Genomic DNA, 121,896 nt, shown 5'->3' with positions numbered 1-121,896 from the left:
TGCATACACACTCACATCTTAAATCCAGCTAATATTTTTGTTACACCAACATCGAATCAGAAATTCTATCGGAACAGCAAATAGGCGAATACAAAATGGTGGCAGCATATGTATGTATATATGTATGTATGTGCGTACAATGCTATATATTGAGTAGTCGAAAAAGTTGTTTGGTTTATCTAAACAGACTTCAACTTATGTTTTTATATTTATATTAATAAATAGACATTATGTCATCAGTGTAAATCAAATTTTCGAAATTTCCAGGTTTCATTGGTGGCTTGCGTGGCATTCTTCCCTTTTTTATATAGCGAATTTCTTCATTATTTTCCCTCATTTTTTTAAATCTGTAACTTTTTTTCAACTTCCCCGATTTTATTTTATTTTTTTTGGTTGAATAAAGCTTCACTTTCCAACATTATATGGTATGACACAATGTGATTGGTAGCACTGGAGATATACGATTGCAAACATCACCTCTTAACAAAATACGAAAAGACTTTTTCGACTACCCAATATGTATAATATTTACTTTTCCATAAAAGCATATTTTTAATCTAAAATTTAGCCTGTTAATTATTAACAAATGAATTTTCGAAATAGTTACCTTTTTACTCCCCTATTAATGCCCTCCAAAAGTGAAGACAAAAAAACTGGGGGCTAAAAGTACAGCCATATACATAAGGAAACTCAATAAAAATGGTACTAAACATTAATCTTCGTACGCTTTATCATGATTATTATATAAAAAGTAGAAACAACTTTTTTGAATCATTTTATAACACACATTATGTACAAACGAATATATTTACGTATATATGTATGTAAATAGTTTTTAAAAAAATTTAAGACTTCAAAGACAGAAAATTTTATATGGTTTTTAGATTCTTTGCTGCTTTCTGAACTAAATTACAAAAATGGTCCAAGCCGTCGTAAATATATGTATGTATGTATACACCTAAATCTCACTAATCTACAATAATAAAATATTTTTCTTCTACTATCAAATATAAAATCTATTAAATATCCTTTATATAAATGGGATATTTCTGTTCCCACAAACTCGATGTAAGATGCGTCGTTCATACATATGTACATATGTATGTACATTGTATAATGTGTGTCATGTAGTTGTGCGAGTGTAGGTCCGGTCAACCCTTGTGCTTTTGACATTTTCTTAACAAATCAATATCGCATTCTCTTTAGATTAAACTTTTCTCATTTGGTCGGTAAATATGGCGGCGTCGAAAGAAAACAAGAAGAAACACTTAATTTCCTTCAGTGGCGCTTTCTATTTAGCAGCTGAGTGCAGTCTTTCATACTCCATGAACATCGGTACGAAGAAAAAAAATCAAGTTTCTATGCAGATTCTTATTACTGGCATTGAATCAAATCAAATTGAAGCAAATTGCGTTGCGCACCGCAAATCGTCTAGTAGCAAAACCTTTTATTCCGCTATGTTTACTTAGCGCTGGCAATCGAACGGCAATCAGAGCAACTCGCCAAATCATTGCCAATTCGTGGAAGAAACTAAAAAACCTTTGCTAAATAAACAAAAAATTGGAAACATATCCTCTTCGACTCAGGCACACTTACGCACACAACTTCCCACACTCTATATTCATTCCGGTACAACGGCGCTGCAGTTGAGCCACAAAGGTAGCGAAAAATCCATTTACAAATACCCAAGTTAATTTCATTTTTATTTAAAATTCAATCTAACAACTAAAACAAAAAGTTCCACCGGCGTGATGCAGCGCTTTCGCTACGTTCGTTTCGTTCCGTTGCTTCCGACAAAAAACGAAAAATATGCTTAAACCCCACTAAATAAAAAGTACTTAGAAAAATCGCCTTTGGTACTAAAACAAAAGCCGAACGAAAAAATAAAACAATCGGAGCGAACTTCAAGTAAAAAGTGATCAACAAAACACACTCGAGCACATAAAATCTGGAAAACTTTTAAGCTTCTCGTAGAATTTTCCCAATGCCGAATTCATTCCTCCACAAGATTGCCATGGACCACATTACACACATACATACATAGTTACACAGAATATTATATTTAATACAGACACACTGCACATACTCTTACATAGGTATGTATGTATGTGGGATAGATGCCCCAAAGCATACGCACACATGCAGCCACACTCACCCACACAGTCGCATAATTATGGGTTAAGGGAATTACGAAAAGGTCAATACACGCACACAACCAAATTCAAGCATGTAGTTGCTTAAAAGGATGCAGAAGAAGCAGAAAGGGTAAATAACTCTTCCCATTACGGCAAATCACTTTTTATTAACTACAAATATGATTCGATTTCCATGAGTTTATTGCCGTTTCTGTCCTTTTTTGTTTGCGCTTAACAGGAATTGCTTTCCATACCTCAGGCGCTCTTGGCACTCCAATCAGCTTCTGTGGCAACCGAAGCTGCAACTTCGACACACACGCACATTTGCCTTCCTTCTTACTTACACATGTGTATATATGTGTATGTGAATTGTCCCCAGAAAAGCAAATATGCTGGCGACATGCAGTCAAACTGAAAATTCTATTAGCGACTTTACTCGTCGTCGGTACACTCGATGAATTATTGAGTAATTTCTGGCAGTCAGTTTGAGATTTACCGCAACTGCGGCCACATTGCACTTCGGAACAAAGACACACTGGCAGAAGAAGGTGACGAGTACGAAAGCTAGTGGTGCTTTCTTTCTTTATCATAGTATCAATCATAAATAAAAATACCACTTAAATTATTTAGACTGATCTAGAATATATCGATAATCCTTCGATATTTCCTGAATACTCGACGTTCGAGACGACGTCCTTTCTATTTCAAACGTTATATTTTAGAAATATGTACAAATATATTGGGTCGGTCAATAAGTACATTCATTTGATATCAATAGCTGATCGTATTGGTTTTTTTTTCGCGGCCAACTTCATACTTAACCGCTTTACCGTGACATATTTAAACAGCTGATTTAGTTAGGATTATTTGCAAAAACTTTTCTTAAATATTTTTGAATACTTTTAGCTCGGTGCCCTATCGAAGATGGAAGATCGCAAACAGCATTTTCGACATACATATTTTACAGTTTTACTATCAAAATTGTGTAAATGCCGTTCAAACAAGGCGAAAATTATGTGATGGGTGGGGAAGATGTGTTCACCGAACGCCATTGCCAAAATTTTTTTTACAAAATTTCGTTCCGGCAATTTCGCTCTTGAGGATGCAAAACGTCTTGGAAGGACCTTTGAAACTGATGAGGACAGAAGAAATGATTGATGCAAATCGTCGAATAAAAACTGAAGAGATTGCTAAACGATTAAATTTGTCTTACGCGACCGTTCACAAGCACATGGAATGCCTAGGATTAACTTCGAGCTTGGCATATGGGTTACAGAACGAAATTTGGTTGACTGCATTAGCGACTGTAATTTGCTGATCAAACGTCGAGGAAATGATTCATTTTTGAAGAGCATTGGTACTGGCGGCGAAAAGTGGGTAATTTTCAAGAATTGAAAGCGCAGGAGATCATAGTCTAAACAGTATGAACCACCTCAAAGCACTTCGCAGGCCACCAAAAAAAGGTTATGTTTTCTGTTTAGAGGAATTTCAAAGAAATCGGTTGTTTAGAGCTTTGCCCCGAATGATGCACTCAAACAGAAGATGTCGGAATTGATCAACAGAAAATGTATAGTATTCCAACGGGATAATGCGAAACATCTGACAAGTTTGGTGACTCGCCAAAAACTTTTGCAGCTGGAATGGGATGTGCTACCACAGCCACCGTATCCTTCAGGTTTGATATCTTTAGACTATTACTTGTTACGTTCTTTGCGAAAACCACTTGGACAAGTTTTCAATTCATTAATTCATATTTTATCTGTCACCCAATAGTTAAACATACATACATATGTATGTAAGACTGTAATAACCAATTAAAAGCAGTGATCAGACATAAGTACATATCTTAGTACCTCATCTAAAGCAACAAATACGAAAAAGGACAATGGAAAACACCTTTTCATTCTCCAACTGCAATTCAGTAGCGATCGACCTAAACGCATTAAATTTTTTGAGAATTCAACAATGGCAGCATTGTTTTGGTTGTAAATCAAATATTTGTTTATTTTAACTCTTTACACACAACTACGCCAGCGCCAAAGAATAACAAACGATTAGGAGGACAATGCTTGCAAACGGAATGTGGGAACACTTTCTCATATGAAGCCTGCCAAATTTCGCCTGGGGGTGTGTTTATTTTTCAAGGCCCAGCAGCTATCAAAACGATCAACGAGCAGACGCCACATTTTCTGTAATGGACTTTTGAATAGAGACATTGTGAATGCTAAAGTGCAAAAAGTTCCCAAACAAAAGTTTAAAACACAACAAACAGCAAAAGTATTGACTAAATAGTAATGCGTAGCAGCTTGGAAATGCAAGAGCAAACTAATCGCCTGACGGGCGAACCGGGAGCTTCGAATTAATTTTCTAATCATGTTGTTAAAATAGGTAGTTATATATTTATGTATTTATGTATGTATGTACGATTATATGCCACCAATACTTATTTACAGTAACTTCTAAGTGTTTTGGGCATGCCAGTTCCCCATATACAAACATTAAATGCCCAATTTATACAAAACCGAACTCACGCCACCGAAACAAACTGAAGTGGAAAAGTGCAATTACTCAAATCCCATGTTATCCCACATGTTTGCACTACCTTGTGCCAGCTGATAATGATCTGCGCAGCTACTGGTCATTTTTGTGTTTGCCGCATAGCCCAACACTCAAACAAATGGATGTGAGTAAATAGAACGAGAGAAAAATTTTACGCTTGATCTACATTGGCCGACAACGTTTTCAATTGACCATTAAAAAATTCTGTGTTCTTTGTTTTTTTTTTTGTTGTAAGAACTGAGAAAAGTGTATTGTTTTCGACTTGCGCGTCTCTTTCACCGCTGCGTGTTCGAACATATTCTCTCTAACGGGATCGCATGCCGCGCCGGTGCCACTTTGTAAAACATGGATGAACCGGGATTAGCTGGTGTAGCAAAATATTGCTGTCCTTTGTTTACCGATATTTTTGCTCCTTTCAAGCGTTTCTCGTCAATAGAGCATAAAGGGCAAATAAGAATAAAACGGTAAATTAAAAAACTGCGTTGATGCGCATTTGATCGTTTGAGCCAAGGATTTTCGCAAGCAAGAATTTTGTAATTTCCTGCTTTAGATTCATAAGTAATTTCAGAATGCAATAATTTTTACAAATATATGTATGTACATATGTATATAGGTATATGTACATACATACATACCTATGGCGTCCCATGTACTATAATGCTGCATCAGTTTTCGGGCAAGATTAAAATATAAAAGTATCAACGTTGGATTTAACTATAAAATTATTAATCACGCACCATCAATTTACAATCTGAGCTCTTTGTTCTTGAAGACTGTTACATCCTTTTGTTCAGACTTTGGCAAATATGTGTGTCTAAGCGCGGTACATCTTTATGCACGCCAGTGTTTACGGGACGAAGTATGCAGAATATTGTTCCAGCTGTCCTTCCCATTTAAATTCACTGAATTTCCTGAATTTCACTCAACCTCGCAGCGTCCGCATTTGTACGTTTATTTCTTCTTAACCACTTGCACTACAATTAAAATCCAAAAATTGATTTCAGCTTCGCTCATATCTGATTTCATGCCATGAAAAGGCGCGTTAGAGAATATCCTTTACGCCAAACAAAGCGTTGTAATGACGGTCGGCTGTTCTTGTGGGGGGTGTGAAATGCTTTCCAATTAACACTTCAGCGCTGCACTTGAATGCGTCAACCACTCAAGATCTTGTTATTCTGTCAGTTGCAAGCGCTTGGCGTTGAAATCATTAAGCTATGATGTGATAAGTGTGCATTTATGTGTATGTATGTATGTACCCATGCTCGTAAGTATGTAAGACCATCAGAAACACCATGAGCCATAGCCATCGCAGTACGCAGATGAAGATATTTATCGGCAATGTGATAATTGGTAGGGTGATTTGGCGCTTACCCCACCGCCAATATGAAATAGCTCGACTTTTTAATCCTTATCAAAGTTGTAATTGTAGCAGCATAGGTTTGTGCATCAAGGTCCCATTTTTAATTGTTTTAAACAGTAATTGCCTTCGAAAGTATAGCCTGTAGAAGCTGAAGAACATGCTGTCTGGAGAGTATGCCACACAATATCTCCCGAATCAAGACAGCATAACCCGCATCATTGCTCCGATATTGAATGATTTTCTTAACAAACTTGTTTAACTTACATGGTTTGTCCGAAAAGTAGTACGACTGATTTTCTTCCCCCGCGCCGCAATCCGAAAATGCAGCGTTCGTTAGAGTAGAGGTATGCGATTGAATTCTGTGTCAAACTCGGTAAATCTGCGTCAGAGACGTTTGATATGATCAAGCAGGCTTACCCAAAAGCCAAGAAGTGGTAAGTTTTGGTGGCACCAGGCCTTTATAGAGGGCCGAGAAGAGGTCCCGTGCTTGGAGACATGCGACTTCGAAAAACACCGACAATGTGACCGTCGACTAAGTATTCGTTTAATTGCCCATATTTATCAAAATCTGTGGTCCGTGACATTGTGATGAAGCACTTGAACATGCGCAAGTTGTGCGCGAAGATGGTCCCAAAGTGCTCACTGACGACCAGAAATTGCGGTCTTTTTTGTGAATAGCTACCTAACCAAGGCTGGCATCCCAATGCTTCCGTAGCCGCCCTACAGCCCAGATGTGGCCCCGGACTTTTTTTGTTTTCTTGCCTCAAAAGGCCGATGAAAGGAGGTCCAAGCAGCATGCACCTCGGCTCTCAAGGCTATTCTGGAGAATGTCTTACGTAACGCCTTCAATGTTTGGAAATCGCGCTGCCAGCGCTGCATCGATGCAGAAGGAGCCTATTTTGAAAGTGTTTAAAGAATTGCAACGATTGGTTCAATAAATTTTTGTAAATCGACTCAGTCCTATTACTTTTTGGACAAATCCTGTAATTGACCAATATTACTATAATTTTTTGCCACTCTCCAATGAAGTTCTGGTGTAGGTCCTTTACACTGTTTTCGTCTACAGTTTGAGAAATGCACTCGTATCTAATGTAATAAACAGAAATCCAAGAGTTTTAGACTGTCTTTGCTGGGATATGGCCGCAGTACTTATCAACGCACGCAGGGTATATTGATTGTTTGAAAATCAATTTGTAACTTAATTGAAATCCTTTTAAAAGTAATGAGATCCTCCTGCTACTTTCGCACACAAAACCCCTTTCATATACATACATATGTACATATACAAGTAGATCTCTGCTCAGCAATTGCTTTAGTTAGAGTATTAGCCGGGATGGTATTTAAATTAATCCACATATTCTAATCTGTCGCTAGGCTAACATGTCAGTTATGATCCTTTTAGACTCGACACGCTCATTTACCTGTGGTTAGGGTATTTACAGTTACCATTTTGTTATAGATACTGTCATTCGTTGAGTGTATATGTGTGTATGTCCTCGGATATGATCTTATAAGAAAGAAATGCTAATATGCATTTATGTATATACATATGTATGTATGTTTGTATGTATGGACATGCAGATTGCTTTGTGTGCGCGCTTGAGCATTAGTATTTGGAGCGAGCTTAGTGTTTGCAAAGACATTTTATGAACTCTCAGCATGACGTATTTGTTTGGAGATCAATTTATTAACTAATTGAAATCCTACTTTACAATAATGGTAAACGCCCACTTTTCAACACAACGCTAACCTTTCCGAAATGGAGAGATCAATCTTTGAAAGTTGAGGTTTGCAATATTTGGCGCACAAAGCAGCATTAAGGTTTAAATACATATATACTTTACTATATACTGGGTACTTCAGCCTGCAGCTGCCTCACGTGGTCACGCACTTAATACATACATACGTATGTACAAGTTATGTTAATACCCTGCTGTAAAGTGAACTAGTTGTAAGCTGCATTGCAACTAGACAGTACTATAGTAATAGAGAGACCAGCGTCATACTAGTTGAAAGTAGACAAAAAAAATTTAAAACAAGTAAAGAAGGGCTAAGTTTTTATACTCTTCCAACTTTCATGAATCAAAGTCCGAGAAATTCCTTCAGGAAAATATAGAAGTTTGGGGTAGTAAGGGGTAGTTGGGGGAAAAAAAGCTGATCCCAGTAACACTTAGTATTAACATGCCACATACTAAAAAAGTGTTCCTGGCATTCATTAAGGTACCTCATATACAATCATTAATCACATGGAGTAAAGTCAGCCAGATGTTCGAAAATCCTGATATTCGTTTTATAGGAACTGGACCAAGTTTCCGCTCAAATCGATCTATTTTAGACACAAAGATACACTGTTATGAGTAAAACAGGCTCTCTCATTTTCATTGAGAAAGCTCACATATTGGCCGATATTCGCAAATCTTTATATTGGGTATTATAGGGGCACAGAGAGACTATTATCACGAGAGAACTTTCTCTGAATTTTAATTCAATGTATAGGATATACATATGTACATCGACCAATGTTTTCGGTCAAAAAGTAATCTATAGATAAATGTAGATATGAACAGTTGTGATTAGTTTTGGAGAATTTTTGGCCATAAAGTGGCGTACTTGAAAAGAATTATTAGTGCAAAGTTTTATTCCGTTATTTAAATTTTTTCTTTATTTGTGTGCTGGGAAGTGAAAGAATCAAATAGAAACTCAAAATTGCGTTCTATGGGAAGTAGGCGTGGTTGTTGTCCGATTTCGCTCATGTGAAAAGAATGTCACGTACCAAATTTGGTTGAAATCGGTCGGTTGGGTTCCGAGATATTGATTTTACCTAAAAGTGGGCGGTGCCACGCTCATCGTCCAATTTTTACCCAGACTGCCATCTCGGGTGTAAATTTATGTCTATCATATTTAATTATTTCACTTTTTGTACTTCTTAACAATACCGTTATATGGGAGTTGGGTTCTCTTCCGATCTCAAGCATTTTTACAATGTCGGTAGTGGTGCTTAAGGGGTTTTTTCAGATACACTGTAGCAACTTTTGGCGAATCGAAAAAGTCAGACAGACACTACTTATTGAAAATTGTACAAGTTTAGTCAGAAATGCTTGCTTGGCTGCATGTAAAATGGACGCCAGCTGTAGCTGTTGGTTCCAGAAGGTGTACATTGGCTTGCTAAATGTGAACTTTATCAAATTGTGCTGTCAACTAAAATACTTATATGTACGGATGTGTGTGCAAACGAAAGGAAATCCTAACCTGCAGTTATTTTTCCTAAACAATATTACATTTTCTAAAGTAGTGGAATGAAATTTCACATAAAATGTAGCAGCTAACCCAAGATAATATGCCTTTCGATTTCTTCGCGACGCGACAATCCCTTGAACTTTGCTCTTATTCGCCGCCCCCAGAAGGAAGGGAGGTGGCTATGCTGCGCAGGACACTTTGGGCAGACACCCAAACATACTACACACACACATACCTACACACATTTATATAATAGCAGCATTCGTAATCATATAGAAATATACATACATACACATACGTGTGTAAATTCCTGCCGATTGAATTGTAATATGAGTACATCGAATCCCGTTCTTCCTTAGCCCTCTACTTGCATACAGAGATGAGCATCTTGAAATTCTAATTCTCGTGCATGTCATTGTTCTCTGAATAGTTTTTTCGAAATATTTTTTGGAATTTCGGGATTTATAGAAAACAAATTTTTGAAAACATTTCGGGATTGTCCGCTGCATTAGCGGGATTTTATGCTAAGAGTTGTCACAGATGGCCCGTGTGCTTTTGCGACCCTATTTAATACGCTGGAAACCTGGTGCATGATTAAATTTTTCTCTCTTATATACATACATACATACATATACCGTTGATCTCTTTTGAGCGCGAAAGCAGTGTTTTTGTTTTTCGTCAACGAGGAAAGCCAAAGCCGGTCAGCGAAAACAAACTGAGCTGAGTTGAACGCCTAAGGACCATGTGTGAAATTAAATTGAGATTGCCGTCACAGCGCCTTCTGTTGCTTAGCAGTGAACCATTTGCGTATGTATATTTCCTTTTAGCCAAATTGTTCTGCGTAACAAGTGAGTAGATAACACATTTAATCAATTGAGTGGAGCTGCCCAATCTGGGAGATTTATTTAAAGCTGCTCTATTTCCAACTGTGCAACGAAATTAAATCGACGGGCAGCGAGGGGGATAGCGGTTTTAGAGTCCATTTTTCATATATTCATTGACGATCTGCATATATAAAATGTAATTGTTACTGTGGGATGCATTATGGCCATTGGTCTATTATGTCCTGCCTACTTTCACAAGGACTCACGTGATATATACCACATAGCACTCTTATAAATTCAAGTTTCATTCATGCCCGTATGAAGCGATGTGCTTTCTGCTAGGATATGTAAATTGCAGGGCTTGGTGTCGCAGAGTCGACTTGATTCTAACTCGGTTAACCACTAAAACACTAAGCAACAACTGTTTCAAATAGAAGTCTTTCGTAAGCAAACCTTCGCTTCCATTTTCCATATTCTCAAGTTCTCGGTACACTTCGTTTATTCATTCATATCTGTATATTAAATACAAAAAATACATATCTATATAATGACAAATTATAAATATTTATTAGAAACCATTGAAAGAACAAGAACATAAAGAGTTCGGCTAGCCTTTCATACGCTGAAACGCACGCAAACGACAACTGTCAAATATTAAAATACACACGTTCTTATGGACACTGTTATTTTGACAGCTGCACGACTACACGACTGCAGGCCGACAGTTGTCGTTCGCGCTAACTTCAATATATTCTTATATTTGCTAACAACAGTAGGACGATAGTAGAATTCACAGTAGAATGGAAGATAGAGAGATGAGAGTGGGATGCCACTAATATGTAAAATGTAAATTACTCACAGCTCTAACAAACTTGACGTTATTTTACAAATAAAAGCGTAAAATAGTTCTATTATATCATTTGTAATAACAATTGATAATTTAAAACAAAAATATATACCTAAATGTAGAGCTGTGTTGTCTTGTGTACATGCGTTCATGTAGTAGGATGCACAACGCCATTTTCAGTTCACTGTCGTGCTGCTGCAGTTTGTCGCTGTCATTGGGTTCAGCACTTCAGCGTTGCCTGCTCTACTACAAACCACGAGTTGCCGCAAAAAGTTTTCATGTATGAACAGACTCTTATATTATATATAAACCTGCACAGCTGAATGTGTGACTCAAAATTTCAGGTATCTAACATGTCTTAATAAAACTAAAATAATACACTTTAATTTAGCTTTTTAAATAAATAAAAAATAGTTTCATGAACATATCTGAAAACATTTCAATTTCAAAACCTTTTTTGTGTAAATATACTAACACTATAAATATGGAATGGAGTGTAAATCTATTACAATTTTGTTTTGAACTGCATTTCCCACCTAAGCCACTGACAGTTGTTGACGCTCTTTCACTCCTTTCTTTAACGTCAACTTGCGAATTCTGTTTGCGTCGCACTGCTGGATTATTAATTCTTCATATTATATTGTTAAAAAAAATATCAAGTGATAGAAAATGTCGCATATGGTGAAAATGGAAAATGGTCAAAGTCAAACTATTCAAGAGATGTTAGGCTGCATTGAACGGTAAGCCCATTTCTTATATTTGTGCAGGTGGATATACAAACATAACCTTAAACGTTGATTCTGCTTTTTAATATTACCACAGGTACAACCCGGATCATCTTAAAACGCTGGAAGCTTATGTCGAAGATCAAGCTAAAAATAACACCTACGATTTGGAGGCAAATCTGGCAGTGCTCAAACTTTATCAGTTCAACCCACATATGCTTAACTTCGACATCACATATACAATACTGTTGAAGTGTTTGACAAACCTGCCGCATACAGACTTTGTTATGGCAAAATGTTTATTATTGCCACAACAAATGAAGGACGGAACCGTGCAGACCATAATTGATTTGGCCGACATATTAGAGCGCACAGATTTCACATTGTTTTGGCAGCGTGCTGAAGTAAACCGATCCATATTTCGTCATATTTCTGGTTTCCATGATTCCATTCGTAAGTTCGTATGTCACGTTGTAGGAATAACTTTCCAAACTATCAGGAAGGATTTGCTAAAGGAACTCTTAGGTGGAATTGAAGGTAATGACTGCTGCTGCTTTTTTATAACTTAGATAAAAAATATAAATTATATTGCAGATTCAACACTTGATCAGTGGATAAAGAAATATGGCTGGAAACATCAAGGAAATTTAATTGTCATCGCTGTTCAAGATGAGAAAATTAAGACGAAAAACATAACTGAAAAGATTGAGTTTGATAACTTGGGTGGTTTAATGGCTCAATGCTTGTAATTACGTAAATTTAATTTTCCTTCTATATATGTATGTAATTGTACTTTATGAGAACGAAATATAAAGTAAAATTTGTAAGAAAGTGATTCCATGGAAGTTTAATGAATAACAAATGAACAAATATTTGCTTTGTTAACGAATTACGCAGACATTTAGACCCAAATCGCTCCTTAAATCCACAATTCGTGTTTAAGGAGTGCTGGAAAATAACAGCAGAGATTCGTTACTGCAATATCTAATAATCTATATGAAATTATAGTAATAATACACGAATATTTTCAGTTTATTTTATATATATTAAACGAAAAGCTAAATAAATTACAAATATTAGAATATGCCGTATAAAATTAGATTATATTTATATATTACGGCTTATAAACCCGTTGCTTCTAAATTTAATATACATACTTATTAAATAAACTATAATATACACTTATCTAGCTTTCCACACATACATTATGTATAACTTTAATGTATAGAAAAAATAAACTCCCTGATTCATCCAAACACAAATGCATGGTTAGCAACCAAACGTGAGCAGCGAAGTCATTTAATGCAAAATTCTCTTTGCAATTGAAATAATAACTTCAGCAAAAACAATAAACAAACTGTTATGTTAAGATTGTTTCTTGAACTTTTTAAGAATAGGAAATATCTTGTCGAAGGCTTCATAGATTTCCTGGCGTACTTTTGCACCAGTCAGCACCACTTTACCGGACACAAAAATTAGCAGCACTATACGAGGTCGAACCATTCGATAAATTAGTCCAGGGAATAACTCAGGTTCATAAGAACTGAAATTGCAATGAGTAAGTACTAGACCTTCCAGGCGAATAGGAAACTTCACATCACAGGACCCGACCATGTTTTGGATTTTGAAATCACGAAATTTGGCCTGCAGAAGTAAAAGTGTATCAATATGTTTTTCATTTACACATGCATGCCATCATCATTATTATATTACCTGAAATCCCAATTTTTGAATGATACGGGCGTATTTTCTTGCCGCCAATCTAGAGTCATCCTCACTCTTTGCTCCGGTACATACCATTTTTCCCGAGGAAAAAATTAATGCTGTAGTACGAGGCTCTCGAATTCGCATAATCACGGCCGCAAAACGCTTGGGATTGTACTCCGCATTACGTGCGTGAAGAGCTATTTTTTTCAAATCCAATTTACAACACAAATTTACTGTTGAAACTATGTTCCTAAAATTTGTAGAAAATTAATAACATATGGATAGCTAAATTTTTTTCATAAGGATTTATGTATACTTACTGTAGTTGTGGAACAATTCCGGGGTCAGCGGAACCGGGCGTCATTGGTGTCATAGGAGTGGCAGGACCCATTGTCTGATGAATATTGCTTAGATTTTCGGCGCGTTCACTCATCGGTACCATCGGTGACATCAAACTTTGCTGAAGAACATAATAAGAGAATTATCGCCTCGATATCCATATATCATATTACTTACTGGTGTTTGTGGTTGCATTAGACTTTGTGGCGCTCCTCCGTTTGTCATTAAAGAACTGGAACTTTGAAATGATTGCATTTGTTTATGCGCCGTCGGCATAGTGGGATGCGAATTGCCAATCATGTTGGCATTATTTGTTGTTGCTGGTGAGTTTCCACTATTCATTAACGAAGGCATTCCCATGTGATTTAAGTCATGATTATCCGCGGCAGGGTGATAAACAGGATTAGGCACAATCTGTTGATCTGCATCCATTTGATGAAGAGGTGTTGCGGAAATGCTGGGAATGGAAAACCCAGGACTCAACATTTGATCCATATTTTATTTACTATGTGTTTCTTAAAGTTATTTAAATACAAATTTATCCACAGTCACAGAACAACTTAACAAAAGCAAGACCCAAACACTTAAATTCCGCTATAATACCGTAGCGAAGTGTCAATAATTCTTCTAGCATTTTCAGCAACAGGGTGATTCAAGTTCAATGAAAAATATTTTTTATATAATACGCATTCACAACCGGAAAATTTTAAGTGATGACATTATCAGACATGGCTGTTTGCCTAATTTTTATATTTTTTAATTTTTTATAGAATTACAATGATATGATGGTTTGACGTAAAACCAAAACTTGCCAATTTAGCATCACCGTAAGGACGTGAGGAACGGATCAATGCGACGGACAAGTAATTGTGACCGACATAACTCTACAAAAAAGAAGAAGAAGGCTAAAATGAAAATACAATAAAAAGATCTAAACGTCAATTGAATTTTTACATTGGTTGTGAGCGAAAAAACGAAAATAATTGAATAAGTTATTTATAAATCAATTGTAAAGTGATCTTTTGAAACAGCAACAAAGAAAGAAAACATGGGATCCGAAGATACGGAGATAAGTTCTGGAGATAAAATCCAAAAAGGTTTCCAAATAAATTATATGATTCTTCGTGACGCGGATTCTGGAAAGGTAATATGGCAAGAAAACAAGGACTTCTCTTCACCAGATGTAGAACATGAAGCGCGTGTACCTATCAAAATATTGGATTTAAGAGCCGTGTCTCGTGAAATCAATTTCAGCACCATTGAACCAATGGAAAATTTTCGTCTCGATCAAAAGGTGCTATTCAAAGGACGCATAATGGAAGAATGGTTTTTCGAAATGGGTTGGGTAGGTGCAAACACTACAAATACTTGGCAATCGACAATCGAAGCTGCTCCTGAGTCTCAGATGATGCCAGCGAAGGTCTTAAATGGTAATGTCACAATTCAAACAAGTTTCTATGACAACGACACACTTATCACCAAATCAATTGTGCGCCTATACTACATTTAAACAAACAAACAACAATTCACACTCAATCTGCCCACAACTTGGCATTCTTTTCGTTTTTTCATAACACGGGATTTCCAAAGAAATACTTGCGGTGACGCATTTAGGCAACTTTGGGCCAAGGCTGTTTAACTTTAGTGCATATATCGATTAATTAATTTTGAAATAGTTCCAAGAAATTTTGGAAATTGTAAATTGTATCGAGCTGATCTATTTAAGAGCCTGAGCATTTGTGTATTGCAATTGTTATTAATTTATAAGTAGATATAAAAGAGTGAGGTGTAATAAAAACGTACATTTAATATGCAACTGAAATACTAGACAAAGTGAGTCTTTAATAAGTGCATTAGTTTATATTCTATCCATTTTTTTAAACGGCTTTTATCAATTTAGGTATGACAAACTAAGTCCTATAGCTTCAACTTATGATATGTATGTACGTAGGCTACGGATTCTACAAATTAACTCTCCAACTATTTATTGTCTATTATTATTTAATTTATCTCTAACTTTGTAAATAACAAATTAATTCAAATAAAAATAAGAAAATCGCATATAAATAAAAAACAAGTGTCGAAGTTTTTTTAGTAATACAATATTTAATCATGTAGACAAGATATTAACTAATTTTTCGTGCTCCAGATTGCTAAAATTTTAAAGGAGATATTAAGAGGAAACATATTAATAAGCTGATTTAATAAAAAATTGCATCAAAAACAAAGTAAAAGTTAAGGATTTACTAAGACGAGATATGTCTTTCTTTCATGAAGCTCATTGTGAACATTTTAAATAGTAAGGTGTAAGAAGAAGAGTAGTATTAAAAGTTGTAAATATAAATATTACTCAAAATGATTATTTATGGAGTTTATATAGTAAGTAAATCCGGTGGTCTAATCTATAATTTGGATAGCAATGTGCCGAGAATAGAGCAAGAACGTTCGTTTACGTATCCAATTGATTTAATGCTGGACTATGATCCGAAAAAAGTATCAGTAGTGTTTAATAGGAAAGATGGAATCAATGGTTTGTACAATCTGATGCTTTTCTTTTGGTTTCATTAATTAAATGTATTCTTTAATATTTTTTTCGTAGTTGGACATGTTTTAACAGCTGTAAACGGTATGCCAGTGAACGGCAATACACTTGAAGATGGACGTGACGTGGAAACTATGCTGCAAAACTCCGAAAATTATCCAGTGAATTTAAAGTTTTGTAGGCCTAAATTGACAACCAATGAAAAGATTGTACAAGCTAGTACCTTTTACCCACTATACGCATTTGCAAGTCAACTCAGTCCAGAGCCCAAAAGTTCCGGCATCGAAGTATTGGAGGCCGACACATTTACATTGCACTGTTTTCAAACATTAACCGGAGTTAAATTCATTATTATTTCGGAAACTGGCCTTAGTGGTATGGATATGTTACTCCGCAAAATATATGAACTTTATTCAGACTATGTTTTGAAAAATCCATTTTATGCTCTTGAAATGCCCATACGTTGTGAATTGTTTGAAAACAAACTTAAAGTATTACTTGAGATGGTCGAAAAAACTGGCATAAATAATCTAGATAAATAGGCTCTTCTATAAGTCACAAAATTTATACCGATATGAAAAAATACAAATTTTTGTGCGGGGTGCGTGATTTATTTTATTATTGCAAAGCTTATCAAATTAAAAAATGCTAGTATGATTTTTTGTTTCTTATTAATATATTGCACAGTCAACAAAACAATAAACTTAGAAAATAAAACTGTATAAATAAATGAACACACCTACACATATATGTATGTATGTACGTGTATCAATTATGAGTATTAACTTCTCCTTAGCCGTCTTGTAAAGACTGACCCCAATCTTTCTTTAATGAGTTGTAAACCATTCAAAAATAACAATAGGCATCTTCAACTTAGCTTAATGACATAATCACGATAATAAGATCATCGATTAAAACATGTGTGCTTCTATATGTTAGTTAAACATGATGTTTTGTAGCGTCTACTTATTGACCAATCCACGAGCTTTGGGATAAGCTGATGCTGGTTTCTTAAGCCCCATACGCCCAGTCGGTGGGCGTCTATTTGAGTCAATAGCAGAGCCAGGGGATGCTATACCACGACCTTGTTTAATATTACGTGCTCCGGCAACTGGCACTGAGGCTACGACATTGGGAGTTATAGTACTGTTATTAACAGAAGCTAAAGCCGCTGAAGCATTAGCACTAGCATTTATTATATTCTCAAGTCGACTACGTATGGAATTAGTGTGCGAATCAACAATGTCGATGTCATCGCCGGTTTGCATAGCTTGAGCTAATACTGCTTGCAACGAAGCTGATACTTTTGGTGAACGATATTCCTGTGTAGTGCGACAAGGCATTTCTAGTTCATAAGATACAATATTTTCATTTTTAAAACGTAAAGCATCAGGTGCATTGGTTTTAGCTTCCATTAGTGCATATTCTGAGATGGGACGACGGCGTTGAGGATGAGAAACCGGACGCTTTGTTAAGCTACTTTGATCACCTACCATTGGGATGGTTGAGAATTTCCATTCCTCTTGCTCCTCATCGTATTTTGCTTGGGTATAAAGACGTTGCTTTACTTCTACCGGTACAAAATTATCTATGATTAATAACTGCCGTTTCAATTCTTTCACAAGTTCATTTTGGGCCATTTCCAATTCCCGTAAATCCTGATTATGGTCATATTTACAATCATTGAGCTCCTGCTGTAGAGCCAAGTATTTAGCGTAACACTTTGAAAGTTTTCTTTTCTTCAATTCTACCTCTTGCTCCAAAGATGTAACCGTCTCTCGAATTTCCAATGTTGTCTCCTCTTGCAATTCTAACTGCTGTTGAATTTCTATTTCACGCTTTTTTCTTTCTGCTATCTCAACAAGCTTCTTTTCAAGTTCTAGTTGTCGTTCACTATATGTATCCAACAAATTTTTTCCACCACGTACTAACTGTGATTCGAGTTCTGCCAATTTAGTTGCCAGTTTAGCTGTCTCAACACGCTCACGTTCTAATTCTTCATTTGACTTCGCTACTTCCGCTTCATTTTCTTTGTCTGATTCGGGCTCTTCATCACTTTCTTCTAATTCCAATTGTACCACTTCGTTGCTTACCTTTTCTTTCTTTGGTTTACGTTGTCGTTTCTTGCTTATCTTTTCAGTGCGCTGTTGCTTCGGTGCAATCAAGCGCTTTAACCTTTCGATTTCCTCCTGATATTCTTTAAGCTTAGCATCCTGTGGATCTTCATTTTTCACTGGTTTGTTTTGAATAGTTTTAGCACGGGATGCATAACGAAGAGTAGTTAATGTCTCATTATAATTATATGCCGATGGACCAATATTGGCAATCATAATTGTTTTCGAATTGCCTCCCAAAGAGTCCTGTAACAGGCGAGTGAGCTTCGAATCACGATAGGGTACATGCGGTGAATTCTCTGCCAGTGCTGATATTACATTCCCAAGAGAAGATAGCGCAAGATTTATTTTGCTTGCCTCCTTTAATCGTTCTGCAGAAGCACCTGTTTTAGACTGACGTTCACTTCCTGCTAAATCTATCAAATTCAGTTTTCCAACTTTTATTGTGTTTGTCTCAATATCACACATTTCTATTCTTATCATGAATATAGCATGCGATCGTGAACTGTGCTCATTCATATTTGTAAAGCCCACAGTGCGATTCTTATTACCAATATGCATTACATTTAGCATATCATCAACACTTTTGCAATTTATGGCATGCAAATTGGGTACATAAACACCAGAACCACGCTCTCGCACTTCTAAATGTTTAGAATTCGGCTTTAATAAGTCGCGCAACTCTTCCATGTATATTTCTAAATAGCTGACATCGACAAGAAATTGAAAGTTTTCCGTCCGATTAATGTGTAGCCAAATTTGTTCAAATGTTCTAGGAATGATTCCCTTAAGATCTTCATTACCTCTAACACCTTCCATAGTAAAGGTTTTTCCTGTTCCAGTTTGTCCGTACGCAAATATACAACCGTTAAAACCATCTAGAACAGAACTTACAAGAGGAAAGACAACCTCGTTATATAAGTTGATTTGTGTCGCACATGCATCATACGCTGCATCGTAAGTGAACATTTTAGTTTGCTCTTTATTTGCTTCGGTCAAGTTTGTTATTTCTACGACCCCTCGATTAGGATACACTGCCACCACTTCCTCGGAACCCTCCGATTGTTCTTTGTTGCTTATGGGGCGACATCGAACCACTACTTGCACACACTCATTTGGAGTTTGGCTATTGGCAGTGCCAGGACGTCTTGATCGGGCACTCATTCTATGTCACTTTCAAAAAGATTTCGAGAATGAGTCAAGAGTAGATAGTTAATGTTACCTAGAGAACGAAAAACATATTTAAGTTATTCCATATCTCGACTTTTTCAATAACTTTTACTCCATATTTTCAAATATAAAGTTTGTTGTTTGTAGATTCTTATAAAATAATATATTAAATAAATCCCAAAATATATTTTTACCAAACAATTTAATGTCGTTTGTTGTTTTTCTCACAATTATACTTCAGTTAAAATAAATCGATTAATGTTGACGTAATAATAAAGAAACAAACACAGAGTGACCGATAAAATTTAATGATTTTTACACAATTTTGTTTCCTTAACGAAAATTTTTATGTAAAATTAATAAGAATTATTTTTTCTAAATTATACTCTTAGTTTTATTACGATTATTAAATAAAATTATGAACCAAAGATCAATCTAGCCTACTATAAGGAAATGTTGAGTCAATTTAAATATGAACTTTTATAGACCGTTCTGGTATTATAAACCCGTCCCGTATTATTGGAGCGGAGGATCAGACATAATTAAACCGTTGTGAGTCGTAAGCCCTGGCGAGTGGTCATTTTCCATCTTTAAAACAACAAATTTTATTCTTTGTTATTTTATTATTTATAAAATAAATAAATGTTCTTTTGTTCAAAACACTCTGTGGGAATTCATTACCACTGCAAATCTCTGGTTTTATTATTGTTTTTTATTTTTATTTTTTTTGAAAAATATAATTTTGAATGAAATATGGAATCCGCAAGAGAAATTTTCCAGTTGCTTTCCAGAGCGCAAAGAAAATTGAAACCAGAGATAAGTCTCCTAAGTTCCCAATTGTGAGTTTAATGTGAAGTGAAACAACCAACTCAAATGAATCTCAAAAGTGATTGTTGTGTAAATAAAAACAATTGTGATTGTTGAATCGAATAAGTTGGTTAAATTGTTTAATATTATTTTATACATCTCACAATTGCAATAATTTATATATTAGTAAATTATATATACATATCTCAAAGGAGCAGCGCAAGGCATCTGAGAATCAAGATTTCAATTAAATGATAAACTGGATTTGTCGGTGTTGCAAGAAGAAGGGTGAGAAGAAACAAATTGTCGGCGCCAATTGTTTCGAATGGAGCGCTGAAGCAAAGCGGTAGGGGGTGTATAAAGATCGAGCATTGCTCGCGCTGTGCGGTTCGTTGCTCGGTTTTCGCCTTGGTAGAGCGTCCAATACGCTACGGATTTTAACGTTCAGTGGTTGTTTGGTTTTGCCCCGGTTGTTTGACGCACGCTGCGCGGCAAGAAAATTGCTGTGGCAGTAGTGAGTTTGTTTTATTTTTACTTTAATATTTTTATTTCGCCACTCTTTTATATATATTTTTCTTTGAATTTTCGTTCGCATATCGCCTGAAGAAAAACAAGTTAGCACGCAATGGCATGGCTATTTGTTGGCAGTGCTTGATTCAGTGGGCACAGGTAAAATCTTCACGGAAAAAATAATATCAAAAGCATTAATAAAACAACAAAAAGCAGAGCTTACTACGTGAGTGGTTTCGGTTTGTAGACGGTGAACTTTTATTTTTTTTTATTGCTTGGCTTCGTGCTGCTTGGGTGATTCAGCCTCGAGATTAAGACAAGCATAGTGTGCAGTAGCGAAAAGAAACTACGTCCAACATCTCAGCAGCAGGCAAAGAATTTGCCTTCGTGCAACAAAAAAGACGAGTTCGTAGACGGTATCATCAATTGTGGCAAAGGCAAAGCCAGAAAATCGCACGGTTAAATTGAAAAATACATATTTACATTGAATATGCCTCTTCGTCGTGTTAATATAATTTCTTCTTAACTCAAATCTGGCACCACGTTCGCTGTTAAGAGATTCACAACTAAAAACATGTATGTACACATATAACTACTCCAAAAATTAAATTAATATCAATAAAAAATTTCATAAAAATAATTAGGACATAATATTATTCTACTTATATAATCATAGCCTTTTAATTAGTTTTTTTTTTAATTAATATTTATATGATATTATTTTATAGATGTAATAATTTATTATAATTTTTTTTTTGTTTTTTTAGTACATGCAAATATATAAATAAGTAATGGAAATCCTCATGAAATTAAAATGCTCACCATCTGTACCGAACCACGGCAACACCACCACACACTCTACTCTCAAAGTCGTTGACCATCATCATCAACTAACTCAGCAGCACGCAACATTACCAGCACCTGTAATAACAACCCCACCAACACTCATTCGCTTGCCATCACAAACAAACGTAACTTATGGCTCCCCACCATCATTGCCGACAATCGCTATTCAAACCCTACCCAGTGCACCATCTAAAAGACCATGTTTGAATTATTCAAAGTCTTTGGAGTGCTGCAACATTACCGCTACCCAACAGGGAATTGAAATATTTAGCTTACCATGGGATCAGCAAGGTCGTCGGAACGTTACATACGAAGTTTCAATGCAAAAACCTCCATCCTGTTGCTCAGATATAAACGCCAGCAATTTGTACGAAACACCTGCTTGTTGTAGTACGTACGGCACAGTTCCGGCTGCATCTCATTCAACTGCCACGACGCAACTAGCTCAACCTCCGCCACTACAGCAGGCACCTACATTGCATCCTCCTCCGTTGACATTCCAAATTGCTTCTTCTGAAGATTTGTCCGAAAATGATTCAGTGGCAGATTTAGATACACATTACGAATATAAGGAACCTGAAGAAAACTTTATCTCGATAGAAGATACTAAAATAAAAGGTTTTTTGATAAAAATTGGCAGAGAATGTGCTTTGCAGAAAAGGAGACAAAAACCTACAGATCGTATAATTGAATCTGTTCATAAATCACAAGAGAATCAAGTGGATTTTGAAATTATTGATTTAGATGATGAGGATGACCGGGAAGAGCTTCGACAAATAATGCATCAGGTGGAAAAAGACACTCTTAAAAAAGATGTACAACGTGATGTTCAGCATATCGCTATGTCGGATTTAAATATGTCTACGAACATTCGAGATAAATGCAGAGCCAGACTAAAATCTCCATGTATTAGCCTTATTCCAAAGAGTCCGCCCCTTACATCAAAATCTGCGAAAGTGATTCCTCAGAAGAAAATCGAACTCTCTAAGGAACGTATAATTGCACATATAGAACTCTCTGATACCAGTGACTCTGAACCAGAACAATGCGAAAATATTACTGAGAATATTCGGAATACAAAAAGTGCAGTCGGAGTGGCTGGATTCAATAGCGATGATGATGAGGATGAGCTATCGTTCGCAGCTGCAGCTGTTACTTGTGAACTGGAATGTGACGATGATGACATTGAGAAAAATTCCGACATTGCAAAGACGAGTACAAATATTTCAAGCCACGAAGTTGTTGTCCTGCATTCAGACGATGAAAATATTGAGTTCACCGATAAACCAGAAAAAGGACTAGAATTGAATTGGGAAGATATAGATAGACGTGAAAAGGGTCGACAATTTTTCGAATGTTATTTATGTGGCAAAAAGGTTCAATCCAGTTACAACTTGAGAAGACACATGATGATACACACAGGTAAGAACGAAAAATTGTTGTTTGTTTACACTATAAATAATTAACATTTTTATTAAATTTGTTGTTGTTATTATCATAGTATATATTTTCTATTCTTCCAAAAACGTAAAAACTTCGACGAAATTAACATACATACATACATATATGTACAATTTTGTTAAATTTTAAGATTTTATTGAGGTTTTTCTTCGCAATCACAGGTGAACGTCCATTTGGTTGCGATATGTGTGATCGAAGATTCCGTGAGTTCAGTGACCTGAAGAAACATCGCCGCCGACACTCAAACGAAGCAAATTTCGTATGTATGGTATGTCGTGTGAAACCGCCCATGATTCAAGATTCAACACGTTGCAATGATTGCGATTCGAAGACGAGTGCAATAACAGCAGCAATGCGACCACAACTTTCCGCGTCACCTTCTTCTTTACCAGATAAACCACAAACACCATCGTTACCAATTCCCACGCTACCACCCCCACCACTCACGGCAAGGCCTTTGCTGTCTACTGAGAGATTCCATGATACATCAGAAACAATGAGTTACACCTTAATTGAAAATTCTGCTGAGACAAGCAACAAGGAAACGCCCAAAATTATAGGAAAAATTACACTAGATGTTGAAGATTCTATCTCTTCCCCGAAGCGCTCAAATTCTTCACCTTTGCCCAGCGCAGATATGCCGTCCTTAGTGCCGATAAATGCCCCGTTTACCGTTAATAAAACAACGCCAACTAGTACTCAATTGTTGCTTGACAATATTCCGGTGGTTCATCGACCCAACTATAATCAGTTAGGTATTGTAACTCGCAAAGAATTTCCTTGTCCACTGTGTCAGCGTCCATTTGGTACGCGACACAATCTAAAGCGTCACTTCATGATACATACGGGCGAAAAACCATTTTCTTGCAATAAATGCCGTAAACCGTTTCGAGAATACTCAACCCTAAAGAAACATATGGCGACACATCAACGCGATCGCTATTATAAATGCCTTCATTGTCCAAGAAAATATCGTGACTACTTGGAGTATAGCGGGCATAAGAAAACTCATACAAACGAGGAAGACGATGACGATGATGACGACATGAATTTTGATCAACAACAATTGAGCTCGTCCAGCACCACGTCCAGTCCACAAAAGAAAGTAAAAATACATTGTGACAGTAGCTACGATTCAAACGAAGAAGACTCGTCCAATGAAGATTGGCTGGAATGTTGCGAGTGTAAGCAACGTTTCACAGAAATCGAGCTATACACTAAACATTTGAAAGAACACGATCCTATGGTGTATCTCTACGAATGCTATATCTGTAAAAAGACCTTTGAGCAGCGTGATGAACTAATCGAGCATGTGAGCGCTTGCAAGGAAGAGTTGCGCGAAACAGCATTGCAACGCGCTACATGTTTCAATTAATATTTGTAGTTCTTCCAAAAGTGATTTAATTATGCAATATATGACCTACAAAAATTAATGTTAATACTCCAGGCGAATTAGTCTGTCTCCAATCAAGAAATTGGATTTGGAAATATGTATATAAGGTATTTAAAGTACTTAAACTTTTCTATAAAATTGTGTTATGTCCAGCAATGAAAATACAGTTTAACTGTTAGACTTTTCTTAAAGCATAGATGGTTTATACTTGAAATTTTGTCTCACTTTATTCCAGTGACATTCCATTATAGTATTTGATTTTATATTTATATTTATATGTATTTGTTTATTTATCTAGTTAGTAGGATTCAAAATATCATCCCCAACAAATTGAAAAGTAGAATTATGATGAGATTGCGTATGATAAGATATAAGAGTACCTACATACATACATATATAATACAGAAATGGAGCTGAAGTAATGCTGCTAAATGTATCTTTGCATTTTTGACAAACAACTTTGAATCAAGCTGTTTAACATAATGCAACGAGTTTTGTAATTAAAAATATGCATTCAGTTGAAATTTTAGTCATTAGCGGCATAATGTTGTAATTTGGTTGTAATGTCAAAATTCCACATATAATATCTTAACGATTTGATCCGAGTTTAGTGCAATAAGTTCTCAGTAGATGTATTATTAGTTAAGCTTTTTACTCCCATGTTCCTTAAACGGATAAGACATACAGCTTTCACATTGTACTCTTTTCCTTCAGTCTCGAATGCTGTCTTCTTAAATAAAAAAAGAAAAATGAAAAAAAAGCTTGTGATTCTCAAGAAACCTTTTGGTATAAAATTAATGATAAGAATATATTTTATAGAAATATGTATATTTATACCGCGTTTATATGTACAACATGATATTGAAAATTCTTTATAAAATAAAGTACTCATATTTTATTGAATTTAAAATCGTATTTATTTTGTTTCTTAAAGTTACATGAAGCAATTATGTGTGATCCTTTGCAGACATCGCAACATTTTAACCATGGATCATAAATAGTTAGTCGTAGATCGGCAAATATATTTTCTTAATTCGCAAGTTTAAACACCATTTAAAGAGTTATAGGAGCTATAAAGTTATTAACAATCACGACGACAATTATAGGATTTACCTAAACATTCACCGAAGAATTATTATAAATATTTTAAAAACACAAAGTTTTTATCTTGCAATTCAGTCCAAGGCTTTCCTCTAGTCAAAAATTAACTAACCCACATGCGATTAACTATTCAATTTATTTTACAAAACAATGTATTGGTAATTAAAGTGTCACGCAATTTAATAAATATATTTCATAAATCAGATATCAAATATATCAAACAAAAAAGAAACAATTTTCTTCATATCATTAAGTGAAATTCACTTTTTGTTTACATAAATTATTCTAATTTATACACATACATACATTACAGACTTAAATAACAGTAATTACTAAATGAAAATGAAATGAAACGACTGCCAAATACTCAGTCTGATTAACAGACAAAACAATTTGAGTAAGTGGACTATGACATGAATTAGAAAAGACAACTAAACTCTACAAAAATGAGTTGATAACAATAAATGATGGCGGGAGAACATATTTATATCAACTTAAAACAAACTTTTTTCTAAATTCCTAGTACTTTAATGCCAGCTAGTTTTGTAATATCAAGGCAAAATAAAAAACTTCGAGAAAACAGAACAGAAATCCTTCTCGATCAATTATAACTTAATTTATTGGGAAATCGGACAACTTCTCGCTTATTTACGAACCATTTGTGCATGATGAAGAGATAAGGTCCGATGCGCTTACTGTTAGAGTAGAGGCGTTAACGTTGGTGCTAGTTGCGTTAATACTTTCGGTTGGTTCGCTGCTTATACTGCTAACAATGAATTTCTTATTACCAGTTAAGCCCTGTTTGTTGATGTAAAAGCTTTTTTGTACTGCCAGCGGACTTGTGCTAATATCATCAACGTTCAGTCTATTAAGGAAGCTTGCAGCTGCCTTGGAGGCGCTGTCACAGGAAGATGACTCGATGCTGATGCTGGAGCAACCCCCTATGGACGATGTCTCACTCTTCATGTCATCCAACAAGGTAGCATCATCCTGTATGTCAGTGGTCATTGCTTGAACTTCACTGCCTGTATTTGTATCTACACTGCATCCAGAAGAACCACTGGTTGTCGAAATTCTGTTATTTCTAAGTTTTTCGTTATTATCTGTCATTGAAATGCCTTCATCCATTCCCCCATTTCCAATGCACATTGGCTCGCTGCCACCAGATATGGAGGAAGCCGTTGAGGAGCCAGAGGAGCATATCCCTGAGGTAGTTGTTGAGTCGATGATCCCGCCACTTACACTGCTACTTGGTGATGAACAAGCTGAGTTGTTATTTGTATTATTGGTGCATAACTTCGATATGAATAGCTTTGGTGTTATTCGACCATCGTATGTTCCAGAATCCGGGCTGGGGCATATTGAAGATGGTGATTGACAAACTGGTGAAGAGCCTCGACTGAAAAATTTATTATAATTATATGAATATGAAATGCGATGAAATATTGCAAAATAAATAAATCTCACCTCTCCGTAAATATTTTCTTCAAAGGTGGTTGCGAATATACATTCCAATTACTTCCAGTACCACCACCATCATCCAGCTCAAATTTGCGCTTGACGGGTCCTAATTGTGATGGCCGCATAGCGATTGGTGACATTGATCGTCTAGTAGCGAAAGTACGTCTTGTTGGTGATGGTGACAAACCGTATGGTAGCCTCATCCCGGCACGATTACTGCAAATATGTTCACATTTATAAAATACTATTACGAATTTTCATATACAAAACATACTTTGTTGGGCTCGGACTCGAACAACTTGTAACTCCAGATGGCAAGGAAACCTGTAGTGGATTACTTAAGTCCTCTGATTTACAGGACCAATTTTCGGCAACCAAAGTCAAGTCCTCCCAACTTTGGGACATCTGCATGGCACTATGTAATTCACGTTCATGATTTGCTTCGCGTGTATTTAACATGTCTACGCATTCTTCTTGTCTTAACTGGGAGACACGCGGAGTGAGACAAAGTGGCAAGCCATTTACTGCAGTCGAGTTGCCTCCAACGGTAGCTGCCCCATGAGGAGTGTAACTGGCCGAGTAACGACGAGCACGGGGTGCGAATATGTTAAACACTGGCGCCGGTGAAACTTCCCTAAAATGAATGAGATTGAATTTATGTTAGTTAAACGATGTATGATTCGAATCAAATAAATACCTGGAGGAAGGATTTGAACGTGGTATTCCAATATGTATATTGTGTCCAAAGTTGTTTACGGTTGATACGTCGCCAACCGCCTCACGTTTGTTAAAAGTTTGATGTTTTATAGGTGTTGATAGTGCTTCTTTTGGGTTATTTCCACCTACAGGATTCGCTGTATTTCCAACATTTCGCATGGCCATAGCTGCTGCAGCGGCTCGAGTAGTCATTGATGTGAAAGAAGAGCCAGCGGGCAAAATTGGCACGCTCAAACAACGTTTTAGTGTTTTGCTGTTATTTGAAGGTATAGTTAAGCCAGAAGTATTCTCAATTAACACGCCTTGGTCGGAACTGGTACCAATCTTGGTTGTTGATTCTGCGGAGTTTTTAATTAATTCTGAACTTATTGTTTGTGGAGGTCCATCAGCTGTTTCAATTATTTCTCCTACATCCATTGTAGGTGTGCTATTTGTGTTCTTTTTATAGTTTTGATGTATGACACGCTGCTGTCACTTAAATAATGCTCACAGATATTTTCTGCTGAAATATTTAATGAAAGAACCGAATTATTTCTGGGACTATATACGACTACACAAATAATATTGGGACAGCTAGATGAGGGTATACACAGGCTACCATTCGGTCGGTTCTCAACCTGCTGAGCTGTTAATTTACACCCGACCCCTCTCATATAATCAAAGTGTTTCGTTTACGTTAGTGTTGCCACACGTTTTTTTTTTTTCAAATATTTATTTCAGGTGATTTTTAACACTTATAGCTAATGATGGAAATGCCGTTTATTAAGAAAAAAATATAACTGTTCCTTGGGGAAATAAATACGCTGAAAGAAGGTTCATTGGGTATATTTATAAAATTAAACGAATAAGGATTAGAAAAAACATTCGGTTCAAACTTTATTTCAAATAAAATAATTTTAGATTTCTTAAATAAAAAGCACTACTGAATGGTAGTACGTATGTATTAGATCATGATCTTAGTATGAACATATATGTTAGAGCTCTACCGGATAGGGCATTATTCGAATAATATTCGGTTTGCAGAATCCGGATAATCGCTCATAGCAAGTAATTTTTAAATAATTTTCCAACATATATAAGTTTGTAAAAACTCTGTAATATATACGTACACAATGGCATTTCAACAAATATAAAAAAAGCAAAAATCAAAGGCTGTTTGGATTGCAAACAATTTTCATGTCTGCAGCAGTTGTTGCTACTATTCGAAAGGTATTAATCGGTTAATATTCCTACGGATGGTTACAAATCATATAACTGAACAATCGGTTTGCAGGTTATTCGAATAAATTTAAAGAGCCCTAATATATTCGTATATCTATTTATTGGGTAAAAGTAGGAGATTTTTATTACGAATTACCCAAATGATGGCAACACTCTTTACATTGACGAATGTCAATTGATTTCGTGTGGCGAGCACCATTTTCAATTATCAATATCTCCACAAAAATATGCTTATACCATTAAATTTTAATGTTTTTAGTATCTCCACAGAATATATTTTAAAATGGTTTAAGTTTTTTGAAACTCTTCGAAGAATTGTAGCAGAAATTTACCTGTGAAATGTTATCCTTTCTCCCTTTTTGCTTACGCATACGCACAAAATCTTTCTCGTAAATACGTAAAATATCCGACCACACGAATTTCACTGGTAATTTTCACTATGTAATCGCATAGTTCTTTTCATAAAAATTATTTAAATCTTTCACACAATATCCAAAGAATGTTTAATAACTATAATCCATAGAGAACCTGCACGATTTAATTACTTTTTTCGCCTTTGAAAAATGTGAAAATTTCGTGGCTGCTGACATCTCTGCTACTTATTGCAGTCACTCATAAACTTCTATAATACAGTGGCTTTCAAAATGTCAATATTTGGTTCCGTTCGAAGCTTGTTTAGAATTCAGCAAATTTAAAATGCTTTGTTCGAATATAAATGCGCGTGATATATTGGTTAATGTATAGAAAAATCATTTGCTTGAAAAATTTTAGAAACTGATACTCGTTGGTAAGCTGTTATTATGACACTAGATATATTATTGTCATTGTTTTTTAAAAATTGTATAGCTAATAAAATACTAGTACTCATTCCAAAACAAGTAGTGATCGATGGAATACAACTGCAAATACATATGTCTACATATCTGTATATGTATACACATAATTGTAAATACATTTTCACTATCTCAATATTCTGCTTTAGATTGGACAGATCACTAATATTTCGATAAATAGCAATACACGTTGTTCAGCAGGAGCATATAGATATCGCTCCTAATAAAAAATAAAACGCATTTTTCAGTTTTATCAAAAAATCGCTGCATTAAGGTGTGGTATCACGATTTTTCACTAAAATTAGAACTGATCATGAAAACATTAAACAGAAATAGTAAACAAATCCATATGTAGGTACATAAATTTCGTATCTGTGGTTAATTTAATAAAAACTTACCATTTCAGAAAGAAAAATCCATTGTTTATTACACATAGAGGTTTATTAAATTATTTTGAACATACGAATGCTTACTTGCATATAGGGTATAGTATATGCATACTTATTACAAAACATCGCAAAATCCGCACAATACTGAATAATATTTTCGTACAGCAAATTTTTATGAACATAAACAATTTTACAACCGAATTCACGAAAAGTATGCAGAATTTAATGCTACACATAAACACTTTTGTCTGTGTAAAGTATTTTAAACTAATTTAAAAAATATATAATATTTATCGTGTTATATACTATATGTATACATGTTTGAAACTGAGAAATAGTAAACTATATAACGATAACTGGTAGACCTACATATTTTAGATGCATTTAGACTCAATCAAATCATTTTATGCATATGACGGTTGTTTGTGAAAACAAGCGTTACAAATACTTCCATAAATATTTAGATTTACTGCATATTATTTTCTTAAAAGTGTATATATTTAATAAGTGATTACGTACTAATAGTCTTTGGAGTCAACATAAATAAATTATTTAAATTATTTTAACTATGTATGTATATAAAAAAGTAATTTTTTGGTAATAAATTCAGTATCTATGAAATCACAAAACATTGGTTTCTCCAATTCTATAACACAGCTTGCTTAATTAATATACATATGTATATTGGTGTATAGTGTTTTAATTAAAATCTTAACTAAAATTTTGAACTCTTGTGTTTTATGCAAACTGTTGGTAAATCACTTCTGCAGCTTTACCTTGCAAAGTGAGCTCCCTCTTAAATGAAATAATAATTGCATGAAACCAGGAAAATTACCATAATTTTGACTTTTGCGACCGTAAACATTACTATCTATAAAAAAAATTGCTTAAAATAAAAATGCCACCATGTTGCATACACGTTTTGCATTCAATTGAAAGATCGGAACATATTCAAAGGGTTAATTTAGTTTATACATATTATAATTAATTTATTTTTGATTTTAGTATTTACATTTCTAAGTTGTTTCTGGATGGTTTTCGGTTTATTTGCGAACTCGCGAATTGATAAATTTACCATATTGTTATTAGTGTATATTATCTTACGGGGTGTTTTATAAAAATCTTATTCTATCGCCATTTTTTGCAGAAAAAAATAAATAAACATGGAAGGTATATTTATATTAAGCTATATGTTTTATATACCATATATATTGTATGTATGAGCAAACCGTATTGATAATACAATTACAAATACTATTACATACTTAAAAACGAATTATCTTTTTGTGGCAGCTTCTTAACGAAAATCGAAAATACCGAGTTCAATAAATGTTTAAATATACTTATGTATGCCTAATAAATAAACTTAATTATGAGTATACTTTTGGTCAGAGCAAAGGACCAGAACTGCATTCTTCTTTGACATTTGTGTTTTTGTTTTCTTACACCACTTGTGTACACAGATGTAGCAAGTGTATAGCCATTCAACCGTCGGAAAGTGCTGGAGTTACCCAGCCGTATTTTTCGTGTGTTTTTACCAATGAACGGAATGCTTCCTCCGCTGTTCGTCTGTTAAAATGACAAAAACAAAAGTTATTTAGATAAATTTTGGGCATATTTGTTTTTGTCATAGACTTGGAGGAAATTAACGATTTTAAAATGATCTGCATTAAATGGAGCAAATTATGTGTAAGATATGGCTGTGCATCTTTACTCACCTACTAAAATCTTTTGAACCCTTTGTTTTCCGCACAATACGTCCCTGTCCCTTAACTAAGCTCGCTGCAAACTGCATTAACACCGCCTCTACAGTGTACGCTGAGGCCCAACCGCGTGGCGTTAAAAGTTCCATACAAATTGCTCCACCCTCCATTACGAAGCCCTTTTCGATTCTCGGTTCGACTACTCGCATAAAAGGCGGTGCGAATGGGAATTTATCGGGAAATACAAGATGCAGGAGTATAAATGGAATGTTCATCTCAGCCATGTCTTTCGCTAATTTCGAATCTGGATCGACAATATGGAGTCGTGCGTACCACTCATACAGATTGTCGTTTATAAGTTCCACCTGCGGCAACAACATTCATCGCACAACACAATCATTAATAACTCAAAATTATCCATACAAATGTTTGCTTACCGTGAATATTGGGTCGTTTTTACTATTGTGCACTTTTTGTATCTCCTTGTATTCCTTCATTAGGCGCCGTGCCCGAATACTGTGATCGGGAACATGTTGAACATTGACTGACATAACCATTCTACTTGAAGCTGGTGAAACTCTGAAAAAAGTGAAAATTCAATTTAAAGAAATTAGTGCAAAAATTTATTTATCGTTATGTACCTGTTATCCTGTCGACGTAGACGTCTACCTGGCGATTCAGCTACAACAGCTGCATTACCGTTTGAGTTCTTCGCCGTCGCGTTGCCGCCAACATTTCCTCCAGGGCTATTCACACTTGCGCCACCCCCAGCCTCAGCCGTTTTATCACCACTGCCACTGCGACTTCTACTCTTGTTGAATTTTCGTAAAGCCGCGGTCACTTTCTCCTTAAGACGGGACGACATTTTTCAATTTTGCACTCGCCTATTTTTATTGTTTATTGTGTTTGTTATTTAACTTAAGTCTTTTGTTCTTCGGAGTAGGCGTTGCAGCTGCCCACAATTGATACTCTAGATTTTCGGTGGTTTTCTAGCAGTTTTGGATTGCTTGCTCAGTTCCACGTTCTCATTTGAGCACTACTGTTCTTTAATCTTTCAGTCTTATACCTATAACACTTTTCATCTTGAGAAATTTAAATTGTTGCACAATGCACCTGGGTTGGAAAGAAAATCTAAAATCAAAAAATTTAAAAATTTGTGTATATAATATGCAAGTAAAAAGAATAAAAGTTTAGTAAAAGGTAGTTTAGTAAGATGAAGCTAATTTTATATTTACCAGAAAAAATAAAGAAAAAATTTTAATTTTACAATTTAACGTTTCCAGAAATTTTGTTTTTTGTTATAGATAGCAAGTAAGTTTAACTAATGAAACGGGAATAGATATAAAATATATAAGGAAAACTAAATAAATTGTAACTAATACTGCATAAAAGCGATTCGATTTAGGTATGTATGTATGTATGTATATATGCAGACTATACTTCAGTCGTGAAAATTATAATAATTTATTGTTGATTCGCTGATAGCAGAGAGATAAATAAGTTTGTTTGATGTGTTTTATTGCACCAGCAAAATAGTCGATAAAAGTCAACAAAGGAAAACAAGAATGTGCGGATATGAATAACAAGCAAATACACTCACATATGCAAAGCAATATTTATAAAAATGCGAAATTAAACATTTTGTAATTAATACTAGCATAAGTTTATACTATAAACAAGATGGAGCGGTCTTATAACACAATTTATTTACTCGCACATAGTCAAATCTATGCAAGCATTGTCGGCTCAAAGTAAAATTGGGGAGACATTTTTGCTTAGATTTATTTGAAAGAAATTTAATAACTTAATTCATAAAGCGTTGTGTATTTCAAAAGTAACAACTGATAAAAAGTATGACAATGTAAAGGGGGCAAGGGAAAAGAAATAACTTAATTTCTTGTTGGACACGTGAGGTGCGTGTACATGCAACATGCATCGGATGTGTTATGCAAATCAATGTTTACGAAGTAGGTGTACCCCAGCAATAGAATGTGTGAAGTATTTAGTTGTTGAACACCGCAAGCCAAGCTGTGATGTTTAACGATAAAGACAATTTTTGATATTTCACATATTTCACGCCCCTCTTTGTTATATTTAATTAGATAATGTAGTTGTTGGAGATTTGTTTTTATTACAATAATTTGTGGAATAAATTAATTCAGAGCATAATCAATAAAGTTGGCAATAAATATTGTCCTATTTAGCAACCAGGCAGAGAGAGATAAAATATGCTTATATCCACTTATTTTTTAATATGTACATATGTATGTATGTATATGGACAAACACACATTTGCGTCATAGTAAGTGCATTTTCACGCGCCTGCACAAGCTTGTGGTAGCAATTATTATATTTTTATAATACCCGTAGTGTTATGTTCCTGCTGTCAACAATTTCCTATTTATAGTGTTCGGTTTTGCAAAGGTATAGCGGCGGTCTGAATTGTCGTTGGAAGTATTTAAGCGTAGCAGACATTATATTCCATAAACCAACGCATCGTTATTGAACTTATAAAATTTTGCTAAAACTCAGCAAATTCCATTATTAAATGTTTGCGAAAAACTAGTAAAAAGAGAACATCTTTGAGCGAATAAATAAAATTTTCTCCAGCAGAGTCGACCACTTTCGGTCCGAAGTATTTTTGAAGGAAATATTTTTTTTCTACTGTGAAAACGTCAGATTCAGTAAATTCGAGTATAGCTTGGTAAGAAATTAATTATATCAAAAAACAAGAACAAAACGTCAGCTTCGGTGCAGCTACCCTTCACAGGTGCATTTCTTTTAGTAACTATGTGTTCAGTTTATATAGAAGCTATATGCTATAGTAATCCGATCTGAACAATTTTTTCGGAGATTATATTATTACCTTAAGCAGTAATCCATGTCAAATTTCGTGAAGATACCACGTCAAATGCGAAAGTTTTCCATACAAGCCCTTGATTTCGATCGTTCGGTTTGTATGGCAGCTATATGTTATAGTGGTCCGATATCGGCAGTTCCGACAAATGAGCAGCTTCTTGAAGAGAAAATGACGTTTGCAAAATTTCAAAACGATATCTTAAAAACTGAGGGACTATTTCGCATATATACAGACAGACGGACGGACAGACAGACAGATGGATATGGCTAAATCGACTTAGCTCAACATACTGATCACTTACATATACATACACTTTATAGGGTCCCCGACGCTTCCTTCTGGGTGTTACAAACTTCGTGACAAACTTAATATACCCTGTTCAGTGTATAATGAACGTATAGTGCGTATGTACATATATATACATACATATATGTATCGTAATCCATAATGAAACATATGTGTACATACTTTTAAAATAAAGTAGGTGGCACACATATGTATGTATGTATGTATACAAAAATATGCATTTAATTATTTAAAGTACTGATATGTCTACCTGTCATTTAGGAACTCAGGCTGTAATTATTTAATCCCATTTCTGGTATTCTTGATTAAAATGATAAACAGCAGAACCACCAACAACAGTGCGAAATATACTTACACAAAAGAGGTGGTGTCATTATCGGTGAATTAGGCTTTGTCTTTTGTTGCAGTACTTTTTATTGAATATACCATGCACATACTTATGTACACACTCATTTATTTCATTTTGTATGTGAATACATACATACATATGTACATATACAGCCAGATTAAAAGTTTAATCGGTTTAAAGAGAATTATCAACCTGGCAAAAATAAAATCGTAAATTCTGTTTAATAATTGATCCTCAAGATGGAATCTGGGGTGACACCCCGGGTTCTTCAGTAGCAATACTCTTATATTTTAAAAAACTGTTTCGAAGAATATTCGCATTAGTAATGTGGACTCATAAGTAACACTGTTAAGATACAAAATAAACGAATCCACAAACATACATGCATGCATATGTATGCATTTAGAACGTTCGACTGATATTCTAATTATCAGAAACAAATTCTATTGTGCACAGCTCTCTGTGGACGCATTTGGTAGATGCACTTGCGGCATATGGAAATAGTATATTGATTTACATTTAATTGCGTAGTGCTTTTGTATGAATATACTATACATATATGTAAGTAGATGTATATGTATAATTGCTCTTTTCGTCTTCTTTTCATGCAAATATATTTCCTCTCTATATGTATGTACATACATAAGTGCACACGCGTATATATAGTATAATAAACGTGCATGGTTGGGAACAAACAAAGGCGGATAAAACTTGGCGTCTTTTCTTTCAAGCAATGCAATGTGCATGCAAATAAATATCCGCGCCGCACACACACACTAACAAAGGTGCTATAAAAGAATATTGTAATCTGCAAGATACTACAGATGAAAGTAAGTAAAAGTGAATCACTCACATTAAAACTGTTCACAGTGTATAAAAGCATCCATTAAATGCAAGAGAGCGCCATGTACACATGTATAAGTATGTGTGTATGGTAAGCGAATAGTTCGTCGACATGAGGAATATTGCACATGCCTACATATAAAAAACTACGTATTTAATTTTTTTTCTCATATGAAATGAAAATTAATCCGCCCATTGTTGTTTCAAAACGCATATGCAATTAAATACATATGTACGTATATGCGTATGTGAATTTATTTATCGATTAAGCGCATGTTAACAATCAGCAAACGCTTGCAACTACATGTATTTATGTATGTGCGTAGCATATGTATGTATGGAGCTAGTTGGTTTAAAAATTGTTGGCATATTGCTGTTCAAATTGAAAGCTTTTGTTTATTATATTTATAAAAAAATAAGTTGAAGTTTGATTAGAAATACGAAAAGACTTTTTCGTCTACCCAATATATAGGAGTATCTAAGTGTATACATGTAAACACATCATAAATGAATTTTTGTTGGTGCTTCCAAATTTGCAACTCTTTGTCCAAGCTTCTACGCCTACTTAGGGTGGGCGCCTTAATGCCAACGATCTTTGTTAATGCCACGCGACAAATGGATGGTCTTAACTTTTGTGTATTGCCTTCAAACAGCTGATTGATTTGTTGAGCAATGTTGGTGTTGTTGCAATGCATCGCTCAAAGTTTACATTCAATAAGCCTATGTTTATCAACGCTGCCATGGTGAGACTCGGACAGCTGCTGCAGTGCTTTGAACTTTTGCCAATGACGCGATATATATCCAGGCATACATATTTATGTATATAATAAATTAATGATTCGCAAGAACTGATGCTGTTTGTGGGTTTTACGGCCTCGATGGCAACAACAGCAAGGAAACTGCAGCGTAACCAAGCAAGTGGATAATTCACACACGCGCATTAAGCAACAGAGGCTGTTCATCCTTTGTTGCAGGCGCAATTAACAGTGATGACTAAATTGATAAGATTAAGTAATGCAATTTGAATGGTTTAGAGTATCTGGTTTCTAATGCAAGTGTAAATTGTAAATTTGCCATAACGAAGTCAGTATCATCGAGGGTGAGGTCCACAGCTATATGATATAAAACTCCTATTGCCGCGTTATAGAGCATGTTGATCGTTCTGAGCTGCTTACCTAAAAAAAAAAAATTATATATATGTATGTATATGACAAGCAACAGGACTTGTAGTTAACTCGGATATTTTATTGTAAGGGGTAAATTAAATGGAATCAAATCGTAATAAACCTTCCTTTATTTGCTCATAATTCATTGATATTAGATATGTATTATGGAACAGATACATAGAGAGCATCATAGATATTATTATAGCCACCCTGTATAATTCTAAAACCTGAGTTTGAGCACCAAGCAAGCGCTATACCCATTTGTGGAGCTATGAATGTGTTTGTGACGTATAACCCATATGCTGATAAAAATAATATTTATGTGCCTATATTTATTGTGAGAGCGTAGGAGTGGATGAGATACGTTGGATACACGCATAAACATACTTCGCGTATTTGCTAGAGGCTAATGGAATGCGAACATTAGTCAACATTGTGCTTATTATCCTTACTAGTGGATAGTCAATTTATTTGACCTTGAAATAAGTGTTTTTTCTGCTTTCCTTCAAACACAAACACATACACGACATACAACGCAAGCACATAGAGCAAACATAAGCACATAAAGAATATAATAAAATACATATTTGCGTTTTAATCTTATTGAAGCCCTCAAATTGCCTTACTTGTGAATAAATATGTGGAACGCCTAGTTGTATGCAATGTAATATTTTTCAGATACTTTCTCATTGAGATGTAAACATAACTCACAATGAGCACGGAAACCTATGCTTTTTACAACAATGGAAGGAAACCATTAGGCAAACCGAATAAAATAACATCCTTCTATTATCTCATTATCTTGTGTACTCCGGAAGTATTTAGACTTATGGCTTCAAAATCTTTCCAAGCGTGTGCGGTAATTGAATGGGCATTTCAATGAGCTTTTAAATTTCAGCACAAGCATATTCGTTCACATGCCTTGAATTAAAATTTTTCGTTTGAAAATAATCAGTTTTCGACGACTTTAGACTAGTAAGAGACGTATTATTAATTTCATTATAACTTTTTAATTTCACATTTACGAATTTCATGTATGTTGATAGAGATTATAGAGGTAAAATTCTTATAAAACATCTTGTTATTCTCATGCGCATACACGCGCAGACACTGATAAACACACATATGTATATATGTATGTAAGTATATTATTGAATAAGATATCTCCCTCACCTTCCGAGTGCTAATCATTGAACTTGAAAATTCCAAACAAATATGTGTGCTCTTGAACAGTATATTCGACTAATATTTAAACATTATGACATTAACTAAATAAAGCCAAATTTTAAATAAGTCAGTCAAGCATAATAAATGAAACCTGATAGGCGTTGATGCTGAGCATAGGTGAGTTGTGTGTTCAAGTTTTGCCCGAGTCAAAATCTCAAAACAAAGCATGTCAATTTTATACATACTGCAGAAAAAGGGTATTATAGAGAATATGAGGAGTTCTAAATTTGTGCAATTTTCCACAAGTTGTTCTATTGGATATACGTACATACGTATCTATTTTGTATATACCATGTGCATATACCTGTAAGTATTCCTATTCTTCGGTGCTCAGCTTGTGCACAGTGTCGATTGCAATACTTTACTGACCTTCTGAGTAGGCAAGGTGAATATGTGAAGGTTACTTCTTTAATTATGAACTTCAAAGGGCAGGAAATAGGCTGTTATATGAGAATAACATTAAAGATGTCCTCCAAAACTAAAACACTTAAGATGTTTGTTGTTTTAACTGTCAATATGAAATAATTAGAAATATGCGTTTGTAAATAATTTAACAGCCTAATAGACTAAGTTAAAAAATCAAAATTATAGTAAGAATTTCCTTAATTACATTTCATATTATCTCATAATAAGAATATCATCACTAAATAGGTTTTTTTTTTAAACACTGCAGCTTCACGAGTAAGATCCACTAAATTATTCTTAATCTTGTTTTTATGTTATAATAAACTTATTGTTGATTTTTTGCAATGTTATACTTGTGTAAAGATATGTATCTAAACAGTATTTCGTTACAGTTTTTAAGCCATTACTTACGGATGTATTATACATACATATGTTACTATACATATACATATGTATATGTATATTTGTTTTGATAACATATTAAAGTAATCACATCCTTAGAAAAGGATAGATTATCAAACTTTTTTTTAGCAATTGTACTAAAATCGAAATGAGATAGTTTGCAACGTTCTTATGGACTAAGCATCCATATTTAAATGAATTACAAAAGATGGTTAAACTGAAATTTTACGCACAAACAAATATAAAAGGCCTAGTAATTTACGACAGTAAGGATTACATACACATAAAATCTGTTCTACGCATGCACATGTGTACATATTTTCGAATAGATATAAATGCATGAAGTTAACAGTGTGTAAATATGAGTTTTCGTTGACAATGGACCAAATATTAAATCTACGAATATTAGGTGTGCTATAACTTCGTAGTTTGTACTCACCGTCATTCAAAGATAATTATCCGCGATGATGTGAAAGTGAAAATCTAGTTTTATATTTTTTCCTCTCCACCCTTGTGAAACTGTTTGTTGCCTTTGCTGATTCTATTCTTGTGACAGCTGCCCTATCCGAGACCAATACAGATGGGTAAAATCAATGCTTGCAGTTCAGATGCTGAGTACTCGTTAAGAAAGGCAATTTTGCAATTTAATATAACTTTTATACACTCTTTCTAGGAATTTGTATAAACATATGTCGGCTAAGAGCTTGAACCTTTTGTTTTGCATAAATTCTTTAGTTTCGTATATCCCCACTTCCGTTTTGTTTGTAGATGTTTCGCATTTTTTTGTTATTTTATTTGTCCACTGTGCCACTCACCGCATCGTACAACTGCTCGTAATGAAATGCCGTTAACTTGTGTTGCGAAAATGCAAAATTTGACAGAATTTACCACTATTGCTGATTTATAAGAACAGAAAACAATGGCAAGAAGTCCAAACTGGGTGATTCAGAGGAAATTTAAATTAAGCGTTCTCTTATTTATGAAAAATCTTGATCGCCCTCTACTGGTCTTACTAACCGCCGGAAAGCAAATCACAAATTTCAAAATGCATGTGAGCATGTCCCTTTGTTAGAAAATGTGAAAACTACTATAATGGGGACCCCATGCGTAATTTTCGCTTATATTTACTGTATATCCTTGTTTATTTTAAAATTAAACGAATTCTATGGTGATATTTTAATATACTTGTTTTACTTTTATTTCTTTCCAGGAAGCTACATATACATATGTAGGTATATAGGCTACTGATATTCTTCCCATATTTGTACATTATAAAGTGTTTGAAAAAGAGCTATGTATCTACGGTATTAAGAATTTAATTAATGTATGTATGTAAGTATATAAAGTACGTAATTGGTTTTCACTTTTCTAATTTTTTTATGGAAACAGGAATTGAATATTCTGCGCTGGGAAATATACCTAACGTACACGTAATTTTTTTTGTGAAATCACAAGAATTAATGTCGATATTTCCTCCTAAGCACGCTCTGTATTGCTTTGAACTTGTTACAAATAGTTTTACGTTTTTCCAAAATTTCTACCATATATACATACATCTACGTGTAAATGTGAGTATATATTAGTGTTTATACTTTTATGACCACAAATGTTCTGTATTCTTATAAATCAACGATTTTGAGTATATAGTCGTGGATGTATATAGCTAAAATATTGCTATTATAAACTTTTATAAATTTTACTTGTATGGAACTGCCCAGTTCAACAAGTTAACAAAAATAACACTACACAATCGCACCAATAATATTTGGTCAATTCATATACTATACTTCTTTAATTTTAACGTAACTAATTTACTATTTTACTTCATAAGTAAGTTAAGGGATCCCTCAAGGGTTTCATACAATTTTTTATAGTTATGTCCGCATAGAAATATTCTTATGCAAATATACCTTTCTAAATAATTAGCAATCCGAAGAATGTAAATTAATTGGTGTTAAAATTATCTGGATAATGAAGGATGAAAGTCACTACGGCATGCGTATGTATGTTAATACATATTTACGTACTATTTAACAATTTGTGCTAATATTTGATCTTACATGTATATATATGTACATATATGTATATGTAACATATGAACCAGATTCTTGGTTCTCTTTATGTAATTGTAAATGTATTTCTGTTTCAAGACATTTTTATGGTTTTACATTTAATTAAATGCATGCTTACTTTAAGCAAATTTTCATAAATTCTATGAATACTTTCATCGTTTAAATTACCTTAGTTGAGGAATCTCCAGTTAACGAATTATGGAAGAGTATTTGAAAACTACTACAATGAAATACTTAACAATTTAAATGATGCTTTCTTGGGCGATCTGAACTAAATATTTAACTGATGGGTTTGAAGCTGAGTTTCCCTGTTAAATAAACATAATAAATGAAATATGTTCTCTTAATATGGAGCAGAATTCCTAATTAACAACTTTTTCTAACTGTATCTAAAGTAATATTAGTACATGGTCATGTATAAATATACAATAAATACTGCTTAGAATTTCCTAAAAAATTGAACTAAATATACTACTAATTTTTGTATATCGCTTCGTTCTACAAAAATTATTCGCACAGAGTTAAGGATATGCTTCTACATTAAAAAAAAAATATTTATGATAAGCAAGTCAGAAAAAATTTTAAAAATATGTAACTTGCGTTTACCAAATTCAAAAATTAGCTGAAATGATATTTCCATAACTGATTTCAAAATAAAAATGTTTGCCATGCTAACTTTTTAAGCGTGTATGTTTAATACATGTGTATGTATACGAATGTTATGTTATACCTCAAATTAAACTTATTTTTTAATGCTTCAAATAAGGAAAAAAATTTCAATGTAAGTTGTAAATTTTTATTAGAATGTATAACACTTATTTTAAAACTAAAACTAAATTTTATAAAAAGAGCTATTTTCATACATTCTAAATATATTTTACATTAATTTACAAATACATAGTTACTTAATTTAAATAAATTACAGTTGAACCCCCGAGAAACAACGAAAATTTTCTAGTTTCATAAACTCTAGAAACAAGAGTTCCAGTTCACACAATAAAATGAGGAAAACGTAAACTTTCCTACACTCATTCAAGTCTTAAATACCTGTAAAAAAATATGGTAATTTTGATTTTTCTATAGATTCTCTATGTCAATTCCATGAATATTCACGCCAATATCAAATAAATATATAGATAAGGTGTGTAAAAGATCAACTGTTAGATGATCACACAGAATGCCGAATTTCAGAATTTATATTTTTTCAAATCTTCCGTTTTGTATAGGCATTGTAAAGTGTTAAAAAAAATTCGGATTTATATGATAATCATGTACATGTGTTTGAACAACAAAGTGATCAGCCCAACTAAATATTTCAAAACAGTGACTAGCAAGCTTGCAAAAAGAAACTAATAGATAATCGTCATTTAAACTACAAGATGTATAACATGGTCGTATTTAAATAGAGCCAGCCGAGACATAATCTTTTCAGACCGCGAAAGTTCAGATAAGTATGGCACTCTAGGCATTAGTTCTTGGTTTGTATCCCCCATTCTTGCCACATGGCTATAAGATAATTTCGGTTGATCGGCGTTCCTGACCAAAGAGTATAGGGTCGCAGTTGAAGGCTTCAGTAGAAGCAGGTGAAAATTTGGAAGTGCGCTTCACTCGACCACTACTGGGTGCTGATGCGGTAGTTACCACAGAGGCGCCGTTACTGCCACAAATGGCCGTGACGGTTGAGACAGCGTTTAGCGATTGTAGTGATATCTGCTGAGGTGTGGCCGATGCTGTAGAACTACCAGCTGCACTGTTCATAGGTGGGTATTTGATAATTGTTGTAATTGATGGGGTCAACGTGGCCGAGGAACTATCATTGCTTCCATGTCTTGTACCCTTTCGGTGTTGTAGTTCCGACCCTGCAAAATTTGTATAAATCTTATTGAGAAACTTCCAACGATTATGTAAATTTTCACTTACCTTGTGTTTCTATTGGCCGCGCCGTTGGAGGTTCGTGTAGAACGGCCGTCTTTCTTATAGTTTGCTGAAGGAGCGAGTTCACATCGATCGCTGGCCACGCGACCAGCGAAACACTTCGTCATAAATAGCAATCCAGAGGAGAAGTCGGGCGTTTATGACGATGATGTTTGGTGTAGTGTTTGCATGGTTTTTTACCAAGCCCTCCTAAATCAACCGATTTATCTAAATTACATTTAGATAAATTTTCGGCTGTGTTGATTTCGCTTGGTGTCTTTATTGCTCTATGAGTAGGAGTTTCTGTAGGAGAAAAATGGCTTTGCTGATTGTTGGAAGAGAGTGAGAAATACTCTGCAGATTGGCTCGGAGAGGAGCAAATGTCCTCGGCTAAAGTATTGGTCAAACTGCGAAGGGTGACGTCAGCGTCTTCCGCACCAGGTGTTGACACAGCAGATGAAGCATTTGTTAATGGTGTCAATGTACTTGAGTGTTCTGCATCATATTCGGTAGTCGATGTTAAGGCTGTGCAGGGCTGGTCCCTCGCGGTAAGCATCTGACCAGTTGTTGAGTCGCCGTCGTCCTCAACAACATCTGTGCAATTACATTCACAACAATAACAACTACTCGAATGACAGGAGCAATAACTTGCACTGCTTCTTCGACTCGTATGCGCAGAACTGTCCGTAGCATTGTTATCCTGCATGGATCGTTCCGCATGCTTGGTAATTTTTGCGGTCAATTTATCTTCTGCACCACCATCCTCCTCTTCTGCTTCATCTCCAGTTGATGTTGTGGATGCATGATGAAAATTGCAGCGATGACATTCTGCTGAGACCACTAGTTCATGGGGTGCGATCCGTCGTTCCTCATCATGGTCGTCTGCATCCAATTCATCAAAACTACTGCAACTAGTGGCATCTGCATTCTGGCAGGAACATTCTGAACAATGTGAACAAGTGCTGCAACATTCATCTGCTCCACTTGCCTTGAATTGTTTGCGCTGAATTCTAACACATTCGTTATGCGCCGCATCGAGTTTGTTAGCCTCTCTGCTCTTGGCCCGACACTGAGAGTCCTTACAGCATGATAAGTGTGGTGTAATAGTGACTTCATGTCTATCGGTATTAGATTCAGTCCAAATTGGAGTGTTATCACAATCTGAAAAACAATGTAAGTATACGAACATAGTTACTATGATATTGTCCTGTTTTGAATTAATTCAGAATGATTTATGGGCTAAAGAATATATTACGACTTACCTGTCTTCTTATGTTTCACACCGCAAATTCTATGAGACAATTCATCAGTTTCCCCCGTGCTGCTTGAGTTTATGGAATCACTTCGATGACCATGATATTTTCTCCGTTGTTTCTTGTCATCCTCATCGTTATCGTGTATTGGCGCCATTATTATCGGCGCTATGTTAGCCTTCGCCATTTTATACGCAAAATTTGAGGTGGCAGTGCTTGTGTTATCTTCAGTCAATGTGGCTGCATCAATTTCAATTGCAATCTCTTGCAAGCGTTCTTGCGGATTTTCAAGGCCAGATTGTTGTAGATCATCACTGGAATCAAAGGAAGACTTACTGTTATAACCTGGAAGTTGGCGGAGGCCTTTATCCTGTTGCTGATATTCCGATTGCAAGTAACGATAGCGGTGATGCCGGTGTCTATGATGGTGCGAATGATGATGTCGATTATTTATTCGATTATTACACCCACATGGCTTTTTGGTGCGTTTCTCTCCGCCTCTACCACTACCCGGGGAGTAATGGTGACAATGATGTGTGATGTGGCAGTGAGAAGTCATTTCACCGGATTTTAAATCACTACTTATTAGGCTGCAACAGTCAGTAGATTTTCTATTTCCACAACAATTAATTGATGCGCTATGACTGTGACAATTTATCAATTGACTGCAGTTTAGTATAGAGCCTGGTGTTTGTGTAGCGTTATGACGCTGCCGCACTACATCATTGTGTTGACACCGACATCTGCGACGTGCTCTGCCATCAGCTTCCGCGGTCACGGACACCATATCAATTGGAAAATCAGATTTCGATCGACTGGATGAGTTTCTCAGTATGCCATTGGAATTTTTGACAATTACCACGGCATCTAATGCGTAGTTTTCGTCAGTTGGCATGACATTGGATAACCCTTTTAGTTTCGAAAGTGTATTATTATTGTGGTGATATTGGAAGGCTCTGTTATCATGATATTTTTTATATACGGTATTTCCATAGTCGTTAAAATGTTCATTATCGGCATTTGCGGTCAGTAGATGATCATCTCCGCTACTTGTGGGACTTATAGCGAGAGATTGGTTGATGTCCGTGGTATTGGTTTGAGTGTGAATATCATGTGGATTGTTTTGTGTTTGTTGTGGTTGTTCTTCGGGGGCAAACTGCTAATCTCCGCGACGCATATCTCGTGCCTTGGTATTCTTCCTATAGAACCACACTTGAAGAAGAATTGCAATATCTAAGCTAACCTACAATAACAATTAGAAATACAAAAAGAATTAGAATAATTTGAATTGGTTTGTGGTTATTTAATATCGGAATCAAAATATACTTAAAAAAAAAAAGGTGTAATAATAATGATCAAATTTTTAAGAAAAATAACTACAACTAAACTATGGATAAGCATAATCTAATAATACTATTTGTTCACTCACCTGAAGTGTTCCACAAATCCAAAATTGTGTTGGAGATTCCCTAACAATAAAATAGCCAGTCTTAAACATATCACCTAGCGTCCACATGATGACCATTTGGATGCTCATTCCATAAGTTGATTTATTCTTAAAGTTTCGTAGAAATTGTGGCGCTCCTAAGTAAATAAATTTCCAGATTCGTTACATTTTTATAAATGATAATTTCCTGTGGGTTTGTATGTATGTACTCACCTAACATAGCCTCTGTGAAAACGGCACAAAAGCCAACCGCCTCCATAAACCACGTAATTGATAACATTAGATATGTGATAGCTGCCCCGATTGCCCAAACAACGAGCATAAAGTCTAAATACGATTGAAAATCGCTCCAATTCCAAAAATATTTGTAATCGAGATCTGAAATGATTATTTTGGACAATATGCTTTCAAGTTAAATTTTAGTTGAATTTGTAAGGCCGATAGGCACACATACATAAGCAGGTGTTTACTTACCGTTTAAATAGTGCCTCGAGCGAGCACGTTTCAAAACGCCGGCATCTGTGGAAACTGAACCTGCAGTATCAGTGTCGGTCGTTACTTTTGGTAGACGCAGATCATCGGCTGCGAAATAATTCATGATTAGTACGAACGTTACTTGTTGCCAAATTCAATATGGGCTCATAGTGCACTTACCCGAAAAAGTGAGTTCCCTATTTGAAGCATTCATTCTTTTCACTTTAACGCATAAATGGATCATAAGGAACATGGTTATGTTCATCACAACACTTTGAACAAGAAGCGGAAGCTCGTATTGCTTGGAAAACCTGCAACAGAACAACAAAAATGGTTTATTTATAAAATCTATTATATATATGTATACTTTTCTAACAGGCATATGTATATACATATATACGTAAGGCGATTAAAGTATAATCGGCTACGGAATTCTGTAAAGGAATCAATTGGTCTTGCTATATGTGGCAACTTTGCTATTTTACCTTATAAGTAAACGTACCAAATACTAATGCACATATATACCGTAATAAATGTGTACATATGTATGTATTAAGCCACGTGAGGTAGCTACGTGTGAACGGTTGCGTGCACAAGAGACTTGCTGCAAGCATTCTTTTATTTGCAGAACACACGATTAATTAAAATAACTTTTGTTCAACATTACAAAATATTAATAATTTATTTCTAAACTTGTTTCGATTTATATAAGCAATCGCTCTTTCGTCTTTCGCATATTAGTGTGGTTTCAAGAAATCAATTTGGAGCCCCCACACGCATGTTATGTACATTGCAGCTGGGGACCCAATGGTGGTGCTTGGGAATCTCATTATGGGAAGTCCCCCACTTGATCGTAAAAGGCACCGCTTGGCTTTGAAAATAATATTTCAGGATTGTTCGCCAGCGTTTAGGTGCATTTTTGACAACGAGGAAACCTTTTGGTCTTGCGATTTTTGTATATATCGTACAATATAATGCTATTTATGAATTAGATTATCTCTTTCTTATCTCGTTAGATCACCCATACTCGCGACCGGCATTTTCTGTAAAGCAGCAATACTTTAGTTTCGGAATGTTCCCTGGAATACGAAGCTACATCGCTTTTAACCACAGTTCCTTCAATACACCAGAATACTGAGACGACGTTATAATCAAGATTTAATTAAATGTCAGCTTACTATTTTATCATTATGACATGGTCGAATACGTTCATACATATGTACATATATATCGTCACCTAAAATGCAAAATAACGTATCATCAAAAAATTCGAAATTGAGTGTCTTATTGATTACGCTTCACTACTTCAAATTATATACATAATATTAAATATGTTCAACATTTTCTGGTTCTGCGGTCATATATAAACCAGTTTTAACCAATATTAATATTTTGTTTCACTCATGTTCCATTTTATTCCGTGTTTCATTCATGCCACTGTAAATTTCTGAAAATGTTGTTACGTTAATTTGCATTTCAGGTGACGATATATGTATATAATGAAAGTTGCACAACAATGAATTCACAAATATTGAATAAAATAAACTATTTGCTTAGTCAAAGCTATTTGTTATGATGGCAGAGAAGCTGTTATAGCATTGCTTTGTTGTCTATGGGTGTAGGTTATGTGTTTATGTGCGTGATAAGACGGCTTTATGTTATTTAGTAAAAAACACGCTTTTGTGTAGCCGTTGGCAATGATAAGTCATGTGAAAGGGTTATCAGCGAATTGAAAAACGGAAACGCAGACAAACGGAAATAGCGGTGATGGAATTTACATACACCACATAGGCATATATACAAGAGGAATTATTACCTCCATCTACCGGTGACTTCCAAAGACGAATTCTTTTGCATCCTTTTCATGTCAGAAACGGAGATTTTCGGGCTTTTGAACTGCGTTGCGAGCATAAAACTGTCGGACGGCAAATTTAGCATCAATATGAAGTGAAACAGCCTAGTTTGGCGCAAAAGCAAAAATGTGGAGACTCAGACAAAATACCGTTACACACAGCTATATATGCATACCTATACATATGTGTGTTTTTATTATGTACGGTGGGGCTTTGTATAACGATGCAATCATAATACTCCTATGCAAAGTGTACCAGCGAGAGCGATACAGTAGAACAAGTAAACTGGGTCAAAACGTCAGTTGCCGCATTCGAATGCAACATTTGCACCCCTTAAAGAGCGCGCCTAAAAATATATGCCAGCACAGTAGCGACGGTGTTGGTTAGCGTTAAAGATTGCCCTCGACGTTTTTATGCACACTTTCAGTAGTAAATCAGGATATATCGCTTTAAGTCTTGAAATGCATGTTCGTAATGAGTCGTGAATTGTGCTGGACTGGAAAAGTATATTTGTCAGCATGAGCACGGTTTGTTTGTTCGCAAATTTGTTGGCCTTGGGTGAATCGCAGATCCAGGTTGAAAATATATAGTAAGCTGTCCTCCGCGATAATTCCACTTTCACAACCAAGGCAAATGCTTACCGAAATAGCACGTTCAACACCATGTGGTTGTGCGAAACGTTAGACGTTCGCTTCTAAACCGGATAAAATGTCTATACGGCTTGCAACACAAATTACATACTTATGTATGTATATCCGCGCTGTTAGGTGAGGTCTAGTACACAGAAAATCGATAGATGCAAATAAATGTAAAAATAGGCTATGCGCGCACTAGTATTATGTGTATGACTGACAATGTACAGATATACATATGTACATATATTTATGTAAGTCAAATAAAATGATATGAACACAGAAATAAGAATGAGGCGCGATATAAAAACATGAATTAAATTACATGTTAAGCCATGTTCGTTCATGCGTGCAACAGATAACTTCAGTAAAAAATTCCCATATCTCGAGCATATCAGACAAATTGGTACTCGCTATGTGGACCATCTTCGACACAACAAATATATTAGTGCAACCATTGTAATTTACTTCGAAATTATCGGGTAATCCAAGGGTCTTGTGAAATTGCCTACAATCGAGTATATGTACATACTTAATTGCAAAATGTAAAATTGTATGAAAATTCTTAGAATTCTTCGTGTTTATGTATTTGCACGACAATTACACTCGCACATTAGTTTAAAATTAATTACAGGCGTTTTTCTGATGCTATGACTTTGAGCTTGTATGGAGGCTAATACATGCTTGTATGTATATACGCACATTCGTTAATGTAGGTAATATAATAACAATTTGGAACAGCTTCATTGTCCATAAGCAGCTTACAACCGAGTACAAACTATGCTCACTGAAATTGTGAGTCTTATAATTTTAGTCTAATTACAGCAGCAATTAATCTGCAGACACTGAAAAACCAGAAGCAAAAGTCAATTTCGCCACTTTTTCACTAGTTTTTCTAATTAATCAGATCTTTTTTGTTTGTGATTTCGAAGCTTAAGTATGGACAGCACGAGGGTAAAAACTCCTTCGTTATTAATTTATAGCCTTTACCATATACATATGTATATGTATGGCTTATTAGTGCAATATTTTAATAATCAAGAAATTTTTAGTGACTTTGGGGTAATTTATGAAAAAAAAATTATGAAACGGAATGCCTTCATAAGCACATAACAATAAGCGTCATTTAAATACACGATGCTGATGCATGGAAATAAATCCAGAAAGCTGTGTACATCAATCTCAACAGGATATCTTACGCTCTCACGCGAATGTGGGAGGTGAGAAAACCTCCTGCGGTTTGTGGTAATGCTAATGCGCTGAGATGATACATAAATAGCGGCTTTGTTATACAATATTTGTGTGAATGCGTCGTTGTCGTTTACAAGGTTGTTTCCTGAGGCGCCCACGCATGGGGCCACTCCCATGGCGCTTACACTTGAGAAAACTGGCACTTGCGCCCACAAGCAGACACATAAATAGCATAACTAATTTTAACAAAGCGAAAGCGAATTCGAGTGATATATTTAACTAACTGTAAATCTTAGTTTGAATTGAAAGCAACATATGCAAACGTACACACACACAATTCCATTAAATTATTACAATTTCTCCTAAATTTTGGTTCATATATCGACGAGTTCCGAGGGTTTTTCTCTTACTTTGAAGGTGATGATGAGGAGTATTCACGTTGAATATCATCAAAAGCCCACACGATTGCCGACAATGGAATTTATGTGTTACATTATCCGCTTCCATACCGCAAGACCCAGTACGCAACATAAGTCAACGCTACCAACAAACTTATAGCGTATTTTCAAGTACGTTTATCTGTGCCAAAATCGTCGTGCGTTGGCATCATACTCGATCTATCGCTCTACATTAGTGCCTATTGGTTATTTAGAATTTTATATGTTTCAAGCACACATTACAATTTATCCGCTTTATGTAGAGGACTCGTGCGTTCTTTCACATACAATTTATTCGACGTTCATGTATGAGTTTTGCATGATGAGCTCGCCGCTAGATTAATGTGGTAAAATGCTACAAATACTTGCACATATACATACAATAAATTGCAACTTAAGCAATGCTTTGGAACTGAACTGAATGCAGCTATTTATTGTAGAGCGCTTAGCGTATGGTGGATTAGCAGCGGCGCTCTTTGGTGCATTTACGTAGTATTGTTTACCTAAGTGCACACCAACACAGAAAGAGAGAATCCACATTAATTGCGGCTAGGAATTTTAAGTATTAATCAGCAAAGCTTTAGGTTTCATCCACGTACTATACTCGTAATAGGTTCATGTACAAGCATTCCACAGTAAAGTAAGGCATTTGGTAAGCAAGTGGCGTAACGATGTACTTTTAACTCTGAATAAGTAGGTGGCGATTAGTAGGAGGAGGGTGGGAATATGTGAGGTTTGTCTCCGCACATTTGTGGTGACTTATTATGTTCAGCTATTCCTGAAGCTACATCCATCATATCATATAGATAGGATATAAATTAATCTGTACTGCCTCATTTGTCGCTTCTTCATGTCTTTTTTCCAGCTTATTTAATTATTATTATAAAGATTGGAACATCTCTCATCTGAGACAAAGACATTAATAGATCTTGCCTTTGGATTGTTATACGAATTGTTTGGTGCACACCCTGCTTGTTCTTATCGGAGTATTTCCGGGGGCTAACTATCGCATTGTCCAACAATTTACGCAAAAATGGTGAAAAGCCATATTGAACAGCTCATTCATTGTTAGTACTCCAGCTTTAATGTATACACTTGTTATCACAGATTTATTACTATTGTGCTGAGGTTTTCTTTTCTGAATTATCTCCTACATTATACAGCTATTTATCACTTATTTTCCTGGTGCAAGTTAAGAATAGAGTGGAGTGACGCATAAGAGTGCAGTGCACAAATACATATGCATGACATACATTTCCATATACATACATATGTACAGGGTGTTTTTATTTTAGAGTTATAGGATTATTATTATTGACGACTCTAATTTTCCAAATAACCAACCGAAGTGAGATTATCAACACAGGCGTTTGGTCTATAAACATAGACCATAACACCAAAGAATTGGCATTTTATGTTTATGATCAGAAGTCCATCTCAATGAATTTATGCTTATATGCGTTGAACTGCTGTTTGCGCCTGGTAGAACCATTTAACACATAGACGCTTGATACATGACATGAGGAATCCAAGTTGTGATTATTTGTGGTTGCAATTTAAAGTAATGGAAATAAAAATGTCTCCGAAGCATTATAAGCCTCCGAAAAGCACACCCTATATATGCAGATCCTTACATATATTGTACAATGTTTTATATATAAGAATATAATATTAGTGTCATATTTATCAACATTTCGCCAGCAGACACACGAGATTGACCACACATTTAGCGTCCTATGATTTCACGATAAGTTCATGATTTCTTTATAATATGCAAATAATTCACTGAAAATTCTGATGAACAATGAAAGTAGAAAAAAATCTGATTCAACTGTTCTGAGAAGTATAAGCGAGTAGTCGTTTAAAATCTCGGAACCAATTTCTAAGTAAATAATCTCGTGTAACCCTAAGCTCATGATTGGCATAGTTCATGGTGACTACTAGGGGAAGAATTTCACTTGATTTAAGAGCTGCAAATATTAATAATATGTGAAATTATGGTTATAGAAGCTTACGTGCTGTTCTTTCTTCTAATTATAATATAAATGATGCATAATATTTCGAATCGGACGTACGTGTGAAAAACTCCAAGCACATAGTAATTATAAATGAGCTGTGAATGTGAGTATGTCATCATCAATTTCTGCAATCAGACGTCAACAGTAGCCTGGCTATATGGAACTTCGTTTGTTCATTTGGCTTTAATAAAAATGGTATGCGATCAATATTCTTCTCACACAACGCAGTCCAAACTAAGTAATAATGCTAATATTTGGAATATAGTAATTATGTGTATCATAAATGGATTCTACTAAGAGTGGGCATATTTTACTTTACAAAAAAAAAATCTATTCGATTTTTCGTCAATAAAAAGGCTAACATATTTTAGCAATCAGTACAGATGGAAATATTAACCTTGAAAGCTTTTCAATCAGTAACTGAAATTACCAATTTGTTTTAGATACCGAGCTAGTTGAAATATATTGGTATTTTCCAAATTTAAAGCCACACTCCTGCAAATTTTTAGAACTTTTCAACCTTCGTGCACTTTAATCTGCACGAGGACATAGCGCACGCATTGAATTAAACATTAATTAATTAAACCTACACTGTACACTGTACGCTGCACATAGGATGCCATGTGTATGAGAAATTGGAAATAAGATGTCTTTATCATTAACCTCACCCCCCACCAAAACAACAGACCATTTTAAAGTAACCGAAATGAAAATTAAAAAGAAATACACACACATAACATCCAACGTAAAGGAAAGGTAAGTCTGCGTAGGAACGTGAAGCACCAGCCACGTGAACTCTGCTCGAACCGTGTCGGTAGGAATGTGTGCCATTTCGCTGAGCTTGTAACAGGTTCACGCCACACTTGACAGCTCATGTGGCATGAGAAAATCGATGCGGCATTGCAAATTATGGACGCGAAAATGCGCGATTCAGCGAAATGGAAACAAAACGTACAAATACAAGTAGCAAAGAAAATAATCGAAAAAATACTACAGCATTAAGTAAAAGCACAAAAATAAAACCATACAAACTTTGGACATGGCATAAACATTTCACTGGACCTGTGTTCAATTCTCTAGCGTTGCGCTATGAAATTGGATGGGTTGTGTTGAAAAGCTGATTTTAAAAATATACATTTTCTTGTTATGCAAAAATGATCTCATTGGCTCTTCTAGCCAAAAATAATCATAATTACATAATTACATACGTTACTGATTTTCTATTAATATTGTATAATAAAGTATATGAATTGTGTACATCGCTACAACTCAATGAAATCAGACAGCGCAGATGAAACCACATCTGTTGGCACTTAGTAATTACATTCACATATAAGGAAATGCAAGATTCATATTTTCTATATTTGGAAATATACATATATGTAATATTGTGTATGTATATGTGCGTATACATACATACTAGTGTACGTTTTGGTCCATCGAAAGAAGTTGTTACCATATTTTCAATGTCGATGATTATATGAATTTGGAATATCTTTCCCTTTTAAAGCCATTCTATCAGAATTGAGTATTTCATAGACACAAATATGTTTCATTCATTCAATATTTTGAATCAATCATGCATATTTTATGTTTTTTTTTATAGAATTTTGGAAGGAAAAAACGAGTAATATTGCACAAAGCACACCCACACAAACATATCATTGCGTGTTTTAGTATTTACTGGCCTTCTTGTTTCATTAGAAAAGTCGCATTAGGTGGAGAAAAGTAAGCCGCTGGTACACTTTTAATGAAATCACAATGACAGAAATTAACCTCGCCCACGCAGCGCCTGCCAAGCCACTCCCATTTTATCGCTAAAAAGGACAACAGCAAGAAATATGTTTAGAAATGATTTGTTCAAAGCTGACTCCTTGCGATTGACCTTATAGAAAGGTCAGCACAAATACAAATGCATAGTTTAATTAACCATAAAAAAAAGGTGATAAAAATAGATAACTGCTAAATAATGCAAGAAAGCCCCGTAATGCGCAGATGGATTTTTGTGTAAATACCACTCTTTTGGCTTAGTAAGAGGCTCTAACTGTAGAGTAGTTTAATAGCAATCCTGGAGAATACATATAAATATAAATATGTATATAAAAGACGCAAATATCAATTAACATCACACAGTCATACAACGGATGGACACATCACCATTTGAAATAAAGAAGGCTTTAGTAAAATTCTCCGACGTACATATTTATACATACTAGGTGCACAAACTGGCATTAAGTCAATATATCAATGCTGCTAGTAAACGCATTATTTATAGCGACAGCGCCACTGATTTCCGACACAAACTTCAGTTGGACGAATATGGTGTGTTGATTAAAATGAAACATGTTTGGCGCTGACTAACTGACAACAACGAGTGGTGGAGACCGGTTTCTGAGTCATCGCTAAATGGCCACGCTTCTTTTCGTCATAGAAATTGCAAGCTGCCATGGTCAAGTGCAATGACAGTCGCCCGACGTTATTGGCGCGCCGACAGATATTCGTAAGCAATTATTTAGAAACAACAACGGCTAGCGGTAATAGACCGTTTGGCAGACGGTAGCAATGCGACGATTTTAGTCAACAGCTTTACGCATACGCATGCACCATGTTATGTTATGTTATATTAATATGTATGTATGTGTGTGTGTATGTAAGTAAGCGTCTGATAAATTTTGTTAATGTTCATAACCTTTTATTAACGCAATTACATTGCTTATACTATATTAATTGAGTATCGATTTGTATCGGACTTCTGTGCCAATGGTCGCTAAACTTCGATCAGAAACGGCATTTGATCTGAATTTGGGTGGCAAATATGACAAGCGGGGGCTCACTTCGACTATTTGTGCATACAAAAAATTATATTCAATGAGTTTAGGAAGTCGAGTTATTTTGAATTGCGGATTACATTATACATACATGTATGTATATGTGTGCACAATAGCTTAAGTACGTATGTATTTCATCGATTGTTTTAGTATGGTAATAGAGTTTAGTTTTAGTGCAATTATTAATTCAATATTGGCTGTTATTTCTGCTATTCATTTAATTTGTTCAAACGCTGTCATCTAAGTTTACTTAACACTTTTGTTTATGTATTTATGTACTATAATACAAATAACAATATAGTGATCATAGAGTGGCTGCTAGAAGTTGATAAAAAGCAAATTGCTTCTTATCATTGGTCTGCTATCTAAGGACAAACAAGGGTAGTAAAAACCAACAAGTTTCCAGATAAGAGTCAATGCAATTTTTATTTGATGAATATTGCTGGGCAGTAACTAGAAAACGGCAGACTTTAGTTATAAAGGCTGCTGAATTCATCGCAAAACAATATCTTTTCATATAATATAAATACGTATGTATGCATGTGTATATGTACTTTTCTGCATACAACCAAATGATTTCTGTTGTAATATAAGTATACATACATACATATGTACATACATATATGATCAACTGATTGTCTTAGAGGAATTAAAAAAAATATGATATTCTCATTTATCAAAAGAGCTTATTATCCAGATAGTTATCATTTTAATCAAGAATATGACAATCCAGAATGTGAATATGTATGTTTACGTTCTAAATAGGTACATAAGTATGTGTGAAAAGCGAAATGTGAATAGATATAAATGATAGATGAAAATAGGGTAATTAAGCAGACAAATATTAATGAAATGATAAAAGCAAACAATTATAAGTTTTTTTCGTTTCCGTCAGTTTTATTGACGTTTATAAAAAATGAATGCGTAGTTAAGTGCTACTGTGAAATATGTGATAATATGGAAGTGAAAACCTGAGTTAATATTATATGAAACGATAGCGCGCTCCGTAGACAGATCACTTTTCCTGTTATATACATGTATGTTTGTATGTACATAGTACATATGTAAGTATGTATATATTTAATTGTTCCACATATAATTGCATACATACATAGTATGTACTTATGTATGTATTCACTAAATTCATAGTATTTCGCTTGCTTTTCATAACTTTTCTGTCAGCTTTTACATATAACAATAGACGGAAGTGGTTTTGCCGCCAACACTTTTACCCAAATTAAATATTATATGATCAACATTTAGGCACACATACCTGTACATACACATGAACATACATAAATACCTGTATGTAATAATATACATATAAAATTGTTTGTGCAACTCTAACTCGTCTTTGTCGTGCTCGTGCTTCAGAACCTCATGAGATCATCAACCTGTGCGATAAAGCGAGGGATTCAGCAGTCGATTATCTTTCGTCGCAACCATTTTGTATTAACGTGTGCGCATTAATGTGTTCTTTCTGTTTACTGTCGTTAGCCTACTAATATGTTCGTATGTACACGATGTGAATTGTATAGCATGTCGATGGGAAATACGATAAGGTTTCAGAAACGTATTCGAACTATTTATGTACATATGTACATACATATGTATACATACACACATATGTACATATATCCAAGGCATCCTTGCGAGAGAATTCGTACTAGTGTTTCAATAATATAATTTATTGTACGATTAGAAGATCATTGAAAGCGATCTCGATTTTTTTGTTCTGATAACCCCGTCTAAAATAAATGTAGAATGAAAGGTTCACAATACATTCATTTTGTAAGATATAGGGTACTCGCAACCAGATTCATATGTATGTGTTGAAAAACATAATGCGATAACAGAAACATACAGATGGTTTATTTAGCTTCAAATACTAGTTAGTTTTTGAGACTTTTCACCTCAAAGTACATATTTACTAAACCCAAATATGCACTTTCACACACATGTGTAGTACATAAAATTGTAGTATATTGAAAATTATACAATTAGAGGTGCGTAAAGCTTTATCAGTTCACGCTTTTATAACACCATATTTTATAACTGATTATAGCTGTGGTTTTCGTTATTGTTTTCAACGAAAATCGTTCAGACAGTAATTTTACACATTTCAAATGTAATGCCTATAATTGAAATATTGAGAGTGCAAAATCGTTTGCATAAGGTAATTGAAATAAATATTCTCTAATTTTCGGTTTTTAAAAGCAACCAGTACATTTCATGAGAATGTGAATGTGAGAAGAATTTCAAATGTAAAATTAGCAAGTAGAAAAAAGGTTAAGAAATACACTGTAAAAGGGAGTGATATCTGTATGAGTACATAATTTTCATACTAAACAGGATTTCCTAAATACACTTAGCAATTCGTATTGAACCTGTCATACCCGTTTTATTGTTCTTATATATGTATATATGTTTGTATGTTTAAATCTAATTTATTTAAGATAAGTATAATATGATATTGTGAAAAAGTTTTCAGTAAACTAATTTTAGAGATGTGTAGACGTTATCTTTTTATAAGAGCATAACACGTTATTTTATGTTGTTGTACAAATTCGGGCACGCTCTGTTCATGTTGCCTTGGGAACGACATACTAATTATGTCAAAAACTGACCACACTTACTAAATGTAACGAGTTCGGATGCTAGTCAAAAGGGAGTGCGCGAAGATTCCAGCATCGTAATTTACAACAACTATAGGCACGTGCATAGGTATTTACCTGTCATGCGCTCTACAGTCTTACAAAAATTACTGACTACTACTACCTAATCATTTATCATTTAGTATATTGTTAAACGGTACAAACACACAAACAAACAAATTCTAAATAGTCAATGAACATATCATTGATAAATATGTTTGTATTTTATTTATATTCATGGATAAGAAGTTTTACACTTACCAGAAAAAGATCCTTAAGGAATTTGCAATCAATAGCGCAAGACAAACGTGAAGCGAAAATCCGTCTGCATCTTGTGTTTTCTTTATTTCCAAATATTGCGGTACATAAGGTATAACACCGCCAATTACCATAGCAGATGCTGCGGCTCCACTGGCCACATGACCGACAGTGATGCCGAGTTCATCATGAATAACCCAATCCATTGTTTCTTTACTAAATGCTTACGTGTTGCCGAAATTGTAGCAATACTACTTATTTTATAAAGAGTGGATAATACTTTTAAATTTTGTAGCAAGTTAGAAACTTTTATTAAATGATTAATAGCTTACAAAAGTACGTATACTTTGCATTATAAGAGAATTTTTACTATCGTAAATAATTAAATTTTTTATCTTCGTATGCATTTATTTACGACTTAATTTTTATTAGAATTGCAATCGGATGGATATGTTTGATGTTGCTTTGGTTTATTTGATGTAACTACATATGTTGTTTTGGAATTAAAGTATTTTATTTTTGTTGGTTTCGCTATAATTGATTGAACAAGTTAATGGAAGTTCTGGCGTTTGGCCGGAGGTAGCGTGCTTTTCGTAACTTGTGCAGTATTCACGCCTGCTTAATCTAAAAAGAAAGGTCAACTTACACATGCAATTCACTCCACTTAATAACATTACTATGAAATAACTGATTTGTTTTTATAATAGAACGTACACTCTTGATGAAAACAAAAGAATTAACATACGAATGCAGAGAAAATACTAAGCAAAATTGCGAAGGTTATTTCGTGTACACAATTATTTATATATAAATTTTTATATTTCTTAAATGGTTTTACTTCAATAAAATATTTATATGTTTATATTTTGCAGTCACTACCAAATATGTTCTTATTAAGTTGTGCAAATATTTATTGAATTTTCCTTTATAGGGTACAAATGGTATATTTATAAGTATGTACACACATGTATGAAAGTATGTATACTCAGGGATAGCAAGCCACATTCAAGAAAATCATACAGATGCATTTTCACACTTCCGTTTATATTTGGTATGTATGTATGTATGTATGTAGATTTATGTCGCGGCACAATTTCCCATTTTCCACTTTATATTATGTACAAATTATATTTATGCCATTATTTTCATGACTATTTACTTCAACACCAAAACTTTTCAAATATGTATTTATTTTTGTAAATCTCTATCTTCCGGATCCACTTATCTCTGTGATAATTATTTTTTGTTCTGTTGTCTAAAACCATCTTAAATATTATATTTTTCACACTCACACAATGATGAGATTATGGAACTACGGCGCGCACGCACACGTCCATTGCTCATTCTGGTTTACAATTTTCTGATTCCGATTCCGACACCTATTTTAACAATCTCACAAAATTGACAACGTAAATTCCTCATATATTTTTCATTCAAAACGAAATGAGAAAATGGCGAATGTCATACGTATGAATGGACGCTAAATTATTGCACAAAAGTAATTACAAATCATCGTTGCCACACTAAAATTTGACAAGAATTGTCGACATTCCTGACTTACGCTATTATAAGCCGTATTTATTATTTGAAATACAAAATTTTTCGTATTATATAATTGCTCTCCCCCAACAAATAAAAATTTTTTGATCGTGAGACATATCTGTCAATTTCAGAAGTTTTTAGTATGCTGTTTATATCCAATATAGAAAAAGTGAATAACCCTACCGCCAAACATGTGGCAACATTGATACGGAAAGCAGCTGATTGGATATTTGGTGTTGTATGTCATACATAAGTCTTTTCTGTTATTGCATCTTATTGAACATTAATTAATATATTTGGAATTTAAAACTTGGTTAAATAATTTTATAAAATGGCTCAACTAGTTATTTTTCGGCAATTGATGAATAAAACTTTGAAACATCAAATGTGTCGCATGATCACAATCACTCAGTCACCTAATTACCAAATACGAAAGGAGGAGGAAACAAGCCGGTCCTTGCAAGAATCTAAAGGGCGAACTGATATATCCACAGATGTAAGGCCTCTAGGTGAAAAAATTAAGGAAAACACAAAAACCGCCAGTTACACAGCGATAATTCTCGCCGGTATTGGGGTGACCGGTGTGATGTTTTATGCAATTTTCAGGGAACTATTTTCAAGTTGTAGTCCAAATAATATATATTCCGATGCTTTGGATCTCGTAAAAGAGGTAGGTACACAAAAAATTAAGAGATCGAATTTTGAAAGTATCTTAACCATTTAGGATCCACGAGTCCAAGATGCACTAGGTGCTCCCATAAAAGGGTATGGCGAGGAGTCACGTCGTGGCCGCCGTCAACGTGTCGCTCATTCGACTTTCGAAAGAAACGGAGTACTACATGTACGCATGCAGTTCTACGTGCAAGGCATACGCAACAGAGGGACAGTACACTTGGAGTCACGTCAAGTAATGAAAAGTAATAATTATTAATCTATTGTTCCTTAATAACTTTCCTTACAATTAATAGACATCATCGGGGAAAATGGAATATCGTTATTTATTTATGCAACTTGATTATTACCCTCACACAACTATTATTATTGAAGATAATCGTGCTTATGATCCCAAATCTGCATCGACTGATATTCCTCTTGATTCTGGAAATCTAAATTTCACGTCGTTTCAGAATAAATGATAATACATGTTCAGGACATAAAGATGTGCAGACGAAGAATTTTATTAAAGTTTTATATTTTATAAGATACCACATCAATCAGTGTATTCTTATAATTTATATCCAAATTTTAGCCAGTAAAGATCTTAAAAAGACAGATTTGTTTACTGTCAAATCGTAGGGTTGTAAACATTTTCTGTAAAAAAATTAAGATCAAAGTGGTTCTGTTATACTCGCCAATGTTTAAGCCATACATTAGCACCTTGTGAATGCAATAATTAAATTAAATCTATTAAAATTTATTGTTTTTATTAAGTTAAATTATTATTTATATAGAGTTCATTGTATAATTATTACTTGTGTACAGTAACGCCAAGTTCTCGTATTAACATTGGAGGAAACTGTTTTCCATTTTTTTAATTAGTACATAACCGAAGTTGAGAAATCATCCAAATCAATGTTATCTCGCTCCGGTTCGGGTCAGTAAAGTTTTTTCCATGGTATCACTTCCCAAGCTCGAATTATGTGTTGGCCAAACAGATAGTCTTTAACCTTGTTCATAATATAGAATGATATTCCGAAAAAGGAAGCAAAATATAACCAAAATTGTCCCAGTCGCTCCCAAACACTCAAGTGATATCGCGCTGGTACTTGCATTACATCCAAATCTAATTGTATTCGAAGAGTGTTTCCTGGTTCTTGACGAAAGTAAGTTTCTTGCTCCGAAAGCTGAAAATATGCCGGATTCTTCTTTAGTTTTTCAAGGAGGGACTGTAATTGGAAATCACCCAAGGCGACGTGACTACTATTAGAGCTGAGATTCACATGACGAAACTGGGTTTTTATATTGCGTCCCGGAAAAGGGCAAGTGAACTCTATGTATTGTTTTAATTTTAGTTCAGCTTTCAGTAATATGGTACCAGCGTTTAATTGCATTCCTGATGGAATAACATTATGGTAAGTTAGAATCGCAGGCGGTGATAGTGAACATTTGTGCTGTAAACAAGCCAAAAAGTTAAAGCAATTGCTCAAATTTACGTTCAACTATGTACTTTACCTTCAGCTTTGCTTCAAAAAAGATGGCCAAGTCGATGCTTTTGATTCGACCCCGAAGAGATTCTAACTGTTGTTGGAAATGGGCTCGATCAATTGTGCCATCATGATCAAAATCATCGGTCCAATACTGTAAAGAGTTAGCACTGAAATTCACATTGACAAGTAACTTCGGGGCCTTTTACTTACCTTAATTCCTTCGCAATTATTGCCGTGTTCCATTACGACAGTATTTAGCTGAGGCAGAGTACTACATACTACCAAATTTACATCTTGCTTATTATTCACATCTTCCGCTTCCGTGTCAGCAATTAATATGCTTTGGAATTTGAATTGCAATCGCGGTTGCTCGAAAAGTATGCGTGACTCCGAAATACCAGAATACGGGCTAAGTAGCGACACCAGCAACATGGGAATCATTACAGACAATATGATGAAAATGAGTACGATAATGCTTGCGGAAGAGCACAGCGAGTTTTTATAAATTATGGATGTGTTCTTCGTGTGCAAAGGTATGAACTTCATTGTTTTACCGACTCCTTTGTTTGATAGTAATTGATTAATGTGATAACTGAAACTTATTTTGTTATTAATATTATTGCAATACTCTTCATGCCACGGACAGACTGTTATAAAGTTTTCATCGTTTTTTTACTGGAGTTTTAAAGTTTCCTTGGCAACGGTTCGTTGTACACCTAAACGCAAATGATTGAAATTAATGTCAGAATGTAATTAATAATAATAAAAGTAACTAATAAATAAATAAAGGCGTTCTTACTTTAAATACTTATTTTTTTTTCTGTTTTACCCAAAAATGTTCAGAAAATTTTCCAGATTTCAACCGTAAATAAATTTTCCAACGTTCTTTGACAAATTGACAAAATAATAAATGTTTCGAAATCAAAGATAGATGTCACTGAACGTAATTTGTAGTAAATGATCCTATAGATGTCACTGCAGAAAGCAATTTGACATACACCACACTCTTTAGCTTAGATACGCACCATCGAAGAGTTTTTTACGCTTTTCACCAAAATAATATCCAATTTCGAAGAAAAAGGTTTATATCGTAAGAAAGCGGATTTCGAAGTTACGTTTCCCGGAGAAAGTTTCAATAGAGAACGTAAGGAAATTTAGTAAATATTAGATAATTTAAAACATTACATCTGTTTGCCACTAAACGCCACATATTATGGCATTCTATCTAAGGTATAGTACTCAACATTTTAACTTTGAACTTTAGTTACCATATATTTATGTACTTTTTTTGTAACTTTAACGTAGCGATATTATAAAAAAGTCATAAAAATGTGTGAAAAGTATCAGAAAAATTTGTTTAACATTTTTCCTTAAAAAACCGCAAGACACTCACGCACTATTCGTATTTGACGCAAATAGCACTGTAAAACAGGCGATACCATGTGAAAACAGTTAAAAAATACGCACAACATATGTATGTATGTACGTATTTTACACATGTCTGTTTTTGCCAAGCGTACTAGGCGTAACCAAAGAGAAATGCGTAAATGCACAGTTTACAGTTTTTCACAGTTAGCTTTGTCCTCAATGTGAGAAAAGTATTAACATTAGGCCGGGAAACCGCAAGGAAACTCGTCAAATTGCTTGCGAGTATGTTGCATGTATACATACATATGCATGCAGGGAAGGCCTCACGCACATTTCAAAATGCCAACTAATAAGCCTTAAATGATGAAACCGCAAACTATCAGTATATTTGAATAAAAAAATACGTTATTACGGTAAGGTCTGACTTTGTGACAGCTTGCAAAGATATACTTATGTAAATATCATTTCAGATATCGTTGCTTGCATTCAAATATTGCAGCATTTTTTCTATATTTCGAGCGAAAAATAAACGCTTATCTTGTCATATCATAAATGTACATATACCACATACCTATATAGCCTATATATACATTTGTTTGTATGTGTGTATGATGCTTGCATTTGAAGTCCACTAATGTCCAGCACGCCAGCTTGCCCGCCGCAGCGATATGCACAAAACACTATCCTTAGAGACGAGACACCGACGTTGTTGTTGTATATGTTATTTCATGGAAGCTTGTTCATGTCCACCAAAACAGGTGTTGGACGCCTCAGGAGCTATGGCGAGGCATAACAGCACGGCAGCAGGGAATCGCGTTGCGTATTTTACTTTTTGTGAAAAACTGTTAAAATATTATTTTAAAAAATATCCGCTATGTTTTAAATATTCACAATGTACGCGCACAACTTTGAGCGGATAACAAACTGTCAAAACTGTTCTCCATTTTATGTGTTGGCTGGACATTGCAGGTGCGTCGTTCCTAGTCCGGCGGGAAATCGGAATTTGTCACGAGTCTGCTTGGTTTTTCTGTGTGCTTTGTAGATTTCTCTGCCTGTACATGATCTAAACTTTTCCGCGTTTTTTTTGTGCGAAATTGTTGCAAATTTTTGACAGTATCGCCAATGTACGCATTTTGTGTGAGGTTATGTGATAGCATGAACAATTTGAGAGTTGCTCTTAACATTTTTATTAAACGTGTATCTAATTTTTCTAAGAAGATTGTTTAGTAACAAATTTACGTCACTTTTGACAGTCACAACTTCGAAGTTGTAGATAATTTCGTCTATCTTGGAACCGGTATTAACAGCAACAACAATGTCAGCCTCGAAATCCAACGCAGAATAACTCTTGCCTACAGGTGCTACTTCGGACTGAGTAGGCAATTGACAAGTAAAGTCGAACAAAGACCAAACTCTATAAGTCACTTATCATTCCCGTCCTCGTATATGGTGCAGAGGCAACATGACATGACAACATCTGATGAGAAGATTGTTACGAGTTTCTTGTCGTCCGAATGCACGAAAGCACTCCAGCTCTGAAAGTATTCGACGCCGTACCCGCCGGCGAAAGCAGAGGAAGAGGAAGACCTCCACTCCGTTAGAAATACCAAGTGGAGAAGGACCTGGCTTCGCTGGAAACTCCATCCGGCGCCAAACAGTGAAAACGAAGAACAATTGGCGTGCTGTAGAAAACTCGGATATAACCGCCTGAGCGGTGTCTTCGCCAATAAAGAAGAAGAAGAAGTACGAGTATGGCAAAAAGAATTTCGTTCCTAAAACTTAAACAAAAATATGTTGGATCAACCATTAAGATATGTTGAGTGTCTATAGTTTCTCTTCGAAGATAAGACGACAATTCTCCAGCACAACTTTCTCTAAGCTTTCTGTTAAGATGCGCGTTAAGCATGGAGAATAACTGCTCAGTTGTGAATAAGGACGAATAACTATATGATCACTTGATTGCTCTGTTCTTTAATTGATAGTTTTGTTATCTCGTCTAATTGCAAACAGAATTATGTTTATTGACTGTCTAAAGCTTTCAATAGAATTGCTAAACTTATGCCCCTAATTGGCTTAAAATTAGCTTTCCCTCACTTTATTATGCGCCAAACAGTTTCCCATTCCATAGAGTGGAGTAAAGTAGTAGGGGACAACATCCGAGTTCCTAAAATTATCATTATCTTTATTACAACAGCAAAGCTACTTCGTCACTAAATATGGTCATTACGAAATGTCAACATAGAAATCGGCAACATCCGGTGTCGCTTAGAACGAAGACACACTAATAAAACTCAACTGTTCTTCACAATTGCTGGAAGAAATTGCGCTTACTCATCTCACCCACTTTTCCAAAGAACCAAAAGTACTCTCACACAAATAAATACAAGTACGTACCATGAATGCATGTATGTGTGTGGGTGTTTGCGGTATGTTTGCATGTGTGCGCAAGCAGAAAAATGGCGGCAAAAATGGCTCCCATGTCTTTCATTAAAACTTTCGCCAAATTATCGGGTAACATATGGATGCTGTCACACACACCCAACGAAGCAAACCCAAAAACCAATCCTTTGCGGCTTAGAAGCATCCAACAACCGGCAGTTGGCGTTGGTGGTGGGGGTGGTGGTGTTCATAAGGCAGCGGAGCTGTATAACGACGACATTGTCGTTCACTTCATCATCGTTCATGCCTGTCAGTCTGCTGCAGTGTATAAATGAACAGCGAGACCACGAGACTGCGATTGCAGGGGGCGGGGGAGTGGCGAAGTGCCGGATTCTAAATGAAGACGAAAATGTCGTCGCGCTGTTTGGGTGGCGCTCGGCCACACTGCTGCTAATATGGGGGTCGGGTTGGAGTGGCGGCAGCAGTCTTCTGCGGCTCCAAGCGTAGATATCTTCGCTCACCTTAATTATGTGATTTCCTTTGAGAGCGGAAATGAAAAATTTCCCCTTTTTAGAATGTGAATGCTGTGTGGGTGGGTGGCTGGCATAGGATGGAGGATGGATAGAGCGTAAGAAGGGTGGCTGTGTGGCGTGTTGAAATATTGCGGCAGCCTGCGATGCTGTATGTATGCAAGTGCTTTGTTGGCTTTTTGTTTGATACCTTGCTCGTTCTCAGGGGAAATGCGGCTTTTTACGCAGAACTGAGTTTGCGCGATTTCAATGGTCGGAAATGCGTTAAGGGGTGTTTGTGGAGCAGCGGAATGAAATATGGACTGATGATAGTATTTACTCACAAGACAGTGAAACGCATTAGAACTGCAACAAAAAATCGAAAATTATTGAAAATACATTATTCTTATTCATTTATGATTGAAACTCGAGTCAACTGTAACTTTAGCACTTACAATTTTTTTTTCACTGAATTGCCCATTTTTCTTTATAAAGAGTAATTCAAGGCAATGTCGATCCCTTAAACTCTGAGACAAATATTTTCCCACTGTGCAGAATTGGTATTGCCTTCTCCATATTTTGTTCTACTAGCATATAAATACATATGTACATGAATAATAAGTAGGTATATATATGCATACAAAGCGCCAGCATCCGCCAATACATCGAATTGGTGTTGACACCAATTGTACTCTTTCAAGCACTTCCGGGGTCCCTCTACACCGTTCACAAGCCATATAAATTTATGTGGATCCTTACGCGATTGACAATGTGGCACATCCCAGGTCGGCCATTCCACGAGTAACTCCGAGCATAACTAACATACACTCACGGTAAAAAAAAAAAAGCGTCGCCTTTTGCGCGCCAGAGTCTGTGTTTGTGGCGCGTTCACTCCTAACGACTAAGCGCCCTCACTACCGTTAGCAAATTTCAGCGACACAGCCAATATTTTTCCACTTCTCTTGCAGCTTTCTCTAGAACTGTCCTTGCTGTTGCCGATTCCGCGTCCTTACTTCTTTTCCTTGCTTCTCAGTTTTTTGCTTTCGTTTTTGGTTTTGTTTCTCGCAGTTGTCGTCGTCACTGCGGTGTGCTTGTGAAAATTTGCCACTTCAACAGCTCTTTTGTGGCGCATGGCGCACACCAACAACAGCCACATCAGCGCCGCGCAGCAACATCAAGCATTGCCAGCAATGTGCTGCAGCATCAAGCATTCAACATCGGTGGCACGTACAATTTGCGTTAATGTGTTGGCGGCACTGCTGAATGGCAAATGGCAACGACGTTGACGATGGCCGCTGCGAGGGCAGTGCTGGTGGTGGGGGGCCGCCGTGTTGGCAGTCGGCCATGTCAATGCGGCATTCGAGAGTTGTGGAAATCTCTATATATGCGATATATATGAATATATGTATGTATGTGTGTATGTACACCTGTAGACTTGGGCAAACCGGAGCGTTGCACGGGCAGCAGAGATGTCTGGGTTGGGACAGTATGCTTTGGCGCTCGAGTATGATATGAAAATTGTGAAAAAGGATATAAACGGCTGCTGACGCGCATAGAATATCAAATACGCGCCACTACATAGCCTCTGCTTCTATCTAATATATGGAAAGCAGCCGCCTGGGCTTGGCGACACCCTTATGTAGACTTTATGCTTGCGTTCAAAAGTACATAAACTGACAAATGGTGGAAAAAGTGGTAGAATGGCTGGGGAGATGTACGCTGTGTTAACGCAAGAGATAGTGGAAAACATAAAGAATTCTGCTCGAAACATAAAAAAGTCGCGTAGTGGACGACGAACGGAATATCGATTTTTATGCACCAATCGTAGCATTTGCTTTAAGTTTCACGAGATCGAAGTTGGTGCAAAATTTAAGCTAAAAAGTAAATAGGCAAGCATACGTATCGGAAATGTTCTATATTTATATATCACGGTGTCCATCAGAAATATCCATAAAGTTTTCACCATCTAGGCAATGTTTAAATAAAATTTAATTATAGAATTTGGCTGTATATCGAATTTATTGTACCATAGTTCCACAAATACATAAAGGGTTTGTCCGGAAAGTAAAAGGACTGTGTCGATTTAAAAAAATATTGAACCAATCGTTACAATTCTTTAACAAATTTCAAAATAGGCTCTTTCTGCGCTGATACAGCGCTGCCAGCGCGATTTCCAAGCATAGAAGACGTCACGGAAAGCATTTTCCGGAATAGCCTTGAGAGCCGAGGTGGATGCTGCTTGGATTCCCTTTCATCGACCTTTGCAGGCAAGGAAAAAAGTCCGAAAGAGCCACATCTGGGCTGTAGGGCAACTGTCGAAGCGTTAGGATGCCGGTCTTCGTTAGGTAGCTGTTCATAAGAAAATCCAATCGGCTGCGACATCTTGTTGGATCCGATTGACCCTTCATTTGAGTGTCTTGAGGATTTCCACGTACAACTTGCCATTGACAGTTTGTCCAGGAGGAACAAATTCATGGTGGACGATGCCTTTGATGTCCAAAAAGACAATGAGCATCGTTTTCACTTTGGATTTGCTTATTCTTCCGATCTTCATCAGCGACCTCCTCCCGGCCCTCCAAAAAGACCTGGCGCCACCGAAAGCACTTATTGCTAAAGCAACATTTGGGTAAGTCTTCTTGATCACATCAAACGTCTCTGTCGCAGACTTACCGAGTTTCAGAAAGAACTTAATCGGGTAACTGCTCTAACGAACGCTGCATTTTCGGCTCACACCACTCACAAAAACACGACGCGCGAAAATGTTTGTCTTGACTCTCCAGGTGATCGGAGACAACGGATTGTTCTCTATCGAATCCAGTCGGTGCGCGCACTCTCTGAAGTACAGTCGCGGCGAAAGAAAATCAATCCTATTACTTTCCGGACAAACTCTGTATATATTAGTATATGGAAACTCGGAAATCCTTTAGGCTAGGTTAGTTTAAACTGGTAGGGCAATAAGCCACGCATAGACCAGTTTTGGTCCTTTGTGATACCAGACGGAGTTCAGATCCTAGCTCCACGAGCAGTAGTCATCCGTTAGGGTTTTCAGTGCATCATACCGTGGCGACCCCAGATTATTACAGCGTAGTCTTACCAATGCGGAGTAAGTGCACAAGGGATGCTCCATTGTTTGCCTGGTGCCCTGCTTTAACTATTTCCTGCAGTCTTCTCGGTCTGTCAGCCCCATTCTGCGGGCAGTGACCAGTTAGTATTACGATCGTGTTCCTACAGTCTATTCTAAAGCGTTTGGGTCACCACCTAGGGGACGAGAACCGTTAGCCGGGTAACGAAAAAACGTGATATTGACCAAAAATAAATAAAAACTCGACTGCCACCTTGTACCCTAGGTGTCATAAATAAAAAGATAGTGCCCGCCTAGGGTCTGTGGCACTGCTCCTTACTGCCTCATCTAGGCAAGTTATTGATCCGTACGGTTGGTCTCTTCTTCTTCTCCAAACTCGGGTATCTTTATACATAAGTGTAAGCAGTTGGAAAAGACTAGCAGTTATATCTGTATGCATACTGATTTGTGTTTTATATCAGTCAAGATATATGTAGTTCACAAATATTCGAATTAAGAAGATACAATTTCTCGGTTCATCAATCTCACTTTTTCATATTATTTGCTTTAGATGTTTCCAACATATGTGTGTGTGAAGGGTTTGTGTGTATTTCTGTGGCATTGGAAGACATTTTTCTTTCAGTTAATGGGTCTATTTGTGTTAAACATTCGTGTGACATTTGATATGGTGCATTTAACAGACTAAATAATTGGTAACTACAGTTATATTTTTGACATGTGTTAATAAAATAGTTTGTTTGTTTTTCGTGACATGTCAACCACGTTTGTCAAGTTTGGCTCATGTTTTTATCATCTCACGCGATTCCGCTGAAGTTTACTTTTATTGAGTACAAAATTAAAATATTCCATAAATGAGTCGAAATGTATATATGCAAGTATGTACATGCTTATGTGTTTTTAGTTTATCTACTTTTGACATAATATTAAAAATTGATTGCTTTTCGTCTCTAGTTGGTAGAGAGGTAGGTGGGGTGGATGCCTGACGACGCACCTATTCCTTTAGACGGCCTCTACCCACCACTAGTGAGTATATAACTACGAAGATTTCGTACCATAAAAGCCAAAATTTCAAGAAAATATTTCTTTGACTACAAAATAATGTTAACGTCAGAAAATTACACATTACATACATATGTATGTATTTGACGCATGCGGCGCGACTATTTTGATGTCAAAAATTACACACGTACACCGTTATATTTATTTATTTCAAGTCCCGCGTTATTTGGCGATCGTTTAATCGGCCACTTTGAAGAGGTTTTTATGGCATTTCTTACACATATGTATGTTTGTTTGTATGAGGCTGCTTGATCCTAGCTCTATGCCGCAAGCGCTGTTGGCGGGGGTGTGCTTCTTCAAAGGCTGCGGCGGTTTTAGTATCCGAGTGTAGTTGTCATAAAAATTTCACTTCATTCCCCGGCGTTTTATATTCTATGTGGCCAGCATTTATTGTAATACAACAAAGGCGATAATACGAGCCTTGCCACACGCGTGCGACACACTAACACGCTTGCAAATGGTTGTCGGCGCTGCGGGTTGCAAATCGTTAACATCAAATTGTAATCCAAAATTAAATTCAAATTTCTCTAACGTGTATATATCCATACACCGTCACACGTGCACCACTTGCTTGTGTGTGGTGGAATTCAGCGCTTATCAATTGCTTGTTGGCCGCCAAAGTTGCATATGTAGGCAATGAAGTTCAAATTCCCGATGTTTTTAATGATACTAAAAACCCATTTAACATAATAAAAGGTTGTAGACCAAGTTATTGCCGCCTAGTCCATATACATACGTATGCTGCAGCATTGCAATGAGTCCGACAGCTAATAATCGTGTGGCAAGTGACTTTGTGGTGGCCAGCGGCTGTGCTGTTAACGACACAGTCAGCGTCAACACCGTAATTCCAGTTGAATTGTGTGACTGACAGTTGCTCGCTAAGCCGCTTGTTGTTTTTATAGTGTTAACGAGAAGAAGATATGAAGAAATTCATATATTCATATGACTTTTACCATACGCTCGACAGACCGCTGAAGACTCCCACCTCCCGCGGATACACAAAGTTTTCAAACGTGAAAATTTAATGACTCTGTTAAAATTAAGGCCATTCGACATGGGTTTTGGAAGGCAGTTATGTGGTGGCGTCATTTATTGGTAGTAAAAAGCCGCTTTGAATTATTCAAAAGTTTATTTTTTACGACAAATAAATTCAATATAAAAGCAACTTTTTAATATTTTGGATTTTTGGGTTAAATATCATCAACCTAGCGTAAAATTGGGTTTGAGTTGTTATGGTTACATATTATATAAGCCACGAGAGAGTCATTGAAATTGTTAGTAAAGGAAACAACGAGCCAATAAACTGGTCTAAAATACAGTTTTGTGAATAGTTGTCATTGGGGAACGAGCAAAAGGCTGAAAGAGCTAGAAGAGTTGAATGAACTCAAGAACAGTCATTTTTCTGCAAAAAATTCTGTTTTTGTTGCGAGTTTGCGGCACCTTATTTGCTTACAATATCAATCAAAGTGTGATCGATGAATCCATTTAAAAGTTTGAAAGCCTTAGGTATAAATCGTTCTATCTTTTAAGTTGAATCAAACTGAACACACCGTGCTAGGTTTAACTGAAATCTATTCGGTTGTTTAGGAGTGAACCCCGGAGAAAACAAGTGACGAAGCTTAGAGCACCCAAAAATAAACGTCGGAGACCCTATAATTATTATATGATCAGCGCGCTGAGCTGAGACGATTTAGTCATGTCTGTCTGACCGCCTGTATCTACGCGAATTAGTCCTCTAGTATTTTAGTATTTTCAGAAATCGATCTGAAATTTTGCACACATCGTTTTCTCCCCAAGAAGCCAAGCACTAGCTTTGCGCTCATATATCATAAGTGTTCGGTCTAGTTATTCCGTATGGTTCTTGGCAATTCTTCGCACCAATTAACGCCAAGCCAACAAAATCTAATTTATTTGATTAGAGGCTGGTGAAGACCGATCAATTGGTAAACCAGTAATCAATTTAACTAAAAAATGGTTAAATCGAGTATTGATTTATCAAAAAATTTAAACTTTAAATTTCTCATTTTGCCAGAAATTGATTTTCGCGATGTCGAATTTTTCCAAAAATATTGATGAACATTTCTTCCCACAATTATTTTTGCACTTTCAGCACATTCCCAAAGGAATTGAAATTATATCTGTTACCGTTTCCCATATACCTAAATCTCATCACTGCTCAAATTTTCGTGAGAAAAGTTTCGTGCACTTGTTCCCCCGCATACGCCCGCAGCAAGTGCACAAAGGTGGCAAAGACCAACTACCGAGCACAGGTCATAAATTTTTTCGGAAACATTTCAATTTGTGGCAGTGCGACCGCATTAATTTTATGTCCATACGAGTGTGTCAATGGCCATTAATTCTCGCCCTCAATTGATTGAATTGAAATGTTCCGCTCTGAATCAAAGCCCAAGCCGGTGTGTCAATGCCAGTGACAAGCAGTGTGAGGAGCGAACGACCCACCCCAGCAAACAAAGTGCTCATGTATTGATTTGTCATTAATGTCGTCATACAACACCCTACACACATGATTAGTATGCTTGTGTGAATGTGCAGTGGCAAATACAAAAATAAATATGTGCCCAAGCATTTGATGCGAATCCCGGTGGATTAAGTACACTCGTGTGTGGCAATATCAATAATTGCGCAAACAAGTGTAATATGGCGCGGACGGGGAGGAGAAGGCAATTGATTTATTGAGAAAAATTTGCAACACCGTTTACTAATAAATTACAAAGACAATGATATTCTAATAGGTGAACTGAAGCTTGCTTTCACTTACAAATTCGTGTCTGCTCTGCAACCCTTTTCAAGTTGAATCCTTTTGGAACTGTCACAAAGTCGACATTCCGCGCTCATAATTGATTGTCATAATTTTTAAGAGATTAATTTACATTCGCTTGTCAATGCGTCACACGAAGCTAACTTCTGGCAGACGAAAATAGTTCTTTAATTATCATAATCCCTCTCCGCAGTCCAATCGGCCACGACTACGCTTTTTTGTGTCCTCTCGTGCATACTCAGCGTGCGGACAAAACTTTTTGGCAGTTCAAGTAAAAATTAAAGATAATTACGTTTTAATCATCTTTATTGCGCTTTTTACAACTTTTAAACAAATTGCGGTTACTACGCATAGCTCCTGTCCCTGTCGCGTCTGACTGGCTGTCATATGCCGCAAATTTCCTGGCATCTCATCATGACAATCATCCCTCAATTAGGGGATGGAACGCAACATTGAAAAGTAACGAAAAGTTTCACCACTTAACCGCAAATTAGAATGCTTGTATGAGAGTTGAACGAGTATGGCACACTGAGCGTGCTTAACCTCACTTTTTATGAATTGCTAATAATGAATATAAAAATATGAATTTCTTCTTCATACCGACGAACCTGAGCTACACTTTTGTGGCAATGTGGTAAATGAGGTGCCTGAAGTTACGACAGGTTTGGAATATCATGCTGATAAGGGATAGTCGAAAAAGTCTTTTCGTATTTCGTATTATAAAAAAAAAAATAAGTTGAAGTTTGATTAGAAATACGAAAGGACTTTTTCGACTACCTAATATAAGATACACATTCAAAATAGATAAAAAATACGATCCAACGCCATTATCGACGCAGAGAAGAGAGTTTCGGAAATATCTTAAAAAAGTTAATTTTTATGTATCTTTAAAGAAGTTTATTTTTATATTCCGAATTCCGTTATTGATTTGGGATACTTTGAGTAATTTTTGTTTGGAGAATTAAATGAATTTTTATGGCGAGAATTGTCATCAATTTCGCTTCAAATGGCACTGCATCTCCGCGTAAATCAATTGGTATTCGCCAAAGCTTTGGGAAAGCCAGAGATGCCATACTTTTTGTTTGCAGAGCAGCACACGACTTGTTTACGCTGTGTTGCACAGATCTAATGAAGATTTACTTTTAACGATTTTACACAAATTCCAGTCCAAATATGCCACATTCACACACACACACATGTTGGCGTTTGGACATTTGTTTTGTGTGTGCGTGTGAGTGGCGCAGATGTTGCCGCAATTCATTTTGTATTTCTAACGGCAACGCTTGCCATTGACCATTCCGTAAAATATGGTGGCGGTCTACGTATGTCGTACTGAGTGTTTGTCTGTGTGTGTGTGTGTGACTGCTGTGTTTTCGTACATATTCGCAATAAAAGCATCGAAATGCAAAAACAATAATCGCTGAGCTACAAATCCTACAAGCAATTATAAATGTTGTAGCAAACACAATTTTTGCACACACGCCCACACACACACATATGTACATATATACTGCCGCAGTTATGGCCATTTTGTCAGAGTTGTCTGCTGCACGTACACGGGATAAATTGGAGAGAGTGAAAGCAAATCGCTTGCAATTGCCGCATGTCGCATGCCACTCTGATGTGTATTCTAGCTACTCCAACGACAACAACAACAGCAACGCCACATGCAACAATAGCGCAGCAACACTTTATACGAGTTGCCATTATTCTTTTGCATTGCTGTTGTTGTTGTTGTTGCCGCTGCCATGTTGTGCCATTGCCAGATTTATGTGCACTGTATGCGGATATAAATTCTAAATACGCGATCACAAACCCATTTCCTATGCGGCAAACTCGGACCAACACTTTTTCAATCGCCGCATCCGCCTCCTCCCGCTTCACACACACACCCCCGCATGCTCGTATATTTATGCACATTTTGTGTCCGACTGCTGCATGCTTGTAGTTTGGCTTTTATTGTCACTGTTGTGTCATGGCGCTGCCAATGATGGCGAGCACAGAGGGTCCGCTGCCGAGCTTTTTTCAATTAGCATGCTCGCATTGATAGTTTGCCATGAAGTGATTCTTCTAAATTGCTTCATTGCGCAATTATTGCAATTAGGATTGCACACCCGCAGCACTTCGCTTCGATTGTGGGAGGGAGAGGTCGGTGGGTTGTTGCAAATCGACAAAGTGTGCCCGTAATTGGCGCTTGGTGGTGGCGGTCGCTGCTGTGGTCAGTTCAAGTGTTTACAATTCGCCCCTATAAATCAGTCGGTTGTCTTTTAATCCGTTTTAATTGCTTTTGGTTCTCGCTGGCAACCATAAACGTGCAAATTTTTATTGTAAAACATGCGTAACGCTGTTATTGCTGCTGACTGATGCTGGTGATGGCGCTGCAGCAGGCGATAAAACGTGTCCATTACAAGCACTTGTCCATTATGAACGATCTGAGAGGCGAGAGTCTCGTTGACCTGACGAATGTGACCGTAATAAAACCCTAGCTTGGGTTTTGGGTTTATCTGTCTTTATGCAATATATTTGACAGTATACTTGTAGTATCTAATCTTGAAACTATCTCAAAAAGCTTAATTTAATTTGATTGTCATCTATCCAAAGGATGTTAGTTAAGAATTTAAATTATTCTTCTTCTTGCTGTGTTTTCTATTATTGTAGAAGTATTGACTTGGAGGATGGAGGGAGTGGCCAGAAACGATGCTTTTACATATGACTCAAGCAGCTCACGACTTTTGGTCCTAGACCAAGTATCCTCTGGGTAGCCAAAGAACATCCGTTTGAAGACAAGTTAAAGTGAGAAAGCGAATATCACCGGTTGACATCACCGCCGTCCAAGAAATGCGATGGACGGGACAGTAGCCATATAAAGGAGGGCGAATTCGGTGTGGGATTAGGAGAGAGACTCCGTTGCCGAGTTCTGTCATTCAACCCGGTGGATGAACGTCTAGCCACAATCCGCAACAAAGTGAAGTTCCTCAACATATCGCTGATTTGCGCGTATGCCCCGATGGAAGAGACGGACGATGTGACCAAAGATACCTTCTGTGAGCACTTGGAGCCCACCTATGAGAGAATAGAGAATTTGGACTAAGTTACATGGGGTCATTGAATCCCAATATTTAAATAAAAGCATTTTTTGAGTTGGTGTCCCTCTCGGCTTTTTTTGCAAAGAGTTAGCACTGGACACATTGTGGCTTCTGTAACTGTTTTTCTTGTTGTTGCTGCGATGTGGCGACATTTTGTCATTTTTAATTGCTGCAGAAGTAGCATTTGTATTTAACGATTGTCGCTATTGCCCTCAGCAGGCAGGGACTCTGGAGAGGGGGGGCTCAACTGCGACTCACACGCCCACATGCACTCGATTGCCACTGCAACACATATTTTATCCATTTATTGCCGCAACGCGCAACATACGCAAAAGGAAGTGCTTAACACACACACACACCCACACGAATACGCACAATCCAACTCCGTCGCACGAGCGTGTGGTCAACACGCATTTAAATTCAATTTGCTGCTGCCAGTGGGCTCCCATGTGTGCCATGGCGATTCGTTGTCCACACGCTCACCCACACATACGTACCTCCAACCATTCGTCCATCTGAGCTGCTGTTGCGACGGCCATTGCTGCTCGCTGGCTGCCAGTATGGCTTGCTGCTGCATTCTTTGTCGTTAGCGGAAGACAAATGTGCCGGAGAAGAGCAGCGGCGAGTGTTGTCTCGGCTTTATTGTTTCCCAGCAATGTTTGCACTGCACGCTCGCAAGCGATACATGAAGAATTGCAGTGCCGCCTAATCCTTGCGATGCGTGTTAGGTTGCTGCTGTCTTTTATTGCCTTCCAGTAGAGTTCACTTTACTCCTTTTAGCCCGAGCGTGCCCAGCTGTGCCAGCAAATTGACCATTAAAATATGCATGGACTACAAGTTGGGGTGTGAGCAAGCAAGTATTGGATTAAAAATTCCACCAATTTAAGGATTCTTACTTAAAGTGAAAATATTCTGAAATAAAAGAAGATTTTTGAACAATGAAGCTCAAAGGAAACTTAGTATGAAGGTCTGTTTTCATTTTGATGGATAACGAGAGATTTCCAAATATTCGGTTTTGCCATTACTAACTAAAATTGAAGGTATATAAGTAATAAAAATTAAATTAAAATTTCGTATTTCTTTTTTATTTTTATATGCATACGCTCATATACAACAAGTGATCTTATTAAAGCCTTTGGATAACCAATTAACTGCTGTACACACAAATCTGAAGGATGGCGCTCTCCCACACATTGTCCACTAAACAATCGAAACTATGCGCTTCCTCATTCTTTTCTTGCTTTCCTGCAATACTGCCTGCAGCCGTTGGGCATAGCCGCCGCCGCCTCCGACTGTCACCACGGCGCATTGTCGTCGACATGTTGAAATCTCACCAATTTAGCGCCTGTCAGAGAGTGCCCGGCGATCTCCGCAAGCGCACAGCATTGCCTGCCGGTCAGCCGTCCACCGCGCGCCCTTTATGTTCGTATTAAATTCATTTCATTTAAACGAGATTGTGTGGCATTAAAGCGCATTGTTGCAAGCATGCCTTCGGCTCACGGGTAAAATGTTGCATAAGCCACATATTTATGACATTTTGATTTGCGTGAAATTTGCTTTATGCACGCAGGCGCGTCGTCACATAAACGCCCAGCAATTCAACAGTCTGCTCGCTGATTTCATATCGTTAGCTCAACGTGCAACAAACACCTCGTTCTGCGTTCTGGAAACTACACAAATGCGAGTATTAAATGATTGCGGCTACACTTCACTCGCATTTCTGCACCTTGTTTGATTCAAAAGAAAATCATTTTTAACTTTTTGCACCTTTTTCCAGTGCGGCGGCCACCTCAGCGAGGCGGCGGCTGCTGAAACTGTATCACTGCGTGTCGGTGGCGCGCATGCGTGCGGCACATGCTGTCATGGACTGCCCTTCTGACATCCTGCTGCTGCATTGGAAGTGTTTGTGACGCGCGTGCGCAAAGCGGATCGCTGGTATCAACGCCACCCTCCCGCTCGTCGGAGCCGGCTGCCTGCGACTGCAGCATGTTTGCATTGCCAATTAAATGAATATATGCGTGCATGCGGCGTTAAGTGTGCAAAGGACGCCAAGCGAAACATGCAAAAAAAAATAGCACTGGGGAACGGAGTAGGAGAAAACCATACTAAAGCGACATATTTTTGACATTTTTATGAGCGCTGCGCACATATATCAATTTGCACTCGTGTGTTGTTGTTAGTGTTGCTGCTGTAGCTGGCGTGCATTAAATGAAATTCCACATAAACGGGCGCCCACGATGCCATTTCATAAATGTCCATTGAAGTAGACACAGCGGCACGGAGGCGCGCTGGTGTTGATGCCCAGAGGCGCCTGCGCTGCCGTGTGGCTGACGCTTTTCTGTGCGCTGAGTGCCGTTGCCGTAGCCGGCTTTCCTGTTGCTGATGCGCGCTGTCCATTCATTTTCGCGGCTCTGCACCCTTCCGTACACCAGCTCAGCTTTGGCAAGGCGACACATTTCGTGCGAATATTATTTATTTGCTGTAGCTGCGCCAGCAACCGAGGAAGAATCGAAAAGTCGACGAGTCTGAGAGTTAGGTATTTATCACACTTTCGCATTCGCATTCGCATTTTTGGAACGCTTTGACGCGTGCGCTACAGCAGGTCTGCAGGGGTAACACACCTTCCGCAATGCAACAGAAATTGTTTGCTTTCATTTGTCTCACACTTGAATATAATTGTTACAATTACTTAGTTATAGAATTATTAAAATAGCAAATAATTATCTGCAACCATCGACCGGGTTCAATAAGTCGCCCACTTTTTTCGCAGCAATTTTAATCGTATGCTAATTCGAAAAACAAAGCGATTTATAAAACAGCGATTGCGACAGGCGATCGCATTAACTGAATTATTATAGCAAATATGGGCGATAATTTGCGGTGGAGCTCGCTGATTAATGCGGCAATCAACAGTCAATAGCAATAGTTCAAAGCGCTTAAAACTAGCCATAAGAATTAACAACTAATTTTCTATAATAACTAAATTGCACTTACATATGTACGCATGTTCAGGTGTGTGCATATGTTGTTGTTGTTGTTGTAAATATCAACGAGTTGTTGAATTGAAGTGATGACTTGCAAATCAGCATTTCACAGCTTTCAAGTGACGATAATTGCAACAAATTACAGTTTGCCCGCGCGCATACCGCGCATACCGCTCGCAACGTAAGCATTAACATTAACATAAACATAACTATTTATGTGCATATGCACATTTGAGCGCGATTAGCGCAAGCCGTCGCTAATTGCCAGCTAACTGTTTGATTTAATGGCTAACGGCTGGTGTAGCTCACCGGCGCGGCGCTGAATGCCGCTGCAAACTGTGCCTGTGTTGTTGTTTTTGTTCTAGTTGCTGTTCGATTTCACTTCTGTGCTTTGCGCTTTTATTTGCGTAAACTTTGACTTATGAACGCTGCACCGATTGCGCAGATTTTTCAGCGCTCGGCACGAATGCGGCGCTGAAGCGCTCGTCGTTGTGGCTCGGCGCATGCGCATAAACTACACAAACCTAGCTGTAGGTGGTGTTGCGTGTGCTGCGTGATGCGTTTGCTGCGTGCGCATTGTCATCTCCCGTTGTTCGGCGTCTCATAAATTTCTGTTTTTATGCATCGATCGGGAGTATGGTCGTCTGCTCGCTTTATTTGTTTGTACAGCAAGTTTCGACTGAATTATGGAATAATGCAAAGATTTATTTGCAGAAATTTAAAGTGTCAAAATAAAGCTGCGAAACATGGTCAATACAAATTGCATGTGGTAGAGGAAAGCAATCAATAAAAATGTGATAATTGAAGAGCGACTTGAGCGCAGTTAGAGAAGGAAGGTCTCGTGAATGCCAATGATTCATATTATGGGCCTTTCAACTTCTTTGGACCACTAACCATGAAGCCAAGTAACAAATATATTCTCAGTGTCCATCTAGATAACATACATGAGTAACTACCATTCTTAAAAACCCCTAAGAAAATGAATAGATTCAAATTACTTGAATTGCTAACCAAAAGTCGTATAAATTTGCCATGTTGCCAATTTTCGCCACACTGTGCTGTCCGCTTATTATCACGCATATATCAAAATTTGAGTTGTTGCCTTGCAGTTGACCTACTGCCAAAAAATAGAGAGCATAATTGCTTTACGTAGTGAAGAAGTTATTGGAATATATGAAAAAGCAGTGAAACGGAACAGCGTTAAATTAATAAGAAAGTTTAGGCTTCCCAACACTTTGGCTGGAAGCATTATTCGACAAAAAAGTCATCTCATAGTTTCCGACGGCTACACGAGCGGCATCTTCAAGCATCAACGAACGCTTTCATCATCCTCACCATCATCAACATCAATGTCGGTGTCTTTATCTGCAGCGGCATCAACAGCACTGGTAGCCACAACATCGTTTGACAGACTGCCGTTCTGTCGATTAGCTGTCCATCCATCCGTTCGCGCCGCCGCAAACGCAATCATTTCTTGCGTAGATCATCAAACTCGCACGCCACGCAGTCTGCCGAAACGCGATCGACAGCAATTGCTGCACCTTCATTTCAGCAAGAGATAGCTGCGAGAGGTATAGAACGTATTCTGGTTCTTTTGAGTTTTGATGGTCCGCACATTTCGTCGGTGCAATTATTTATATACGAAAACCCAGACATAATTACAGGGCGGCACACAGTTTTCGGAGTTAACACTTTCGTAGTTGAGGGAAAATGCCGCTGGCGTATTTTATTGATGCAACAAGCGGCCGACAAGTCGACCAATATAACAGATGAATACTGCAACACCGCGTAGCGCTTAGCATATCTGCGGCTAAGAGTTCTCACTGGATGCTCTGCTTTTTTTCGATGATGGATTTTTGCTGCTGTTTCTTTAAATATTTTCTGATTAACGTGTCGCTGAATTTGGTGTATAGCACACATAGCTTTGAAATTTGATAAGTGAATCGAAACCGTTTACGCGCTATAGACCCTAAGTCGTTAGAGGCCCCACAATGCGAACGCAAGTAAATATTTGTCTCATAAATGGGGATCGGGAGCCCTGAAATGCTTGTCCAACGTCAGTTCTTTTGAAAATACCATAAAAATGCACAGTGAAGGAGATTTATCCTTGGATTTGAATTACGAAGTTCAATGTCTTTCCGCCGTTTCCCCATCGTGGATCCGGCCCTGACCTTAACGAGAATATTTATTAAGAATGCAGCACTGATTACAATTGAGCACAGTGATCTTAGAATTCTCTTTATTGACGTACTTGCGTAATCTACAATGAGAGCTTGACTCACGAATCAAGCCTTATCAGTGAATTCGAGTGAAGCCGCGGTATATATATTGTATGTACAGGGTGTATGTACGTATGAACAACGCAGTCATCATTTGCAGGCACTAATAATCGCTGGCTTGTACTCGTAGTACAATAACAAAATGCAATCAAATCAAATTGATCGCGAGAAATATTATAGACAAGAAAACCGATTTTAGTACCCTGTTTATGGCACTCTGAATGCAGCAACAATCATCGCCTCAACACGTATTTATTTCAGAGCTTATACATACTGTTGTTGTTGTTGTTGAGGCCATCGAGATGTTTTTGTTTGAAGTGATCATTGCTGTGATTGTCGTCTATATGTATGCACATATGTACATATTGATGGTGGTTGTTGTTACTTGTCACTTCTCTCAGATGGTCACTAATTGTTGTTGCTGAACGCGGATATTTTAACAACTTTATTATGAACAACCAATTAAACCGCATCGAGTCGATTTGCAGTTAAAGTTGAAAATTACACACAATACTGGTGGGAGAGTCAGGCGAAGGCTGGGAAGGGAAACAGAAACAGAAACCGAAAACTAAAACTTGTTGCTTGCCTCCGGCAACACTTTGCCATCTTCATTCACCATCCACCAAACGATGGAGCCATTAATGTCTTGGCACATGTCACCAGCGAATTTATGCATCGAATGAAATAGAGTTTGCAATTCCAATGGAACGGTTGACTGGTGTCCATACAATTGTTGCTTCATACACATTTTTTAAACAACGAAGACTCGGGCAGAAATTGTTTTCAAAAAAGTTGAAAAATAAAAGAAAACATATTTTTGAAGACTCAAAGTCGGTTCTACTTATTCAAAGTGTGGGCTGCTTTGGGCGCAAAAAGATTGCTGAACAGTGTAAGGCGATAAGCAAGAAGCTGGGAATTTCCGCGAAATTTAAATTTTCTGATTTCTGTGCGCTTAGTGCTCGCCGTTATTCGTAAGTGAGCTGACGTACTTGCTGCTGCAATAATGACTAAAATAGGTGAGATGAAAGTAATTAAATTTAACAAGTAATTAATGTGTTTTTAAATCCCTCAATTAGCTGTATTGTTGCTTGGTTTGTTACAACTGCAATTCTCGAGTAGTTTGGATCGTCAAAGTCGTGTTGACTTCGCCTTGAATTTCTTCAAAACAATCTCAACATATCAGCCAAATGAGAATATCATCGTATCTCCCATCGCGGTGCAAACCTGCTTAGCGATGACGTATGTAGGCTCTGAAAATCAAACGGCAGCTGAAATGCAACGCGTGCTCTCTCTGGAGCGATTTGGCAGCAAAGTGGACGCAGCCGTCGAGTTTGGTGACTTCATACAAAATGCAGTTTTAGCTCGCCAAAGTAAACTGGAAATGGCCAATCGCATTTATATAGATCAGCGACTAAATATTGTACCCGAATACTATGAGTTAATCAGCAAATACTTTCGGTCTACAGCGGTATTGGTAGATTTCGCAAGGAATGTGCAAACGGCGCAAAAGATCAACGCGTGGGTGGAGTCCGCAACGCATGGAAAGATAAAAGGTTTAATTGATCCATCCGCCTTGACCGCAGACACGGCTATAGTACTGACGAATGCAATATACTTCAAGGCGGAGTGGCTTTACCCATTCGATCCGTCAGCCACGGTTCCACGCGATTTTAATTTGAACTCGGCGCAGAAAGTAAAAGTGCCAATGATGTATCGGACAGACGTGGACGTAAAATATGCTGAAGTGCCTGGCCTCAATCTGGTTGCCGCGGAGCTGCCATATAAAGATACAGCTCTCCGCATGTTGATACTGTTACCAAATCAGTTAGATGGTGGAGTTGCCAGATTGGAGCAGACATTTAGCGGGAACGCACTGCAGCAAGTGCAGCGTTTGTTGAGAGAAACCACTTTGGATGTCGTGCTGCCAAAGTTTAAAATTGAATTCGATTTAAGTTTAGTTGAGCCTTTGAAGACGGTGAGTAATTTTATTTTGAAAAGTGACTTTTAGAAATACTTTTACCACTCGTAATATACAGATGGGTATGAATTTGTTGTTTTCTAATGCTGACCTCCCAAATATGGTAACGGGTGCCAAGGGCCCGCTTTATGTCTCAGAGGTTAAGCATAAGGCATTTATTTCTGTGGACGAAAAAGGTTCAGAGGCCTCAGGGGCCACATGTAAGTATAAAGCAGCTTTCAAGTGAAATATTACTGAGTTCTTCTCTCTATTCTCGCAGACTCACAAATACTAGAGAAGTCAGGGCGCTTCTTCCAGCCGAACTTGAGCATCGATCGGCCATTCGTATTCATCATATTGGACGATGATGCGATCTACTTTACTGGGCATGTGCTGAAATTGTAAGACGAATGATTTATTGGCTTCTAATCGCCGTTGTGGCGCCAACTGGAGTCGAGTGATTGCTGTGGGCAAATTTCAAATTTATAGTTAGAGCCAAATGGCATTAGCGGCACAAATGTGGAAGAAAAGAATCATGAAAATAAACAGTGTAGAAAATGAGAACTCAGCAAATGATTGACTTTGATTTCTAGTTGATTACTCACCAATCAGTTGAAACTGCTAACAAATTAACGTTAATCATTAATTATTGACTGACGGTGTTGAAGAATCTCCGTTGAACTACACGGTTGTAACGACCTACGTGCATGCGGTGGGTGCGAATCAACTCGTGGCAGGCCCTGTAAGAACGATAATTCGAAAAATATTAGATTCTCACTTCACACAAGTATTATGAAAGGTTGTGAGTATATTTTATTTATTTTTTATCGAAATTATAAAAAGTTGAGTGAGCATAGTCCACAGCTTGTTAAACTCTCTACTCACACTGCGATGGGAACCAAAGAGATGGCTGCATGTTCCCGCAGGGCAATGGCTGCTTAAGAGTGCACTGTGGGGAGATTTCTAACGCTTTCGTCATGTGACCGGTTGATCAGGTATTGACTGATTTGTCTGATCTGCACTTCGCCGTCGAACGCTTTTTTATGAAAGTGTTTGAAAGTATGTGTGCTTATGAGTTTTTGTAAAACATTCGACAAGTGATTAATCTCTCGCTTACAACCTCCCTCTCTTAATTCGGGAATATATTAGACGAAGAAACAACTTTATTTGTGTGCGGTTAATGAGAATTTCAGTCTGTGACGGTTTATTTAGTTTATTAAAATGGTTTTTTATGACGGCGCCAAAGTGTGGCGACGATGATGTTACTTTTGTTAGGATTTACTCATAAATTAGACATATATAATCCAATATTTTTATTATGAAGGGATCAAAGTTTCCATGGGGAGTCTATATCAAGGAATGCCACTTGATGTTTTAAAATGTGTGTGATATTTAGATACTAATAAACTACCATCAGCGGCACAAACATCCATCAATGCATCGGGCAGAAGCCGCATTCAGCGAAGTCTTCAGTTTGTTGCCGTCAAAGCTCTAAGCGCCAATGTGTTGAATGAACTGTCAGAAAAATCATTTATTTCCCACTAAAAATGTTGTCAAAGTAACAATGTTGCCATTTTATGACACCGCCATTGCGGGCACACTTGCCAACACACACTCGGGTGCCACAAAAATGTCGAACAGATGAAACGAGATGTGATTTAGAACAGCGGCAGCTGGCTTGCCGCGTCGTTTGTCGGTGATCAGTGTCGGCCCGGTGCAATTTTCGCAGAATTATGTGTTTTTAAATATGCAACTTTGACACAAAGACGTCTAAGGCAGTGATGCTTTGTGAAGTCGCCAACATTTCGCAGAAAAATTTAACGCTTTCGTACACGACCGACACCCATACGCATGCATCACTCACCCACCAGCTACTGCTGTCCATACTCGTATCTCTGCTTGTTTGCGACTCTATAAAACCTTTTATGTACAAAGGAATTAAGAAAAAATGAGAAACAGAAACTCTTAGTTTGAGATTTGCGAAAAACGCCGCCCGCTTTCTCTCCCCAGCGAAGATCAAAGCAGACGCACCCCAAGTTGGAGTCGTAAAATATCAGAAGAAATACTTTTAAATTAACAGCTGAAATTTTTACTACAGTCCGAACCATAAAAAAGCTCGTTGGTGGCAGACAGGCAGAGGAAACGGGATTTTTTAATTGTTTATGAATATATTAATGTTGCGTGCGGTGATTAGATTAAATCGCTGACGATTATGATTATTAGTTGAAAATGAAATGAAATTTTATTTGAGCGAGTATTTTTATTTGTTTTTAAGAATTTATAATTTTCAGACGCAAAAGCCGTAAAACTGTAGAAATCACAGATTGACCTCATAGTTTTGTTATCGAAGCTGAGCTGTGTATTAAAATAAAGTGTTCAACGCATAAAGTGAACCTAAAGGCGTTGCTGGTTACGAAAGACCTGGGATCTCCTCTGATATAACTATAGATCTTAACGAAGGTCACAAATAATGCTTAACTCATACACAACGATTATACTAAAAGAGAGTTAATTCATGAAAGAAAATATCTGATGTTTAACGAATTTTCAAAAACGTGTCTTCCCGCCAGAAAGTGGTTGGCAACACAAAGAAAGCTTCCAAAATTAAAAATTTCGGAATATAGCCCTACAAATATGTATATTGTATGTATGTATGTTTGAACATTTAACCTAATAAGACTTAACAATAAAACCGCATGGAAAGAATATGCCAAAATTGTTGCATAATTCAGCGAAAAGGGGCGTTCAATGACTGCCACGGCAGCCAAACCCGCTTAGACCGTGCGTCGCGCCCATTTTATAGCCCAGCAATCGCTTGCGAACGTGTCTGTATGTGTGGCTGCGGCTGCTTGAAAGACACACGCAACCGCTGATCATCAGCAACCGAGTATCATCATCAACATCATCATCCTTGCGATCCGCATGCCATTTAGGAAGAACGCAACGTAGCAACATCGTATGTCATGCCGCGTGTTTTGAGCGCTAGCCGACATCCTTATGTAGGACTTGCTTTGACAAGCGGCCGGTTTTGAAAGAGCGTCTTCTGTGCTGCACAAATGCGCCTTGCCAACCTGACGACTTCTTCGATCCGTCTTGATATTATGATTTTTTAATAGCCAGCAATTTTCTCACCTCGCAAAGTGTGAATATTATGGTGTAATTGCATCAACGCATCAACTCCTACCAATTTTGGCCAACGGCGACGGCGGCTGCAGCGGCGATCAGCTCTGTGTGTAGCTGAAGCTGTGGCTGCAGCAGTGTCCGATGGCGTTGTTAATCGCGTTTGTCGGCAAGCCCGACTGTTGCTGGCGACCTCGTTGCAGTGTGCAGAAAAAGGCGTTGAGGCTGCGTGGTGAATGATGTATCCTCGAGCGATGAATGAGGAAGCGCGTATGCGCAGTTTCACTCCTCTGCTGCCGCTGTGTTGTCGTTTTGCTTTCGATGTGAACTTTTGGATTTATTTTGCTCGAATAATGCTGGGCGTAAGGCGCAACACCTACTGGCTCTGGCTTTGATCACTTGAGCGTTTCGGCTGTTCCTATTTAATTGTACGACGTTGTGTTCGTTATAGCAAGACTTAAATTGTGGCAAAATGCATAATTATTTTTGATGTTTCACTTCTTATGCATGGCAATTGCCTTTGCGGGCTTAAAGAGGTGCTGTGATTTCCAAACGCTTAACCCGTTCGCATACTTCTGCCGAAAAGCTGAAAACAACTTACTAACGATACTCGAAGTAAATCATTTGATTAGAAAAGTCAGCAACTCCCCAATAACAAAAATTTAAACTGGAAAGTCTTCGGTCTTACGTCTTATTTAACCTTAAGAGTGTTTTATTTTGGCACTCAGCGGCCACCGCACCACAAAGGGTTAAGATAATCACGTACATACCCGAGCAATTATAAATCATGCGCTACACAGTTGCCTCGATGAATGAGTGTTGTTGTGGCACTTTTTATGTATAGTGTGGCATCTTGTTGCTGTTGTATGTACTAGAGTTGTTGTGGCGCATGTTTTCAGCCCACTTGTATCTAAATTTGCCCATCAAGCAGTGCATCGTATATTGTCAGAGCGGCAGCACTGAACATCACCTTTCTGATATGAAACCAATTTGATGGCATAATTTCAACGCACCCTCGAGCGCTATTAATATGCAACATGACAACAACACAGCTACATGCCACACCTGCTGCTGTCCGGAGTAGCAGTGTTCTTGTGTTGCTGTTATTGTACAACAACTGCCGCAATTCTGCTTTGTTTTATTTGTCGGTGGTGGCAGAGTGGCAAATTCATACTCGGCCCACTTGTCGGCCCAACGAATTCGGCTGATTTCGCGGCGGCTGTGGGGCTCAACTGGGTGCGACGTCGGCTGTTATCAGCACAGTGGATTCGTGGCCAATTAGAGATTCCCGGTTTGTATCTATGAATATTCAGTGCATATATGTAAGTATAGTATATATGTATATGTACCTAGGATATGAATGGAAGTATAATGCTGGACCGCGGTTCATTTTTTGCGGTTAAATATGAAATAGGGCAGTCAATTTCCTTTTATTGCGTAGTGTGTCCCATGAAAACTCAGCAAACAGGTCAGGCCGTTAACTTCTGAATAAGAACATAGAAATATAGTGACATTTTCATAAATTCATTTGTTCATAAGCTGTTAATTTCAACGGCTGTGTCGAACACTGCTTTGCTGTTAACCTCACGCGTACCTAGGTGTGTGTGTGTGATCATGGTGCGCTGGTGTTTTTGAGTATGCTTGATGACCGCCGGAGGTGTTAAAAATTGGAAAAATGCAAATGCGCGCATAAATAATATTTATTTCAGTTTTAAGTAACCATTTCGTGGCTTTTATGTTTCGCTCGACCTAGCCGCCTGTTGCAGCCTGGGCTTGCCTAGCTGGCGAGTGCAACGCCTCTTGCACTCGAGCTGACGTTTGCGCAAATCCTTGTGCCAATATCTACTTGTATGTAAATCGGCAAGATCTCCTCCAGAGGCTTTAACTCCAGTAGCTCGGCGAAGAGTAGTTGCAGCGGCGGCGTTAGTGCCACCATGCACGGTGCACCTTCCACAACCGTCACTGTAGAGCATATTTTTATGGCTGCGCATGCGCGCGCACAGTAGCCGACACAGTTGTCACTCGGTGGCGCGTCGCAATTTCGCGCCTTGCATTCATTCATTTACCCACCGCCAAAACCACTGCATAGGCAATGGTCGTTGTGTGCAGGAATTACGAGTGCAAGTGTGGTGGCGGCGCGCTTTGTCGGCGCTATGAAATTTCCACTCACAGGCATGCACACACGAGACGCGGGCAACCGCCAAGAGCAGGTCGCCAAGATTTATGCGCATGTTTCCAATCGCCAGCTCGGTCGTTGAAGGAGTGCAGTTTGTTGCTATTGTTGTTGTGCCGCAAATTTGTTAAGTGTGAAGTTGAGTGTGCAGAATGCAATTGGCAGCGGCTGCTTCGGGCGCATTCAAGACACAAATAAACAAAAGCGAAGCTGCAGAAAACCAAACACGCCGCATAACACACACACACGGCAAAGGCACGTTGTGGCATATACTCCCGTTCATTAAGTTGCCGCCAAAGTTTTAGTTGATATTTAAACTCACTAACTAATCATAAATAGTTACCTACGTGGGCACAGAAACGTCGTTCGCCTATTATTGGCCGACACTAAAAATGTCAAAAGTTCACCTTGAGCCTGTTCCAGCGACCGTGGGCTACGTGTAGTCCGTCGCAGTTGAGCTTTTAATTAAAATTGTGTATCAGAAAAAGCGAGTCCACGGACATTAACAACACCTGTGAGGTGTGGAGCGCTACAGTCACAATGTTCATAAAGCTGGGAGTATTGCAGCGAAATTGAACATTGCCATTTTTGACTGTCATAACCCACAACCCGGAGCTATTCAACAGCTTTCAAATGCACATTTTATATGTTTGAAATTTCTAAAATAATAAAAAAAAGTCCTGGCAAGCTGGACTGTATTTTAATTAGAGGTCATATAGGATAGATCTACTTCCTCTTCTTTTTTACTGGCGTAGACACCTCTTACGCGATTACAGCCGAGTTAACAGCAGCGCGCCAGTCGTCTTCTTTTCGCAATGTGGCGCCACTTGGAATTCCAGGTCCTTCTTCACCTGGTATTTCCAACGAAATGGAGGTCTTCCTGTTCCTCTGCTTCTCTCGGCGGGCCATTTGCTTTGCTTCCTTATTTAGTCTGGAGAAAGTAGAACAAACGACGCGGGTGTTCAGGTCAATGATATTAATATCATCGGCATCCCAAGCAGCTGTACACTCTTAAAGAAGATTCACACAATATGCTCGATAGAACCTTATATGCGATGTTTAGGAGACATATCTCACCGTAGTTGGTGCAGATTGTGGGATCTCCCTTCTTATAGATTGGGCAGAGCACACTTAAATTCCAATCGTTGGGCATACTTTCGACCGACCATATTTTACAAAGAAGCTGATGCATGCTCTTTACCAGTTCTTCCGCACAGTGTTTGAATAGCTCGGGCGGCAATCCATTGGCCCCCTCCGCTTTGTTGTTCGTCAGATCGATTAAGGAATCGGGTTCGCCTTTTCCTGACGTTATGTGTTGTGGTCGATTGTAACGTTGCGATGTACGTAGGCAGTCTGTTTTCTTTCCGCTCCGACACGGCTCTCCTCGTCGTACTAGCTGTTCTTTTGCGCGTTCCGAAAACCAATGGTTTCGGTTGAAACATCTGTTATGATTTCAATTTCTCGACGTCGAACCTTTCTTCGGTTTGTTGAAGTGCTTTTTGACTGTATAGAGGCGGGTGCGTATCTTGGCTTCAAAAAGATAGTGGTCTGTGTCGATGTTAGGACCTCGTACGCACGTCTAATATACTGGAGACGTGTCTTCGATCTATCACAACTTGAATGATCTGGTTGGTAGTTTTTCGATCCGTAGAGAGCCAGGTAGCTTGGTGAATTTTTCTAAACTTGAATTTAGTACTACAGAGAATCATATTTCCGGCCCCGGAGAAGACGATCAGCCTCAACCTATTTGGGGATATTTCTTCGTGGATGCTGACTTTACCGTTTGTTGTGCAAACTATTTCTAAAGAATCAAGCTAATCTATTTTGGAATCCACGTCGCAAGCTTTTATCGTATTATTAGCATCAATGCGTAAATTGTTTCGAAACTAACGACACATTCCTAAATTTCTATTATTCTTAAAATATGGTGCTTAATATAAATATTTAAATATTTTTTTGGATGGACGCTTATTTAAGACCAGTAACTATTTACTTTTCGCAGCTATTTTCTGCTCAAATTCTACTCGTTACGTGCTTGGTATATAATATACATAAGTATATAAAAGTATGTACCGTCATCAGTGCTTGGAAGTCATTAGACTAGATCGTCATATCGTAATTTTGGCTAATTACATGGCAACAGCGAGTTAAGTGAGTCGAGAATTTTAGCTCTTCGCATAAAATAGCTTCAAAAATTAGTTCACTGTGGAGGAGCGGAGCGTGGGAAAAGGGGTAAAGCAAGTGCCGCTTAATTTTATGAAAATGAGTTTTCACAACATTCTTACTGAGTGACGCAACGGCTGGTGAAATTATGCCGCGGATACACATACACACATACATACATACATACATAGATCTATATATACCAAATGGCAGGCGGGCGGAGGGTTGTTAAAAATGTTAATTTTTATATAAAGCAGACATTTTACAACTGGATTATCTGGTATCAGCCGGAATGGCAGTGTGCGCGCAACGTCCTCGCACCTACGGACGTACTTTTATATACATATTTATATATAATATACATATGTATATATGCTCACATCAGATACTTGCGAATCCCTTTCGCCAGCGTACATTTCGCAATGTCGGTACCTACAATGTGTTATCTACTTTTCGGTAAGTAAGCCGAAACGCGTGTGAGTGTGTTTGTTCGTATGCGTAACGGCACATTGTGAAAACCCCAAAAAGCTCACTAACACTTTAACAACTCAATGAGGCGGCGACGCGAAAGACGAAAATGTTGCGAACGTTTTCAACTCCACAACTTTGCTGGATGTAACCGTTATGCCGCAAAAGGCTACATTGGCTCGATGGCTCGATGAGGCGGCAACGCGTTGGTGGGTGCTTGGCGGGCGCGGCGGCTGAGCATTGCGTTGAAAATAAAATAAAAATTAAGTTGTTGGTAATTTGTAAAAGAGCGCGTCGAAAAGTTTTGTGGCATGAAAATGTGCGCAAAAATATCCAAAGTACCTGCCGCAGTTGAGCGCCCGAGCGCCGTGCAGCAAGAAAGTGTTGGCTAATGCGCCATTTTAGGTATTGTGCGAACGTTTCTCTGCGCCAACTTTTTCTCCTTTTTCTTTCAAAAGCCATTTTCCGTTTAAATTCACATTTTAACGAGCGTCCTGCTCAGCCAGCGTGTGCGTGTTGATGTGCTGCCGTACGTGGGTGGCGCGTGGTGCAAGAGTAGGGCAATAGATTACTTTGTGTGAGCTTGTTGGTGGTTGGGAGGGGGGTGGAGCAGTATTTTGATAAACTTTGCGCCACGTTGTTGTTGCTGCTGCTGCCTCCGCTTCGCATCGCTGACTGGCAGTTGCAAACTTGGTATGGTCGGACTGACAGGCGAAACTCGCTTTAGACTCCGTGGCGTCAGTGTGGGTGAAATTTATTTTTATGATGAGCCATATAAGCTGCAGTTGAATTTTCAAATCCCTTTTCGTCCCGTTACGCTGCTTTTTTGTTCATCGATACTTTTTCCTTGGCCTGCCTATGGGTGTGGCTGGCTGCTGCTCGCCGCTTGCTGGCTGCGAACGTGTAAGCATGTGTTGGTGAATGGGTTGTCAAAGCGTTTTGGGTTAACAGCAAATAAGCAGCACAAAATTACAAGGATTTATGTGTAAACGCTTTAAAAGTTCGCATAGATAACGCTCATTTAATTGAGTGAGCGGTGGTCTGGCCCTCAGCGGGTGCGGAGCTTGCTGGCGGCTGTTTAAAATTTTTTAAAGCCACACATACATATGTATGTACTTGCCTGTGTAGATACTTTACTCATACATAGTGTATGTGTATGTGTGCGTATTTGTGTTTTTATGTGCATGTGTGTGTGCGGCGGTTGTAAAAATAATGGCGATTTGTTTTTATGAACTTGCGTACACATTTTTATTTTATTTTATTTCGGCAGCTTTGTTGAGGAATATTTTTCATATCATAAAACAAATTATTACTTGCCAAGCTTTTTATTTCTCATGGCTGTAAAGGCTGTTTAGTGAAGCACACGGCCAGCGCTGAGCGCCATAAAAATAGAAAGCCGAAATGTGTAGATCCATGTCAGCACATTTATTTTCGCAATAAAGGCACAAATAAGCCATAAATATGTTCACATAAATATGTATGTATACTGTAATCTGTATTCGGGGTAAAGCGCAGACCTTTTCATTTTTTATTAGAGATTATCTATTATTAAAAATGTGGAAGTTACAAAGTGAAATGGGTCATAATGTAAAATTTCGAAACTGTGAACCCACATAAAATTATCATAAGCCGCGTAAAAGAATGCACGAAAGCCGCTCTGCAACATTCAGCACAAGTTAAGTGTGCCCCTAATGTCTTAATACGCTCACAATATTAAACGGTAACAAAGTTATACAAAACGAAAAACAAATATTGAACATAATTCAAAACAACATTCATTCAATAAAGTGAAGAGTCCACTTCTAAGAACCATTCATAAGAGACATTCATTCAGGAGCTTCAAGGTATTAAACTATGTGGACAATGGATTGATTCTTGAACGCCATAACTATATTTGGTGCTTTGTGGTTGGCTTGATGTCTCAATTGAGCGATGTTTTGATTAGTAGCCGCTACTTGTCAATGTATTTTGCATGCGAATTGCTAAAGAGTGATTGCCCGATAATCCCTAAGATTAAAAAGATTGCTGTTACCGTTTTAAGCGCGATCATAAGCAAATTATGTATGTAGATATATAAACAAAGTATCACTTTGAGAATATTTAGCACATTTGCTATTAATAACCAAGCCATTTATTAAATATATTGATACATGCATGAAATAGTATAGAAAGTAATATTTTTTTATGCTGACCCACACTGGTCTTTGTTTTAGATATTGTTTTTGATGTCTACCTGCACCTAAAACCTTAAAGCCGACTTGACATAATAAACACATTCAACATATTTCTTACTTTCTTTAGTTTCGTCGATATAAATATATACTTATATTACACGTGACCAGATTTCTATAAATAGAAATATATATCACAAGTGAATGTGTGTGTAACTAAAGCGAGTGTCAATAACTATTGTCCGTTTGATGTGGACAGCATCACTAAAAATGTCAAAATATTGTCCAGATCGGCGTGGTGGCATACAAAGGGAAGAGAGCATCAAATGATTATTTAAAAAGTCAGTCATGCTGTCGTGAGACATCATTGTCATTCAAATGTGTCGGGTTTCACTGAACAAAAGCGGCAGGCAAAAGACAGAAACATTCAAATAACCAGTGAAAAGTAGTGGAGGCAGGCGGGCTAAAGCTGGAGTTATGCTCCGAACTCTAAGCGTGACAAACAGCAACTTATGCCAGAAAACTTAATGCACGGATTAAATCAATTGGACAGTTTTCAATGATATTGTCAAGTCTGAATGCTGGTGTTGGCGATAAACTATGTGATTTTAATGATTTCAACAAAGTATTCTTTTCATGCCCACTGTGGCTCTTCAATATATGGATAGTGGCTAAAGGCACTCAAATTTCGTATATTTTTGTAATGATGCCAGTTTGATGAAATTTTGGTGAATAATTATAAATTTAATATTGAAAATAGTTTAAAAATGAAAAAAAAAATACATCTCGTACAGGTCTTCAGTTGTTGGGTAGCAGAATTACGTACGCTACTTACATAGACTCGAAAAAGTGCTTCTCAACTTCCAGAAGCTCTAAACTCAGTACAAGTGCTAAAACTAGTAAAAAACTAGCTAATGCACGGAAAAATATAAAAAGCATGTTACGCTACACAACCTGTCTGGCAACCTCACTTCAGTTTTAACAACAAAACCAATATACTTCGCTGCATATTAAAAGCAAGCACCTCGCCGACACTAAAATCGAATGATCAAACGCCCATTAAATGATCATTCAACGGCAATCAACATAAGCATTTACAATAACGGCGTTCATTATTGAAATTTGAGGCCGCGCGTTTGAGAGACAGCGCACAAGAATTTCGTTCGTCACAGCGTGTTGGTGTTGTGAAGTAGCAAACGGAAATGAGCAGACGTATCCACGATCGGTGGAAATTTGACATTCATGGGCAGCGCTGGCACAGAGCGGGCACACGACGATTAAAATGTTAAATCAACGTTTAAAATCGTGTTCATTTAATTTCGATATTAATGCGATACAAAAACAACGGCAACTGCGCTCGAATGTGGCTTGGCTAGCGTTAAGCCAGCAGCAACCGAGCCACATAAGTGTATATCCATTTGTATATATGCACTTTGTTGTGTGTAAATAGTTTGTGGCCGGTTTCAGTGGGTCGTAAAATACTTAAATTATCAACTGAGAACGAACACGTTTGGCGGTGATGAACACTTACGAACATAATGAACATAACGAACGTAACGAAACGTCATGGCACATCATAAAAAGCGTTTAGAGATACAACAAAGCGCTTGGCGAGATAAAGATCGCTCTCGAGCCAAGCAATGCACGCTAAAGTGAAATATTATGTATAATTTATGGGAGCGGGCCGCACAGCAGCAGCAAGAGTGGGCAGGAAACATGTATGATAACATAATGACGTGTTTGTATATTGGCCCCTGCTACATGGGAACATGTCTTTAAGACTATATAATGTAGAAAAACTATTATAATATATAATAAATAATATAAAAATATTAGTTTATATGTGAGTAAGAAAATGGTAAATTTGCTCTAAATACGAGAAATTGTTTTGCTGAGTCGAATTAGAATGAATTTTACCTCAGTGAATTCGAATTTTCCTTCAGTCTTTGAAATATCGATCTGAAATTTTGCACCTGTCCTTTTCTCAGTAAGAAGCTGCTCATGTGTCGGGACCGTTGATATTGGAACATGTAACTGTCATACAAACTGAACAAGCAGAATCAAGCGCTTGTATGAAACATTTTAATTTTGACGAGATATCTTCATGAATTTTGGCATAATTTAAGGTATTAATGCAATCTCCGAAGAAATTGTACATTTCGGACCACTATGGCATTTAGCTACTATACAAATGGAATGATCGGATTGGCGGTATCGGTTAGAGATCAATCCCCAATACCCTCGTAAACCTTAAGAAAGCAATATTAGACGACATAAATCGATGAGCCTTATCCTGAGGTCTAAGCTAGCAAGACAGTGTTAGTATTGTTCACTAGGCAACACATAACTACAGAAGTTATGGCCTCTGCAGTGCCGTGGGTGGAGGGTTTCTTGACGATATTTCGAAGCTTTCACAGATAAAACTTTTTGTATCGATGAACTACATAAGAAACCCGAAGTGGTTCAGAAAGAAAACAATAAACTGAAGGGATCTTAGACTCAGTTGTTTTACAATGAGTCTGCTAAAGACCTACGTAGATGCGTCGGCAGACAGCCGCTCTACATACCTACCCATCTACTAGAGGATGACCGACCAAAAAAAGAAATTCTATAATTTCATATTTCATTTCGTTTCATATTTGATCCGCCGTTTCTTCGGCAAGGAGTCCCGTAAATTACTCACTCTTCGTATTGTAAACGTGTGTGTTTGTATCTTAATGTCATGCAAAGTGCTCGCAACACGGAACAGAATTATTGACTTCCGCAATGCAGCAAAGATTGCAACCCACGTCTAATACTAGCCTTTAGCCGCTTTCATTAGAGACTCGGCAGTATTTGCTCGCATTCGTAGCGCCTTTGTTGTTGCTGCTACTGCTACTGCCTGCGCACGTTTCATTTACAATGCCAATTATGCACACAACAATTTCTAATTACAACACGATCGCCGCCACGATCAGCGCACTTTATTCTTGGCGCATGTGCTCCCATATCGCTAGGCATGTATGATTTACACTGACTACATACAAATACTAAATAAATGTGTGTGTGTGCGTCGCTGGGCGATCGAGTGGTGCTGCTGCTGCGCTGCTGAGGCGGTTGGCCGTGAACGAGATCGCCAAAGACATGATCGTGCAACAAATTGCAATAGCCGCCACAAGAGTGGCAGCAGAGTGCAGACTAGCGGTTACAACAATAGCAAAGCGATCACGCTACGACAATGCTGGCTGCCGACAGCCGACGGCCGACAGCGTCCGGGCGGTCGTTGCAATGCGATAATTATGTTTTTAATGTGCAGTTAATTGTGTTGCAATAATTTGGTTATAATTGTTGTTGCTATTGCTGCTGCTGCTCCACAAAATGCTGCCATGGCACTGACAGTGGCAATGTGGGGAGCTCGAAGTATTTTAATTGCGTCTTATGGTGTTGCTGTGACTTCTATGTGTATGTTCGCAAATACGTAAATGTGTGTATATGTATGCGTGTGTGCATGATTTTTTGTTGGATATCTACAACTTCTCAACATCTCGAGACATTGTGCTGGCTCTAGCAAGAAAATCGCTCCACTCACACACACACGCCCTTGCAACTGAGCGCCCAACAAGTGTTTGTTGCGATTTGGCGTGTTGTTTTTGTTTTTTCAACAGCTGTTAAATTAGCTCAACACTTTGGATGACGTATGTTCCACAAGCATGACACTCGACTGACAGTTGGTAATCTCTGGCATGTTGGCAATTTTGACGAAGTGACGTGCGGCGCAGCGACTTTGCCATGAGCTGTGTGATCCGATGCAAACTTTGCTGCTAAGTCTGCGACTATGCGCCGCTCACACACACACACACACATATGGAGCCATTTGCATTGCTTTGTGGAGGCTTTATTAGCAGCGTCTGGTAGCCGGCGTGTTGCAAATGAATTTGTTGTTGAATTAAATATTTAGTTCCTGCGTTGAGCGGTGCCAGCGGCGATCGACTGAAAAGTATTTACTCGTATGTGGTGGCAGTTGCATTGAACACGAAGTGACCGTACACGCGCGCAGTGTGCTTGTGTGCAACTGATTTGTGGCGGTGGCTGTGATGTTGCCTCCTAAAGGTGGCTAAAGTTGTCTGCAGTTTAGGGGACGTCGTCTACATTTTGATGATATTATTACAATGACAGATACATAGATGAGTGGGACACGAACCAAAGTCGAGTTGGTGTGATAAGCAAATGAATGGGACACGAACCCAAGTCGAGTTGATTTATCAAACGGAGCGTTAAAAATAATTTTTGAAAGGATATGTGCTGATCTTTGGAAAAACCGGGTAGCAATGTTCAAGAAAAGTGCGAAAAAGTGGTTAAGGCATCCCATATAGTACACCGAGTCTTCTTACTTATCCTTGTTTCACTGCCCTACAACAAAACTTCCAAACAAATTCTGCATCCTCCTCTGTAAGCATCGATTCGCTTTTTGATGACACATCGGTGAACTTAATCAACTTCAGCCCCACGTTTAATAATTTTTAAAACTTTTTTGGTTAACAAAGGAAATATGCAAGCAACAACAAATGTCAAAATCGGCAATTGTCGAACAGCAAGCAGGTAGGCACCAAACCAACAGCGAAGCGCCAACGATGGCAGCCAGTGACAGTTGACTGTAGGAGAAAACACGAACCGACCTGTCGGAGCTGGGTTTTAGCCACCTGCTGTGCCTGTCATAAGCTACAACAATCATTTGAACAGACGGCAAAAAAACGGGAGAAGGCAGCGTAAGAACAACGCATGCAAACAAAGTCAAAATCTTTAAAAATTTGCAAAATTAGCCATAAATAATAAAGAAAATAAGCAATAAAGCGAACTGCAAAGAAAAAACCAAAAGTAAAAACCGATGTATAACAGCCAAACAAGTGCAAAAAGAAGAGCTAATCAATAATAACGCGACAGGGGCAAACAGCTAAGCCCATCAACACTTGCAACCTGGTGCAGAAGTTTTACGACGCTTTCGAATTTCGGAAAGAACTTAAATTTCGAAGCAAAACAGTGGTGGAATATATATAAAAATGTCAAATGATTTGTGCGCGAAAAATATGAGCGATCATTAGTGGTTGGGAGCACACACACACACGGACCTCTATGTGATAAGCAAGTACCTGAATAAGCCAAATATTTGACCGCTGGCACGATATCCCTTATATGAGGCTTGGCCGTTCAGTGCTAAGCGCTTTCAGTTTTTGGCTGCCCAACATTGCGGCAGGGCTCCGGCTTAGCCTTTTACTACAAATGAGTGTGTTGACAGCGTATTAATGTACGGCCATAACTCTCGCTTACTTCGGGGCTGGCTGAAGATCAGCTTTTGCTTTAGCAACAGTTTTGCTGTTCCAAAACGCCAACCGCTGACCACAAGTCGGCCGGCTGAGTGCTTTATATGAAAGCTGTTTCCAGGTCGAATAAATAAAAAGTAAAATTTTCTTATGAGTTCGTATGACATCCTGGTTGAAGCCGGCCTTATTGCTGGTCTGAATATGCGTTGTGTTAATAAGGTAGTTGCCGCAATGCGAAGTTTGTATGTACAGCAGTTAAACGTTGGCCATAAATTGTGTTTCGTATTTTGGTCGTAGGCAGTACGAGTGCAGCCTAAAGCTAATTTCTTTCCCTTCGGCTGATATTTACGCTAAATGGTGCATGTGTTTGTATACGAGGTTTTATGGGTTTAGGTCACTTTGGTAAGACCAGCGAATTACTTTGTAGCAAATGAAATCTTTTGAGCCTTTACGTCAGATTCTTCGTAAAGTGAAAACGAAGCTGTGACTTTATATACCAGAGAAAAGTCCTCAATACCTTTTCAGAGAGGGTGTAGGGCTCTCTTCGTAGAAATGGTTATACCATATTTGACTTGTTAATTTACAAATTGTTTTTTTAGAGCGACATCTACTTTGATCCCCTAATGTGAAACTGTTTGGTATTACTCTCACTTACTTGAAACATTGTCTTTAGAAATTATGATTATCAGTTCCCTTAGATGCTGCCGACTCCATGGGAGGAGTAACTGAGGCAGCTGAGAGCAGTTGGACAGAAATAGCATAGCAATTGCTCGCAACTATTTAGCAACTGTCACTTCCACTGGCAGCAGTGACAATTATGACAAATAAAAATGTCTTGCGGAATCTTTTCAAGGAGGCTGAGTGTAATATATACCCATTTTGGGGTGACGCTGTAGAATAGAATGAGTTGCTTAAGCAACTGAGATTGACACAACGTTCGCTCACCATTAAAATAAATGACTAATGTGACTGACAAAAGTGTCGTCTGTCAATTTGACACTTTGACTTAAACATCTATGTTGAATAGTAGGGCTAGGCACATCTATCTGGTGGGTTTGCTACTTAGGAAAATCACATTGCCATAAGAATTGACGTGTTTTATGAGTTGCTATTGACTTTTTTCGAAGTGCAAAGCATTCGTTCTCGTGTAAATTAGCAAATTAATATCGTACTGAGCGAGCAGATCTGTGCACTTACAACATGTGCACCACTTCTTCCGCTTGCCATTCATCATTTCACATGGGCCCGAACGAAGAAAGTATCAATAAAGTGCCTGCCTCCATTCTCCTCGCCTTCTACTTCACAGCATGCGTCTTCCTACCCTGTAACGAGTTGGGTGTACGATCGTGTCGGCTGTTTGCTTGCCGGGTTGTCAAGAAGACTGGATCTTCTTCTTCTTTTTGTGCGCCACGTTCCTTGTGTTGTGTGTGTGTGTAATTATTGCGCCTCTTTAAGTTGCGAAAGTGCCAAGTAGTGAATTTACTGCAATGCAAATGCAATGAGACGCAAATGTCATTCAAACGGAACACCAGCCAAGAAGCGGGCAAATAAATCATTCCAGCTTGTATGTACATATGTATTTGCGCGACATGTGTTGCGGGTAAATGTGGCAGAGGAGGCGCTTTCTGTTGTTGATTTTGTTCGAATGCGCTGCCATGAGATTATTTACGAGCTGCATGGCAAACGATGTGGAAAATGATTTGTTCAGGACGAGCAGAAAGGTTGTTGCCGCTGGGCATTTTATCGAAGCAGCAAATGCTGCCAGAGTAAAATTCAGGGAGAATATCTTCTGTTTGATTTTGTATGCAAATGTGTGTTCCTTTAGCTTAATAGTTTTTAGTTTTCTGAGCTCAGATGATCAATGATCACCCTTACTTATATCCGAAATCGACATTCGGGTTTCGACCTCCTCAGTTTGGTAACTTTTACAGAACAGTGTTAAATGTGGTCTCATTGTATTGTGTAGTCTCTAACCGAGTTTCATACCCGCTTCTTCGAGGAATTCTTCTTTGGTAAAACTGACATGTCTTCTTCTTTACTGGCGTAGACACCGCTTACTCGGTTATAGTTGAGTTAAAGGCAGCGCGTTAGTCGTTTCTTCTTTTCGCAATGTGGCGCCATTTGGAGATTCTGCTTCCCCCGGCGGGTACTGCGTCGAATACTTTCAGAGCTGAAGTGTTTTCGTCCATACCTACGACTTGACCTTGCCAGTGTAGTCGATGTTTTTAATTCGTCGTCGTATATGTACATCATACAGCTCATCGTTCCATCGTCTGCGGTATTTCCTCGAAACCTCGTAACGCCGACTCTCGGATGTTGTCATCGTCCATGCCTCTGCACTATATAGCAGGACGGGAATAAAGAGTGACCTATAGAGTTCGGTTTTTGTTCGTCGAGAGAGAGCTTTACTACTCTATTGTCTACTCAGTCCGAAGTAGCACCTGTTTGCAAGAGATATCTTTCGTTGGATTTCGATGCTGACGTTGTTGTTGGTGTTAATCCTGGTTGTTGAGGCCGATGATATGGCAGTAATCTTCTGTTATGGAAAATAGATCGTGGGAGTAACATGAAGAAGTGTTTGGCATGAGAAAAAGTAGTCCAAACCTTTTAAACTGATTCCAAATGACTCTCGCTGCGCTTCTGCTTCATGGTGGGCTCATTAAATGTCACTTATACGCAAGGAGGTGCAATAAACTGATTTTACAACCACAATTACAACTAATCAAATAAACACTCTTCTACTTAGAGAAAGTTAATTAAAAGCCGCAAGAACGCTTCACAACTAGCAATAACAGGCACACGAAGAAAAGAGCGCCCTAAAGACCATACACCGAAAACGCCGATCGCAATGAATCGTAGCATCGATTTAAAATCGATTAACCTTGTTTCGGATTTCGGCTTTTATTCAAATCTAATTTACACTGCTGTTTATGTGCTTAAGTATGTGTATCATTTACATTTTTATTATACTGCTTGCAACACTGCCTAATCATACAAACAAATACTAGAACAAAACGGAGAAAAAAGTGATGATCATTATGTTGATCGTGATTTTGATGCTTAAGTTGATGTTGATGTTGATGGCACTGCTGATGATGCCTCCATCGCCTGTCGTCGTCTCGTGTACAGGGCAACAGGTTGATTTACGGCGAATGCCCACATAACAGCCACCAAGAAGGGTGAGCACCGAAGAAGTGGCAGCGGCAGAAGATCAACTGGAGTTCGGCATTAAAACAAAAGAGCGAAGGCACAAGCACGGGTGCACATACACAAGTTGGTGTCGTTGGCTGGCAGACCGACAGAACGTTCAACGCTAATAACGCCCCTCTTGGCAGTCGGCAGCTGAATTGGAAAGGAGCCGAAGGAAGAACATGCAACTATTAACTGTCAGCCGCCACAGACAACGTCTGCGGCATGCTACAGCGGCATTTGTGTATAGAAATGCGTTATACATATTTGTCTGGTGATATGAACATGGGTATGTATGATCATATGAGTATGTATATTTATGAGATATTAGCTGCCGGCCTTGCCGCTGAGGTGAGAAAATGTTTGATTAGGTTTCTAGCTGGTGTTCGAAGCTCCAGCCTCGGGCTATGAGCACAACACATGAAATCAACTCCGCTCACATGGCATGCTTGATGTATTGATATCGTTGTATTGGTGGATCCGCACACACCATCGTTGGAAACGGTGTGCGTGTGCTGGCGGTGGCTGTGCCGCACTTTCATATTTCAGTGGGGCCGAAAGAAGGTGGGGTAGCCGATCTGATGATCTTCGCTGCCTGTCGATTGCATGTCAGCAGCAACAACAAAACCGTATAGGCAAAACACTTCTTTAATGAGTCGGTGTTAGTAATTAAATTCGTTTTATTTCGCACTACTTTTGCATCTTCTTCAACTTTGTTGAGCCGGTGATTGTGTTTTCGCATTCACTGGCACTTCGAGCAGAGCTGAGCACTTTAAATCGATGCGTCGCTGCGATACTTTAAATCGGCAAATTTAAAATCTCAATTTCACGCCTAATACTTCAAAAGTTTTAATTTATTTAGCGTAACAATTTTATAAATTGCTCATTTCCTCAGCCGGCGACACGGTGCGGACGTGTGGACGGAGGGTGCGTTGATGAGCAAGGAAGTGGTTGGCAGGACGTAAGCGAGCGCTCTGCCCTGTCGTGCGTGGCGCAATGAATCTGCCTGCACACAGATGCAAATACATAGTTTAATGTGTGTGTGTGTGGTGCGCGCTTGTGTGCGTTGGCGAAAGGGTTGTTAATCCGGCGTAACAGCGTCAGCTTCGGAGGCGCTTTACCCGCCAGCTCTGCGCCACGCGGAACCGGCAGCGCTGAGCACGTACAGCGGCCACTCGCCGTCGGCAGCGTTATAGTGCCAACTTGTGATATTTCGCACATTATTTTTACCCTTCTTCGGCTCGCTTGTGTGCCGACGCAAATAAATGGAGATATTGCGGCGCTAGGCATATATTCGCAGTTGTTGTTGTTGCCTTTGTTGCCATTGTTGTTCATTTGCCACTTTGTTGATGCTGCTGGTGTTGTGTACTAGGGCTGGATGGTGTATCTGGTTATTTCCTTTCGCACACACACACACGCATGGTCTGGCACTTAGTTGATTTGTTAGGGTTCGAGTTGACAGTTTATTTTGTTATCTATGGTCTCATTAACTGCGTAACAAAGCAAATCAGGTTAGCGCGAGCGGTGAGTAAGGACGTGGTGGTAAGTAAAAGTCAATAGCGGCGAAGTCAGTCATGTTGAAAATCGGATTTTCGGGTTAGCTGGATCAGCATTAAGAATATGGGTTAGGAAAACTGAAAAATTGGTGAAGGATCGTTTCAGCTTCTGTCTAAATAATGTTTATTTGTATTGTATTCAGATAAGAGGTATGCATTAATTCATTTGTCGTTAAATAAATCTACATTCTTACTGCCGTTGGGAGGTTGTCTAAATTACTTATTGTTAAAAAAAATCTCTAAAATTGGTACCAGTTTCTTTACGTTCGACCACTTTTTGCAATTTTTCCGCTGAAGACATTATTCCTTCAGGGTAAATCTTTTCTGGTTTTTCAACGAAAAACTGCGACAAGTAATTTTCACAGGCTTATCTTGAAGCCAACTTTACTCCATTAAGGGGGTTCTGCATTGACAGAAACAAATGGTAGTCCGATGGTGCAAGGTCAAGACTATATGGTGGATGCATCAAAACTTCCCAGCCAAGCTCTCCCAGTTTTTGCTGAGTCATCAAAGATGTGAGTGATCTAGTGTAGTCCTGATTTAAGACGAAGCTCTTTCTGTTAATCAGTTCTGGCCGTTGTTTTCGATTGGTTGCTTCAATCTCATCAGTTGTTAACAGTAAAATGTAGAATCAACGGTTCGACCAGGCTGGATCAGCTCATAGTGGTTGATTCCTTTCCAATCCCACCAAACACTCAGCATAACCTTTCGAGGCGTCAATCCTGGCTTTGCGACCATTTGTTGAGCTTCATCACGCTTGGACTATGATCTTTTTCGCACGTAATTGTCGAATTTTATCCACTTTTCGTCTCCTGTTACCATTCACTTCGAAAATGGTTCGATTTCATTTCGTTCTAGCAAAGAATCGCAGATGTTAATTCGGTCCACTAAATTTTTCATAGATCGAGCTTCTTTTTGTGGCCAGCCTTTTTATGATGAATGAATAAGTTCCTTAGCGATGTCATGTCTGCTTATGTGACGGTCCTGGTCAATCTTTTACATAATTTGATCGACGTTTTCAACGATAGGTCGACCAGAGCGAGGTCAATCTCACCTTTCCAACACTGTCTTGTATGACACATTGTGATTGTTTGCACTGGAGATATACGACGGCAACGACGTCTATTCACAAAAAACGAAAATACTTTTTCGACTGATCAATATTTCCAAAATACCAAAAAACTTTAGAAATGTGTTTTTATTGAAGGTGAAGAGTCAGGGGTAAGTAGTAAGTCGTGCACCTCACGTTTTTGTAATTCAATTGATCAATGGTCAAAAGAATTTAGGAATGATAAAACGCTAATCAGGTATTGAGCTGAACGATCTCCGCAGGCGAGGGAACAAGAGCATAATGGAGAAGACAAAAAACTAGACGCTCGTAAAGAAAAAGTCAGACCACGGCTGTAGTTCCGATTTCTTGCAACTGCTTTCCATTCTTTTGCTTTTAAATCGAAACGAATTCTATACTTTGCTGAAAAAATGTTCACAATAATAATTTCGCTGTTCGTGAAGCGCTTGGTAAGCGCATGCGAGGCTCTCAACACATCACAAAACATCGGGGTTTGTTGCAAAACATTCAATTACAATGGAGAACAAAGCAGAACAAAAGATTCGGCCAGTTGATGGCATGGTGATATGATTGTTGTCTAAAAGCTGGTCAGCGAGAAATGGACAGATAGACGAACAGTTGTTGTAGTTTCGTGCCGCAATTGTTGAAATGAATCATGAATTAGTTAGCAAATAATTACAAAGCGAAAATGGCAGCCGCCAAAGAATTTTGTACATTTATTGCACGAAAAGCAGCACCGTGAAACACGCACATAAGCATGTATACATCTAAATACAAAAATGTGTATGTGTATGTTCGCATCCGCATTTACATATGTATTAATATTGGCTTTCAGCTTGGCAACGTGGCCGCGAGAAAGTGTGTTGCAGCCACAACCGCCTTTGGAACACATGTTGAAAGGCCAGAAAGTAGATTAATTGACGACTTGTACGATCGAAGCAGGACGCTCGCTGCAAGTGAATGCCGATAAGTAGCTTTCGGCTGCAGAAAAACAAACAAATATGAAAAGCTGAACAACAACAATTGCTGACACTTGCAACAACATTTGATGGTGCACTTGGTGCGACTGCTGACGTCTGGTGTCATTTGCCTCCTGAGCTGCGGAAGCGACAATACACTTTGTTTTTGTTTTTTATGATATGACACCCATTGCGGAAAGTATGTGTGTGTGTGTGTGCATCATTTTAGTCGTTTCTGTTTGTTGTCGGTAATGTTAATGATGCTTTCGCGTGTTGTCAATTGTATTATTAACGTTTGCTAGGGCAGAAGACACATTAAAACTGAATTATTAATTTGCAACAAAAGTTGGCAAGTTGTTAAACTCCTCACATACATATGTATGTTTATGTTTAACTGCATACATACAAAAGTGCACGAAGGGAAGAGAGCATGCGGTACTTAGCCCAAAGATACTGTAGGGTATATACAAATATACAAATGCTAATAATACATACATACTGATACCAAAGCTTGGTGCATTGTGCCATCATTAAGCACGAAGGAAGCGCTAATAATATAGATACATATTTGTATATAAGCGATACTTGACAATCGGAACTGATGGGAAAAATTAACATATGCGCCACTTCCCCTAGCGCCCTTTCGCCTGCGCACCAATCACGCCCAGTCTGACGACGCCACTTCATTATGCCACAATTTGACAAATTTACATTCGCATGCGGTATATACTTGTACCTACTTCCACTCACAAGCTGCCTTGTCGCATTGTCCTGCGTTGCTCTCTACAATGGAAGGCCTTGTTAACACTTCGTAATTTTCAAATCGAAAAAAGGATGGAGTCAAAATAATCGTAACAAAATCAGTCAGGCGGAAGTGACAACAAACAAGCCGCGCAGCAAATCCATTCTTTCAATTGCTCAAGTGTTTGTGTGTGTGCACAAAGTCCTTTTGGGAAATTGCCGGCAATGAAGTGCTCACATAAATCATGGCATTGAAATCGTTGAAAAAAATCGTGTATATAAATTACAAAAAATTAAAATAAAGTGACAAGAAGTCAAATCTGCTGACTGTCTCATTTACCTAACTAAGTAGATTTTTTCCAACTCGGCTCACATAGCATGTTGCTAGGCTGACAAATGCGTATGCTAATATTAAATGAGGTGTGAAATGAGTATGAGTAGCGTTCCTTGGGGGCAGCGCTTTAACAACAGTTAAGATTTGAACAGATGCTGCTTGTAAACAAAGCCTTGCATATGTTGCAAGAAGTGGCATGATGGTGAATTACATTTTTCAAATGCACGTTTATGTCAATTGAGACAAATTAATTAAGAAATTTAAAGTTAGAAATTGCAAAACTATTTTAAAATGAATAAACAAATGTTTTTGTTGTATTAGGCCGGCGTTCTTTTTTATTGATAAAGTCTGAAAATTCATCGACACCCTTATGGCCTTGACTTCTTATATGAAAATTTACTGAAATTTTTAGTTTTTCTGAAACCATATATGTATATACATATATACATACTTATATTCATATTCAAATATATACATTAATTCCATCTAAAATCACATAAAATTTATTTTACAAAAAGAAATACTCGTTTACCATCTTTCACGCTCATAAACTGCTTTCACTTGCTGCGGCACAGTGATAAATGTCTACCACAGACCGCAGTCCAGTTGATTTGCTAATTGCTGCAAATGTCTCCAGATAATCAATGTTCAAGATTTTGACATTTCTTCGAAGAAGCACAAACAGTAGTACTTGCAACATTGTCACGCCGACATACCAGCAAGGCAGTTATGCATTTCTTACAAGAAATCCAACCATAAATAAGCACACACTCGTGTATACTCGTAAACGGCATTCCTTGAATGTCCTTCCTTAGTAGACTGGGTAGCGTGTCAGCTGCTGCGTTGACCGCAATTTCGATTGCCTGAAGTGTGTTGCTGTCAATGTGTATGGGTTGGCACGGGGCGCTTTCATTGTATTTGTGTGAGACATAAGAAAGTCAGAACATTAGGTGTATTGTCCCTGCAGTGCAATCAACTAGTTAGAAACTACTTTAAAAGTGGTTTAAATTCTATATCCCGTTGGAAAGAAAGCAACAGCCGATTAAGCCATGTTTGCCTGCCCGTCCGTCTCCTGGTCACTAGTCAAGAGCAGTATGGAAGCTCAATTGGTAGTAGTTTCGGCTACGAAGTTTGACTGGAGACTTAATTTTGGTACCACGGGGAGGTGGAGCCCTTTGGGGTTCGCCTCAACCTGCTCATGTGGTTTGGCCCTTCGGGGAATATCATAGTGGTTATGGTTGAAACTAAGACGTGGGAAGAGTGCCTTAGGTTACTCAATGAGGGTTGCATTGCAAGCGGGCAGAAGTGTTAGATAGGCCTCGAACCAAAAGTGATTAGTGTGTCCATTCACACTGCAAATTGGTACCGAATAATGCGTTGCATTTTCAGGGTACTGAACCACGCATTGTATTGATTCATGTGTATCTCAAAAACAGTAATGCAATCTCCAAAGATTTTGCTCAGATTGGATCACTATAGCATATAGCTCACATGTAAATTGAACGACCGCAATCAAAGTCTTCTAAGGTCCCTTACCTTTGTATACGTATGTATTATAGCTCATATCTGTTTGGTTATATATCATTACCATACTAGTTCATAATAGATCCAGAGCTGATTCCTAAGGAACAATTTTAAGTTGAACCTTCCTTACGATTCGTCGACATTGTGGTTGTATCGGGAACATATCCGGTTGTGTAGCCACAACTGGTTTAGAAATGGACTTTCTAAAGACGTTATTGGCATTAGCCTGATGCTTTTCAGACTACTTCGACTTTAGACAGAGAATTCTCGTTGTAAACTGGTTTTCCCCTGACAAGTGTAAAGTTTCTCTCTACAGGGTTGATATGCATATGATAAGCTTCAAATAAGGGATTATCTATGTGTGTGTGTGCATTTAGAACGCCACTGACAGTCTTGTCAAATGATGGAAAGCCTCAAGTGTCGGTCAAGCGCACCTTAATGCACCTTTATTTAGCCCATTTATGCTTTTGTCAATTTGTCAAGTGTGAGTGGACTGTAATTTTGTGGTTTCGTTGCGGTGAATTTGAATTGAGTACTTGAGCGGCTTTGAATGCGCATTCACCTGGTCGTAAGTGTATGTATGTATAATGTCGAATTGACCACATAATTAATATTAATTTAATTTGCTCAAATTAAAGGCAACTTCTTGCTGCTCCGTGTGTTCTAGTGTGTTGGGGCAAGAGGTGGCTTTATGTGCCGTGTGCCAGAATGCGAAACGCTTGAGTAAAGCGTTAAAACGCAACATATTTACGAAATGCCACATTTGCAGCCGTGTGTAGCGAAAGCGCCGATGTGGCAACAGCTGGCAGCTGAAAATGTGGTGGAGCTCACGGCTTTGATCTTTTCGCTAACAACATTCATAAATAAACAACAATAAATTGGCGACGCAAACAACGAAAAGTAAATCATGAAAAGGAAAATAATATTAAGATGAATCGGCGGCAATTTCATTCGTCAGCGTATTGTTTGGCACGAGCACTCAAAGCGCTGAAAATCACTGACGCCGTGCAACATGTGAAGTGCGACAGCAATATTTCGTAGGTGCATTTGTGTGTGTGTGTGTGAGTTGCGCGTCTGCCTAGGCAGCTCATCATCAGGGCATCATACGAGAGGCTCATTTGACTAATTCGCAGCCATTAAATACATATCGAAGGTATATATATTGGGTAGTCGAAAAAGTATTTTGGTATTTTGTCAGTACATATCATTTCGGTCGTATATCTCCAATGCTACCAACCATTGCATCATATGTTGGAAAAGTGAGGTTTTAAGCTTAATTAAACCAAAGCCGAATTAAATGCGGGAAGTTAAAAAACAGTTAGAGCTGTTCAAAAAATGAGTGAAAAGAATGAAGAAATTCGCTATATTTTGAAATTTTTGTATAAAAAAGGGAAGAATGCCACACAAGCCACCAATGAAATTTGAGAAGTTTACGGAGACGATGCTGTATGTAGCACAACAATGGTTCGCTTGCTTTCGTTCTGGAAATTTCGAAATTTCGATTTACACTGATGGAATAGTATCTCTGGCGGAAAAATGGAAAAAAGTGGCCGACCAAAGTGTACATATTTGTTTATTTATTTATTATTATAAAGACAAAAAAATAAGTTAAAATTTGATTACAAAAAACTTTTTCGACTACCAAATTCAAGGCTTATGTGCCTTTTTCAACAAGAGTCTAGGCATTTCTCTAGAAATTTTGGTTGGACACTCGGAAAAAGAGGCTAATTTTTCGGTCCGTACCTCAATATAGGTAGATATTAGTTCAAGTAGTGTCAGCTCTTTAGATAATTTGGACTTAGGAATATTTTGCTCACGAGGAAGTTTTTTTAACAACAGAATTGTCGTTGAGCACGCTAGGCCCTCAAATATAATTAATCACATAACTCCGCGCTAATGAAAAGAAAAAGGGCGCCGTCAGCCGTTCGTCTGCATGCCATACCTCGCATAGCCAGTCGCTCCACACTAGCCGCGCACTGTCGACGTGACAAAAATTTCGCCTGATTTTGTCTTAATTAACGCCAAACGCTTGAATTGCAGTAAAATATGTGCGTGCCGCATGTGGCACTCTCAGCGCTCCACTCGGTGCTGGCATATGTGCTGTTGCTAACATTGTTGTTGTTGTTGATGGCTGATGAAGTGCAACGAAAGTGGATGCTTTGGTGTGACACTGTGACAGCGTGACAAACACTTGTTTCAATTAATCGGCTTTGCTGCAAATGAGCGCCGTGCTCACCGCCGTCGAGCAGCAGCGAGCAGCGATGCTTTGATATGAAAATCCCCACTTAATTTGCCGTTCGTATACATATATTTACGTTGATTTGCCGGTTGTTGCCGGATTTTGTTTGTCGTCGATGCGCGTCATTCAACACTTTCAGCATTTCAGCATTCACCAGCGACGGCAACAAGCGACAACATGCTGCTGCGCTCAACTTTGGCCCTCTGCAGTAGGCTGCGCGTGTGGGCCTATCAAGCGGCCGACAATTGGGGCGTGAATGGGGAGGAGACTCACTCGCATATGCCAACTTATGTGTGCGTGTGTGTGTTTGTGTGTGTGCGTGATTGGTGTGGCACATTTCACGCATCATTCACACATTGGCTGCCGTTAAAATTTTCGCCTTTAATTGGACCACACGCACACGCGGTCGGGAGCTGCGATCCGCCAGCCGAGCGCGGTGGCATTGTCCGTGATTGCGGATCCGGTCGCAAACTCGGCGTCAGATCAAATTCTTTGAAATGAATATTCGGCTGTTTGGCCGTGTCACTGAACTTCAAACCACCCAAATCGGTTGACAAAAGATTTATCGTTATCATAAATAACGAAGGCAGCGCTAATTTCGTTGAAAGTTGTCATTATGGACCGAGCAGCTCCCACATCCTCGACACATTGTGCTTTCAAAAATGAGTTTGCAGTGCTTTCGTAAAGCCAAAAATAAATACGCAGCCGAGTTAGGTGTGCCGCTGACTAAAACAATTTCTGAATATGCTTTTGAACAATTTATTCAAAATAGGTGTCTCGGCTTAACTAAAAATTCATAATTTTTACGGGTGGCTCATCCAATCTATTATCTCAAAACTTTTTTTTGCCAAAAAGCAAGTGCAAAAAGTCATAAATTTACTTTCTCTTTTCTCATTCAGCATTCGCTGCTGTCTCCCTGCTTGGTGCCGCCTTCATTGTTAGCGTTTTCGTGGCCACGTGTGTCGCTTTGTCCTGAGCTCTGCCATGGATATTAGTGAAATGATAAAAAATGTTTTCAATTTTCAGTATCCGATTTTCACGGTTGTCAGTGTCGCTCTTTGCGTCGATTAGCATTCCTTTGCGGTAATAATGGGCGAGACACGTGCCCTGTAAATGAGCCATATCATTTGCTGGGCGGTGTGTGTGCATTGTCTTGTCTTCCATTGAGGGGTGGAGACAATCAACGGTGCATATGAGTTACACAATAGTATGACATTAGAAATTGCTCATTGAATATGTCATGGGAAAGTAATCGCCTCAAATGTTGCAACAACAAATTTGAAAAGAATTGTAATGCTTTGATGAATATGATGAAAATAATGGCATATTCGATTGGAAAAATGTCTTGAGTTGCGGTGTTGAACGTTTTAGTACTGAAATCAAGAAAAAGCTCGTATGAAGGTGATTTCCTACTAAACGATTCTTAAACAGGATTTGAATGATGGAATTCTAAGTCTGTTAGCATAAAACTTAAGACTATCAAATTTGATGGCCAAAATGAGGAGAAATATTTTTGCTTTGACACATTGGATCTGAAACTGCTAAATATTACAGAAATATGTGATTTCAATATCGATGTGAATACATAAAAAAAAAGTAATAAACCTAAAAAATACATATACATTGGGGCCTCTTAATTGCTTATGCATTTTTCATAAGTTCATTATTACGAAGATGCCTATCAACAAATTCATAGAAACGACGTTGCGAGCTGCAGACAGTGAAATCAACATCATTAATTAGAATGCGCGTGTGTCTGTGTGTGTTCAAGAGTTTTCCAGCAAACGACAAACGAATGTCAGTTGTTGGCTGTCAGAAATCATAAGCAAGATCACTTGTCAGCGCGCTGCGAGCTGACAGCCAAACAACATCTGTAAGCTTTATTGGAAACAAAGCGGGTAAGGGGGAGTCGAAAGTAGCTAGAAGCCTGCGTGGCGAGCACTGTGTTGCATGATTTTCGAGAACAAAAAATATTTATTTCTAAAATTGTTGAGAATGTCAAATAAACAAAATATTTATTAATGAAGTTGTCAGTAGAGGCGTCAGTGTCAACTGGGTGAAAAGCAGAAATCCGAAAAAGGAGGAGAAGATCATTAAATGCATGCAATCCTAAGAAATGATTCAAGTGATGAAATTAAGCTTGTTCTAAAATGAGAAACGAGGGTGCGTATTTCCTTCTACTCTTTGACACTTCAAAATGAACTCAATTCGTTTTCCTTTCTTTTACAAAAAATGCATCTAGGACTAACTAAAAATGATCGGACGTGTCTTCTTACGAAGTCACCCATTTGCGCTGCTAATTTACTCGGCATCCATAAATTGTTAATTACGCGCTATTTGCAACACTAACAACACTTCCATTTCGTTTCAACGCCGTTTCTATTTTATCCTCATGAGTCATCGCATAATCACCGAGTGATCGATCGATCGATCATCGTCTCATATCGCGCGCAGATATGATAAGTCATAATTCGTTAGAAAATAGTTATTAGACATTTGTGTGCGCACATACTCACCATTTAAGTGCCAAAATAACAAAAACCTTTCGAAACTATTGTTACACGCGCTTAGAGCTAGTAAACGCTGGAGCATGGCTAGCCCCCCACGATCCCTGGTGAGCGCATAGCGCTTAGAAAATACCATAAATCCGTGACTGCATTGTTTGCGAGGTGTGAAAATATTCGAGTCGCTATACATACAATTTTTAAGCTTACGAGTACAAAACTGTTGATCGCTTCGAAAAGTATGATTAATGATCAATCAATCCAGCAAGTGAATATGCGATCGGTGTCGAGTGAGAGGCGATCGCCGATCGCCGCAACAAAATGTGGGCGATAAAAACCTGAAAGACACACACAAAAAAAAATGCCACAAATTGTGAATGCAGACCTTATAATTCAGCGTCACATAATAAAAACGGCTTTGAATGCAACAAGTTGTCCTTTCCCCACTAAGTCACACATACGCTCATTTGGGGTTTACTTTATTATATTTTAAGATTTGTGTTTTCACCTTTTATGTAGTCAATAATAAAAGTCATTTCTTGAGGCGCAGTAAAAAATTTATTGAATACATTTTCTGACCCGCATACATAGAAATATGTGTACATGTGTATATGGTATGTGTGCGTCTAGAAATTATGCTCGCAGCACTGTTTATTCGAGGTATTTCGAAGGCCTCAAATCTACCAAATTATGTCCGATAGGCAGCGTGATCAATCAAACATGCAGATGCGGATATCTGGCTGATGTGCGTGTACTCAATGCACACGCGCTGGTGTGGTTGTATGTATGCGCGCCGTGGGCATTGTGGAGCGCGCAATAAAATGTGACACCTTACTGGCGTACAATGAAATGATTTGTGGATGCCACATAATAAAATGTCTGCCGTTGAATGCTGCGGGCATGCATACAACACGCAATTACGTACGCTCGTAGAGGTGTAACCAATCGCGGGGCAAACGTATGGTAATCTGCAAGAGAAATTACAAAAGGTCAAAATGATGGAATAATATTTTTATTGATAATAATTAAAAGCGGTGAAGTGATAAAATTTTAATTTCTTATGTAACTTGTTCTGTGACTTATGTCGAAAATCCCATAATTTATGTCGTAAAGTGTGTTGCGGGTAAAATTTATGCATTCCAATGTACAACAACATCGGCATTGGCTGAAGAGAATCTAATCTGTAAGTGAGGAATACCAATAAATCGCTTTCCTTCATCGGTAGGTGTGAGATCTTAAAGTGAAATAAACTTTGCTGCAAAACAAAAGATTTAAGCGAGAAACTTGGTTTCTTCAAAAAAATTAAGAAAGGAATAAATTTGATGCTAAAAATACTATCTAATCAATATTCCAATAAATGAAATATATGCTGAGTAACACCATATCGCACCTTATTTTTATATCCTGAACCGGGTATATAAAGTTTGCCACGATGTTCGCTGTTTCGCTGTGGCATCCAAAATGAAACGTCGTAGACCCTACAAAGCACCGGGAAATTGTAGTTAAATTCCTCAGGCAATTGATATTTAAAAAAAATGTTTTATATTAAGTTGGTAGCACTGCCCTTAACTACTGCGCCAAATATGAGCGCGATCTGTCAACCAGATTGTTTACAACAGCTGCTTAAGTCGGTACACCTCAGTAGTGCGTTGCGATTTTTACAAAGGATAAAAACATCGAACAAAGAATTTGTCTCAAATTTTGTATTTCTAAACAAATTTTGTGTGTGAAATCACTGCGAGTATTGGAAAAGGCTTACGGTGATTCAGTTTTACCAAAAACACAAGCCTACGAGTGGTACATAGCCTTCATACATTGTCGAGAGATAGCTGAAAACATGCCTTGTTCTGGACGACCTTCGACCTCTTCAGCTGATGAAAATATTATAAAATAAAGGATATGGTGCTTGAAAATCAGCAGGCAAGTGTGAGAGAAACGGCAAGTGAGCTCTCGACATCTCTCGCGAGTCCGTTCGAAAGACTTTGATGGCTATTTTGGGTATGAAACGCGTTCGAGTCGTCCCAATAAAACTTAAATTTTTTCAAAAAATTACTGTAAACAGGTCTCTTTGGAAATGCTTAATTGTGCGAATTCCGATGAGACACGGGTTAATAACTTTAACTTACAAACAAGTTAACAATCATCGGGATGAATCATATCGAAGATATAAAACAAACTTCGCTTAAAAAGTGTTTCGAGGACTGGAAAAATCGTTGGCATAAGTGGCTTATTTCTGGTGGAGGTTACTTTGAAGGCGACATAATTTATATTAATAAATAATTAAGTACTTTTGGCTTTATTTCACTTGCCGGGTAATTTTTGTCACAATGTATACTCCATATAAATGATCAGCGTCAGAAGCTGGGTCGATTTAGCCATGTCCGCCTATATATTAGCGATTTACTTACTCAGTTTTTGAGATATCGCTCTGGAATTTTGCGCAGGTCTTTTCTTCAACAAGAAGCTCCTCATTTGTCAGAACCACTATAGGATATATGTAGCTGCCATGAAATATGATCGATCCCAATTCAAGTCTTTAGCTGGAAAACTCAATCTTTAGTCAAGGTTCGACATGAAATTTGGTGTAGATTATTATACAAAGCATCTTTACAATCTTCGAACAAATAGTTGAGATTTAAAACGGAATATTGTTATACCCTTTTGTGCTATAAAAAATCCACCTCTGAAGGATATTATATTAATGCTTTTTCTTGTTTTTTTTCATTTATCCAAACATTCAGTTTTGAGTTTGCAACAGTTGTTTACAGGGTCTTCTATTTATAATGCCCTATTTTATGGGTATTTAAAATGAGCTTAAAAGTTCACAAAACAAGTCAGCTGCGTATTCGAGTAGCCTGTTTACTGGCATTCTGGCCTTTCATGTGCACTTTTCTGTTGAAGAATTAAGAGATAGACAAGTTGCGTGCAAAATTTCCATTGTCGGATAATTTTGAATGTCTTTGCAAATTAAGTATCACTCGTATGTTGGATTGAGTTGACTTGTCTCTGCCAATTTACATACTTACATCGGTACATGTTGGCAAATGGACAGCAGGAGTAGACTGCCAGCTACTTAACTTGTTGCATGGCGAAGGTCCTGAGGCTAGTTCACTTTAAAGCGCTCTTACACAACATCATCTGGCATGTTTTATAGCACATTAAGAAAGAAGCTTTCAGTGTTTCTTAAATGGTTTGATAGTATTATTTCGAACATTAATAGTTGGTGTTGATTTTTATACTCTCGCAACATGTTGCTACAGAGTAGAATAGTTTTTTAATTCATATTTTTGCTTTATGTGCAGAGTAGTCATGAGTGGAAAACTCATATGTACGCTTTCATGCATTTCAATACACAAAGTCAATAAAATATCACAAATCGCTTTTAATATAGATGTGAAAGACAATTTTTCTAAACTACAGTTTACAGATATTTATTGCCTGTATAAAGGCATTTTCTTTAAATACATTCATTATGCGTTCATTTCCTTTCTCAGTGCTCTCCTCTTCCCGCATTCCGTTGTTAAATGCTGAAATTTCCTCACCACTATGCTCGCTCCATGCGCTGCCCGTGTATAATATTTTGCCACCTTTTTGCATTTTTTACACACCTTTTTACTTTATGGCCAGCACTTTGGGCAAATTAAGTCCAGGAGTGTTGCTGCCGTTGTCGTGTCCGGTCGGCGGCGGTCGGTGGTGCTGGCAGGTAATGTGAGCGAATTACGCGCGTCGCACTCGGCAACACTTGGCTATTGCCGCGTTGCAGCGCGGAATTTCGTTGCCAAATTACAGGTCGGCGCGTTTAACTTTGAGGCTAAGAATCGTGCGCAATAAACATGAAAATTGATCATATTTCTGGCGCGAATGGGCGCTGGCAACACGCGCCGTCACAACAGCAACACTCGCACAACGCGCCCAAACGAGGCGTTGCAAACACGGTGCGCGGCGCAGAAGGTGCCGACCGGCCGAGTGACGGAGAAGACGCATTGCTACTGCGCTATAGCTCTTCAGATGCACGAGCGCATTTAAATAAGCACACACACACACACACATGCACATGGTGGCGAAGGATAATCAGCTCGAAAGCTCTTTAAGGGGCACAAAGGAACGCATTGAGCGACTGCCGTCGTCGTCTGCTCTGTTATTAAATATATTATTTCAATTAAAAACGAAAAGTGAAAATGCTCGCAAGCGCATGTGATATGCATAGCTACTGCCTGCTTTACGAGCGCATTTATGGGTTGTTTGGTTGTAAAGGAGGTGAGTGTTTTCGTGCAACAACCGTGGTGGACGTTATTAAATTTTTGCATTGAGAATCGGCACAAAGAGCAAAGTTAATTAACATATGAAGGCGAGTGGTAAAATAAATGCTTTTAAAAAATATTATCACATTCGTTTATTGCCACGTTACAGTTATAACAGTTAAGTATATAGCAGTTATGCTTTACTTCAGTAAGCCATATTTTTAATGTGTTAACTCGGCATATGGTAAATAGGGCAGCAGGCGAGTTATATATTTTAGTTATTCTTTTCGTTCTTCGCCCAATGCAAAGTAAAATTTATATGCAACCACTAAAACCGATAAGAAAATACTCTGGCAAAAACAAAAAAGAGAAGTAATTAAAATTCTTCTAAAAGCTATTTTTGGGTTACACTAACAGTTCGACGTATGAGGTTTACTCTGCTCTAAACGTTGAAATAAGCATTTGCATCTTGTTTACTGAATTTGTGAGATTCCTGGTATACATTAGGTGGATATTTGGAAGGCCGAGTTTTGAAAAGGATATATGGTCGATATTTCTTTAAGTGTTTAGACCATATCTGTTGGTTTTTTTGGAGTAAGTTTTTTCGCTAGCTGTGATTTGAATTCACGGACCTTCAAGCCGCCGTATAATACTAGCAGATCCTGGTAGAGCTAGTGTTAAAAAAGATGGCTCAGGTTGTAAGCTACTTTTTTTACATCTTCCTTGCCGGTTTTGATCTCCTGGAGCTCTATAAGGCACGTATTTATTGTTTTGTAAAACCTTAAAAACCGGGTATACATATTCATATTGATACCAATATCTTTCTCAAATGTCTCTTTAATTGCAAGTAGTTATGTTGAACGTCAAAAAGTTACTGTAGTCGGCTTAAGTTATGTAATTTGCAGGAAATGTTTGCTCGTTGCTATGAAGAGATTTGCACAAAAGCTCCATATCATTTCAAAATTTTAGTTTTTCTTTCGAAAATATTCCATTATTACCACAAATAGCTGTGATCGCCTGTCCTACACAAATTTCGCATGTTGCTCACCTATAAGACTGCCGACAACAAAATTACAACTTCAACTGTTGAAACGACTAATCGCATTGTGCGCCGCTGTCGGTCTCGGCGCTTGCAAGTCAAGCAACTTGCGCTTTGGAGATTTTCAGCAGATAAGCACCACTCTTATATACATATTTTTATACTCTTGCAACATGTTGCTACAGAGTATAATAGTTTTGCCTAGGTATCGAATATATCTATAGTTGACTTTTGACCGGAAATATATGTCAATGTATGGGACATACAATGGAAATTCAGAAAGAGTTCTTTCCTGATGATAGCATATCCGTATATCAAATATGTGTTGAATCGGGTCAGTTTACCCCTCAGTAACCGTGTACCTAATATAAAGGTTTTCCAACTTCCAGGTCACTTTATACGGCATATATTGGCCAATATGTGAGTTATCTCAATGAAAATGAGAAAGAGTGTTTTGATCATAGCAGCGCATCTTTGTCCCAAAAATACATAAAATTGGGTGAAACTTGATCTAGGACTTATATAATTAATATCAAAATTTTGGAACATCCGCTTGACCTTATTCCATATAATTGGTGATTGTATGTAAGGTACCGTATTGAAACATTGTTTTTAGAATGTGGCATGTTAATAGTATGTGGTATTTGGAAAAATAGATAAAATCGCGTCGATACTTCCCCAACTCCCATATACTACATATAATGATATTCATTTTCCCAACAAACCTTATGCCGAATATTTGGTTTAAACTATGAGTTATATATAGTATATGTATATATGAAATTGCTTGCATTCCGATCCTCTGGTTGACGTTTTATATCTTGAACTAGTTCCCAGACTTTGATTCCTGCATGTTGCAGGACTTTAAAATGTTCGGTTGCATCCGAACTTAGCCCGTCCTGACTTGTTATTGTTGTACTTGTCACATAAGTTAAATAGACGGCTGGTGGGTTTGTGGGCCCAAATGAAATGTGATGTGGTTTGCTGGCGCGCGAGCAAAAGATGGATTAGGCAGCACTGTGCTAAACACATTTCTATAAATGTCCACACACCTGCATCTGTGTGTGTGAATGTGGAAAATGGTGTTATGTAAGCCGCACAGCCACATAGGTGGCCTTTATGAGTTATGGACATTTACGTGCCACCGTCACTGCTGACACCCCGCCAACGCTACTGGCGGCAAGCATGCAATCACGGGTTCTTGTTGTGCGCCACTGAAAGGGTGTGCGCAAGGACACAGTGACTTACCCACACATTATATGTCAAAGCACTGGCGTTTGGGTGTATGAAAATAATATTTTCCTTTTCATTTGTACTTATTTCAACAGCAAATTAACATGCAATGGAATTTCCCTTTTTGTTGTTCGCTATTCGTGCTTGTTGCCTTTGTGTCATCGCTGTTGTTTTGTTGTTAGGTGTTACACTCATATACAGTGTTTATTTGTTGTGTCCAATGCTTGGCTCGACATGCGATTTTTTGTTGTTTTCATAATAAGTTGCTGATACGATGCATTAGCATGTGATTTCAGCAATTTATGTCTTTTATTACGTTCGAGTAATTCACACATACGTGTGGAAAAGTGTCCGCCAACCAACGCATGCCACTTGACACCATTCGCTGCTTCTTCTTCTTTGGGTGCTATTTCGAAAACTTTCACATGTTTCATAATTGTGGGAGCGTTCGCACATTTCACGCATTTACAACGGCATAAACTCCGAAACAAAACGAAATGCAAATGTCATTGAAGGCGACACGAAAATGCAAACGAAGAATGTCTGCATAAATCTAAAGAGGCATGGAGCCGAAGGCAAGCCGAAAGGCATCCTACTTCCAACTTTTCCTATAAATAAACACCTTCAATATCTCCTTCATATTTTTGAGACTGCAAACATTTTGAATTTTTCCAATAAACGAAATTTGAAAATAAAAATATTTTTGAATCGCTTTTCTTCGTACATAATTTTCTTCATTTTAGCTGCTGTAAAATTTACAACTGACCACTTGTGCCTGTGGCAATTTCATACCTTCGCACTCACTTCGAAGTTCGTGTGCTCTCGGCTTTAGTTAGAATGCGTGGTACAACAGTAAAAGTTTTATAATCCTTATAAATTAATTAATTTGCCGTATCTGCGTTAATTCCGTCTCAGTTTTGCCTCTTCCACTGCTTCTCAACATTGTCGCCGTTGCCTTTGGCGCATGTTTATCACTAGTTTGATCGCCCCCTCTGCAAACAGGCTGCATGCGCTGTAGTGAACATATATAGATGGAAGGCAGCTGCATCAATAAAACTTGTTAATTATCGTGGGCCGTTGTGGTTGTTAACATAGCTCATTTTTGTTAGTATAACATTTTATTATTTTATTGTTATTACCAAAGGTATTTTTGTTTCACTTCTATTTGAAGCCATGGCGCAAGTTGTCGATAGTCTTTCATCGCGGATTGCGCCAATAAAATATGGTAATACTGTAAGACCTGAAGAGTGTAAATAACGGTTCTAATAAGAGGTTAGAAAGGAATTTATTCTGTAGAAGTTCACTCAAGTGAGGAAACTTCTCTCAACGTCATTCACTTGGAAGTGGCCAGAAACGATTTTTTTACAAATGGCTCAAGCAGCTTCCAGCAGACTTCCTGTGTGCTGGGTTTGAGACCCGCCACGTAAAAAACCTTACCAATAAAAAAGCATGAACAGCCTCCGATGACAGACCCCTCTTTTGATGACGACTACGCGTCTATCTTGGAACCAGCACTAACAGCTACATCAATTTCAGCCGCGAAATCCAATGCAGAATAACTCTTGCCAACAGGTGCTGCTTCGGACTGAGTAGGAAATTGAGAAGTAAAGTCCTCTCTCGACAAACAAAAACCAAACTCTATAAAGCATTCATTGTTTCCATCCAGTTAAATGGTGCTGAGGCATCGACGATGAGAAGGAGAGAAGCGGAATCTACGCCAGTAAAGAATAAGAAAAAAACCTGTCATGGGAATATATAGGTGCATTTTGATCCGCATAATTCCAGAAAGAATGTATTCTTTATCGATTTCCAGATAATTTAATGATGAAGTTGATTTTGAGGTTAAGTTTTACTTTAGTTTTGGCAACTTTGTGAATTATAATTATAGAATTCAGGCAACCAATTACCAGTTGAGCCTTAATTTTTGCAAGTTTAGGATATAGAAGCTTGGGACCTGATTTTAGTAGTTTCTTGCCAAAGATATAGCTTTCAGCTTATAGTAGGAATCTTTACAAACACAATTTAACATACGTAAAGTATCAGTATACAAATTGCCTGCTTGGTATTTGCTTAGCACGCTTAGCTCCTCCAGTCGCCACTCGGCATACACATTTT

At 37.7% G+C, this 121,896-nt stretch overlaps 12 protein-coding genes across 18 annotated transcripts; 6 read left to right on the top strand and 6 right to left on the bottom strand.

The window, feature by feature from the left end:
* Positions 1 to 11,506: 11,506 nt before the first annotated feature.
* LOC105229234 (eukaryotic translation initiation factor 3 subunit K) lies at positions 11,507 to 12,522 on the top strand. Its single transcript, XM_011209366.4, has 3 exons — positions 11,507 to 11,702; positions 11,785 to 12,224; positions 12,282 to 12,522. Exons 1-3 carry the CDS (start codon positions 11,632 to 11,634, stop codon positions 12,434 to 12,436), a joined length of 666 nt encoding a protein of 221 aa, XP_011207668.2. The 5' UTR covers positions 11,507 to 11,631; the 3' UTR covers positions 12,437 to 12,522.
* A 199-nt stretch (positions 12,523 to 12,721) lies between these two features.
* LOC109579185 (TATA-box-binding protein) lies at positions 12,722 to 14,351 on the bottom strand. The gene is made up of 4 exons (XM_011209365.4): positions 13,911 to 14,351; positions 13,715 to 13,854; positions 13,401 to 13,644; positions 12,722 to 13,331 (listed from the first exon to the last, which is right to left on the bottom strand). The coding sequence occupies exons 1-4, from the start codon at positions 14,226 to 14,228 to the stop codon at positions 13,053 to 13,055; spliced, it is 981 nt and encodes a 326-aa protein (XP_011207667.1). The 5' UTR covers positions 14,229 to 14,351; the 3' UTR covers positions 12,722 to 13,052.
* A 285-nt stretch (positions 14,352 to 14,636) lies between these two features.
* LOC105229232 (probable cGMP 3',5'-cyclic phosphodiesterase subunit delta) lies at positions 14,637 to 15,555 on the top strand. The gene has a single exon (XM_011209364.4). It carries the CDS (start codon positions 14,782 to 14,784, stop codon positions 15,241 to 15,243), a length of 462 nt encoding a protein of 153 aa, XP_011207666.1. The 5' UTR covers positions 14,637 to 14,781; the 3' UTR covers positions 15,244 to 15,555.
* Positions 15,556 to 16,043: 488 nt separating this feature from the next.
* On the top strand, positions 16,044 to 17,025 carry LOC105229231 (trafficking protein particle complex subunit 4). Its single transcript, XM_011209363.3, has 2 exons — positions 16,044 to 16,263; positions 16,333 to 17,025. Exons 1-2 carry the CDS (start codon positions 16,089 to 16,091, stop codon positions 16,815 to 16,817), a joined length of 660 nt encoding a protein of 219 aa, XP_011207665.1. The 5' UTR covers positions 16,044 to 16,088; the 3' UTR covers positions 16,818 to 17,025.
* On the bottom strand, positions 16,865 to 19,859 carry LOC105229230 (kinesin-like protein Klp68D). Of its 2 annotated transcripts, none has more exons than XM_011209360.4 (2): positions 19,754 to 19,859; positions 16,865 to 19,611 (listed from the first exon to the last, which is right to left on the bottom strand). In XM_011209360.4, exon 2 carries the CDS (start codon positions 19,551 to 19,553, stop codon positions 17,238 to 17,240), a length of 2,316 nt encoding a protein of 771 aa, XP_011207662.1. In that variant the 5' UTR covers positions 19,554 to 19,611; positions 19,754 to 19,859; the 3' UTR covers positions 16,865 to 17,237. The 2 variants fall into 2 exon arrangements, with proteins under 2 accessions (XP_011207662.1, XP_049316494.1); XM_049460537.1 differs by having other exon boundaries at positions 19,672 to 19,797.
* A 385-nt stretch (positions 19,860 to 20,244) lies between these two features.
* E4f1 (Transcription factor E4F1) lies at positions 20,245 to 25,486 on the top strand. 4 transcript variants are annotated; one of them, XM_011209359.4, is made up of 4 exons: positions 20,245 to 20,398; positions 20,973 to 21,452; positions 21,644 to 23,144; positions 23,345 to 25,486. In XM_011209359.4, the coding sequence occupies exons 3-4, from the start codon at positions 21,668 to 21,670 to the stop codon at positions 24,556 to 24,558; spliced, it is 2,691 nt and encodes an 896-aa protein (XP_011207661.2). In that variant the 5' UTR covers positions 20,245 to 20,398; positions 20,973 to 21,452; positions 21,644 to 21,667; the 3' UTR covers positions 24,559 to 25,486. The 4 variants fall into 4 exon arrangements, with proteins under 4 accessions (XP_011207661.2, XP_011207659.2, XP_029407380.2 ...); XM_011209357.4 differs by having other exon boundaries at positions 20,273 to 20,880; XM_029551520.2 differs by having other exon boundaries at positions 20,345 to 20,492.
* LOC105229227 (uncharacterized) lies at positions 25,470 to 29,697 on the bottom strand. Of its 2 annotated transcripts, none has more exons than XM_011209353.4 (5): positions 29,409 to 29,697; positions 27,836 to 28,357; positions 27,413 to 27,772; positions 27,145 to 27,354; positions 25,470 to 27,076 (listed from the first exon to the last, which is right to left on the bottom strand). In XM_011209353.4, the coding sequence occupies exons 2-5, from the start codon at positions 28,270 to 28,272 to the stop codon at positions 26,326 to 26,328; spliced, it is 1,758 nt and encodes a 585-aa protein (XP_011207655.2). In that variant the 5' UTR covers positions 28,273 to 28,357; positions 29,409 to 29,697; the 3' UTR covers positions 25,470 to 26,325. The 2 variants fall into 2 exon arrangements, with proteins under 2 accessions (XP_011207655.2, XP_011207656.2); XM_011209354.4 differs by having other exon boundaries at positions 27,836 to 28,354; positions 29,409 to 29,673.
* Positions 29,698 to 30,328: 631 nt separating this feature from the next.
* Positions 30,329 to 40,421, bottom strand: LOC105229226 (ubiquitin-conjugating enzyme E2Q-like protein 1). 2 transcript variants are annotated; one of them, XM_049460569.1, is made up of 5 exons: positions 39,999 to 40,421; positions 32,643 to 33,132; positions 32,439 to 32,580; positions 32,017 to 32,366; positions 30,329 to 31,867 (listed from the first exon to the last, which is right to left on the bottom strand). In XM_049460569.1, the coding sequence occupies exons 2-5, from the start codon at positions 32,864 to 32,866 to the stop codon at positions 31,783 to 31,785; spliced, it is 801 nt and encodes a 266-aa protein (XP_049316526.1). In that variant the 5' UTR covers positions 32,867 to 33,132; positions 39,999 to 40,421; the 3' UTR covers positions 30,329 to 31,782. The 2 variants fall into 2 exon arrangements, with proteins under 2 accessions (XP_049316526.1, XP_011207654.2); XM_011209352.4 differs by having other exon boundaries at positions 32,643 to 33,114.
* A 1,990-nt stretch (positions 40,422 to 42,411) lies between these two features.
* On the bottom strand, positions 42,412 to 59,966 carry LOC105229225 (uncharacterized). The gene is given in 9 exon segments (XM_049446699.1): positions 42,412 to 43,490; positions 43,552 to 44,706; positions 44,808 to 46,041; positions 46,228 to 46,382; positions 46,459 to 46,623; positions 46,720 to 46,827; positions 46,900 to 47,030; positions 58,594 to 59,214; positions 59,556 to 59,966. Coding segments are annotated over 7 exon segments (3,033 nt in total). The 5' UTR covers positions 58,797 to 59,214; positions 59,556 to 59,966; the 3' UTR covers positions 42,412 to 43,490; positions 43,552 to 43,669.
* Positions 59,967 to 60,354: 388 nt separating this feature from the next.
* On the top strand, positions 60,355 to 61,436 carry LOC105229224 (mitochondrial import inner membrane translocase subunit Tim21). Its single transcript, XM_011209345.4, has 3 exons — positions 60,355 to 60,802; positions 60,857 to 61,039; positions 61,101 to 61,436. The coding sequence occupies exons 1-3, from the start codon at positions 60,464 to 60,466 to the stop codon at positions 61,266 to 61,268; spliced, it is 690 nt and encodes a 229-aa protein (XP_011207647.2). The 5' UTR covers positions 60,355 to 60,463; the 3' UTR covers positions 61,269 to 61,436.
* A 105-nt stretch (positions 61,437 to 61,541) lies between these two features.
* LOC105229223 (uncharacterized) lies at positions 61,542 to 62,995 on the bottom strand. The gene is made up of 3 exons (XM_011209344.3): positions 62,490 to 62,995; positions 62,305 to 62,430; positions 61,542 to 62,243 (listed from the first exon to the last, which is right to left on the bottom strand). Exons 1-3 carry the CDS (start codon positions 62,823 to 62,825, stop codon positions 61,728 to 61,730), a joined length of 978 nt encoding a protein of 325 aa, XP_011207646.2. The 5' UTR covers positions 62,826 to 62,995; the 3' UTR covers positions 61,542 to 61,727.
* A 19,278-nt stretch (positions 62,996 to 82,273) lies between these two features.
* On the top strand, positions 82,274 to 84,334 carry LOC105229222 (serine protease inhibitor 42Dd). The gene is made up of 4 exons (XM_011209343.4): positions 82,274 to 82,820; positions 82,881 to 83,779; positions 83,841 to 83,982; positions 84,042 to 84,334. Exons 1-4 carry the CDS (start codon positions 82,808 to 82,810, stop codon positions 84,164 to 84,166), a joined length of 1,179 nt encoding a protein of 392 aa, XP_011207645.2. The 5' UTR covers positions 82,274 to 82,807; the 3' UTR covers positions 84,167 to 84,334.
* Positions 84,335 to 121,896: the final 37,562 nt, after the last annotated feature.

The sequence above is a fragment of the Bactrocera dorsalis genome, chromosome 1 (genome assembly GCF_023373825.1).
Source record: "Bactrocera dorsalis isolate Fly_Bdor chromosome 1, ASM2337382v1, whole genome shotgun sequence".
Lineage (NCBI taxonomy): Eukaryota > Metazoa > Arthropoda > Insecta > Diptera > Tephritidae > Bactrocera > Bactrocera dorsalis.
The sequence above is the reverse complement of the archived record's forward strand: the minus strand, read 5'-3'. Positions and strand labels throughout refer to the sequence as shown.

Excerpts from the sequence above, each read along its gene's own strand:
- LOC105229234 (XM_011209366.4), top strand. The coding sequence starts at position 11,632 with ATGTCGCATATGGTGAAAATGGAAAATGGTCAAAGTCAAACTATTCAA. Across the intron at positions 11,703-11,784 it reads ATGTTAGGCTGCATTGAACG|GTACAACCCGGATCATCTTA; the intron begins GTAAGCCCATTT and ends ATATTACCACAG. Across the intron at positions 12,225-12,281 it reads ACTCTTAGGTGGAATTGAAG|ATTCAACACTTGATCAGTGG; the intron begins GTAATGACTGCT and ends ATTATATTGCAG.
- LOC109579185 (XM_011209365.4), bottom strand. The coding sequence starts at position 14,228 with ATGGATCAAATGTTGAGTCCTGGGTTTTCCATTCCCAGCATTTCCGCA. Across the intron at positions 13,645-13,714 it reads GGAATTGTTCCACAACTACA|GAACATAGTTTCAACAGTAA; the intron begins GTAAGTATACAT and ends TACAAATTTTAG. Across the intron at positions 13,332-13,400 it reads TTCAAAAATTGGGATTTCAG|GCCAAATTTCGTGATTTCAA; the intron begins GTAATATAATAA and ends TTACTTCTGCAG.
- LOC105229232 (XM_011209364.4), top strand. The coding sequence starts at position 14,782 with ATGGGATCCGAAGATACGGAGATAAGTTCTGGAGATAAAATCCAAAAA.
- LOC105229231 (XM_011209363.3), top strand. The coding sequence starts at position 16,089 with ATGATTATTTATGGAGTTTATATAGTAAGTAAATCCGGTGGTCTAATC. Across the intron at positions 16,264-16,332 it reads TAGGAAAGATGGAATCAATG|TTGGACATGTTTTAACAGCT; the intron begins GTTTGTACAATC and ends TTTTTTTCGTAG.
- LOC105229230 (XM_011209360.4), bottom strand. The coding sequence starts at position 19,553 with ATGAGTGCCCGATCAAGACGTCCTGGCACTGCCAATAGCCAAACTCCA.
- E4f1 (XM_011209359.4), top strand. The coding sequence starts at position 21,668 with ATGGAAATCCTCATGAAATTAAAATGCTCACCATCTGTACCGAACCAC. Across the intron at positions 23,145-23,344 it reads ACACATGATGATACACACAG|GTGAACGTCCATTTGGTTGC; the intron begins GTAAGAACGAAA and ends TCGCAATCACAG.
- LOC105229227 (XM_011209353.4), bottom strand. The coding sequence starts at position 28,272 with ATGGATGTAGGAGAAATAATTGAAACAGCTGATGGACCTCCACAAACA. Across the intron at positions 27,773-27,835 it reads CGTTCAAATCCTTCCTCCAG|GGAAGTTTCACCGGCGCCAG; the intron begins GTATTTATTTGA and ends CATTCATTTTAG. Across the intron at positions 27,355-27,412 it reads TCGAGTCCGAGCCCAACAAA|TAATCGTGCCGGGATGAGGC; the intron begins GTATGTTTTGTA and ends ACATATTTGCAG.
- LOC105229226 (XM_049460569.1), bottom strand. The coding sequence starts at position 32,866 with ATGTCGTCCCGTCTTAAGGAGAAAGTGACCGCGGCTTTACGAAAATTC. Across the intron at positions 32,581-32,642 it reads CTACGTCGACAGGATAACAG|AGTTTCACCAGCTTCAAGTA; the intron begins GTACATAACGAT and ends CACTTTTTTCAG. Across the intron at positions 32,367-32,438 it reads AAAACGACCCAATATTCACG|GTGGAACTTATAAACGACAA; the intron begins GTAAGCAAACAT and ends TTGTTGCCGCAG.
- LOC105229224 (XM_011209345.4), top strand. The coding sequence starts at position 60,464 with ATGGCTCAACTAGTTATTTTTCGGCAATTGATGAATAAAACTTTGAAA. Across the intron at positions 60,803-60,856 it reads CTTTGGATCTCGTAAAAGAG|GATCCACGAGTCCAAGATGC; the intron begins GTAGGTACACAA and ends TTAACCATTTAG. Across the intron at positions 61,040-61,100 it reads TACACTTGGAGTCACGTCAA|ACATCATCGGGGAAAATGGA; the intron begins GTAATGAAAAGT and ends TACAATTAATAG.
- LOC105229223 (XM_011209344.3), bottom strand. The coding sequence starts at position 62,825 with ATGAAGTTCATACCTTTGCACACGAAGAACACATCCATAATTTATAAA. Across the intron at positions 62,431-62,489 it reads ATAATTGCGAAGGAATTAAG|TATTGGACCGATGATTTTGA; the intron begins GTAAGTAAAAGG and ends AACTCTTTACAG. Across the intron at positions 62,244-62,304 it reads TTTTTGAAGCAAAGCTGAAG|CACAAATGTTCACTATCACC; the intron begins GTAAAGTACATA and ends GCTTGTTTACAG.
- LOC105229222 (XM_011209343.4), top strand. Across the intron at positions 83,780-83,840 it reads TAGTTGAGCCTTTGAAGACG|ATGGGTATGAATTTGTTGTT; the intron begins GTGAGTAATTTT and ends CGTAATATACAG. Across the intron at positions 83,983-84,041 it reads AGAGGCCTCAGGGGCCACAT|ACTCACAAATACTAGAGAAG; the intron begins GTAAGTATAAAG and ends CTATTCTCGCAG.